This window comes from Callospermophilus lateralis, chromosome 6 (assembly GCF_048772815.1).
Source record: "Callospermophilus lateralis isolate mCalLat2 chromosome 6, mCalLat2.hap1, whole genome shotgun sequence".
In the NCBI taxonomy this organism is placed as follows: domain Eukaryota; kingdom Metazoa; phylum Chordata; class Mammalia; order Rodentia; family Sciuridae; genus Callospermophilus; species Callospermophilus lateralis.
The window spans coordinates 132,579,943-132,721,223 of NC_135310.1; the positions used below are offsets into that span (position 1 = coordinate 132,579,943).

The 141,281-nt window shown below is 38.0% G+C and overlaps 5 protein-coding genes and 2 pseudogenes across 7 annotated transcripts in view; 2 read left to right on the forward strand and 5 right to left on the reverse strand.

The window, feature by feature from the left end:
- Positions 1-12,609, reverse strand: part of Pgbd1 (piggyBac transposable element derived 1) — a 14,439-nt gene extending 1,830 nt beyond the window's left edge. The window contains exons 1-8 of one of the 3 annotated variants that reach the window (XM_076859089.1): positions 12,238-12,609; positions 10,993-11,353; positions 7,597-8,066; positions 6,202-6,337; positions 5,178-5,266; positions 2,319-2,442; positions 1,260-1,317; positions 1-107 (exon numbers count right to left, since the gene is read on the reverse strand). The exon at positions 1-107 is cut by the window's left edge and continues 1,830 nt beyond it. In XM_076859089.1, coding sequence (XP_076715204.1) covers positions 1-107; positions 1,260-1,317; positions 2,319-2,442; positions 5,178-5,266; positions 6,202-6,337; positions 7,597-7,992 — 910 coding nt within the window. In that variant the 5' untranslated portion in view covers positions 7,993-8,066; positions 10,993-11,353; positions 12,238-12,609. Of the gene's footprint in view, positions 108-1,259; positions 1,318-2,318; positions 2,443-5,177; positions 5,267-6,201; positions 6,338-7,596; positions 8,067-10,992; positions 11,637-12,237 lie in introns of those variants that run through there. The other 2 variants (XM_076859090.1, XM_076859088.1) reach the window with 2 other exon arrangements.
- Positions 12,610-17,328: 4,719 nt separating this feature from the next.
- On the reverse strand, positions 17,329-30,005 carry Zscan26 (zinc finger and SCAN domain containing 26). Its single transcript, XM_076859097.1, is given in 4 exon segments — positions 17,329-18,843; positions 20,197-20,317; positions 23,942-24,018; positions 29,917-30,005. Coding segments are annotated over 2 exon segments (909 nt in total). The 5' UTR covers positions 20,204-20,317; positions 23,942-24,018; positions 29,917-30,005; the 3' UTR covers positions 17,329-17,941.
- Positions 30,006-34,167: 4,162 nt separating this feature from the next.
- On the forward strand, positions 34,168-35,105 carry LOC143401535 (RING finger protein 11-like; annotated as a pseudogene).
- A 5,375-nt stretch (positions 35,106-40,480) lies between these two features.
- Positions 40,481-41,698, reverse strand: Nkapl (NFKB activating protein like). Its single transcript, XM_076859095.1, has one exon. The coding sequence runs from the start codon at positions 41,696-41,698 to the stop codon at positions 40,481-40,483; it is 1,218 nt and encodes a 405-aa protein (XP_076715210.1).
- A 2,969-nt stretch (positions 41,699-44,667) lies between these two features.
- Zkscan4 (zinc finger with KRAB and SCAN domains 4) lies at positions 44,668-52,758 on the forward strand. Its single transcript, XM_076859092.1, has 5 exons — positions 44,668-45,381; positions 46,534-46,663; positions 48,703-48,785; positions 49,920-50,043; positions 51,033-52,758. The coding sequence occupies exons 1-5, from the start codon at positions 44,962-44,964 to the stop codon at positions 51,890-51,892; spliced, it is 1,617 nt and encodes a 538-aa protein (XP_076715207.1). The 5' UTR covers positions 44,668-44,961; the 3' UTR covers positions 51,893-52,758.
- A 7,864-nt stretch (positions 52,759-60,622) lies between these two features.
- Positions 60,623-108,801, reverse strand: Zscan9 (zinc finger and SCAN domain containing 9). The gene is given in 5 exon segments (XM_076859597.1): positions 60,623-61,239; positions 65,240-65,384; positions 65,561-65,697; positions 65,700-65,987; positions 108,792-108,801. Coding segments are annotated over 5 exon segments (1,197 nt in total).
- A 161-nt stretch (positions 108,802-108,962) lies between these two features.
- LOC143402164 (transcription initiation factor TFIID subunit 2-like) lies at positions 108,963-119,931 on the reverse strand (annotated as a pseudogene).
- Positions 119,932-141,281: the final 21,350 nt, after the last annotated feature.

Here is a 141,281-nt window from a genome sequence, read left to right on the forward strand (position 1 = left end):
GGGCCCAGGAGTCACGGGGTGGATGATGGTCCTTTAGAGTGTTCAAATTTGAGACTGTCTTTTCAGTAGGGACAGAAGAGCTACAAGAGATGTGGGGTGCACAGTCTCTGGGAAATAAAAAAAAGAAAATATGCTACAAAGAAAGTCTCATTCTTTCATACATGTTAAATCTAAAGCAGTACAGTAGGGTGCTAATTCTCAATTCTCATGTTTCCATGGGGAAAACTGGCTAGACTTAACATTGCTGGCCTCTCCCCAACTCACTCCTCAGGACATAACTGTTGAATTTAGGAGAAGAAACTCAGGTAGCATAGCAACTCCTTCTATCCTCTTTAGGAGTAGGATGCAGACATTCCATGCTCCTTTTTGTCACTAGTTGCATTAGGCAGACCCACAAAAGAAGACTTCTGCTGCACTTCTCCTCTGCCAGTTTGAGCCTATTTAGCTCTACCTCTGAGCCACTTTATCCAGTCTAGCTCCTATCAATAAGTTGAAGGTTCTGGAACCATCTGTTTTACTCCTTTGTCCATATCAACTGGTTTTTAACTCAGAAAAGGAAGGCAATTGCTATTTACCAGGCCTCCTCACACATAATTTCTACACATGGAAGATGTGAGACCCTCTTTGATCTGTAGATGTATTTCTTTGAGTGAAAATAAAAAAGAAACTCAAAACTCATTGCACTTGAATGGATTCTTATGGGATTTACAAGGAAGAAAACCAATGTTTTTAAGATGAAAGTATTATTTTATACTATTACTTTTAAAATTTTGGATATTATGTATTTGAGTCCTATTAGTAAACCAGTCTATTTTTAGAAGACACAAGGGGGAATTCTGGGTGTCTTCAGTATCTATATGCATGACCTCTTTAACATATCCATCTTAAGAATTCCCTGACATTCTTAACTTTGGGAATACTTCTTGAATCCTGTCATGTCACTGAACCTTTTCACTGATGAAATTTTAAACTTTAAGCTCAATGTGGTGAGAGAAGGATCTTGGAGTGGGAAATGGGAAAAACAGTGAGGTAAGGAAGCTAGGTATGAATGGGGAACTAGAAAAAGGGTGTAAGACCACAGGGAGATGAATCTTTGATATCATGGTAAGTTGTTGCACCAAATCTACAGTTTGAACTTTTTGTTACATAAAACAACAAGATATTCTTTTTTGTGTGTGGTACTAGGGGTTGAACCCAATGGTTCTAATTTCTTCTTAGATCTGCAGAATATGGATCCACTCAGGACCACAGATACTCACCTGTTGGGTATTCCTAAAGTCTTCCTACCTTGATCCATTGCTTCAGAAATGTCTTGCTCTATATTAAACAAAACATCTTTAGTTACAATTACTTTTGCTAAAATAATTCATTAATTATTTAATGTCATATATCCTATGAATTTAGAAAAAACAATCTTTGTGGTTGGGAATAGATGTTTCAAAATAAAAGAAACAAAAAATCAATAGGGTTTGGTGTTGTGGCATATATTTAATTAATCCCAGCTATTTGAGAGGCTGAGGAAGGAGGATCATAAGTTCGAGGTCAGCCTTAGTGAGATCCTATCTTAAAAAGGAAAATAAAAAGGGCTGGGGAGGTAACTCAGTGATTGTAAAGTACCTCTGGGTTTGATCTCCAGTACTATCCCTCAAAAAACAAAGAAATAAACAGGTGTTTCAGGCATCCAGTTTCAGCAATACTACAAAATGTGGTATGCTATGGGAAGATGATAAGAAAGGTTAACCTGGGCACCAAACACCAGCTGGGGAGAAGGCACAATAGGGCAGAGCACATTTAAAGAAAACATGGATAGTGCTATCTTTAAAACTTGTTGGTAGCCTAAATATCATTTCAAAATAAAAATGTTAAAATGATTCATCTATCAGGTAAAGGATAAAAAGAAAGAAAACATGGATAGTAATGTTCTGAGAGAATAAAAAGAATTTCCTCTAAGGTAAAGAGGGATCAGGCAGACGTATTTGTGGGTCTTCTAAATGTGAAAGGATATAAGTTATATGGAATCCTTGATGGGGAAGAAGAAGAGATGCAAAGGAGTCACTGAGGGAATAAAGGAATAGGGAGAGAAAATTAGAGAAGATCACAAGAAGAATTAACAACCTGGACAAGTAGCAGCAGCAGAATATAATGTGACTGGGAAAAATGCAAAATTATAAGGACTGAGAAAAGTTTGGAGGCAGAGGCCAGAAGAAGAGGAAGGGAGGGTAAGGGTTTGTAGAAGTATGGGCTCCCATGGGCCAAGTCAGGGAAAGGACAGGACAAGGATAGCACAGACAGGGGACCAGTTAGAGGCCTGTCCTTACTCATTAGGCTTGTAACCTTTTCTTGAGCTGAATTCTCACAGAGGTTCCTCTGAGCCAGACTCAGATGTGGCCACTCTGCTAGGGCAAAGGCCTGGGCTTCTCCCTCCCCAGTCTTCGCTGACATCTAAAAGGCAAAAAGTGGCCTTTCAGTTTTCACTGTGGCAAGGAGAAGGGGTCCAGTTGTGAAAGGTGTTGAATATCACACTGCAGAACAGTGGTACCAGCCACCCAGGGTATTCTGTAAATTTGTGAGAACTTTTTGGTTTTACCAGTGATGATAACAACCAGCTCATGCCAATGTTATTCACAGGATATGGCCATCCTGAAATGCATGGAACAGTCCCACACTATAACAAAATGTCACATATCCTGTAGGACTTTTCAATGTCGTGCTGAACCAAATCTACAATTGATATAAATTGGCTATCCCTAAGAATAAGAATTCTGAAAAGTTTTTATGAGATGATTTAACCAACAGTAATATAAGAATATTTCAGAGAAGGAAGCTTACATGGAATAAAGATATTTTTATATAAGTTGATTTAAGCTGGTCATGGTGGCACACAGCTGTAATCACAGCAACTGGGGAAGCTAAGGCAGAAGGATCACAAGTTCAAGGCCAACCTGTACAACTTAGCAAGACCCTGTCTCAAAATAAAAAACAAAAAGGGATGAGGATGCTGCTCAGTGGTTGAGTACTTTGAGTACTCTGGGTTCAATAACCCCCAGTATTGTCAAAAAAAAAAAGAAAAAAAAAAAGTTGACTCAAATTGGTTCTACCCACTGTTTTAACAACATTTTCTATTATGGCTAATAGGCATTTCAATACAAAATGGCACTTATGGAAAATGCAATTAAACTGATTACAAATATATAATGGAAGAGTTCTGAGACTTTTAACAGATGTAAAACAATATAAATGTAGAGATCTCATTGAATTTCATTAATGAAGATTGCTTTAAAATATTTCAAAGCCAGAAATATAAGACAGCTAAGTCAGAAATATTATACACTATAATTATTTATTTTGGGGATTGTCTATGGTTTTCTATCTTTATCTGACACTGTTTCCAAAGGTCTACCATATGGCTTTTTACTAACTTTTTGATTTTTTTCATTTTCAAAATTACCCTTTCTTTCCTTTGGCCTGAAAACTGATATTGTGTCTAGTCTTTCACAGACTTTTTGACAAACAGGTGAGTTTAGAGACAGAAGATATATTTACCTCATCACTATACCATCCCAAACTGCAAACAATTATTTTGATACTTAAAAACCTACCTCATTCCTCAGCAACCCCTCCCCGCAAAAAAACACCCACTTACCTTATGGCTGAGTAGTGGTACATACCTGTAATCCCAGCTATTTGGGAGGCTGAGGTGGGAGGATTACAAATTTGACACCAGCCTCAGCTAATTTAGTGAGACCCTATCTCAAAATAAAAAGTAAAAAGGACTAGGGATATAGCTCAGTGGTAGAGTGCCCTGGGTTCAATCTCTAGTACAAAAAAAAATAATAATAATAATTAATTAAAAAATATAAAATCTACCTTTTTTAAATAGCACATCCCTTCTATGATCTATTTATCAGTCTACTTTGCCTTGAAACCTATATGATTTCTTGGGCTTTTGTAACAAACTTGATAGCTTACAACAACAGAAATTAATTCTCTCACAGTTCTAGAAGCTAGAAATCCAAAATTAATCTGTTAGAACCTGGGTGTGATGGCACTTGCCTGTAATCCCAGTGATTTGGGAGGCTGAGGCAGGGGGATTTTAAGTTCATGGCAAACCTGGGCAGCTTAGTGAGACCTTGTCACTAAAAATAGAAGGGGCTGGGATATAACTCAGTGGTAGGGTAAATCTGGGTTCAATCCCTAGTACCACACACACACACACACACATATCACTTTTTTATATTATATATATATTTTTAAGGCAGTAGGTTTGTTTGTTTTTTTTTTTTTTTTTTGCAGTACTGGAGATTGAACCCAGGGTCATATACTACTGAGTTTCATTTTCTAAGACAGGGTCTCAATAAATTGTCAAGGCTAACCTTGAACTTGTACCCATGCCACCATCCTGAGTTGGTGGGATTATAGGCATGTGTCACAATGCCCAGCCACAACTGGGTTGATATTTAAAATGTATATACACTTTCTTAAATCATTATTATTTCATATATTTATTTTATTATCCATACATTTATTTTCAAGAAGACAAAGTACTTATTAAGAGCAGCAGACACTGGGTCTAATGGGATTGAGAACAATAGAAGTCAAAGAAAAATACTGAGTGAGGAAAGGATTCCATGAAGATGGTGTCTTGAGAAAACTGATGTGCCAACAGTATGTAAGAGGACTTAAATGGGAAACGTGTAGTTTTTTAAAAACCAAATAACTAGGAAAACAAATGAACCACTGAGACACTAAAAAGGAAAAAAGCAGTTCATTCTGTGAAGATGATGTGAAGTTTTATTTTGCATATACAGAATTTCTGTTATCGTCACCAAATTAATTGGAATGTGAAAAAGGGTCCTAGTTCTCAGGCTGAGGAGAAAAACTAGAGATTCCAAACACAAGTGACTAGTTGATAGGGGGGCACGTTCTGAAACCCCTCACTTTCATATCTTGAGATCTGGATGTACTTCCTCAACACAGTATAATATAAAGTAGTAGAATGTAATCGACATGAACTCCTTGGATTATTGAGCACATGGCCTGTGACATTCTGTGATGGAATGAACACAAGAAAATATACCATGAGGGAGGAGTGTGGGCCAAGAGAAAGGCAAAGAACAGGTCAAGGAGAAAAGGAGGGTAACTACTGAGGTTTCCAAAGCCCAGGCACCCTTGCTTACCTGGAACCTGGGTGAGTTAAACTCAAGCACTGCTGCCGTATTTCTGGAATCTTCCTCTAGGAGAAGGGCTGGTTCCTGGGGAGTAAACTCTGTAAAGAAAGGAAACTTTCTAAAACTTCGATTTATTAAACATCCAAATGAAGATGTACACCTTACTGTCTAGGACAGGGCACTATAACTGTTTCTATTCTGTCAGAAATTCTAAAACTTCAGGGTCTCCCACCCCCAAAGTCAGTGACATTTATGAATGCTTTACAGTGATGCATTTTCACAAAAAGAAAGTTAAAATCAGATATGAAAATAAAGAGAAGGGAAGAAGCTGGTGATGAGTGTCCGGGTAGGAGGGACAATATCCACTACAGCATATTCTTGAAAAATTCTGATCTTTTTTCGGGGGAGGAGGGGTATAAATTTAGGAATGTAGAATATAGAGATGTCATAAAGAAGGTATTTTGGTCAAAAGTAAGAAGCCTTAAATTTTAGAAGAGGTTCTTCCTCTGTTGACTGACCCTGGGCAAATTATATATATAAAATACTGGGGATTGAACCCAAGAATATTATATCAATGAATTACATACCCAATCCTTTTTTATTTTAAATATTTTGAGACAGAGTCTTATCAAATTGCTTAGAGCCTTTCTTACTTCCCAGGCTGGCCTCAAACTTGAGATCCTCCTGTCTCAGCCTCCTGAGTTACTGGAATTACAGACAAGTACCACTGTGCCTAGCTAAATGAGCAAATTCTGAAGACCTAATGTATAGCACAGCAATTACAGTTAACAATAAATATTGCTGGACATTTGCTGAGAGTAGATTTTAAGTATTCTCACCACACTCACCAAAGATAACTGAGATAATAGGAACATTAAGAAGTTTGTGGTAATCATTTCATAATATATATAAAAACAAAAAACAAAACCTTGAGGACACAGATAATCACATTCCTATTAAGGAGACCATGCTCCTGTCAGTGGTCTGCTTCCTGTGTCTTTACTAAACTCACCACTCACCCTCTGGCACTTACCATTCACTTCTTGGGGAAGCTGAGGAGGTTCACATGTCAGGGTGGTTACCCCAGGCAGGAGCTGACACTCCAAAGAGGCTTCCTGATATTGTGTCATCACTAGGTGCATGTCTTGTCCCTGAATATAGAAAGAGGCCTGTAGACAAAAGATTTACCTTGAAAACATATCTTGGTGGAACTGAATAGCAGTTAGAGACTTCTCCAAGAGAACAGAGAACAAGCCCCATTAATCCCTTAAAAAAGCAGAAAGCGAAACAGACACTCATCTGTCAAATAAGGACTGCATGTGGTCAGGTCCTATTCAGTATCTAGGGTGCAGAATAGAAGCAAGGCAGGTAAGACAAGCAAATGATTCCTGCCCAGAAAAACAATACAAAAAAAGACCCCTTAGATGAAAGTTTAATAAGGACTCGGATATACATTGTCTCAAAATGTCTTCTACATACTAGGCAGTAATTATGAAGGGGAAAATGGTAACTTTGTATTGAAGAAACTTGTTAGGCTCCACCATAATCTCATCAGTATTGAGATAAACCATCAAAGCCTCCTGAAATGGCAGACTGAGAACAAAGTATTACCCCTAGGGTAGATACTCTAGCCAAATTTTTCTGGAGAAAGTGCAAGACAAACTGAAACAGGAAAATTCTCCAAAAAACTGCCTATACTTTTCAAGAATATTGATGTCATGACAAACAAAAACTGAGCAGATTCATGGAGACTAGAGAGACACAGCATCTAAATATAATATGTGACACTTCCTGGCTTATGCCCTGGATCAAGGGGAAGTTTGCCATAAAGAGCACTATTGGGGATGGGGTTGTAGCTCAGTTGGTAGACTGCTTGTCTAGCATATGTGAGGCACTGGGTTCAATCCTTAGCACCATATAAAAATAAAAAAAAATAAAGGTATTATGTCCATCTACTATAAAAAATATTTTTTAAAAAAGCACACTGCGGGGATATTGTGGCAAAATGTGAAATACTAGTGTTATATGATAGTACCATAACAATGTTATGTAATTTTCCTAACCTTGGTATTGTATTCTGGTTGTACAAGAGAATGAAATGTACACTGATGTGTTTAGAGGTTAAGGGGCATAATGTCTGCAATTAATTCTCAAATGATTCAGGAAAAAAAAAGTGTATGTGGGTCTTTGTTTGAATGCGCATATTCATACAAAGAGGGCTCACTTGCACAAGTAGGGAAGTGGGATGGGTACATCATGAAATAAGTATTAACAACTGGTGAAGGTGGGTGAGGAGCATACAGGAGTTCTCTATACTATTCTCCCAATCTTTCTGTAAGTTTTAAATTATTTCAAAATAAAATTAAAAATTAACAAATTCATATGTATCATTTCTTTTCCCACACGACCATACATATTATTTTCTCACCTGCTGTCCTGTGTCTCCATGTCCAGAGGTTAGATTCTCTAGTATTGTCACTGCCTCCTCCCCACTCTGCAGAGAATACATCTGCATCAAGGCCTGCAGCTCCTTGGGCAGGATGGTTAAGAATTGCTCCAGCACTAGCAACTCCAGTATTTGCTCTTTGGTGTGCATCTCTGGCCTCAACCACTGTTGGCAAAGTTCTCGAAGTTGGGTCAGAGCCTCCCGGGGCCCAGGAGCCTCTTGATAACAGAACTGCCGGAATCTCAGGCGGCAAAATTCCTGAGTGTGGGAGCTGCCCTCCTGTGTGTTGTACACCTGCTCCCAAGTGGGATCTTCCACTTTTACCTTCACAAGGCTGTCTTCATTTTCAGGAGCAGAACCCAGTAAAGCTTCATACATGTTGAGCTTTGTAGCTGGAGAAAGGTCTTTTTGGCTGAGGACTATGTTTCAAATATTGTTTCCCAAATGTACATCTAAATAAAAGAATTGATAAGAAACATACAAATTACAAGAGATTCAAAACCTTATGCAATGTACTTAAATCTTTGTCCCCATTGTAGGTCATTCTCAAAAGCTGAGCCTGCTTGCTTCTATTATAAGTGAAATCAATAAAAAGTATATCTTGAACATAAAGGGGTTCAAACATAAAGGGGTTCAGCCCAGAGGTAAGAGATGTAGAATATGAGGAAGAAGGGTTATCAATGCTGGAACAGCTTATACTTCAACTGGGGAAAAGGGATAATTTTGCCCAGGGAGGACCAAGATGGCTAGTTTTGTAGGCATACAATGCAATCTCAAAGGTCATTTTTCTCTATGTACTGACAACTCCACTTTTTTTTCTTATTTTCTTCCTTTTGAAGTACTGGGGGTTGAACCCATGAGCCCTCAAATACTGAGCTACATCACCAGCTCTATTATTTTTTTATTATAAGATGAGGTCTAAGCTGCCAATGCTAAACTTGATCTTGTGATCCTCCTGAGGCAGCTAGGATTACAAGTGTATGCTACCTTGTAGGTGTCACAGAATGTTTCCAAACTTTCCTATTCCCAAATACCTTCTGTAATAAGATTTTTCCACTATTCTCATAATTAAGTGGAATCTTTTTCCTTGTCTTGAATGTGTGTTGATCTGTGACTTATTCTGACTATTGAAATATGGCACATATGACACTGTAAAAGAGTGCCTCTATAGCTCTTGGCATGCTATCATAATACTGCCACGCTATAGGAAGCTCAAGCTAACCATGCAGAGGTCAACGTAAATGAGAACCAAGGCTCCAAAGCTAAAGCCCCATTAGCTCAGTTAGGCCTACTTCCACATAGTTAACCAGCTGAATGCAGCTACATGAGTAATTCCAAGTGAAACCAGCAGAAGCGGCAGTCAACCAACAGAATCCTGAGAAATTGTTTTTAACCACGAAGGTTAGGATTTTAGTTTATTTTTTATACAACAATAGATAACTGAAATAGTAGACATGCATCAAGTTCTTTTCTCTTGTCTTCTCACTTTCTCCATTTACAATCTCGATTTCAGTATATCTCTGTTCCAAGAACACTCAAATCTTTGTCTGGCTCCAAGCTGCCTTTCACACTGTAGATCCACACTTAAAATGTCAGCTGGATACCTCCATCTATAGGCTTCATTCACTTGCCCCATAATTTAAATATACTCCAAACCAGAGAGCCCTTCAAAGCTGCACTCTGTATTTCTCCTTTCTATTGGTGTCACCAACTTCCATGTACAAATAAACAATACCTTACAAATAATCCCTCTGAGTCCAGTTAATCCTTTGGGGTTTTTTTGTTTGTTTGTTTGTTTGTTATCAGGTACTGGGGATTGAATTCAGGGCACTCAACCACTGAGCCCTGAATTTTTATTTAGAGACAGGGTCTCACTGAGTTACTTAGTGCCTTGCTTTTGCTGAGGCTGGCATTACAGGCATGCGCCCCAGGCTTCCAGTTAATCCTTTATACAAAATGCCTCTGTCCTTTATTACTTTATTATTATTTTCAATCACTATTACTGTCATTTTCTGTGTGGTATTCCTGCTAAACCTCCATCTCTGGATTAATATTTCCTAAAACACAATTCTGACAACATTCAACCCACCTCCTTTGGTATTTGTTCCTGTTTCCTGGCATACAACTTCTAAATATCCTTAGAATCTTCAAAGCAATGTTTCCTTTTGTACATTAATGACTGACTGAAGGCTGGCAGCCCCTAGGTGGCTTCAGAAGGAAGTTGGTCACCCAAAAGTCTAAGGCAGAATTAAAAAGGTTGAGACTTTCAGTTCTTTTTCCAACCTCAAGGGAGGGGAAAGGAGCTGAAAGCGAAGGTGATAACCAATAAATAATGATTTAATCAATTGTGCCCATGCAATAAAGCCTCTATAAAACTCCAAAAGAGCAGAGTTCTTAGAGCTTCCAGATAACTGGACCTGTGGAAGTTTCTGAAGGGTATGGAAGCTTAATGCTCCTTATCTCACACTTTCCCCCATACAACTCTTCATCTGTATCCTTTATAAAATTCTTTATAATATACCAGTAAGCATGTATTTTCCTGAGCTCTATGAACTCAAGAGTAGAGACTGTATGAATCCTGATTTCTAGCTAGTTTGTCAGAAGTCCAGGTAAAATAACTGGGAACCACGTTCACATTGGAAGTAGGGGGCAGTATTGAGACTGAGCTCTCAACAGGTGAGATCTAACAATGTCAGAATTGAACTGAACTAGAGGGGAACCTAATTGGTGTCCTATACAAAATTATAGGACACCACAAGAATTGCTTGCTTGCTGGTGGGGAGAAATTCCAACATCTTTTGAGTTCACATATGTCTTTTGTATTGATTATTGGGTGTGAGAGCAGAAAAAAAGTTTGTTGTCCTTATACATTTCCAAAAGTTTAAAATACTCCTCCTAGAATTAAATTTGAACTCTCAGGGACCTGATCTTTATTAGGGTTTACTCATTTGCTTGTCACTCAAGTTCCTGAGCACCTCATTGTTTCCCAGACATAATGCTATAATGGAATAAAAGACAATCCCTATCTTCAAGAAAACTATGGTCTTCCCAAATTCCTCATGGCACTGCAATGATATTTACTCCAAAATTTTTCACCTGTTTTGTATTTTATAGCAAGTACTATCATTCTTCTAAGGTAAATTCCTAAGGTCCCGTGCAAATGCCATCTCTTATGTACAGGAATAAAACTTTCTGTGACCATCCTCAAACCTCACATAGAAAGGGGAAAACTGTCCACTAAGCCACACAGGTGGCGGTGGAACCATGAAAAACTACACCCACCACCCTCTTTTTCCATCTTGTATTAGAGATCGCCCCATCTTGCACCTTGCGGGTAGGGGTTTATCTTTGCATAAACTCTAGGTGTCCGGTACGTACCTGGTATTTGACAAATATTGGTGGACTTCTTGATGAACGTATGCAGATGTCCTGATGCCAGTAGCCAGGTCTCTCCGGTGGACCCCAAATTAGTCTATTAACAGTACACGCCAGCAACTAGCACAGTACCTGGCACACAGCAGGCACTCAATAAGTGTCTGCTGATTAACAGACTAAAAGTTCAGGTAAGGAGCACAACAAAGACGTGGCGAACCTCAGGAAGAACTCGGGCGGGAATAAGGAGGCCTGGGGCTCCACGGTAGGGAAGCGCTGGTTCCCAGGACCCTGCCGGGGAGTCAAGCTAGGCGGGCAAATCTCTGGGGTCCTTCCTTTATCGGTGCTGGAGGCTGAGAGACACTTCCTGCAGACAGAGATGCCAGCTGGGGTTATTTCCTCTCGAAGCTTTGGATGGCCTGCGGCGACTTCCGCCGGGCTCCAAGCCTCTCTAGGAGCCTTCGCCGCATCTCTCTGATACGCCTGGCTTCCAATTGCTGCCCCACACAGGCCGATTCTTTTTTGGATCCCAGGCTGGGGGCTCTTCCCATTGGCCCTAGTGTGCCCCACATTTACACAAATCTTTTCAATTAAAAACCAACGGTAGCGGGGCGCTGTGGGACAGGCCTGAAATCCCTGCGACTCTGGAGGCTGAGACTGTAGGATCGCAACTTCAAGGCCAGTCTCAGCAATTCGAGACCATTGGCAAAAAGGACTGGGGTTGTAACCTAGTGGTAAAGCGCCCCTATTTTCTATCCCAGGTACCAAGGGGTGGCGGCGGCGGCGGCGGGGGATGGGGGGTGTGGGGGTGGGGGGAGACAACACAAACTCCCCCAAATAAGGGGAAGGGGTAGCCCTCACCTGAAATCCCAACTACTAATTGAAGCAATTGGGTCTCAAGTTCCAAAATAATTTTTAAAGGATGGGGATGTTCTTCAGCCATAGAGCTCCCTTTTGTTCAATCCCCAGTACAAAACCAAACAAAAACCCAACAGCATGGTAAAGGCAAAGCCGTATCTGTCCTTGGCTTCCTCACAGGCACAGGCTGGGGAGGAGGTGATCAATAAATTTTTATATTTCTTTTTTCCCCACTCCAGTACTGGGGATTAAACTCAGGGGCACTCTACCACTGAGTTATGTCAGTAGCTATTTGCCAGGTTCTGTTCTAGAGACTAAAAGGCTCAGGGGTCACTCCAGTTAAACTGGGCTAACTGGGCTGTGCAAAAATAACCACACAAGAGACACAAATACCTTTTTCTTTGGGGTCACTGTAACAGCTCCTCTGACCTTAAGGGTCTGCAGGAAGAGAGAGAGCAGGAGAGCATGGGCTGAACCCTTTTATTGAGGAGAAGCTATTCAAATGAAGCAAGGGGTCAAGTTTCAGGGGGCTGAGTTTATCTTCATGATGTCAGCTGTCAGCAGGTTGATTGACACCTGGGTAGGCCACACCTAAGGGCATAGTAAGAGAAGGGGACACATACAAGGCACTTCCATGGAAGATTCTATCCTAAACAGGGCAAGGGGTTATATTACAAAGGAACAGGTGAGCATAGGTTCACCCAGGGGGCTTTAGCAAGACACACCCATGCAGGAGACACTGACCCTTGGACCCAAGAAGGGTGGGGAAAGCTCTGCCACATTTCTGCAACTGAGCGTCTTAGCACCCAGCTGGGGAGTGTGACTCAGTCACGTGTAAGGTTGGTCTCCCACAGCTATTTATTTATTTATTGGGTCTCCCTAAATTTCCCAGACTGGTCTCAAATTTGTGATTCCTCCTGCCATAGCCTCCAAAGTCTCTGGAATTATACATATGCACCACCACGCTCATCAATGAACAATTATAATTTGATAAATGGAAGAAACTAAAAAAAATTTAAGTATACAGATTACATGTGTACACTGAAAACTCAAGTTCATGAAGACTACAAAATGAAGTGTTTCAATACTCAGGGTTAATGGTATCTATCTTTATTTATTTATTTTTTGACATATCACCCCAGGACACTACTTACCATATAGTAGCAGTCAACGAACATTTTGTTTACTAAATAAACGTGCACATATCTTTTAGAACACTTATGATACCATAATGTAATTTTGTACCTTTTCTTTTTCAGCCAAGATAGCTTGGGGATCTTTCCATATCTACTTATTATAGCTAATGGTATTCTGTTGTATGGGTATAACATAACTTATCCCTATTGATGTCTGTGTAGGTTAAATTTTCTCTTTATAAGCAATGGTGTAAGGAATGTCATTCAATAGCTTTACTTTCTTTTATGAGTATATTTATTGGGTGGTACTACATATTGAAACTGATCAAAGGGCATATATATTTACTTTTTGATAGTTCTCTATTTAATTTTTTAAGAATCTTTTTTTAAAATATATTTTTTAAATTGTAGATGGACACAATACCTTTATTTTATTTATTTAATTTTATTATTTTATTTACTTATGTGGTGCTGATGTTTGAACCCAGTGTCTCTGAGCTATGTGTACACTGAAAACTCAAGATTTATTGGATCTTCAGGGTCATGCCTCTGAGACTCCACTACCAAACCAACATGTAAAAGGATGTTTAATCCAATAGTAAAAACATAAAACACCTTTTAAAAACAGGCTCTGTAATTATCCATTAACCTACTGAAAGCCACCTAACTTTCTTCTAATTTTTAAGGGAATTAAGAGTAAAAGGAGACTTGCTGAGTGCAGTGGTCCATCCCTGTATTTCTAGAAGTTTTGGAGGCTGAGGCAGGAGGAGCACAAGTTTGAAGCCAGCTTGGGCAAATTAGTGAGACCCCGTTTCAAAATGCAAATTAAAAAGGGCTACGAATATAGCTCAGTGAGTGACTCCTCACTTTTGCTGGCAAATGTCTAATGGATGGTTAAAAGCATCTCTGCTTCCATTTTGCATTCATCTACTTTGCTCCCTAGGAACAAGGTCTGATGTTATAAACATCATGTGATGAGCCAAGGTCACCTTCCCAGCCATGCAACAGCAACTTCTTGTCTGGGACAAGGCCCAACCTGACCAATCCTGAGATGATAGACTGACTACACCTGATTAACACACTCTGCTTTATTAACTGTGAAAAGCCTCCAGCTATACAAATCCCCTAACTCTTGCCTTTATTTCCCTTTCTATAAAACCTCAAATTCATTGTCAGCCCTTTGAATACAAGGCTAAGCATACGGGTCTCCTCATCTTCCCAATGTAGCCACACTGATTAGAGATCTTTTCATCATTAACTTTCCTTTTTAGTTTTTGAGGTGAGTTGCCAGATCTGATTTATTGGATCTTCAGGTTTATGCCTCTGAGACTCCACTACATGTAAAAGAATGTTTAATCCAATAGTAAAAACATAAAATACCTCTTAAAAACAGGCCCTTTAATTATCCATTAACCTACTGAAAGCCACCTTGCTTTCTTTTAAGTTTTGGCAATTCTGTGCGCAGGTTTTTGTGTGGACACAAGTTTTTAACTCCTTTGAGTAAACACCAAGGAGGGTGATCATGTCACAGAAGAAGAGATAAATCTGAAGAAGTGTTTGAGGAGTTCTGGGAGAAAAAGGGGGAATTGACTTAGGACCAGTGGAGTTCATGGAATACATGATGAAAAAGAATTTCAGCATGTGCTAGTCAGAGGCACAGAGGTTTATTTATGGAAGCAACTACATATTCAAGGGAGAATTAGTGACCTATGGGATTAAGCAAGGAATACATATTCAAGGGAGAATATGGGCCATATCAAGAGTGAGAGATATGTTTTGGGGGTTCCAAGCTCTTCTTTTAAAGGAAACTTGGGGAGGCATGGGTATGGAATGAAATGAATTTTCAGGGGTTGTAGTTCAGTGGTACAGTGCTTGCCTAGCACATGTGAGACACTGGGTTTGATCCTCAGCACCATATTTTGTGTATATGCAACTAAAAAATGTTTTTAAATGGAATTTTCAGCCTCTTCTGCTTCAGTATTGCAGCAGTCTCCAGCCATCTGTGACTTCTTTCTGGATTATTGTCAGAAACAGAAGATAAGACTAAAAGGAGTATGATTTATTTAAGTGAGAACAAAGGAAGCAGAGCTCTCTTGCTGGGCAAGAAGCTACCTGATAGCAGGTTGCCAATTAAGTGTACTGATTTGTAAGGGTTTATATAGCTACTGGGTAGGAGCAGTGATCAATATCCAAGCTAATCGGATATTGGAAAGGTGCCAAGGCTATTGGTTCAGCCTGAAACACTGATTGTTTAGCTCTTGAATCTGTAGCTTTTACTCAGGTCTGTCCCCTGACTCTCAGCCCAGGACAAAGCAGTTGGTTGGAATGTTTGTACAGGATAATTTCATGGAGAAGCCTCTTTTGGGGGGCATTTTCTTAAGTGTCTATTTGTTTTACTATTTATCTATCTTATCTTAATCAGAAAGCTATGTAGGAATCAGTCCAGCAATCTCAAGATGGTTTCTGGTGATCTGTTCAATCTTAGGATCCTCACTAACAGGACGTTCATTATCTTATCAGTAGATAGCACTGTAAAGTTCCCCAAATTTGGGGATCCTCATGATATCATATCTTTCTTTGCTTAATCCATTTATTGGGGTGTTAATTAACAGTGCAGAGGTAGATTTACAGGAATTTGGGAGTAACAGACCTGGAAGAGACAGACCTGGAAAAGTGTGTAGAACTTCTGAAGTCAAATTTAATTTCCTTGTCCTTCCTGAAGGTCTCCTTTCTACTTTTTATTCCTCCTATCCTAAGTCAATCATATGGTAAAACCATGTTTATTTTTGTCAGATCCTGTGGATTGTTGAGACTCCTTGAAGTCAGGTCCCCTACCCTTTGGCCTAGGATACCAGTAACATCTCTTGGAACCCCAAAACACATCTCTCACTCTTGATATGGCCCACATTCTCCCTTGAATATGTATTTCATGCTTAATCCCATAGGTCACTAATTCTCCCTTGAATATGTATCTGCTTACCTAAATAAACCTATATGAAACTATAATGGTGGAAATGATACTGGAGATGGGGACTTTTGATTTGATGATGGCCAAAACTGAATATTAGTCAAGTAAGCACAAATATACAGACAAAGCTTTAATCAGGAAAATAAGAGGAGCGGGGGGACTTTCAGGGGACAGCTCTGATTGAGAAAAGTCAAAACTTCTTTTTGTCTTTTGTCCACATTTTAGATGTGATGGCCAGAGCTTGAGCAGCCAGAGAGATGAAACAAGGACCTTAAATACTGATGACATGGACCTGGATGGTAGAATCAAAAGGCAGAAATCTAGGACCCTAGTGATACTGTGGAACTACTTTTTCAATACTGGACTCTTTTCTACTAAATAGAAAAATTTTAATAACTCACTACTGTGACTACTACTTGTGTGTGTTGTGTATGTGTGTTTTTAAGCTATGTAGCTGAACCTAGTTGTTTTTTTTTTGGGGGGGGGGAGGTACTGGGGATTGAACTCAGGGGCATTGGACCATTGAGTCATATCCCCAGTCCTATTTTGTATTTTATTTAGACACAGGGTCTCACTGAATTGCTTAGTGCCTTGCTTTTGCTGAGGCTGGCTTTGAACTTGCAATTCTTCTGTCTCAGCCTCCCGAGCGGCTGAGATTACAGGTGTGCACCACCATGCCTGGCTGAACCTAGATTTAACCATAATTACACTGATGGCTTTTAGAGTGACTGGCTTCTCTGATAGTGAGTGAACAGCAGGACCCGACTAGTTTTTTTATATTCTTTGCACTCACAAGGTTCCTCTTGACTGAATTGTCTGGTGTTAACAATTGTCTGGTAAGAGCTGAGCCTAAAGTTCTTTCCACAATGGATATATTAGTGGACATTTCATGGTGAGGATTCACTAATTTTCTCACACTGGTGAACTAAGACAGCTTCTCCAAAGAGCAGTACCTTATGCAGCTACTACTGACCAGTTAGTGATGCTATTATTATGCTTGGGAATGGACTACTCTAAGCTTAAGATTCTTTATCAGTATCATGAAACTTCATTATTCATGATATAAAGATTATAATCTTCTCTCCAAGATGATTTTATTGTTTGACTTTCAAAGAATTCCAAAACAAGCAACATTTAAAAACTGCATCATCAATATTAAAGGGAATAAGTCCAATATCTTTTGGTGAATATTTATTGAATAGTATATATTCAGTAGTTACTGTACTGGCACTGGAGTTACCAAGTAAGACAGTTGCTATTTGGATTAATTCAGTACAGTTCAAAATGTGATATCTCTTCCACAGACTGTAAAACTTTGATTAATATCTTGAATTAATGAGATATTGGGGTGGGGATGGAAAATGTAAAAATGAAATGACATAATTCTGAAGGCAAGTTTTATTATTAACCAGGAAAGGATCATCCTTGCTTTCCAAAATGCTTCCTCTGTGCATGGGGGGTAGAGTTGGAGGGATAAAGGTAAGGCTAGTGGGAGGGAGGGGTAGAGCCTGTTAGGGAAAAGTATTCACTATTAACCCATACTTTAAGACAACTTTGAGAGTGGTATACTTCCAAACATCATGAGTTTTATAGGAGTCTGTTGCTATATCATTTGCAAAAAATATCAACCTGTTCCTGTCTGACACAAGTCTAATGAATCAGTGGACATTATATTTGCTGATAATTTCAAAGACCTCACTCAGTCATGAGGCTATTTCTTGGAGATCCATAATCATTCATTAACACATTAAAAATTCTGAGAAGTCTTATAGTAAAGAATGCTATTTAACTCTGATCTCACTATACTGTCTAGGGTGAAATTATTTGGCTCCAAAACTAACTTCAGGGAAACCAAAGGACAGAGAATGGAGGCAAACAGCTTCCAACTCAATCCCTAAGAATTCTGATGTTGGCCAGAATAACTTTTCCTAAGTGAGTGCTGTTTGCTTCTCAATGTATACTTTCTGACATTCTACAGGAAGAGAACACCTCATCAAGCCAGTTTGCCTTTGTGGTGATGTCTCTGATGCTGAAAGAGACCTGACTTCTGTCTGAAGGCTTCTCCACATTCATTACACTCATAGGGCTTTTCTTCATTGTGGATTCTTACATGCTGATTGAGGTGTGAGTTAAGTCGGAATGCTTTCTGGCATACATTACACTTGAAAGGTTTTTCTCCAGTGTGAATCCTATGATGTCGAATAAGGTCTGAGGTCAAACTGAAGGTTTTCCCACACTCATTACACTGATGGCTTTTGGAATGACTGTGGATTCTCTGATGGTGGGTGAGGAGCAAGGCCTGACTAAATGTTTTTCCACACTCCTTGCATTCACAAGGTTCCTCCTGACTATGAATTCTCTGGTGTCGATTAAGGTGAGAGCTACGCCTAAAGTTCTTTCCACAATGGATACATAGATAAGGTTTCTCTCCAGTATGGATTCTGAGATGTTCCAAAAGGCCTGCATTCTGGCTGAAGACTTTTCCACACTCTTTGCACTGATATGGCTTCTCACCAAGATGGATTTTCTGATGTCTGACAAGATGTGAGCTTCTCTGAAAGACTTTCCCACATTCATGGCACTGATGACCTTTCTCTCTAGAAAGAATTTTCTGATGTCCAATAAGAGTAGAACTCTGACAGCCTTCAGATTCACTGAGCTTTTCTCCCATGGGTACAAGTCCATGTTCAATCAGGTCTGAATGTTGGATAATTCCCTCCCTACATTCTCAGCATTTATAGTCAGTCTTCTCCTTGGGCTTAGCCTGCTCCCTTCCCAAATCAGAGTCTTCATAAAGAGCTTCTATAGGTTCAGAAATTTTCCTAGATGATTCCACTTTTCCACAAGAGTTGGTCACTGAAACAAGATTCCCGTTCTTAATCCTTGTCTCTTCACCTGAAACATTAAATATATATCACTAATGACCTGTTTTTTGGTGCTTGGGAAAAGGAATCTGCAACTAAGAGAAAAAAAATGAAATCAAGCCATGTGTGCAAAGTAAAAATGCTGTGGTTGCTTGTGTTTGTATAAAGTACATAGAATGATATATAAGAAATTGTTAATAGTGACCTTCAGGGAAGGATAGAGGGTTGCGGTGAAGGATGACTCCTTTTCAATGGTTTAAGTTTTATCATGTGATACACACCACACACAGAGAAGCTACAAAACAAGCAAACCAATTGTTTTTGACTGTAGAGTCTTGAAAATGTTTCATTACATGGGGGGGGGGGGGGACTCAATTGCGGTTCCTCAGGCCAATAAGAAAGGGATGGCACTTTAAGTGAAAATGAAGAAATGTAGATGTGATGCCAACTAGCTACACAATTTTATAAAGTAATTTAAGTCCTCTGGGCTCAGTATCCTTATCAATAAATCAAAAACCATTGAACCATTAAAAACTTGAGGATAATGTGTTCATGAAAATCCTAATCTTCTTGGACAGCAGTAACTGGTTTCCTATATAGGTTCAACAGACTTTTTTTAATATCTCATATGACTTTTTATAATTTCATATGACTATTTCCTCCACCCCAATCCCAATAGTTCAAGAGACTATAGCACAGTGCCTGGTACATAGCAGACACTAAACAAGTGGTATTTTTTTTTTTTTTAGAAAAATGTTTTATGAATATAGATTTGAGTCGTAAGGGTGAAATTATGTGAAGATGAAGGAAACCTATGTTCAAACACACAGGCAAAAGGATGTGAAGGATGATGGGAAAATGGCTTTTAAGGCCTGGAATATGAATAGACACGCAAAGTAAGAATGGGGTAATGGACAGACAAAATAGAAGAGTGAGACCCTAAGCAGCTCTAAAAAACACCTGAAGGTTAATCAGTGTGATCAAATGAAAGGTAGCAGATATTAAAAAGTAGAGAAGAGATGGGAGCCAAAAGTAAAAGTGAACATGAAGGGATTAGTAAGAAGGCATCAGAGAAAGTAGTCACATGTGAGGAGTAGAGATATTAAATAATATAATAAATAATGGACTACACTGTGGATTAAAGCTCTTTTTAATAGAATGAAGTAATCTACACAGGATGAAGAAGTGAAAGACTAAGAGAAGGAAGGGAAGGAAACAGAGGAGATTCTTTTTCAACAATAACATGATATTTATAACTAAAAGGGAGGAGGGGGATTAAAACAGAATTTTGAATATAAAATAACATTTCAACAGATCCAGAGGGTAAGCAACATTCTCAGGAATTTATTATCATTACATTCACTTTTTGTTTTAAAATATATACCTGTCATTGTTTATAAGTTCATTTCTTCAAAGTCATTCAGAAAATGGTAGGCCCCTTTCTTTCAGCTAATTTAATCAGGAGACTCTCAGAAGAAATTTGAAGCAGACTCAAACTGAACAGCCTAGTGGGCAATAAGTAAAGGATGACTTTAGAAATAAAATCAGTCAAGTTGGGGCTGTAGCTCAGTTTTAGAGTGCCTACCTAGCACGCATGAGGCACTGGGTTCAATCTTTAGTACCACATTAAAAAAAAAAAAGTATTATGTCCATCTACAACTAAAAAAAAAAAAAAAGAAAAAGAAAGAAAGAAAATCAGTCATTCAGCAATAGACATTTATTGAGTGTCTACTTAAGGATGGTAACTATAGGTGACTCAAAGAAAAACAAAACAAAATGCCACAAATAAAGTCCCTGCCCTTTTAGTGTGGCAAGAAAAAAAAAGAAGTAGAACAGAAACTATAATGGAATATCATCTATTCTACTACATGAAAAACCTTGCTGCTCTGGAAGCATAGCTGGGGAAACTAACCCAGACTTGGGGAAGTGATATCTAAGATATATCTTGAAGGATGAGTAGGAAGTAGTCAGGGAGAGCAGGAAAAAAATTGTTCCAGATAAAAGAAATAAGGCAAAAAAGGTTCAAAAGAGAGAAACCACAAGGAGAAAGTAGGAAATGGAACATTGCCTGGCATGATAGAAAAATACAATATGAGTAGATGGGACAAAAGGCAACTAATTGTCCCAATTTAGGACTGAAGGATTTCTTAGGATGTGTAACTGTCACTGCTAAAAGTCTCAAAAAAACTGGGACAAACTGGTTATTCTAGTGAACATAAGACTGATAAGTAGGCATATACCAGAACAGGCCATGTGAGGCCTTTGTTAATGAAACTGGGAGTTAAGGTAGTGATTTTTATCTTATTTTTATTATAAAATTTTATAGAAAAATGATATTATTCAGCTTATTAAAAGGTTTTTAAGCCAAGCATGGTGGCACACAATGGTAATCCCAGCAATTTGGGAGGCTAAGGTAGGAGGACTGCAAGTTTGAGACCAGCCTGAGTAACTTAGCAAGACACTGTCTCAAAATAAAAAATAAAAAGGTTTGGGGATATAGCTCACTGGTAGAGTACCCCTGGTTCGATTCTAAGTACCATACATACAAAGGTTTTAAGGAAAAGAGAAACATTAATGAATTTGTATTCAAATAATGAAGTATGAGCAGAAGGTAGTTTCAATGGAAGGGGGGGAAGAGAGAGAGAAAGAAGCAGGGATTATATCAGACTAAAAAGAAGAAAAGAAAAATGTAAGAAACAGAAAAAGAGGGATTTTAGTAACAAAGAAATTAAGAGTAGAATAGAAAAATCCAGGTGACATTAAGAAATAAAAGATAATTGCTATTTGGGCTGGGGTTAGAGCACTTGCCTAGCATGTATGAGGCACTGGGTTCGATTCTCAGCACTGCATATAAAAAAATAAAATAAAATAAAGGTCCACTGACAGTAAAAAAGTATTAAAAAAAAAAGACAGTTGCTATTTACAATAATTTGAAGGAGATAAGAAAAAATGAGTTGGGTGTAGTGGTGCAAGCCTATAATCCCAGAAACAAAGGAGGCTGAGGAAGGAGGATTGCAAATTTGAAGCCACCCTCAGAAATTTAGCAAGATCCTCAACAACTGTCTCAAAATAAAAAATAAAAAAAACCCTGGGGATGTAGCTCAGTGGTAGAACATCCCTGGGATCAATCCTCAAGTAGTAGCAAAAGAAAGGGAGAAAAAAAGTAATGAAACATGTGGCTGAGATTCTTTGCCTTCAGTGGAAAACTGTACTACTTTTAAAATTCATTCCTATACTAAAAGGGAAGAAGAGCAAGATGAAGTCCAGATGCACCTTTGGGGTGTTTTATTCAACTAAAATGCCTAGAGTGATGAGTATTTTTTATATCTTGATTGTGGTGCTGATTAGAGGACTATACTTTTCTCCTGTTTGTGAAAACTCACTGATTGATAGAGTTACAGTGAATTCTACTGATGTAAGTTATACCTCAACAAATCTAACTCAAAAACAAAACACAAAACACCAAGGTTGGGGCTGGAATTGTGGCTCAGCGAAAGAGCACTCACCTAGCACATGAGAGGCAATGGGTTCTATCCTCAGCACCACATAAAAATAAATAAATAAAGGTTTTAAACAAAAACAAACAAAACACCAACTTGCTGGTAGGGCCTCAAAGGGAAGTTCACAGCCTCTCTCACCTCATAAGCAAAAACATGCAATTTAGTTCTTACCCTTCTCTTTCTCAGGTTTTTAAATGTCACACTTGGATAGGACCTGCTGTTCTTGCCCTCTTTTCAGAGGGGCTGCTTCTTCCACAAACATTTTTTTATTTCTTTGCCTGGTTTGGGTTTTACAGATAATTAGGTACATGTAGAGATAATTAAATACATGTAGATTTAGGAAACTTGTTGTAAAAACACTTCAAAGATAGAAAAAAGAACAAAAAGAAACCCCAAAGTGGCAAAGAAAATGGGAGGGAAATCTAGAGCACATTCAGTTTCCTTCCAGTAGGGATCAAGTAAGGCTGATGTTAAGACCTATAAAGATGAATACCCAGACAGGAAAGAAACTGAACTGTGCTCACGCCCAGCTGTCTGGGGAGAGGCTTAATTCTTGTTTTCCTGCAAAAGAGCACATCTGATTTCTATCTCCTCTTGTCCTGTTTCTCCATGCTCCTGCTACAAATGCTCCAGTACAACAACCAAGTCCCTCCTACTCTCTGTGCAATGGTCCTGCACTCAGTCCTGGGACTTCTTGAGCAGGATGGCTGGGAATTGCTGGAGCACCAGCAGTTCCAGGGTCTGTTCTTCATCTCAGGCTCAGTCACTATTGGCAGATCTTGCAGAGATGGCTCAAAGTCTCTCAAGTTCTGTGATTTCTTCATTACACAACTGCCTGAATTATTTGTAAATGGTTCTGTCCAAGGCCTTTCCTGTTTCCTTACAGCTTTAATCCTTGTTTTCAAGTACAGTACTTGTAACAGGGACTTAAAGGCTGCTTTTGCTAAAAGTATTGACTCTTCACTTGGTCCTACAGCTATTTCCTTTGCTACCTTAAACTTTGGGTCAGATTTCTGCTCAACTCTGCATATAGACATGTTAATAAGAAGTGTCTTTTTAAATATTGGTAATGTAATATTCATTAACTCTACATTTACTCAACCTATCTTATTTCAACCTTTCAAGCCTTAAGATATTTTCAAGAATTTTAGGATCTGCAGGCAGATCACCCCATGATGGGATCAAGGATGCTCCACTACATGAGAACAATTGTGTCATCATGGGAACCAAATTGCCTCCTCAAGTAATAACTATTTCCCTAGAGCCAGCAGGACCTCGCAGAACCAGATCTGATATAGTGGTCAACCAGACTACACTTTGATTAAGACTTCTTGCTACAACTTTTTGTCTTTCTCCTATATATTCCTGAAGCTCTTGTCAGAACCCAGAAGACAAGGTTTAGGATGCTCATCCACTTGTTTTTTCTCAGTGTAACCATACTGATTAATAAATTTCTTTCTTGCTTCATCACCACTTTTTGTCTTTGATTGTATTCTTGAGACATTGGGTATCTACATCTGGTCTACTGGGGCCCAGAGAATCTAGGACTCTGGTAACATATCAATCATCCTTCATTACCCAAAGTTTTTTCTTCTTCAGATTCAGAGGAGAAATGGAATGAGCACTCACCAATGCAGTTGCCATCCCCAATTTCAGACTGCTCTGTTTTGGAGAACTTTCTTTTGACTGTATTCTCAGGAGTACTCCTAAGAATATAATAACAAGAATCACAGAAGTAGTAATGTTAGTAATAACAATAATAACAATAGCAATTCTTCTTGGATTTATAAGCTTTCTACTGTTTATTTGTTTTATTTTCTAAAGTAACCATTCCTAAGCACATAAATAAAACGAGAAAACATTGTTTTATAGAAGATTGTCATCTAACATGGCAGAAATAATAGATTTGAAAAATCACCATTTTGCAGCCCTCAAAATTAATTATTCAATCAAGGACTACTAAAACCACTGGGTGAAAGGAGTGTGACAACAGACATTCTCAGTCTCAAAAAAAAAACCCAAAGCAATGGCTACTTAGTTACAAAGGAGAAAATGGAGATATTTGGCAGTCATAAATTTACCGAATGATCAAACTTAGCAACAACAATAGTGCTTTATCATCTATACAGCATTTCTACTAAAAATGTTTACCATGAATCTAATAATGAAAACTTTGAGATAAATCCAGACTGCAACTCATTTATAACAGGCATGGGCTCAAAAATAAAAGGAAAGTATTGGGAGGTTATTATTCTACATTAAGGAGAGCACTAAATGCAATGTGTGAAATAATAATTTTTAAAAACTACAAATTTTTTTTTGAAAAATTCAGAAGTCCAAATGTGAATGTAATATTAAAATGGGGTAGGCAAACTATAGTCCAGAAAACCAAGTAAAGCCTGGACCTTATTACCTTATTTTGGATTCCTTTATTATAATACTGCTACATCCATTTGTTTAGATATTGTTTATATCTGCTTTCCCAATACAATGGCAGAGTTGAGCAGCTGCCACAGAGTGTATCACCTGTAAAGCTGAAAATGTTTACTATCTAATCCTTTATAAACAATGGTTATGCCCTATCTTTATTTATTTATTTATTTATTTATTTTTTGCAAGTGCTGGGGATCAAAGGGATTAAAGTCAGGCCCTAGCACATGGTAGGTAAGTGCTCTACTATTGAGCTACATCCCCAGCTAGATAATGGTTATTAACCCCTGACACAGAACTTTCTTAGCTGGTATGATAGTTCATGGTCACAAAAAATAATAGTCTTATTAGCAGAAAATGAATGCTGAAACTTTCAAATGTGTGCAAAGAGTAAGAACACACAAATGTAATAGGAAATTGACAACTGCTGGTACACAAAGACATTACATGTATTATTCTTTCAATATTTCTGAAGGATTTGAAAATTCTCAAAATGATGAGAGAGAGCCAAGTGTGGTAGCTCTGTAATCCCAATGACTTGGAAGTCCAAGGTAGAAGACTGAAAGTTCAAGGCCATTCTAAGCAATTTGGTGGGGCCCTCTGCAACTTAGCAAGACCTTGTCTCAAAATAACAAGTAAAAAAATGGGCTTGGTAAAAGATACAGAAAAAATAAGTAGGGATTGGGGCTGTAGCTCAGTGGTAGAGTGCTTGCCTCACACATGTGAGGGACCGGGTTCGATCCTCAGCACCACATAAAAATAAATAAACAAAGGTATTGTGTCCATCTACAACTAAAAAAATATTTTAAAGTAAATAAATAAATATTACTGGTTATATGTTCATTAAATCCAGTGTCAGAATATTCATAAATCATACTGATGGCTTGTTATGTGCCAGTCTCTTAGGCGCTAAGAAATAAAGGACAACTCCTTGAACCTCTACTGCTCTGTTTCTTTTCTTTTTGTGGTATTGAAGATTGAACCCAGGGCCTTTTGCATGCTAGGCAAGTGTTCTAGGGTCATTCTTCCACTGAGCTACATCCCTAGCACTTTTTAATTTTTGAGACAGGATCTTGCTAAATGGATGCGGTTGGCCATGAAATTGTGATCCTACTTTAGCATCCCAAGTAGATGTGATTATAGGCATGTGCCATTGCACCTGGTTCAATAAATCTTAACTGTTATTAACTGTTTACTATAAAGAAGCAATTATAGTTCAGTGGATTAAGTGTCTTGATGAAGGCATGCACAGGATGCTAGAAGAGCAAAATGGTAAAGTACCTAAATCTCAGTTAACAGGTCAGAAAAGGCTTCATGGAGGTGGGTGAAAGTTAGACAAGGAAACAAGGGTTTTCAGACAGAGAGAAGTTAACATAGAGTTGTTGGCCTTCAGCACAGTAGTTATAATGGCTACAGAAAGATTATGGGGAGCTGGAACCCTGGGAAACATTTATATGTAAGAAGAAAAGTGAAAATAAAGAGTATCTAGTAGGACAATAAGGTCTATTTCTGTAAATATGGACTGATAGCAAGAACCTATGCCACTGGACCCAGTGTGGCATGCCTGTAATTCCAGCAACTCAGGAGGCTGAGACAGGAGGATGGCAAATTCAAGAACTTAGCAAGACCCTCAGCAACTAAGTGAAACTCTATATCAAAACAAAAAATTAAATGGACTAGGGATGTATCTTAGTGGTAAAGTACTCCTGGGTTAAATTCCCAGAACTACCACCCCCCGCCCCAAAGAAAGGAAAAGATAAAAAAAGAAAAAACCTATGTCTTATGCCTGGATTCGAATTCAGCCCTGTCACTTACAAGCCATGTCCCCTTATCTTCCTAGAGACTTAGTTAACTTATTTATAAAATGAAGATGATACCTAATTCACAGAGATTTCAGGTTAAATGAGAAAATAATGAAAAATAATTATTATTAGCCAGAAAATATGAGTTTGGCATTATAATAGTTAATTTTGGGTCAACTCTGAGCCACAGGATGCCCAGATATTTGGTCAAACATTATTCTGGATGTTTCTGTGTTTTTACATGAGTTTAAAATTTAAATTGGTAGACTGCAAACTGAGTAAAACAAATTGCCCTTCATAATGTGGTAGGCCTCATATAATCAGTTAAAATCTGGCTAGAACAAAAAAGTAGACCCTTTCCCAAGTTAGAAAGAATATTTACTATTAATAGTATTCAAACTGAAATATTATCTTTTCCCTCTGACTTCAGACTGGAACTGAAACATCTCTTAGCTCTTCCTGGGTCTAAAGCCTTCTGGCCTTCAGGCTAGAACTACACTCTCAGGTGTTTTTTTGTTTTTGTTTTAGCTTTTTAGTTGTAGATAGACAAAATGCCTTTATTTTTATGTGGTGCTGAGGATCAATCCCAGTGCCTCACAGGAGCTGGACAAGAGATCTGCCACTGAGCCATTACCCCACCCTGATTCTCAGTTTTTTTTTTTTTTTCAACCAGGACTATTATTTTATTTATTTTTTTTAAATAAATGGCAGTGGAATACATTACAATTCTTATTACATATATACAGCACAGTTTTTCATACCTCTGTATATAAAGTATGTTCACACCAATTCGTGTCTTCATACATGTACTTAAGTAGATAAAGATGTCCATCAGATTCTACCATCCTTACTAACCTCCTGCCCCCTTCCTTCCCCTCCCACCCCTGAACCCTATCTAGAATTCATCTATTCCTCCCATGTTCCCTCTCCCAATCCCACTATGAGTCGTCCGTCACCTTATATCAGAGAAAACATTTGGCATTTGTTTTTTAGGGGATTGGCTAACTTCACTTAGCATTATCTTTTCCTATGCCATCCATTTACCTGCAAATGCCATGATTTTATTCTTTTTTATAGTTGAGTAATATCCCATTGTGTATTTATGCCTCATATTTTTAAATTCATTCATCTACTGAAGGGCATCTAGGTTGGTTCCATAGTTTAACTATTGTGAATTGTGCTGCTATAAACATTGATGTGATTCTCAGGTTTTTGACTTGGACTAGAACTAAAACATTTTTCTTCGGGTCTCCAAGTTGCTGATTCACCCTGAAGGACTTGGAAGATTCTATAATCATGTGAGCTAATTCTTTATTATAAATCTCTCTCTTTTTTTGTGGGGGTGGTACTGGGGGTTGAACCCAATGGTACTCTACCACTGAGCTACATCCCCATTCTCTTTTTTATTCTGAGGCAGGTTTCAGTAAGTTGCTCAGGCTGGTCTTGAACTTGAGATCTTCTTGCCTCAGTCTCCTGAACAGCTGATTTACAGTCATGTACCACTACATCCAACTATAACAACTCTATTTCTATATATCTATCTATTGATTATTCAATATAGATAATAGTTCTGTTTCTCTAGAAAGCCCTGACCAATACAGGCATATTGTGTATGATATGGTTGATTTTTATGATTAATTAAATATATCAGCATAATACATAATCAGTAATTAACAACCTGTTTTGGGGGAGAGTTCCATCTACCTAGCTATTTGAGTCAGAAAAATGGCTGCTCTCTCCTCCTTTTATAGTTCATGTATCTGATTAAGTTTTACTGATTCTATTGCTTAGATATCCCTCAAATCCAACCCCTTTTCATTATCCCCCTTTGCCTCCACCTTCTCTTACTCAGACTACTACAACTAGTCTTTCTGCTACACCAATCTATTTTCTACATTGCCATCAGTGATCTTTCTAAGAAGGATATGAAATATTGTGTCTATATTGTGTCTATGTCTGTTACATTTAATGGCTCATCATTACTCTTAAGATCAAGTTCAAAATATTTAATGTGCTTTAACTTTTCTTATGATCTACTTTGCTTATGAATTACTCTTAACTCATCAAACTTGCAATACTCTTTCTTGCTCCTGGGTCCTTATATATCCTACTCCTATTGTCTAGCCTATATAGCTATTCTATCTGCTTCCTATTTATTGATTCACTTAATCCTCACACAAACTTATAAAAAGTAACTTCTTCGCTCTCTTCCCTCACCCTCTTTTGGTATTGGGTATTGAACCCAAGGGCACTCCACCACTGAGTTATATCTCTAGCTCTTTTTATTTTATTTATTTTGAGACTAAGTCTTGCTGAGGCTGATCTCAAAATCCTTCTGCCTTGACCTATAGAACTGCTGGGATTATAGGCTTGAGTGGCCATAGCCAACTTTAACCTCGCTGTATAGAGAAGGAAACTGAGACATGAAGAGGTGAAGAATTTACATAAGGAATTTACATAAGGTTTCCCTTGCATCCACAGTACAACTACCTTGGCTTATCTTTGCCTTCTCTTATATTTATACCCTACATTTGATCCAGTAGCAAACAGTACTGACTTTACTTTCAAAGCAGACAAATAATCTGACCACTATTAACCACATCTACCACAATACTGGTCCAAAACTATCTTTATCTCCCACTTGAATTATTTGCAAGTTTTTTTTTTTTAATGAAAAACTTGACATATTTGCAAGTTTTTTTTTTTTTTAATACTCCTAAATGTTGTTTCCTGATTATACTCTTGCCCATCTTCAATCCATTCTCATCATGAGTTCCCAGCTAGAGAAGCTTTAAAACATGTCAGATTGTTTTGGGTACTTAACCACCTCCTACACACAAACACACACATAATAATAATAATAATAATAATAATAATAATTCACATTTTTCCTCTGCTTTATGTCCAAAATCACCAAGAAAAGACCAATTTTTTTTTTTATACATTCGATGCCCATTTTTTTCCACACCCTCCTCTACCTAATCCATCATTCCTATAAATGTCATCCTTATTCACTGTGCTCCAACCATTCTGGTTTCCCTGTTATTCCCCAAATATGCCAAACAAGTTCCAGCTTTAGGCCTTTGAGCTTGCTGTTGCTTCTCAGATTTCTGCTCAAAGATTATCTTCCAAGTGAGGCCCACCTTTAATACTTATCTAAAATTGCGCTCAATGCAAGAAAAATATGCAGAAGGTTATGACCGTTAACAAGTCCTCTCATAGGCCTCAGTGTTGATACCTGCCGCCTCGTATCCAGCTTCCAATTCTCAGCAACTCGATCGGGGAAGGCTTCTCTGCATCCATCTAGAATTGGCCATTCTTAAAACCTCCATGCCACAATTCTGCCCTAACCCGAGCCCAATCACCACTCACCGACCAAGGGCCCGCAGAGGTAGCCAAAAGCTCTGGAAAACGTTGCTAAGCTTTTCAGAGTGTCAGTTCTCGCTCCCCGGCGCACTTTCGTCTCCACTCTAGGATCGTTGGAGGACCTTGACTCTGTGGTGTCCTGCGTCAGCCTTGCTAGAGAGATTTTAAAGCATCCCTGCTCATCAAAGAGGAGAGTGGAATGTGAGCTTATGTTGATATTCTGTTTTTGCTGTACCTGTTTTCATTTTAAAGCGCGAACTTATTTTAGTCTCGCAACGGGCCAGCTCAGTTGAATGTTAGCACAAATAGCCGACATTTCCACTTTGCTCACTTAAATAAATAAAACAAGCTCACACTTCACATTTCTTCCCAACTACAAAAAAATCATCAATGACAATAATTAGTGTCAAAATATTTTGGAAGTTAAATTGAACAATTAAGATATTTGAATTGAAAGGCTTGAAGTGATTTTAAAAAGTGTTATCTTAGGAAAGAGTCATAAAAAAATTCCTTGAATGTAGGTTTCAGAGAGGAAAAAAAAATCTATATAATATTATTTTACCAAAATAGATTCTATAGCAGAGAATAGAAATAGTTCCTCTTTCCCATCTTGTCACAAACTGGTTTATAGTCTTTGAATAAAATGAATCCTTTAAAAAAATCTGAACAAACTTTTCTATTTAATTGATCAGTTGATAGAAATTTTGAAACATCGTTAAATATTAAAGGAACCATTGTACCATGACGTAGTTCCATGACAAGAAAAATAGCAGGTTCATTATCATGAAGAAAGTTATATTTTTATCCTTGGGCATCAGATACTTGAAAGTATCTTTAGTTAAATATATTTAACTCAAAAAAATTTTTTTGTTAGGCTAACAATTTCAGTAAATATTTTATGTGAATTCTTTCTTTAAGGGAAAACTTATTTATTGATTTCATTTTTATCTCTAAAGAAGGGATTGCCCCCCAATTATTTAAAGGATAAACATAACAAAATTTTACATTTCAAAAGGAAGTAATTGTATCTTACTCTCCCTCTCAAACTCCCCTTCCATGGCTAATTTGTCAAGGCTGAGATTATTGGCATTGAATTGAATAGCCTATGAAAATCAAAATTCTTAAATAGAGTTTTTAAAATTCAGGGTGTACAATACATTTTTTTTTTTTCAGTGTGAGGGACTGAACCTAGGGTCTTGCACAAAGTAAGCAAGGGTTCTACCACTGAGCTACATCCCCAGTCCATTAATTCATTTTAATTAATTTATTTTTTAGCCTGAATCTTTATGTTCTCCAGGCTGGTCTTGAACTCCTGGGCACAAGTGATGATATATCTCAGCCTTTCAAAGAACTAGAACTACAGGTGCAAGTCACCAAACTAGCAAAGTGTGCATGTTAATTAGTCTGTCTGCAATTTTTGGGAAGGGCAAGTGTAGATAAAATGCCATTTTTACCAGGACAGAATAGTCATTGCTGATCATTCTAATTTAAGATTTTCATTTTCCAGAATTATTCTCATTTTTATAAACTACAGTGATCTTTATGGTGCCATCAGGTTTGGATGTGAGGTGTCCCCAAAAGCTCACATGTGAGACAATGCAAGATTTGGAGGAGAAATGATTGGGTTCTGAGAGCCTTAACTCAAGCAGTGAATTAAACCCCTAATAAAAATTAGGTAACTAAAGGCATGTAGGATGTGGCTGGAAGAGGTAGGGCATTGGGGTGCCTGGCTTTGCAGTATATATTTTGCATCTGGTGGGTAGAGTCAGTTCCGCCCCCACCCCACCCCCACTCTCTGCTTTCTGCTCATCACTAAGCTGCTTCCCTCCATCACACTTTTCTCCATGATGTTCACTCTCGCCTTGAGCCCTGAGAAATGGAGTCTGCTGTTTATGGGTTGAGACCTCTGAAAATGTTAGCCCTTAAACAAACTTTTCCTCCTCTAAAATTATTCTGGTCAGGTCTTTTAGTTGCAGAAGTGAAAAAGCTGACTTAAACAAGGTCTATTCACTGGATATGCAAAAAAAGACTCCCCCCCCCCCAATATCATAAGTAAAGACACAACTGCATTGCAAATCATGTCACCAAACATAAGATTTATATTTCTTATCTTCTTGTAATGATGATGCTCTTCCTGTCTGCCCATACAGCAAGATCTCTGAATTTCCAAAAAGAAAATTATGTGACCAGTGATTGTTTTAAACTATCAGAATTCTACAAATAAATCTAATAAACTTAACCCTTAGTTAAATATCAGAAAATTAATAACTTTAAGGAATCATATTAATAGGCTAATAAAAATCATATATGATGTTCATAAAAGCTACAATGTTATTTAATAAAACTCAGTATGCATTTCTTATTAAAAGAGGAGATTCCTAATAAAGTAAAAATAGATGTATGTTTTCTTTTTTGCAGGGAGAGAGTATTGGGGATTGAATTCAGGGGCACTTGACCATTGAGCTACATCCCAGCCCTATTTTGTATTTTATTAGTTGCTTAGCATCTCGCTTTTGCTAAGGCTAGCTTTGAACTCAGAATCCTCTTGCCTCAGCCTCTTGAGCCACTGGGATTATAGGTGTGGGCCACACTGCCAGGTGATATATGCTTTATCATACAAAAATAAACACATCTTAAATAAAAAATTTCCCTTATATTTGATGATGTAATCTTAGAAATATCTCCAGAAAAACCTCGCTGAACTTGTTGGATTATATTATGGCTTGAACTTAAATGTTCTCCCAAAGGCTTATGTGTTAAATCTGGATTGCCAGCCTATGATGCTACTGAGATGTTGAAAGTTTTAGTAGTGTGGCCTAATGGAAGAAAGTTAGGTCATTGGGAGCATTTCCTTGAGGGGATATTTGAACATCAGCCTCTCCTCTCCCTCTCCCTCCCCTGCCGTACCCACTTTTCCATCTCTCTGCTTCCTGGCTATTGTAAGGTGAAATGACCTCCTCTGCCATGTGTTGCTCATCACAATGTTCTGCCTTCTCACAGGCTTAAAGCAACAGGGCCAATAAGCCATGAATTGAAACTGTAAGCCAAAAATAAACAGTTTTTCCTTTTGTTTTGAACCTGGATGTCCTCTACCATTGAGTCACATGCACACCCCTTTGTAAATTTGAGCAAGGCTTTCCCTAAGTTGCCCAGGCTGGCCTTGAACTTGTTATATCTTCCTGCTTCAGCCTTCCAAATTGCTGAGATTACAGGTATGCACCACCATACCTAGCTTTTTCCTCTTTTTAAGTAGTTTACCTCAGGTATTTTGTCACAGTGACAGAAAACCAACGAACAGAGGTTAAAAATAAAAAAGACAGAATTTTGCCAAATCTACAATTTCTTATTAAACTGCTTATAGCTAAGAAATACCTTTATATTTAATTTCTATAATACTATAGAACTTAAAAATTACCATGAAATATCCATTGTAGAGACAGGTCAGTTGGGGATTTTTATGATTGGTGTTTTGTGTTTGGTGAAACATTATTTTAGATAATTTCATGAATTCATAAAATAAAGGTCCATAAGAAAGTTAATGAAGTTTCATAAAATTCACAATCGTAATTTAATCAGCAGAAGTGACTCTAGTTTAATTTTTTGTGGTGTTTATTAGCACTGAATAAAACTGTGTCATTCTGGCAGTTAAGACAAGTGATTTGATCTGTTCAACTTCCTACCTGAGCAGAGTTTAATAATAAGTGATTCTATTGATTTCCTGAAACAAACATAACACAAAATTTTTGTTGTCTGTTTATCTTCTCTTCCACAACCTGTAACCACATATTCTGGGCAAAAGTACTTTAAAGAAAAAGTTGTTCTGTTATTAACTCCGCCAAGACACAGGTGATACATAATCAAATTATAATTCTCAAAATCTTTTTAAGTCAGGTTAATTGGCTAGGTCCCTCATTAATGGCAATGTTAAATGGCAAGTTACACATAACTATAGTAAAAAAACTGTTAGGAAAATTCTTCTGTAAGTATTATATGTAGTATTTGATGCATTGTGTGTATTTTTTCTTTTTGGAAAAAAGTCCACCCATCTTACTTTGATTTTCTTAGAAGTCATAGTTTCTCAGCTTCATCTTTTCCCCAAATGAGAAAGACAAAAGATATTTGTTTCGATAATGTTAACAATCTTGTTAGGTACTAAAGGACAATATGATCAAGTGTCTCCCAGGAAACCAACTCAAATAACAGGGAGAAAGAAGACCGTCACAACGGTGCAAAGATTACACACCCCGGCCCCAGAAGATGAGAAACTGCCTCAAATCCCCCACCTCAGATGACATCTCCCAGCTTCAGGAGTCTTGTGATAGTAGGAGCAAGTGTGACTCCATTTTGTTTTATGACTTCATCCTGTGAAACAACCACGCCAAGTAGAAGAGTCATGACTGGAGCAAGATGTTCTTTTCCTTTGCTACAGAAACCTTTAAGAACACGGAACTACCTATTGGGGCATTGTTTCTGTAACTAGGGTAATGGGGCTCTGTTTCTGTAACTGGGGTGACTGGGCTAACTGTGATTGGTTAGGCTTCCCTCCGCTTGACTGCACTGTCCCACTTCTGTAACCTGGCTTGCTTGCATTGGCTAGACCCCCTGAACATCCCTTTTGCAGTTTTCAGACTTATAAGGAGTGCCCTTGCAATTGTTCGGGGCTGATCAGGGGAACAGCTTTATGTCCTGGTCAGCCACCACCGGTGTGCTTCAATAAAGGCTTGATTCGATAATAAGTGAGTGGTCTGGAAGTCAGTTTATGAAACCCTGGGACAAAGCTTTAACTATAACACTCTCAGTCTGACCAGGCTAGCTTTGGCGAGGGGACACAGCCAGATCAGGAGCCGCTGCTGCCGCCATATTAGCAAAAAGTTCCAGTTCCAGTTTATTATCCAACACCTAGCCAGACTCGGCTAGCAACTTAGTTGACTGAAGAGGAACAAATTAGGATAGCTCAATGAATAGGCCTTATATAGCATCTGCTTAAAGGAGTTTATGACCCTGGAAGAGATGGATCAGAAAAAAAGATCCAGGAGTGTGTGATCTGTATGATGGACTTTTGTTTATGGGGACCCAATTCGATTTCTGCTGCACATGCACATCACTTGGACTGTATAGATGACTGGTTGATGAGATCCTTCACATGCTCCTCCTGCATGGAGCTAGTTGATGCAGCACTGCCCTCATCCTATTGAAGTGGCACCCCCTTTCTCCACAGAAAAGCCCTCTTCTCCATGGCTGATTTTAGGACTGTCAACAAAAGAGTCTCTGCAAAAGAGTATATTATAGATAAACTTCCTGTTTTCATGTGGCCCTGTTTACTTGGCCACTGTCAAAGAAGAGAAGATACCAGCACTCCAGGTGCTGAACACACCCTTACTAGTTTTTCACAAACATATCCAGTATAGTACTTTGAAGAAATGTGCAAACAAGGCCTCTGGCCTTGAGCTGGGCTCCACAGAGATGTCTACATTTTCAAGATAATTTACAATTGGGCTATATGGTAACAGCTGGCAGGGGGAAGAAAGAAAGAGGAGAAGAAGCTCTCCCCTTCTCAGGTATTGTCCTTGAAGAGTTAACTTGCCCAAAACAGTGAAAGAAAAAGCTGCTTTTATGTGAACTTTTGCAGACTGTGAACTTCTGAGCCCCTCCCCTTACACACTGGGTATAAAACTCTGAAACTCCCTGAACTCGGGTTTCAGGGGATTAATTGATCACAGCAAAAGCTGTGTCCTCTGAACCTGGCTGCAGCCAAATAAAACTGTTTCCTGCTGTCTTCGGTGCCTTGCCTCAATTAGTCTCATAGTGTTGTCCCTACAACACTATGAGACTAATTGAGCCAGGGTCTCTTGTCTGGCTTCAAGTGAACCATCATTTTTGGTGGTTTTGATCTTTCATCACTGAGCCCAAAGAGCCAGGAATTAGGAATTAAGATCATGTACAAAAAGTTTCCTAAAAATTCCTGGATGGCTACAGATGTTGAGGAAAGTTACGTGATATTTTAGAAACTTCCGTGGGGGGTAGGGGGTGGGGTGTGGGGAGTAGGATGATATATTTATGTAAAGTCTTGATCCAGTGTTTGAGAATATAATTGTATTTAGACCTCGTTATTGCTCCAGTACATAGGAATTGTGTAAAGTGTTAAAAGCAACTGTATATGTTTAAATTGTATGTGTTGGGGCTGGGGATGTGGCTCAAGCAGTAGCGCGCTCGCCTGGAATGTGTGCGGCCCGGGTTCGATCTTCAGCACCACATACAAACAAAGATGTTGTGTCTGCTGAAAACTAAAAAAATAAATAAATATTAAAAATTCTCTCTCTCTCTCTCAAAAAAAAAATAAAAATAAATAAATAAATAAATTGTGTGTGTTGAATATTAGGAAAAAAGATAGTGGTTGTTTTTCCTAAATGAAATAACTTTTTTCTCTCCACCAAATTCTTTTCTGAAGTTAATGGCATTTGGGTCAAGATTTTATTAAAAGCTACATTTTATAACACTGGCACACACAAAAAAGTAGTTTTAAGCTTGTTTGCACAGTTCTTTTTTCCCATTGGAAATGAAATTCATTACCTTAGGTCTTTTTAAATAGTGTATTATCATTGGGGCTGGCTCTATGCTTGAAAACCAGTTTATTTATAACCTGTTGTAAGTGCTATATTCTGTTTGCAGTTAGGAAATGCAGAATTTTAAGTGATCCCCTAGCTTGTAAGCAAACTGAGATGCACTATCCCTTTTCTATATAAAAATGAGTTAATGTGTCAATAAATCAACTCAGCAAAGTGGGTTTAATATTACCCTTTCCAACATATTAGCCATATGTTGTTTGATTTCTTTATGAGCACCATGATGGAAACACTCAATTCTAATTCTTTTGGTTGTTAATATGGTGATAAATGAAAGTCAAGGTAAATTTTAAATATTAAGATTTCCGATTTATTGAACTTGAATTATGCCACCATGCTTATGTAAAAATGAAGGTGGCATTATGGTAAAACTTAATGAGAAGTAGTTTCTCAGTTGTAATAATTTTGATTTCTCTTTCTTGCGATCTCTCCTTCCTTATTGTCTTGAACCATAGCAAAAGGATACTGCATCTCTCATTACTGTAGTGATGAGATTATTGAAGTTATATAAACACATCTCAGTCCCTGTTTCTTTGAAAGGTATCTGTTAAGTCCTGCTAGGTGATTGACAAGACTATTAGGGTGAATAAAGGTAAATGTGATTCATGTTTTGCACACAAATGCAGAATTTTATAACCACATGACTTCATAGTTGTGATTTCAAAAAAGGAATTTCTCCTTTAATTTTTCTTGCAGTTAATGTAAGAATACTCTAAATCTCTAAGCTTCTGAAGTGTTAGAGATAGAGATGGTCTAGTAAAGATGTAGTAGTAATGTTTATCCATTTAGCATATGTTTATTTTTCCTTATGTACCGAAGGTGATTTATTTGTTCAGCTCAGTGATATTACAGCTAAAAAACATTCATTAGTAAAAGGAGAAGCATTCTACAACTAACAGAGGAATCAGAAATGTTTCTTAATTTTGTTGAGTTGAATGTTTGACTCTAACACTTTTCTATATACAAAACATAAGTTCCTTAAAGATTCTTCATAATTGTATTATAGAAGAATTTAGTATGTCATAAGTACTTAATTTGACATTCAACTGTATTAGCCATATGTTGTTTGATTTCTTTATGAGCACCATGATGGAAACACTCAAATGAATCTGAGAAAAATTGGAAGAAATTAGATTATTGGGTTCTGTTAAATTGGTAATGTATCTTGCTTAAATTTCTGTTCATTAATGTATATCCATTCGATTATATAAAGCAAATTTAGAGGAAAAAAATAAAAGGAAGAAATATTCTCAAGATACATGATAAAGAGATATTTTTTATTATTTGAAAATTTTTTGATTAATAAAACAAAAAGCCTATAGAAGAACAGACAAGTTATAAAGTGTGCTCACACATACAAATTGTAAAACACTCATAAATATATTAAAGGATGCTTTCTCTTACCTCCTAAAGAAATGAAAAGAAAATGAACTGCCATTTTCATCATTAGATTGACAAAGATAAAAAGCTTTTTAAAGTACAATATTGGTGTTGATGTTGGTTTATAAAATGATGCATCTTATTTTATTAGAGAGCACTGTTTCAGTATCTATTAAAAGCACACAGAGCTTAACTGTGACATTCTTAGACTTTCCTTGACAGCCGTATCAAAAAGTTCCCCCTGCAAAATCTCTAGACCCATATATTTTTTTTAATAGCATACTGCAATTGTAACTGTTAATTCTTAAGTCTGTCTCCCCAATAGAATGTAAAATCCTATGATGGTAGTGATCAAGACTAACTTGATCCTGGGTTTATCCCTAGTTATCTACCACAGTGTGAAGCACATAAAAAGCATCTAATATACGTTTTCCCTTTGATCCAGTAATCCTACTGAAAGATGAACATTTCTAGATGACTCAAAGGATTCTTTTGTTTTTTGTTTTTGTTTTGTTTTGGTACCAGATTTCAACTTAACCACTGAGCCACATCCCCAGCCTTTTTTTTTTTTTTTTTTAATTTTAGAGACAGGGTCTCACTGAGTTGCTTAAGGCCTAGCTAAGCTGATGAGGCTGGCTTTGAACTCGAGATCCTTCTGCCTCAGCCTCCCAAGCCTCTGGGATTATAAGGATGCACCATCGTGCCCGGCTTTCAGAGGATTTTTTGGGACCCAATATTTCTATTTTAGATGAATATGCTAGGTATATTGTCACACATCATAGAGGTTTTCATTACAGTACTGTGTAATAGTAAAATATAAGAAATACCTTAAACATTCAGTAAAATATAGTCCTTTTATACAATGGAATGCTATAAGTCATTTAGGAGAATCACATGGACAGACACAAAACATCTCCAAGATCTACTATTAAGCGAAGAAAGCAAATTGTCAATTCCTGTGTTTAGTTTGGAATAAATTGTTTATTTCTAAAAATGAAGATGTGACAGTCTTTCGTCAATATTCCCCTATCTTTTTGGGAAAACCTCAAGCTGGAATGGTCCAGTTTCAACTGTACCATATGTTGGGATGAAGGTGACCTTTCACGTTACACTTCCATACTAGATTCTAGAAGCCCACCTTTGCACCTTCAGCTTACCAGTGTCTTGAGCCTTGAGAAGGGTGTTATTCAAATGAGATAGTTTGGCCACTATTGAACTTGTCAAGGTCAGTGAGATATCAGGCAGAAATCACTAAATGACAACAAAGGCCTTATGACAGACCACAAGTTGAGTTTATTCTAGTCTTCGGTAGAGAATCCTGAGTCAGTCTCTCAATGCTAACTCTCCTGTGCTTGGAGTACCTCCTGATCTGGTCTTCTCTTCATGAGTTCTGCTCCTCCTTTATATCTTCTTATTTTTTCTTTGATAGTTAGTGTAGGTGACCCCAATCTACTCTTTGGAAGACTCAAGCACCTCCAATCTTCATCGTTTCACTTATATCTCATTTATGGATAAACCCTATGTCCTCTTTAATCAGAACTTGGTTTCTAATAATCAAAGCCAAGACTTTCTTCAAGAACTTTCAGCAAATCTACTATCTCATGTTTTTTTTTTTTTTTTTTTTTAAATCCAACACCACAGGCATATGTTGGTTGTCTATTTTCCCTGCCCAACATTACCCTGATTTTCATTCAGCAGATTTCACTCTTTTCCCATGTAACTCATATACCTTTAGCTCTGGGAGTAGGCCTTTCTGTTTTCCTGGCAATAGCCCTTGTTTTAAGTGGGCATGAGACCCAAGAAAATCTGGATTCTTGTTTGGAATGTGAAGTTAGAAATATTGGCTCTTTACAGATATTATAGACAATATTACAAATATTTTCCTATTTACAGGCAGACCTGGAGATTTGGCAGTCTTTTTGAAACCAGTTTGAGGAAAATGACTCATGGAAAAGAAAGGTTGGGAAATAAACCCAAGTTTTATTAAAGCCATACTGGAAATACATTTGCTGTCTAGACTTTTCAGTTTATAAGAATCAAATGTCTTCTATTTTTCAAAAAGCTCATCTGTTAACTGCAACTCAATTGAATCCTTTGTTCTTTTTTGAGATTCTTTTAGTCCTTTCAAGGCAAATGACTGGCTCCAAGAGGCAATGAAGCCCTCCAAAAGAAAGATCAGAGAAATGTGGAAGAAAAAAACCCTTAAAACATTTTTCAGGATAAAACTAACCTTCATACAGTAAAGTATGCCCTTGTATAAACACAAAACGATGGGAAGATACAGGAGACACCAAAAAGAGGTTTCTTTGGGAATGGAAATTGGGGACTGGAGTGACAGATTTACTTTTACTCTCTTTCAGTAACATTTGAATATTTTAAAAATCATGTGCAGGTATTTTTTTAAATGGAAAATAAAAATAAAATGACTAAAGATATCTCAAAAAGCAGATTTTTTTCCCCTGAGGGACTTACTATTGTAGTAAGTATAATAACACTGTAAAATCTTTTCAAATTATTTTGGTGATGGAAAATTTGTTGTTGAAAGTCCTGCTGTGTAACAAACGTCTTTACTTGTCATCTTTCCCTTTTGTCTTTCTGTACACCATCTCTCGGAAACTGGCTAGAATCTTATTCTCTCTCTTTCTTCTCTCTTCTTGGTTAAAGGATGCAAGAGCTCTCTTTTCATCAGCACTGTAAATCTGATTCTCTTTACGCAGTCTTACAGCCTCCATTCTGCGATGTCTGCTACCACTCATGACATAACCTGAGCATTCAAATGAGGCAATCTCTTCACTTGTCAACCCAATTTCACCTCTTCGTGGGATACGCTTTCCAGCTTTTACATACTCAGCCATAGCTGCACCTTCACCGGGGAGCAGAGCATGACCATAGTTCAAAGGTTTCTCATCTTGAGTGGTATGTATTATAGGTGCTTCTGGGCCTATTAAATCCATTGTATCTGCAGTCTTTGACTGTCCCATCCAGATACTTTCTGGAAATTCCCCTTCTGAAGCTTTACAGCTTGTGTCACTGGATTCTTTTTTAGTCTTCTTATTCTTTTTCTTGTATTTTTTTGCTCTGTGTTTCTTTTTCTTGTCTTTCTTCTTAGGTTTTTTGGCTTTCTTTTTATCATCATCAGAGCTAGAATCGGTGTCAGAGACTGAATTACTATCATTATCAGAATACTTCCTATGTTTTCTTTTAGAGGACTTCTTTCTTTTTTTCTTTTTTGAACGACTGGTCTTCTTTTTTCTTTTTTCTTCAGAGCTGGAATCTGAATTGGTACTCTTTTGATTCTTCAGCTCCTCTTCAACTGGGGTATGTTCATCAGAATCTGGCTCAGGAAACTTTGGTGACAGCCCCCACACTTCAGGCGCACCCAACTCCCCAATTCTCTCTCTCTCCTTCAGCCTCCTTTGCCGATAGCTTTCCTCCTTTTCCTTCTCATAGTGTTCTGCCCACTGCCAATCACCCCCGTAGTGGTGGTGACGGTGGTGGTAGCGATATCCCCCACAGTAAATTGAAGAGGAGGACGAGAAGTCGTAGCTGTGGAGGCCTGGAGGCCGCTCCCAAGACCCAGCGCGGCTAAGGGGATAAGAAGGGCCAACGCTCACCCCAACCCAGCGAGGCTTAATGCCCTCCGGTCCTCGGGAGTGAGGGCGGGAACTGCCACCCCAAGGGGAGCGCCTGTTCCGCGCAGACGGTGGGCTCCCAGAAGAGCTGCGTCTTGGCCTCTGAGAACCTGGGGGGTCCTCGGAATAGCTGGACCGAGATACTGGAGCCATGAGCAGCACTCCAAATGGCCAACGCAGGACAGTTATTGCAGACACCGAGGCCTCGACACTTCCTGTCTACGCAGGGGCAGGCACTAGGAACGGCTCCTGGGCTCCCCGCGCTGGGCTTCTGCTTCCGTCGGGTTGCCAGGCGAACGCGGAGTCACCGCCTGGACGGTGAGGTGCCGGTATCAGGGGAGGCTGTATGGGTCTTCCTTTGGGGAGTGGGTGCCTATTTTTTAAAATTTACTTTCTACAACCTGGGCCCCCGTGAGAAATAAACGAATTAGTTCCTCTCTTGTTGAATCACAGCCTTCCCGAATTTTCCCCCGTTGACTCTCCTCATCTGGGGTCATTTCTTAAGAAACTTAGTTCGGAACCACTTTCTGAAGATATTTTTAGAGCAAACTCTCTGAAATGGCGAATATTTCACATAAAACCATTTCTCCCTGGTCTTAAAATGTACGTAGGCATTTCTCTCACCAGAGTTCTCTCTAGTTAAGTTGATCCGTTCAGTTAGCTCATAGACTTTGAAAGTGAAAGATGAGCTAAATCACAATTTAGGAATGATGCTTTCATGATGCCAGGATTGTAAACAATGAAGTGAGGAAATTAAATTGAATAGAATCAAAATATATAATTTGATCTAAGAAGTTTAGTAATGTGATTGAAAAGGACATGGATTAGCACCATACCGTAGACCATTCTAATATAGGAATTGGCAAGTTGGGAGTAATATAAATGTATGATCACACGTATATGGAAAGTATTGCAATGAATAAGGTAAGCACTACAGATTCTCTGTAAATAAAGAAAAAATTTGTTTTGAGGACTTCATAGTTCAATGAAATGGATCTGAAATGTTACTTCGGTTTACTGAAATTAAGCCATGCAGTATTTGATGGGAAATTCAAATATTAACAAACCAATAGCACGTGGGAAAATGAATTTTAGAATATATCCGTTTGTATAGGAAACCTATAACCTACAACAGATGTGGCATATATTTTCTGTAAAAGACCAATATAGTTTAGGCTTTGTCAGCCAAGAGGCAATGTGGAGGATATTATATAAATACCTAGTTTTTGTGTTTTGTTTATTGTTTTGTTTGTACTGCTGAGGATGAAACCCAAAATCTCATGAATTCCAGGAAAGCGCTCTACCATGGAGCTATGATATACTGATAGCAAGAGAAAATACAAATTTTCACACATTTTTAAGATAGGTGAAATATAATTTTTTTATTCAGAATGCAATTAAAATACAGGTTTTTTTTTTTTTTTTTTGTAATACAGTTTTTCCAACAGGAAGGATGAATTTTATTTTTTTGGTACCAAGGATTGAACTCAGGGGCATTCAACCACTGAGCTACATCCCCAGCCCTATTTTGTATTCTATTTAGAGACAGGGTCTCACTGAGTTGCTTAGCGCTTCACTGTTGCACTGTTCACTGTTGCTGGCTTTGAACTTACAATCCTCTGTCTCAAGTCTCCCAAACCGCTGGGATTACAGGCAAGCACCACTATGCCCAGCATGAAATTATTTTTTACACAAATAACATTTTGTTTGATTTTTACTCTTGGACAGCAAAAGCAGCCATAGACATGTAAATAAATGGACCTAACTCTGTTCCAATAAAATTTTATTTATGGAAACTGAATTTTATGTGGTTTCATATGACACTAAGTCAGGGTGAGTAAACTACTGTATACAGATAAAAAATGGTCCATTCCTCATTCAGGTCATACAAAAGCAGGCAATGAGTCAACTTTGGTTTGTAGACAGTAGTTTACTCACCTCTGACTTGGCCAAAAAAACATTAGTGCAAAAGGTGTGCTTGGGAATAAGAATAAACACATATCATGCATTTTGGAGGTGAGAGGATTTTATTTTTTTGTGTGTTTTATTTATAGATAACAAATACTAACAGAACACAAATATATTTGAAGAACTTTAAGAATTAGGTACAGTTTTGGAAAACAATACTTTGCAATTATTAAGAAAAGAACCAGATTTTGAAAGTTCAGCTAAAATGAAATTGTTTTTACATGTAACATTTTACTATCCTTCTCAAACTTTCTCAGAATTGTTGCCACAGCAACAAAAAGCTGACTTACAGACACACCGAGAAGTTAAATTTAAGTTATCAATATCACCTAGCTGATGAATGATAAAGTCAGGATTACTCAGTTGACCTGCTTTGAGAGCCTGTATATCTACCCACTGTGCTAGACCATGAATAGGGTCTGGAAAGAAACAGGAAGGAAGAAAGCAGGAGGAAAATATGTACCTAAAGCAAGGGACTAGAGAGTCTCTGGAAGCAGAGAGCAGCATAAGCCTGGTTACATGCCATGGAAACTGAAATTGGTAACCTGGAGAACAGGCTATGGAAAACAAAGTGGTAACCTGGTGCTGGGGGAGGAAGTTTCTGGTTACTTTTTCTGGAGTTATCTCAGTGGCTACATTGGCAGTTCACTGCCTAGAATGTGTTAAGGATTTGTGAGGGGATGAGGTCAGGGTGGGAGAGCTTTCCTTCAATTTACTGTTTTTTCCCTCAAAGGGAGGAAGGTGGCAGACTAAGGGAGGTGTTGGTGGAGCCAGGACCTGAGGCAGTCATTACTCTGAAACAAGTGCCTGGTGATGTGTTCTGCCTTTCTGATGTTTCTAAGGAACAAAAACTCCTACCAGAGTTCTGAAGACTCTAGGAAACACTGCTTTCTAGCTGTATTTTAGTTTCAACTTTATGCCAGGTTTTTAGGCAAGTTTTACATCAGAAAGAATTGAGGACCCCAGCAGCAACCTTTAGATTTTAAAGATTCTTGTCCTATTTCTTATGATTCACGGTATGCCATTCTTTCCTTAACAAACTTCCCTTAAGTGAGGGTAAAGACAGGATCCCTAACGGGTTAATTCGGAGACAACCACCGAGAGGAATTTCCTAGAGAGCCCAGGAAGTGGCTTTGATTCCCCGCGAGGCTTCCTAGACCCCAGCCTCAACTTCTCTCGTGTGTCTGGACAGTGTTCACTTTCACCCCAAGGACATCCTTTGAGAATATTTATTGTGGGATTAGGGTGGGGTGTAGAGGAGTATGCTGCACAAGGCACGAACTACTGGAGAGATCTGTGCAGTTGCGCCTCAGGAAAGATCTGGGCCCCTGGTATGAGTGGAGGGAACCATTTCCAGTTTTACTGGCAAATAGTTCCCATCTTTCATGAATTCTCCGAAGATATTCAACGGGAGCTAGAGTGTGATTCAAGTACTGCCTTTGCTCGGGATGGCTAGAGAACGGAGAGAAAAAACTGCCCTGGAAGCCCACTCTGCAGAAGAGCAGATGGGGATTCTGACTGTGAAGGTGGAGAAGGAGGAATTCACCTCGGTTACTGAGGAGAGCGCACCCGGTAGCCTAGCCTGGGGCAAGGAATGTTCGCGCCAGCGATTTCGTGCTTTCTGTTATCCGGAAGCCTCAGGCCCCAGAGAGGCGCTGAGCCGGCTCCGGGAGCTCTGCCGACAGTGGCTGAGGCCTGAGATGCATAGCAAGGAACAGATTCTGGAGCTGTTGGTGCTGGAGCAGTTCCTGACCATCCTACCTGGGGACCTGCAAAACTGGGTGCGGGAGCAGCATCCAGAGAGCGGGGAGGAGGTGGTGGTTCTGTTGGAGTATTTGGAGAAGCATCTGGATGAACCCACACCTCAGGTAGAAAGAAAAGGTTTAGTATCTGAGAGCTGTGGTCTGTGCCTTCCTGAAGATCAGAGCGAGGTGTATTTCTTTAAGATCACTTTTTGTATTGTGAGCCTCCTTATCGATATTCTGAACCCTTTCTCAGAGTATTTAAATACATAAAGAAAAATATAAAGGATTACAAAATAACTCAGTCATATCGATACACAGTTAGCAAATGATTAAACATCCAGTAAAGCTATATATGTGTTTTTTAAACTTAAATGTGCTAAATAATAAGACCTATTTTGATGACAAAGTCTTAGTACTGCTTATGTCGCATTGGCTTGTTTAAATGTTACATTTTTCTTAGAGACTAGTAAAAAAAAAAAGACCAGTTTTTTCCTATACAAGTTCACAGACCACTGGGTTTGAACTTGTTAAAAAATGGATGAACTTTTACCTCCATCTTCTCATCTGTTTTACAATGTTTCCTCTTTATCTTTTCCAGTGTTCTTGTGCAAATTCATTCAGAGCCTTCAGTTATCAGGAAACCAAGTTTCTTTACTTGGATCGATTCCACTCCACTGAGCTCTGTAACAGTGACAAATCATCTGGAGTCTCTTACATTCTTTATAAAGAATGTGGGAAATTCTGGGCGCACATGAGAAAGAAACTTGAAAACTAACTGCTGTCTGGAAGAAAATCTGCATTTAACAAGGACATACTGTGTGTCAAACTCTGTTGAGTGGTTTGGCCTACTATAATCTTATTTAATCTTATTTACTAGTCTCCTAAGCCCCATAAACTAGATACTATTATCCAGATTTTTTCAGGTAAGAAGAAATATTAGTATTCTTTGAGAATTTAGCACCAGATTCCAAACAGTTTCATAAAAGCACAATTGCATATAATGGGGGAGCACAGAGTAATGGTTAAGATTATGGGCTCTTGAATTGTTCTGCCTGAGCTCCTGTATTAGCATTGCTGTTTATAAATTGGGTGTCTTAGGTGAGCTACCTAAACTGGACCTCAATTTTGTAGTCACAAAGTTCTAGCTTGTAAGGTTGTCTGAATTAAGTGGATTAATATTCATAAAGGTCTTAGTGCCTAGAAAGTAGAAATAACATGTAGAAGGCATGATAGAAATGCTTGATGAATGACTTTCAGCCTCCCGGTGGTCACCAGGGGCAAGAACTGCTCTGTTGCAAGGTGGCATTGTTGACACCAGTTCAAGAATCACAAAATAGCCAATTCCAACAAATGAAGGCTCTGCTCAAGCATGAATCTCCTGCATCCCAGCACTTACAAGACAGAGGTGAGTATTATTTTCTGGGCTGGGTTGTATGAATCTACTTTTTTTTTTTTTTTTTTTTTTTAACTTTGTAGTGCTAGGTGCGTGCTAGGCAAATACTCCACCACAGACCTACATTCCTAGCCTTGGGCTGTATGAATTCTAAAGACTTGATTCAGTTCCTTATACCCACTGACAGTTACTCTTTTTTTTTTTTTTTTTGGTATTGGGGATTGAACCCAGGGGTGCTTTACCACTGAGCTACATCCCCAGTCCATTTTACTTTTTATTTTATTTTATTTTGGGAAGTACCAGGGATTGAACTCATGGGCACTTGACCACTGAACTACAAACCCAGCCCTATTTTGTATTTAATTTAGAGACAGGGTCTCACTGAATTGCTTAGTACATTGCTTTTGCTGAGGCTGGCTTTGAACTCATGATCCTCCTGCCTCAGACTCCCAAGCTGCTGGGATTACAGGTGTGAGTCACCAAGCCTAGTCCTTTTTATTTTTTGAGGTAGGGTAACAGTTGCTGAGGGTCTCCTTAAATTGTTGAGGCTGGCCACAAACTTATGATCTTCCTGCCTCATTGTCCTGAGTTACTTTAACTACAGGTGTGTGCCACCATGACTGACTGTTGATGTTTACTTTATATGCTGATTACTGATCAACTAAAACAGGAATTTTAAACAATAGTAGAAAGTTTTCCTAACCAAACCTAGACATATTAAATAAGACTTCATTAAACTTGGCACCAGGAAAGAATTTATTTTTTAATAACTTAGTGATCTCCTTTCATTTAACATATATTTATGGAGACCTTTTTTATAATAGTCAGTGTTGTTAGCACTGGGAATAGAGTCATCAGTGAGACCAAATTTTTGCTCTGGTGGAGCTCATATTCTAGTAGGGAAGATAAAAATGAATCAATAATATAATTTAAGATATTCACAAGTGCTATGAAGAAAATAAGGTAGAATTTGTAAAGCCAACTATAACATTCCAGAAATGGTAGGACTGTTGCAAATTAAAGAGAATACATCTTCTAAATATAAGATTTGTAATGAAAACAGGGTGAAAATAATTTATCAGGAAGCAACTTTGTGTTCTAGGGGGGTCATTCAGGCAGGTTCCCAGAATGTACAATACTTAGACTTACCATTCAACATATAGTCTTTATTTTTCCATTCAACATATAGTCTTTATTTCCCAACAGAAGTTTTGGCCTAAACCAACTCCTTTTCTGAATCTTGCAGTGTTCACTTCTTATAGGGAAAGTGAGGTTCCTCTCTACTTCTCTGTCTTCTTTATGGGATTAGCCTTATTTTACTCAGTTTTTCAGAACCTAAGAGGAAAGTACTCTAATACACACGAAAGACAGTTTAACCAAAACAAAAAACAAAAACAAACAAAACCCCTTTTCTCTTCCCATCAAAACTCAAGACCAAAATGTCTAAAAATGAAAAGCTTTGTTTTGGTTTTATATTGTATTCACTTTACCATTCCTCCCAAGAATTCTGCCCATGTTTTTTGTGTGTCTGCAGGAGCATACCAGAACTCCTTAGGCCTTTGCACTTTGGAAAGGAACACATTGTATAAACTTCTCAGCAACAATTTCCTAACCCAGTTTTTTTTTTTTAAATTTTGGGGTACTAGGGATTGAACTCAGGGGCGCTCGACCATTGAGTCATAGCCCTAGCCCTATTTTGTATTTTTTAAAAAATATATTTTAGTTGTTCACAGATCTTTATTTATTTTTATGTGGTGCTGAGAATTGAACCCAGTGACTCACACATGCTGGGCAAGTGTGCTTCCACTGAGCCACAGCCTCAGCCCCCCTATTTTGTATTTGAGACAGGATCTCACTGAGTTGCTTAGCACCTCACTTTTGCTGAGGCTGGCTTTTAACTCATGATCCTCCTACCTCAGCCTCCTGAGCCCCTGAGATTATAGGCATACACCACCCTGCCCTGTTCTAACCCAGTTTTTGATCTTAGATTCCATAAGGCAAGGAGGCTAAACACCAGGGTATGTCTTATCCAGAGTTTCTTTCTTTCTTAGTTCTCCAGGTTTCTGGACTTTCTCAGGGAATCATTTGCAGAGAAGATACCCCAGTGGCTGCCAGATTCACTCCACAGTCCCAGGTGAGTTAAAAGCCCTCCCCTTCCTGATACTCCACACACTTTACTATTGGTAGGCTTCCTATTAGGTTCCTCTTTCCCCAGTTCTACCCTACCCCATTCTAAATCCACATAGGATTTGAGTTTTCTCATCTCATCATTGGTTAATATTTGGTGCCCCCTTAAGAGGCTTTTCCTGTTTTCTTACAGGAAAGGGTTCTCTGTGCTTCCCTTTTCTTTGGTTAGCCCCTTCATCAGTGGGATTTTTTTCTTCAGCAACTAAATATTTCATTGTGATGGTGGTTTGTTTTGTGGGGTGTTTTGTTTTGGCAGTGAGGAGGATTAAATCAAGGGCCTTACACATACTAGGCAAGTGCTCTACCACTGAACTACATTCCCAACTTTGTTTTTTTGCTTTTTTATTTATTTATTTATTTTTGTGGTGCTGGGGATTGAACCCGGGGCTTTGTGTGTGTGAGGCAAGCACTTTATGAACTGAACTATATCCCTAGCCCTATTTTTAATGTGGTACTGGGGATTGATCCCAGGGGGCTCTACCACACCTATAATCCCCAGCCCTTTTTATTTTTTGAGACAGGGTCTCATGAAGTTGCTGAAGCTGGCCCTGAACTTTTGATCCTCTTGCCTCAGCTTCCCCTGTAGCTGAGATTACAGAGTATGTCACCACTCCCAGAAGGAAGATTTACTAAACTTAGATTTTCATTTCTCAGTCTTTAATGTCCTGCTTGAAGTACTCAGTGTTTGCAGAGTTTTTGTATTTTTTTCTTACCTCAGATCTAGATTTCATTGTATTTTAAAAACCATTAATGTAAATAAGCCCTTACGTGCTCCTTTACCAAAGCATACCACACATCTTTTGGAGAGTTTGGATATGGTTCTACTCCTTTTGTTTTGCCCCTTGTTTTCCAAACCTTTTCACTTTCTGAACTGTTTAGATATTTATATGAAAGTACTTACATCAAATGTAATTGTTTCTTGCCTTTGATAGTTCTTTTAAATAAAGATTTTATTGAGATAGGGTTAGGTAGGCCCTTTTTAAAGAGCTCCTTTAAAGAATTATGTCTGTTCTTTGCAAGTATCCTGCTTTGGGAGTGATTATAGGCAAGAAGTACTAAGTGGGATTATTTATTGTTTTAGAGGATGCTGAAAATGGAAAATGTGGCCCTGACCTTCTCTCCTGATTGGACACAGCTGAATTCATCTCAAATGAACCTCTACAGAGATGAAAGGCAGGAAAACTATGGAAACCTGGTTTCCCTGGGTAAGATTAATAGTCCCTAATTTTTACTAAGGTATCTTTTTTTCTCTTTCATTTTGTGTATTAGAATCTACCGGATTGTTAGAACGTGTTTGGAGTATGTTTGGTTTCAGAACCACCATTTCTGAACCCCTGTTGATGGTCAGATATATAATTAACTCCTAAACCTCTGATCCTTGCTTTCTTTTCTATCATGTCAGTATTCTGGTCAGTTTAAATGAGAGGAAGTAGATATAAACCTTGGCACAGTTGTGGCTCAAGTAGGTGCTCAGTAAATGTTGATTTCCTTTGAATTTCTAGCCCTGACAGAGGAGAAAACCTGAAGGGCCTCTTCAGGAAATGGACCATTGAGTCAAACAGTGTGAAAGTTAGTAGTAACCTCAGACATTGACTACAGACTACACCTTCTTAGAGGTGAGGGTGAAGAAGCATAGAGGGTTATCCGACTTGTCAGAGGTCACACAGCTCATTGATGGCACAGCAGGTGCTCTAACTCAGAACTCCCAGCACCAATGCCTATTCTGTTTGGGGATCCTACTTCTGCCCGAAATAAGAGCAGAAATAACAACTTGTATCATTGATCAGTGATCAATTTCTAAGTTTCTACTTTTGCTGTTTGTTACAGAATATTTCAGAAATCCTTTTGCTTGGTCTGTTTATGATTGCCTTCTGCTCAGACCTAATCCTGGGTCTATGACTCTGCCTTACTATTCTTTCAAGCCTCCACTCCATAAATGCTCAATATAGTACTTTGTTTTTGATACTCTTCTTCCACTTTTTTTATTTCCAGTTGTCCCCTTCTTTCAATGGCCCCATTTCCATTCTCAGGTCTCTTTCCTCTCCAGCATTCCTTTTCCTCCATTATTCCCACCCTTATTTTTGAACTTAAATTATCATCCTTGGCAAGCATATAACTCTGTAATTCTTGCCTCATCACTTTTCATCACAGAGCTTTGCTCCTATAATTAACAGTTGTTGGCTTGTTGTTTCAGGTAGTAAAATACAGGCTACAATTCAGGATTTGCCTCCAGCAAAGGAAGATCTAGAAAAGCCTGGGCAGAAATTGTACCATCTTGGTGAGGACATTGCACAGATCTCTGCAGGTGCAGAAGCTGGTGAACAGGATGAGGGTGGGTTGCAAAGAAAGCAGAAAAATGCCACAGGGAGTAGGCGACACATTTGCCATGAATGTGGAAAGAGTTTTGCTCAGAGTTCAGGCCTGACCAAGCACAGGAGAATCCACACTGGAGAGAAACCCTATGAGTGTGAAGACTGTGGGAAGACCTTCATTGGGAGCTCTGCCCTTGTCATTCATCAGAGAGTTCACACTGGTGAGAAGCCATATGAGTGTGAAGAATGTGGCAAGGTCTTCAGTCACAGTTCAAACCTTATCAAACATCAGAGAACTCACACTGGGGAGAAGCCCTATGAATGTGATGACTGTGGGAAAACCTTTAGCCAGAGCTGCAGCCTCCTTGAACATCACAAAATTCATACTGGGGAGAAGCCATACCAATGCAAGATGTGTGGCAAAGCCTTTAGGCGTAATTCACATCTTCTGAGACATCAGAGGATCCATGCTGATAAAAATCAGGAGCCTGAGCATGGAGAGGCCTGGGAAGGTCACAGTAGGATGGAAAGCCAGTGGGAAAATGTTGGAACTCCTGTGTCTTATAAATGTAATGAGTGTGAAAGAAGTTTTACTCAGAATAGAAGCCTTATTGAACATCAAAAAATCCATACTGGTGAGAAACCCTATCAGTGTGATACATGTGGAAAAGGCTTCACCCGAACTTCATACCTTGTTCAACATCAGAGGAGCCATGTAGGGAAAAAAATTCTGTCTCACTGACTATACATGCCAAAGTTGGGGCTTATTTGTAATTCAACTGAAGCTAGCCTGGAGCACTACAGAAATTGTAGGCCAGGGCTTTATTTACCAGTGCATCATCATGTGTTAGAAAACAATCTGAGATGAATTATCTTCCACATTCTAGAAATTGGTTGGAACCAAACTTTTTTGAGGAATGTTGTCTGGAAAAGGTAGACTTAAAGTGTTTTGTTCTTACCTAATGGACTTAAATGGCCTTCCAGAAAAGCTAAATGCCACAGCAGTATTTTTGTTTTCTCCTGGATGGATAATTCTTAATCTGGGGGGCTACTGCTCTTACCATTCATTTTCCAATAATGAATCCATGAGTAGGTCAGGTTCATGAGGTCTTTTACCCCTCATTGTGCCTTGCATATAGGTGCTAATAAATATTGACTGGATGTACCTGTGAAATGATCTGCATAGCTCTGGAAATCTGTGTCTAGATTTCTGAGAGATTTGTAACTAATGCCATTTGTGTTTGTGTCTGATTCTCAGATCTAGATTCTGGGTCAATACTATGTATTTGTGCCAAGTATATAGTATTGCCAGATTTGGGGTGGGGGAATCCATATTTCTTCATGAGGATAGTACTAATGGTAAGAATGCTTTAAACAACTTCTTAATGATTAAGATATTGGGAGATGGCTTCATCCATAGAATTGTATTATTGCAATCAGGTTTGCTACTCTTTTGCGTTCAGGTAAATAAAAATTAATTTATCAAGTCAGGTAAAATGATTATGAATTTTGATGTAAATTCTCTAATGTTTAACATCTTCTTTGTCACCTTTTACATATCTTGGGCCTAACCAAGATACCCTGTATATCCTTCTCCCCCTACTTAAAGTCAACTACACAAAGGCTTATGACAGCTAAGCTTAAACTTCCTCCAGGTCAGAGCAATCTCATTAAATACTTATAATTATTATTTGTGGCTTCAAAACTTCCCTGTGGGATGGGAATAGGAAAATTGGATTAGTGGCAGGTTATATGAATAGAAACCCAACTGTAGGTAGAAGCACATTGAGAATCTTGAGCTTCTAAAGAAAAGAACTCTACAATATCCAAAGAATCAACATATGAAATCAAGACTCAAAGCTGTGAGTTAAACATGAGAAACAAGACTTTTGTGATATCCCTTATTTTCCACCCAAGTCACCTCTGTTCTTCAAAGACTGATATCATCTTCTTAGGTGCTTAAGTATATCACTAGCCTCCAGCCTTGCCAGACTATGTCATAAGTGGATTCTGCTTCTGATAACTGCCTGACCATGTTTTATTCACCCAACAGCATAGTGTTCATGTCTGTTCTCAAGTGCCATTTCTGGATTCCTGCTCTGAAGTACTGCAGGCTGATTAGGTACTTTCAAAACAGAAGGGCTCTTCATTTAATAATCCTCTATTATCTTTCGTTGCCTTTATTATCCCCCATTTTAGTCCAATTTAAACTTCTTTAGTTTCCAAATCTGTAGACTTTCTCTACTTAATCTTGTCTAGCTTTTTAAAATTTCATTTTAAAGTAACCTTACCAGCTGGCCATTTCCTTTTGTCTTATAATCTTTACCTTTTCTAAATTTTTGCTAATCTTAGAATGACTTTTAACATTCAAATTCATTTTTTTAAATAACATCTTCAGTGCTAGGAGTTGGGTTTAAAAATACATGAAACATTCAAATTCATGATGGGCTAGTGTTTTAGTCAGCTTTTTCACTGCTATGATTAAAAGATCTGACCAGACAAATTGTAGAGGAGGAAAAGTTTATTTGGAGGCTCACAGTTTCAGAGATTTCAGTCTATAGACAGTAGGATGCATTCCTTGGGATTGGAGGTGAGGCAGAATATCTTGGTGGAAGAGTGTGGCAGAGGGAAGCAGCTCACATGATGATGATGATGATAAGAGAGAGAGAGAGAGAAAGAGACTCTACTCTCCAGATATAAAACATATTCCCATAGCTATGCCCCCAATGAACCAATTCCTCCAGCCATACCCCACCTGCCTCCAGTTACCACTCAGTTAATCCCATCAGATATTCACTGATTAGGTCATTTCTCCTCCAAACCTTCTTGTACTGTCACACATGTGAGTTTTGGGAAACACCTCACATCCAAACCATAATAGCCAGCAACTGTATTTTTTTTTTTTCTTTCTCGTTTGGTACTAGGAATTTAACCCAGGAAAATCTTCCACTGACCCATGCCCTCAGTCCCTTTTTTAATTTAATTTTGAGACTAGATCTGGCTAAATTGCCCAGGTTGGACTCAAACTTGCAGTCCTTCTGCCTCAGTCTCCTGAGTATCTGGGCTTACAGGTGAGTGACATCAAGCTCAGTGGTATTTAACTATTTCTGGAATTACATGAAGAGAGGCATGTTATAGAAACCAGAAAACAATACAAATATAATTCTGAAATTAATAGAGGACCCCTGGACCTCCCTTCACTCTTCTGGCCCTAAAATCTCTGTAGAGGAGAGGAATGTCATAGAAAAGTATTTTTAGTACCTACTATGCTAGACAGTGGAAGGGATAAAACGTACATACCTATATACTTAGGTTTTTATTATGATAAGTTCGACAAGATTTGTAACAGAGAAGATAGTACACTGAGAAATAATCTTGTGAGTGGTAAGCTGAAGGCTATAGAAGTTTAGAGAAAGGAAATACTACTTGTGGGGTATGACTAATTATTATATGGATAGGATGACATGTTTAGTTGAAAAGATCATGACTTTGTTAAATTCAGTAAATAAGGCAAGTTTGACGAATTAGGTAAGGGAGCCAGAGCAAAGAGTTTAAACTTCATTCAGGAAGTGCTAGAAAACCACTGACATTTTATGATCAAGATCTTATTTGGGAAACTATTTGACAGTATTATATAATTTCACAAAGTTGTGAAAGTATGCTTATACAAATAAGAAGTGTTAACTAAAAATGAAATTATTTTACTTTGGGGCATGCTGGTACACACCTCTCAGTGACTCAGGAGGCTACGGTGATAGGATCACAAGTTGCCTTAGCAATTTAGCAAGGACCTAAGCAACTTAGTGAGATTTTGTTTCAAAAAGGGCTGGGGGTATAGCTCAGTGGTAGAGCATCCCTGTGTTTAATCCCTAGTACTACAAAAAATAAAAAGTTAAAAAATAAAATATTTTGCTGATAGTCTTTTAGACACTCTACTTTTGTATAAGATAAATGTGTCTTCATAAATAAGTGAATTATATTTCTGGCCTTTTTTAAATACTGGGGATTAAACCCAGGGGTACTCTACCACAGAGCTACATTCTCAGACCTTTTATTTATTTATTTATTTATTTTTATATAGGGTCTTGCTACATTGCCAAGGCTGGCCTCAAAGTTGTGATCCTTTTGCCTCAGCTTCCCCAGTCACTGGAATTATAGGTGTGCACCACCGCACCCACCTTCTCTAGACTATTTAAAGGATGAGCAAAAAGTCATCTTCAAATAAAATTGAAAATTGAGACCTAGTAAACTGCTTAGCTAAAAAAATAAGCAGCATATAAAGTATAAAACAATACCACTTTTCATGCTTTCTTAAGTTGATTTTAGGAATTTTAGCATTGGTTAGCTGGCATTCTATTTTATTTCTCCTGGTCTTGGAATGTAGCTCAGTGGTAGAGTGCTTGATTAGCACACACCAGGGCTTGTGTTCAATCTCCAGCACCATAAAAAATCAAATACACAAATTCCATTTCTCCAACTGAAAGCCAGGTAAAAACCCTCTATTTCTCCCCTCTGCTACTTAGGTAGGATGAATGGTTATAACAAAAATAACTTTTGATGAAGAATCCACCTAGATTGGTTCTTAATTTTGGCAAAGATGTGTGTAAGGCTGCAGAAGACCTTTTCTGCCTCTTCCTTTGATGGGAGAAAGAATAGTAGGAGTGACAACTTATTTCACAAAGTTGTGAGGGTCTGCTTATACAAATAAGAAGTGTTACCTAAGTACTCTCAAAATTTTAATAATTGATAGATAACTGGAAATCACCTTGTTAGCTGAAACCTCTATATTTTGGAATCATAAATGTTTAATAATAAAGACTACATTTGAAAAGTATCCTGTAGCTTTTTGACAGTATCTTATCTTCCAATGATGCCCTACATCTGTATGATACTATTTCCTCATTACCCATGATGAGAACTTCAACTACTAAGTAAACTCAGTTTTTTTAGTCCATTTTGTTTTTTTTCTCATGATAGTTAAAATTGAGTCTTACAGATTCAAATGAGGAAACTGTTTTCCCATCAGTTTTGTCTAGTATGTGTTTTCTACATTTCAAATAATGTTGCTGCTATAGAAAATTTTCAGGATGACCACTTTCCTGTTAACTTTTTTGGTGAATGTTTCACTTTACCTTAATATATATATATATATATATATATATATATATATATATATATATATATATATATATATATTTTTTTTTTTTTTTTCTATTTTTGTCTACCCTCATTTCTCACTTGGTTTATGGCATTAGCAATCCCTCCCTATTTGCAACATCAATCTAAGACTCTGGAATTTGAAATTGCAAGTTCTCCTTGTTCTCTTTCACAACTACTAATTGAATGTACATTGTGATTTTTCTTGTCTGCACTGTGTATTTTTTAAAATTAGGAATTGGGTCATTATCTAAAATCTTCAGAACTCCTTTCCAAATCTCTTTTTAAAATTTCAATTTCTTGGGTTCTTCAAGGTTTTCAGGAGTCTGGGAAAACATTCCTAATGTAACTTATTAAATGCAAGCAGTATGCCATATTTTAAATTTTCTCTGAGTAAATTCTTAAACAGATTACACATTGCTTAATTCATCAAATAACAAGTTCTCATGTATTAATTAAAGTGTTAAAACCTTTAACCATTTTCTCCTTCTGTCTCATCAATTCTACCCATCAACATTGGGAGCCTGGGAAATGGGAGTTTGTACCTTTCCAAGCCCATTTGTATATAGCACAGGACATAGAACAGCTGGTTTGGGGCTGAGAGATATACAAGATACATGTGAGATATTGAAGAGATATGTGAGATATGTATTAGGCTTACCATTATATTTTCTTCTAGCAGAGTTCTTATTAAATGAGTGAATCTGAAAATTGAGTCAACTCATTCTTTTGTCTTATTATAATAAAACAAGGTCTCTTAGCACCTACTGCTGGAATCCAAAGTGCTGGCATTCTTGCTTCCAGTAATACCAGTCTTTTCCTTTTTCTAAATAAGTTTTGTGTTCCCACCATTCATTCAATAAATGTGATGGTTTATGTCATATCTGTGATCAAACACTAAGGAATTAAAGATGAATAAAAAAGAAGATGAACAAGATTTTGACTTTGCCCTTGAAGTGCCTGAGAACTACCCTCTATTCTTATATGTTAAGTTTTCATTTGTGGTATATTTTCCAAGTTGACTCAGAAACTGATCATTTTTCATTACCTTCCTGCTGTCATCCTCGTCTAGGACACTCTGTCTTTCAAATTTATTAGTATGGTAGCCTGCAAAAAGTTTGCAAGAGTGGACTCTTGCTCCCCTTATTCTCTTCTCAATATGTCAGTCAAGAGCATATTGAGAAAATTTAAAATCTATTTTTAAATCTATGTTGTATCACACACATCATTCTTTCACTCAAAACCCTACAATGGTTTCCATTTTTTTTACCAAAATCAACAGCCCAAGTCTTTACAGAGGTGGACAAATCTCTTCAAAATTCTGGCTTCCCATTACCTCTTTCACCTCATCTCCTATCTCTTACCCCCTCTCTCAGGCCTGGCCCAGGCCTCCTTGTTTCTTTTTGTTTTCTCTTTCCTTCTTCCTTCCTTCTTTTCTTCTTTTTTTCTTTATGTGGTACCATGAATTGAACTCAGGGCCTCACACACATTAGGCAAGCACTTTGCCACTGAATTATATCCCCATTCTTTTTTATTTCAGTTTGAGATTGGGTCTCCCTATGTTGATGAAGTTGGCCTCGAACTTGTGATCATCCTATCTCAGTCTCTGAAGTAGCTGGACCTTATTACTTTTTGAATACAACAAACATACATATTTTCAAGACCTTTGCTCTAGCTATTTCCTCTTCCTAGAGTAATCTACTTGACTAACTTTCTTACCTCTTTTAAGTCTCCTCCCCTCAAAGGCCGTTTTTTCAATAAAGCCTGCTATAATCTCCTTATTTAATACTCAAACTGTCCTCTATGCACTAGTACTCCTGATCTTCTCCTTAGCCTGATGAGTCTTTTAAAAAACATTTTATCTTCTTTTAATATATTGTATGTTTTATTTATTTACTTGATTATTTGTCTGACTCCCCCAGCTAGAAAGATGAGCCTAGGATATTTGGATGTCTTGTTCATTTATGTATTTTAAGTCCTGAAAATATTTCCTACTGCATAGGTACTTAATAAATTATTTGTTAAATAAATGAATGTTTGTTCATAGATTATGATCAGTCCTTATATTCCCAATAGATGGAAAATATATCACTATTAACCCTTTCAATATATCAAGCCACTCATTATATCTTCTGGTTTTCAAATGTAGTTGTGGTATATTATATTATTGTCACGACTCCTTCCTTCAATAATAAAAGGATTGTTTCCAGGTTTATAGCATGTGTCCTGCTATATTTCTGAAGGAATAAATACATCCATGCTTCACTGAAAATTCTATAAAAGAATACTAAAATCACTTAAAATAAAGGGCTGGGGATATAGGTCAGGAGTAGGGCACTTATCGAGGCATGAGGCCTTGGGTTCAACTTCTAGCACTGCAAAAATAGATAAATAAGAAAAGTAAGAATGATACTTCTTAGGAATGCATACATATGTAATAGAATTATATATAACAAAAGAAAGCAAGAAGTGAATAAAATTGGGATTCAAGATAGTTGATGTTTCTTCAATTGGAAGAAGTCAGGTAGCTGAAATAAGGGGTAACAGATAATGGATATATAGGTAGTTTTCTTTTAAAAAATATTTTGTTTCTTTTTGGGGTGCTGGGGATTGAACTCAGTCTCTTGTGCATGCTAGGTAAGCACTCTATCACTGAGCCACACCTCAATTGTATATGCAGTTTTTAAGGTCTAATCTTTTGTATGGGAGGTGAATGCTAATTTAACTATTGAAAATAACTCTAAGTTACCAAAGTTATAATCAAAAGCATATCATTTAAATACCAGTGATATGAGTGCATTTCAAATAACATCAAGGATTATAATTAATCTAATTGACATCCAAAAGAATTGCAGAAAGAGGAAAATGGATGTCAGTTCCAGCTTGTATTTTTTAGAATAAACTTTGTGAAGTTGGTATGCTGTGTGTTAGATTATTTATTTTCCTTGTGATGGGAAAATGTTAGTAATGGCCTTGACTTAAAATCTAACTTCCTATGCCACTTATGAAGAAATTAAAAAAAAAAGATAGAGGTTTGGATCAAGGGGGGATTCAGGCTGGGTATGTTGGTGCATACCTGTAATCCTAGCAACTTGGGAGGCTGAGGCAGGAGGATTGCAAGTTGGAGACTGGCTTTTGGCAATTTGGTGAGACCCTGTCTCAAAATAAAAAATAAAGGGCTGAGAATGTAGTTCCAAGGGTGTGGTAGAATACCCCTGGGTTCAATCCCCAAATCCCAAACTGAAAACAAACAAAAATATGAACAAAAAACCTAACCAAACCAACTAACCAACCAACTAACCAACCAACCAATCAAAGAACAACAACAACAAAATCCACACAAGAGGGAACTCAGTCACCAGATCTGCTTAATAATTTTTACCTGAATCAACGTTTATATTTTAAGTTTATTCTAAAAGTATACAGAGGAAGTGAGGAGGAGAAGGTATAAATTTAACAAAATGGGCTACAAGTAGATAACTGTTGAAGCTGGGTGAATATGTGCATGGGGATCTACTATGCTATTCCACTTTTATTTACATTTTCCATAAAATATTTCATTCATATTATCCCCAATTTAAATTAAGAGTTGAATGCTTTGTGCAACATATTTAAGAATTATTAAAAACAGTGCAAAGCTCTAATTGTACAGTTGTCTGAGCAAACTGCAGGATTTTCGTGTTTTTCCAAAAGGAAGAGATTATTGAAAAGTTCAGGCTTCAGGTTTAGTTCTGATGCTTGGGACTTTCTGAATTTGCGATATCTCATCTGTAAAATGGGATAATGATAAAACTTATTTCCCTGTGTGATTGTTGTAAGGAACAATGGTAGTTAGGTAAAGGGATGCCTTCTGTAAACACTGAAGCACCAAGCCAATGCTGGTCACTATTCTAAGGCAGAATCAGAAGGATCCAGTAGGGTGGAAAGGAGTTTATAATGTAGGCATGGGTCTCAGGGAACACCAAAGACCCATCTATTATAAAGCATGAGCAGAGTTCTGTTATTTTTAGGAATTAAACACAAATACCAGATCTTTTATGTGTGCTGATGTAAGCAATGCCATTTATTATATTAGCAGCCATCTAAAAGATAATTTTAAAAAGGGACAAAGTAGTAAGAACAGGAAAAGGGCAAATGAACAAAATGGAAAGCAGCAGCTTCAAAAACTCAAACATTCCTCTTGGGAAGTGACTGGGTCATTGGTTAGTATTTGTTCCAAACATATTTAGTGGAGACAGGAAGGAAAAAGGCATTTTCTCATCTTATCTTCCTCACAAAACTTGGCCAGTGCTCCAGAAAACATACTAAAGCAGGGCTAGACAGGATCAGCCCCTACATGGATCTTCTGATGGCGGGTAAGATTGCAGTGGCAGTTAAAGCTTTTTCCACCTTTTAAGCACTGGTGAGGTCACTCCCCTGTGTGGCTTCTCTGATGCTCAATAAGAAATGAACGAGAACTGCAGCTCTTATTGCACTGGCTGCACTGATAGGGCTTTTTGCCCTTGTGGATTCTCTAATGCTGGATAAAACCCACACTCTGGTTGAAAGCCTCCCCACATTCTTTGCAGTGGTACTGCTTCTATATATTATGGATTCCTTGGTGATTAAAAAGGCCAGAACTTCTACTGAAGGTCTTCTCACACTCATTACATTCATAGGGTCTTTCACCAGTGTGAGTTCTTTGATGTCGAATGAGACCTGAACTCTGAGCAAAGTTCTTCCCACAAACATCACATTTGTTTTGCCCATCTCCTAAGGAGTTTTTCCACTGCCTCTCTATCCCACCATTAGGTTCACTAACTTCTTCATTTTGAGGATCCTGGTGTGATATCTCCCTGGTCTGACCATGAAACATTTTCCCATGTGGTTCTACTACCTTAGGACAGTATTTCCCTAGCACCAACTCTCTGTCTTCAATCTTGGTCATTTCATCTGTTAAAAAAAAAATCTAGGTAATAAATGTCACTTGATCCCAGCATCTATGATAGGATCACTATGTACACAGACATACATCAAACCAAATGGAAGATTTTAAAAGTTGAAGAGCTCGTGTGTTAATATCTTTTCATAGGTAATGAGGAAAGTTTGCCCTCATTATCAAAATGTGGCTCAGTCTGTCCCCATGTGGACTTAGCCTGGGGAAAATTTTTATGCTTCTTCATGGACGTGGGAAGATAAAGATCAGGGTGGCTTTTCTGGAGTTTATTCTTAGGAGTCTTTTTCTCTTTTGAGATAGGAAGCTTCAAAGAGACAGTTTCCAAGGAAAGTTACTTTATATATTGACTCATTCATTTATGGAACAAATATCAAGCTTTACCATTCCAGGTATTTCAAGTAGTACTTCATGACTTTCAAATCCACAGCCATCCAAGTTGTATCCCCATAAGGCCTCTCTGCTCTATCACCTCTCCTTTTCTGGAAAGAGCAAGGCTTTCTCTCACTTCCTTCAAGTGTTTGTTCAATGCTTACATTCTCAATGAGGCCTATCTTAATTCTTCTAATTAATACAGCAATCTGTTTGCTTAATCTGTTGCTCTTTTTTTTTTAATTTGAGATGGGGGTCTCGTTATGTTGCCTACCCTGATCTCAAAATCCTAAATTAAAGTAACCCTCCTGCTTAAGTAGTAGCTGGGTCTACAGGTACATACCATTGTGCCGAGTCCCACTGCACTCTTAACCTCCCTTATCTTGTTCTATTTTTTATTTATTCAACAACACTTATTACCTTCCAGAATACTAGATGGCCTTATTTTTATGTTGTTCATTGTCTCTCCATTATTACAATATAATCTCCATGAGAGCAAGATATATTTTATTGCCTTAGAATAATGCCTGGCACATAGTAGTTCCTCAAAAATGTTTATTGAATGAATAAATGAAGAAAAGGGAAAGGATTGAAACCAGTTCTACTATTTTATGATCTCAATTGACTGGCCCAACGTTGACACCTAAGGCAAAGGCTGCACCACTATCCATATTGGGCAGTGTCCAGACAACCAAATTATGACCTCTTTGCTTAGAGAAGCATAAGGAAAAAATGGTGAGAAACAGACCCAAATTGTCTAAATACTGGAAAGCAGCTGCTGTGTGATCTTGGACTTCCAACTTGCAAACCAGATGAAACCCAAAGAAAACAGCCTCTGACCTCCTCTTTTGACCAAAATATCTGATTCTTTCTTCCATATTTAACTATATTGTTCTTCACAGACCTGAGTAGGTACCTCTTAGGACTCCTCTGTTGTTAGGCCATGGTTCTTCTCCTCATTTTGGCTGGGGAATTGCAACAGGTTTGGAAAACAGAAATATGTCTGCATAGAACAGATGTGCCATAAGTAGGATTCGTACTTTCCTTTTGTTCAAACTGCACAATTACATCTGAAATGTTCAAGGAACTAGGGAGAATATAAAAACCAGAATACATTCCACATTTTAATAATTAGTATTTATACGGCCTTCATGGCTTATTAAACACTTTCATATGTATTATCAAATTGACTCAACACAACCCCCCTTGATGTTATTATCCTGCCTCTTTATTTTTATTCTTTTTTTTGGTACCAAGGATTGGATCCAGGGGCACTTAACCATGAAGCCATATCCCCAGCCATTTTTATTTTTTGTTTCCAGACAGGGTCTTGCTAAGTTGCTGAGGCTAGCTTTGAACTTGCAATCCTCCTGCCTCAGGCTGCTGAGCTGCTCTATTCCACCTCTTTAAAAAATTGGTGGTAAGGGGCTGGGGATATAGCTCAGTTGGTAGAGTGCTTACCTCGCATGTACAAGGCCCTGGGTTTAATTCTTAGCACCACCCCCCAAAAATTATATATATATATATATATATATATATTATATATATATATATAATATATATATATATATATATATATATATATATGAACTGGATCAGGGGAAGATAAGACAGATGTATAGCCAGACACATTATATATAGAAAAAAGTCTGGAAAATACACAGCAAATTGTCAAGACTAGTTACTCCTAAGTGCAAGGATTTAGAGAACTTTCATTTTTTCATTATATAAGCTTCTATATTGAATTTTTTTGTAATCAGCATGACTAAAAAGAAACTCAGTAAGCTGAATTAATATTCTATAGTGAGAACTCTAATTTATAGAAGCCCTTTGGATACTCTCCTACAGCCAGAGTCAATACTTAATAGTTCAACAAATGAATGCCTCAACAGATGTATGTGTAGGTGGATGAATTTACTGAGCTGTGCTTCCTAGAAAGATTGGGAGAGGGTTCTCAGTAAGATTCTAGAGGCAGTTCAGGAGGTAGAAGAAAGGAAATGATGGCTAGAAAATTAAAAAATAAATAAATAGAGAAAAGAAGAGGAAAGAAACAAAAGAACTGGCAGGAAAGATGCTCATAAAGAAGGAAAATGAAACCAGAAGGAATTATAATCTGACAAGATTATGGGAGCCAAGGGAAGGTCTGCAGTGTACATGGAATTTACTCAACAAGTCTATTTTAATTTAAGCCAAGAGATGTGTTCAATATAATAGAAATACACAGTAACTATATGATTGCTAGGGTAGATGAAATATTGGCTAAACATAGGCAACGAAAATAGCTTTGATATAGATGGGAATAATGTGACCGTGAAAAGAACAAGAATCTTGCTATAGATTGATTGTTAGAAGGCTAATAAAAAGTCAGCAAGAGATTTTTATGTTACGTGTAGACAACTAGAGGAAAGCTGAAGCCAGTTCCTACAGGGAGAGCTAGAATGGGAAGGCAGCCGACTCAGCCCCAAGCACCCAGTACTATGTTCACAAGGGTGGCCACTACCACCACTAAGATTATATACAAAGCTGTGGCTCAGCAGTAGCACACTTGCCTGGCATATATGAGGCACTGGGTTCTATTCTCAGCACCGTATACAACTAAATAAAATAAAGGTCTATCAACAACAAAAATTAAAAAAAAAAAAGAAATCACAAAGTCTGATTCCACTGGATCTTCTCATACAGTCTTTTACCTACTAAGCATACTTCTCATATCTTTCTATGGCCAAGTGCAAACTCAAAGTGCCAAAGGTGCTACTAGTGGGTGAATTCTTATAAGAACAACTGCCATGTCTGTACCATAATGCATGCTAAGGGATTTTCACAGACTGTTTTTATTTGATGCTTACGATAATATTCTGAAGTACACAATTGTTATGGACTAACTTGTGTTCTCTCACAATTCATATGTTTAGGTTCTAACCCTCAATGCGATTATTTGGAGATAAGGCCATTGAGGAGGTGACTAAGGTTAAATAAAGTTATAGGGTGGGAACTAATGTCCTCATGAGAAGAGACACCAGATCTCTCTCTCTTTCTCTGCATACATGTAGAGGAGAGGTTGTATAAGGATACAGGGTGCTTGTTGTGTACATGCCAGGAAGAGAGATGCCCAAAACCCAAAACTGATATATACTCATCTTAGACTTCCAGCCTTCAGAATTGCGAGAAAATAAATTTCTGTTGTTTAAGTCACCAGTCTGCGACATTCTGTTATGAAAGCCTGGATAGACTAAAAAATACTATTATTACTTCCATTTTGTAGATAAGAGCTAAGGCCAAGTGGTTAACTAATCTGCCCAGTATAAGCAACTTCCACAGGGCAAAGCCATGATCTAAACCTATATCTGTAAAACCTTGAAACCTATCCTTTACAGCTATGCCCCACAGCAAATTCTGAAAGTTTTCTAATAATCATGTGCCAGAATTCCAGAGAGCCTCAGGATGGTACTCAGGAGGAAGATACTTGCATAAGATGAGTCAAAGATGAGCACACTAGGCATTCAGAAGCACTGAGCATTACTGTCATCTGGTAAAGACTCATTAGATGTCCCATTTCCCCAGCTGTGATTTATTGGTTTACTTGACCAGGTGAGATATGTTCAACAATAGATAAACCCTGTCTCTCACCTGTCTCTCCAATAGCATGGGACTCCTGAGTGGGGTCACATGTGATCTGGGATTCTGTAGGCTGGGACTGAAGGCTCAGTAATGTCTGCTCTGCTACAGGCACTATTTCTTTAGAGAGGACTTTTACTTGGTGTTGAGTTACCATCTGGGGACAGAGAGACAAGATCTGATTTCTAAAGAAATGAACTGAAGAAATACTTCCTAGAAAAAAAAGAAGCAGAAAGGAAGATCTTATTTTATTACCAAAGTCAAGGAACAGTCGACACAGGGACTCTTGCTGTTCCACAAAGACACTTTTCCTTCACAAAATTCTCTTCCTACCTCATGTTGTGGTTCATCAAGCTCTCTCTTCAGGTCCTCCAACAAAATCACAGCTTCTTCCCCACTCTCTGGACAATGTTCCCTTACCCAGCCCTGAAGCTCCTTGAGTAGGATGGAGAGAAACTGCTCCAGAACCGTACATCCCAAATCTGCTCCTTTGTGCTCACATGTGACCTCAACTACTGGTAGCAAAGTTCTTGAAGTTGGGTTGGAGCCTCCCTTAGTCCAGGGGTCTCCTGGTAACAGAGCTGCCAAAAGTGTCTTCGGAAGATTTCCCTTGCCAGTGGGTTACTGCTTTTCAGTCTGGATTCCTGACTATGGAAGTGACTTTCTGACTCAACTTTCATTGTCAGAAGCTCTTCCTATATCTCAGGAGCTTGAACATTCAGGGATAAAAGACCTCCTTTGACTCTGTGTTCATCTTGACCTTGAATAGTTCTTAAAGTACCCTCCAGCTGGAGCTATGCTTCAAGACACACCCTGGGAGGCTCCCTCCTAAGCAGTAAAAATAATTGTTTATAGAGAAAATGGCAATAAATCATGATAGAAACTGATAATATAATCATCATAGAGCCTAAAGCTTTTTGCTGAAAAAGTAAAGTGAATGACCTGGTGAACAAAGAATAGAACTAGTAGAAAAATATAAAGTTATAATGGACAAAGAGCATTGACTTTCAAGGTACTCTGACCTAGGTCTGATTCTAGTTCTAACATTTACTAATTGTGTGATCCTGTGCCAATTTCTTAAGTTCTTTCAATTTCTGTGTATGAAAAAGAAATAGTAATACTATAGAGCTCATGGGGGCGGGGTTATAGTTCAGTGGTAGGGCATGTGCCAAGCACACATGAAGCCCTGATTTTTATTCTTAGCACTGGAGAAAAAAGAAAAAAAAATCCCTTTACCAAACAGAGTTCATGGAGGAAATATTCCATGAATTAGGGACCACACAGATCACTCACCAATGTCTGGATAAAAAGTTTAAACTCACTGTATAAAAAAGCAAAGCAGAAAACAAATGAATGGAAATATTGTTCTCAAAATGAGCAAACCAACATTTATTTAAACTTTCTCTTGAGCTTTCTTAAATTATTCTTTAAAACAACCATTTAAAGTTCGTATTATATTCACCAGGTTTACAGAAAGAAAAGCTTAGATAGGTTCCAAGTCCTGTCAGCTTTCTATGCTACCCTGCTGCTTCCTAAAAATAAAAGCCAACATGCACACAAATCTTCAGTTTGCTTTAGGACACAAATAGGACCCTATTTAATACAATTATCCTCTGAGGTTTTGTTATAATCATTTCACCAGATAAGAAATTTAGGGCAGGGAAAGTTCAGTAGGTTACCCAAGGCCAAATCTTTGGAGCACTGTCTTAGGAAGTATCCAAGCCCGTTTTCTGTAAACCCAGGCAGTGCCTGAGACCTAGGAGGTCTGTGTGTCTCCAAAATGTCAGGAAGTATCACGCAGCAGCTGGATTCCAGGCAGGAAGACTCTTTGACAAACATCTAGGGACTCTGAATCCGGGTGGGGAGGTGGGAAAGAACCTTAGGGAACATTGTAATATGCACCTTTAATACACTCCTCAGTGATTTGTATGCACCATAAAGTTTGAGAATCAATGAACTAAGGGAAAGGGAACGATCACCTTGTGCTCTTGAAAATCAGCTCATTCAATGCCTTTTAATCAGCTTTTAAGAACCAAAAGGTCAGAGGGTAGCCATACCGACTCTCCTGAAAAAGGCTGCAAAATCGTTTGTTTTTCCTAAGTTGTTCCTTAGTTTCCTCTTCCCGGAGGATAATTCCTGACTTTCCGGCGTTCCCTGAGTCCTAATGTTGTGGTCGTTATTCACCCTGGAAACCCTTCAGCCTCTCAGTCCCTTCAGCCCCCTCCCGCGCAAAGTCTATAAATCCAGCCTGGCGCAGCACAGACCTGGGTTCCCTGGGAGTACTCCAACCGCACAGTCCACACCACTTTCTCAGCCCCACCCTCCCCAGCCCCAGTCCCAGGGGCCAACTCACCAAGCCCGAAACAAGCGCTGAAGGTACTGGGCTACTCCTGCGGCTTGACCTGGATCTTGGAAGAAATAATGGCTCCGCGGGGAAGATGCTGACCGGCCAGTCCGGGCGACCCACGGAGCTGAGGCACTTCCAGGAGGATCTAGGATTCCGAGTCTAGGAGTCCTACCTCCTACGCCCACCTCACCTTGGAATCGATTTCTACTAGCTCTTTTTCCCCCCTTTTAATTTTTATTTGTTTTTTTAAGTTGTACATGACAGTAGAATGTATTTTGACATGTCATACAGACCCATTTTTGTGGTTGTACATGATGTGGAGTTTCACTGATGGTGTATCCATATATGAACAAGGAATTGATGTCCGTTTAATTCTACTGTCTTTCCCATTTCTTTTCCCTTTCCCCCACTCTCCTCTGACATCCAGTTCTCTTTAAGCACTGTATCACATAATCAGAATTTCATGCCTGTGTGCGTCACACTCAGGTTTTTATTTGATTTTTTAAAATTATTTTTTAGTTGTAGATGAACACAATACCTTTTATTTTATTTATCTTTTTGTGTGGTGCAGAAGATCAAACTCAGGGCCTCACATGCTCTAAGCAAGTGCTGTACCACTGAGCCACAACCCCAGCATAACCTGAAAGGATGAAACATAGACAATTGACTATTGAAATGCTGATTTAAAAAATTAATACATTTATTGTGGTTAAAAAAAAAAACAAATCTCAGAAATGCCAAAATTAATAAAGTAAAAGGGGAACCCTTCTCTGTTCTTCCTTAGTTGAACTCTCTGAGAATGTCACTTTTACTGTTAGTTTGGAATTTATATTTATTATTGTGATGTCTCTGGTGTGCGTGCTCTCATACACACACATACAGACACACACACCCACACACACAAAATGTCGTTAAGCTATTTTACATTTAGCTTTCTCTCCCTCTATTATTTTAAAGTTTTCACTTCAGGTATTCATGTACTGTATTTTCAGATATTTTTGTCTGTCTTGTATCTAATTTAGTGACTGCATAAGAGCCCATAAATCACATTCACAATGCCTTTATTGTGTTGGGAATTAAACCCAGGGGTCCTCTATAACTGAGCTACATCCAGCCTTTTTTATTTTTTGAGACAGAGACTGGCTAAATTTCCCAGGCTCTTCTCAAATTTGCTATCCTCCTGTCTCAAGGCTCCCTAATTGCTGGGATCAAAGGCGAGAGCTACCATGCAACTCAAGGCCTTTTTTTTTTTTTTTTTTAAGAGTAGGAATACTAGGATGGAACTCAGGGACCCTGGAACACTGAGCCACATCTCCAGCACTATTTTATATTTTTATTTAGAGACAGGTCTCACTGAGTAGTTTAGTGCTTCACTGTGCTGAGGTTGACTTTGAACTGGTAATCCTCCTGCCTTAGCCCCTGAAGTCGTTGGGATTACAGATGTTTTCTGGGACAAATTAAAAATATATTCTTTAATTAAAAAGAAAGAAAGAAAGAAAGAAAGAAAGAAAGAAAGAAAGAAAGGGAAAGGGAAGGCAGGAAGAGATAAAGTCTACATTAAGAATACAAAGGGGGAGCTGGGACTGTAGCTCAGTGGTAGAGCGCCTGCCTCGAATGTGTGAGGTACTGGGTTTGATCCTCAGTAATACATAAAAATAAGTAAATAAAATAAAGTTAGTCAGTCTATCTACGACAAAATATATATAAATTGGGTACCTTGGCTGTGATCCTAGCAACTTGGGAAACTGAAGAAGGAGGATAGTGAGTTGAAAGCCAGCCTCAGCAAAAGCAAGGTGCTAAACAACTCAGTGAGATCCTGTTTCTAAATAAAATAAAGTACAAAATAGGGCTGGGGATGTGGCTTAGCTGTTAAGTGACCCCAACTTCAATCCCTGGTACCAATAATAATAGTAATAATAATAATCTGTCCAAAACCAATTAAATAAGCATTACTGGTACAAAAGAGTATAACCATATATACTGTTAGTCACATATCAGTTTTGTTATGCCAAAACAAAATTGTGGCATTGCATAAACTTTGTTTTATTTTAATTGAAGCTCCTTATTTTATTATAACAGTAAGAAAGTATATTTGGTGTTATTGGAGTTTCCAAGATGTGTTTTAACTCTAAAACTGTAGCTCTATTAATTTCTTTATATCCCTCAACCTACTCTTCTGAAGGCATTAAATAAATCCAAGTTTCATATTTTACTTCAGTTCCTTCCAAATATCCAATAAGTGTGAATCCTGATGGGCTGGCTCATTCCTGTCATCCTAGCACTTGCTGAAGCAGAAGGATCCTTTGAGCGCAGTAGTTTTAGGCCTAGGCAACATAGTGAGAGTCAGTTTCTGTCTCTGTCTCCCTCTCTCTACACACACACACACACACACACACACACACACACAAATATACATACACATATACACACATAAATATACATACACATATATTCATACATATATAGGTACATATATGTATAATCATTAATAGCACCAACCTGAGGAAAATTTGCTCAAATACTCATTGCTTTCTTCAAAATGCTATATTTACTTTCGAAGCCCTCCCTACAAACTTTCCTAACCAATTAAGTAATGGGAGAAATGCTCAACTTCTCTTGAACTTTAATAATATAGCTTTAAATATATTATTCTCTTCCATTTTATTTATGAGACTACCCAAATGTTTCACTGGCAGCTGGTTTATATGTGCTCATTGAGTGAGCTAACTATAGGACTCAGGCCTAAACCTAGAGTCAAGTGGGCAGCACACTGAACTTATCTATAAATAGCTCTCAGATAGATTGCCTCCCACCTCTATGTTTGGAGTCATTCACATTTAGCAGTATTTTGTGTTAATTTTGTTAATTTTGAAGGGTTAATTTTCAACTTAGATTTGGAAATTCCTACTGAAAATACTGTACTCATGGACAGGAGACTACAAAACTAATTTTGTAATTACTGACTCTGCTGTGATTTAAACCATAAATTAGAGAGAGGAGAAGGAGGAGGAGGAGGAATGAAAAAAGGAAGGGAGGTGAAGGGAAAGCAAGGAATGAGATGAGCAAGCAAGAAATAAAAGATGGAGACCAGGCAGAGATACACACAAGTTTGTTTCTCAGAGCTGACAAATTAAGGCCATCTATCTATAGGAGAGAGGCAAAATAGGCTTGAGTTCTGGGACTTTTATGGGAGAGGTTCAGGAATCAGAGTTGAGAGGGTCCTAATGTGGACAGTTAAGGGTTGGGTTGGTATGAGGGAGTGGTGAGCCTTTCTCAGAAATGCCCTTGGGCCAGAAAGTGAAACTTTTTCCTTAAAATAGCAGCTGTCACTTAAGATGGCCACCCAGAGGCTAAGCATGGACCTTATATTCCCCTCTTTTTTGTTTTTATTGGGATCATTAGGGAACAGGGATGTAGGTCAATCTTCTATAACTGCTTCTTGCTGGGAAAGGGTGGCATTTGAATCCTTCATTAGGGGATGGGATGCCATTGGAATGATGATGAAGGTTGAGTGGTGTTGGAATGCTGTGCCCAGTGCCCCAATTTTTGGTGAGGAATTTTGGATCTGGTCTTGAACCAATCTAATGATGCAGGGGGCAAGAGTTAACAGAAGGCCTATGACAAGGAGAAGGGAAGTGCCCACTGGGGAAGGGGGTTACTTAGCTGTCATCCTTTAGTAGAGGAGAGCTGTTGTTTCCAATGTTCAAAGTCTTGTTGGAATTGTTTTATCTGGACCTTTACTATACCAGATTGATTGACATAAAAATAGCATTCCTCATGTAGGTACAGACAAAGTCTTCCTTTTTTGACTCTAAAAATATCAAGGCCCCTTCAATTCTGCAGAACAACAGCAGCTAAAGAATCAAGCTGAGACTGTATGGTTATTATGGTTTGAGCAAGTTGCTATAAGTCTCCTAGGAACTGGAATGGTAATTCCTGATAATGGCACCCCTGGGAGGTGACTGCAGAATAAGGCAGGAGGTCAAAAATGAAAAAGGGAAGGATGGTATTCATGGTTTTGCAGTGTCCTTGTGGTCCTCAGAGACCAAAGGAAGATTGGGGGTTTCGTTCTTGGATAAACACAGCTTGAGAGGGCCTGTGGGTGTCACAGTATAAAGGGGAAGAGAAAAGTCATTTTAAATGGGTGTTATGAACCCAATATGGGATGCCCTCAAGGTGGGCAACAGAGGTAGTGGTAAGAATGATCTTATAGGGTCCAGTCCATTTTGTGAAGAGTTGAGAGGAGAAAGGGGGCCTGTTGGGGCAGTTAAAAAGTACCAGGTTTGGGCTGGGGATGTGGCTCAAGCGGTAGCGTGCTTGCCTGGCATGCGTGCGGCCTGGGTTTGATCCTCAGCACTACATACAAAAAAAAAAAAAAACTAAAAACAAAAAAACACTTGTTTCTGCCGAAAACTGAAAAATAAATATTGAAATTCATTCTCTCTCTCTCTCTCTCTCTCTCTCTCTCTCCTTAAAAAAAAAAGTACCAAGTCACCAGTAGACAGAGAAGGAGAAAGAGAAGAGGCAGAACTAGGCTTTGCTAGAATATCATTACTGTACTGCTAAAGAATGTTCCTAATATATGCAAGAAAGGGCCAGAAAATATGAGGAGCAAGGGGGTAGTGGAGAATGAGTGGGTGTTGAGCTGAGCATGGAAACAGGCTTTCCATATAGAAGCTCAAAAGGGGAGATGTTGAGTGGCTTCTTTGGGAAGGCTCATAACCTAAGAAGAACCAAGGGAAGGAGTTTAATCCATTCTAAATGTAATTCAAGGGATAGTTTAGTGAGAATGTTCTTCAAGGTCTGGTTGGTACATTCCACCTTGCCAGAGGACTGGGGATGGTAGGAGATATGAAAAAGAGAGGAGATGTTTAGTGCCTTAGCTATAGACTGTGAAACATGGGAAGTAAATTCAGGACAATTATCAGCCTGGGGCAAGGAAGGGAGGCCAAATGGGGAAGAATGTGTTCAATGAGGATGTTGGCTACCATAGGGACATATTTATTGGTGGGAGGAAAAGCCTTGACCCATACTGAGAAGGTGTCTAAAAGTACCAAGAGAAATTTGTACTGCTTGACTGGGGGCATATTGATGAAATCCAGCTGCCAATCAGAGTAAGGGTGATGTCCTCTTGCCTGGTGTGAAGGAAAGGCAGTTGGGTGGAGATTGGAGGGGGGATTATTATTATTATTATTATTATTATTATTATTATTATTATTTTGGCAGATTTCACCGGAGGCAGAGAGAGTAGAGAGAAATTGTAGGTCCTGTGGAGCGAATTTAAGGTGGGAAGTGAGAAATTGTTTTAAAGATGTGATGTTAGGGTGAAAGAGCTTGTGAAGAAAGGTAAGCATCTGTTGAGTGTCAGGTGGGAAAAGAGTTCATCAGGGGACTAGCAAGGCAGAGGATAGCAGTTGGGGTAGGCTGTTGGAGGGCAGTGTCCCTTGCCTTAGAGTCTACCTTTTTGTTGCTGAGTGTCACAAAGGAGGTGTCTGTCTGATGGGATTTATAATGTGAGATTCCAATGGCAGTGGGAAGCTTTGAGGCCTGAAGGAGATCAGAGATAAAGAGGGCATTAATAATTGAAGTTCTCTTGGTGGTAAGGAATTCACACTCCTTCCAAATAGCAGAGTGGGAGAGAAATATATGGAAAGTGTATTTAGAGTCAGTGTAGACATTAAGGGAGGCTCCCTTTGCCAAAGTGAATGCTCTTATGAAAGCAACAAGTTCAGCCTGCTGATTGGATATATTATTGGGAAGGGGAGCTGCTTCCACAACCGATATTAGAAAGACTATAGCATACCCTGCCTGATGAACTCCCCACTGAAGGAAGGAGGAGCCATCTGTGAACCATGTGTATGTTTCCTGGAGCAAGAGGCCTTCCTGTATTGGGAAGGATATGGAAGAAGTTCCTCCACAGTTTCAATGCATGAATGGGTAAGATGAGAAGAGATGGAAGAGTCCTGAGGAGTGGGGAGGAGAGTAGCAAGGTTTAGAGCTGAGCATGTGTGGAAAGTAAGACTGGGATCTTCCACCAGGGAAACTTGTAGAGACAAAAGGTGACAGTGGGGTAAGGAATGTAAGCCCTTGTAGGTGAAGTGTTCCTTTAGGTGACAGGGAGCCAGGATGGTGAGTGGGACCCCAAAGGTGAGTTTCATTGACTCATTAATGAGTAGAGAGGCTGCAGCCATGTTTGTAGGCAAGGGGCCCATCCCTTAGCAGTAGGGCCAAGACCCTTTGATAGATAAGCCACAGGGGCAAATGTTGACTCCAGCATGTGTCTGAAGACCCCTAGAGCAAATCCTTGCTTTTCAACCATGTAAAGGTGAAATGGGCATGTGAGATCAGGGAGATGGGGAGCAGGCGCCTGGAGGAGGGCCCAGTAGAGGGCCTGCTGGAGCCTGGTGAAGGGATTTGTAACAGAGTGTAATAGGGATTCAGAGAGTAGGCTGCTGCAGTCCGGCTGCAGCAAAATAACTGGGGGGTGATGAATAACTTGTGTACGTTGATGCAGCAGGAATGGAAGCCATTTATTGTAGGATCTGAGCGATATTTATAATTTTACACAGCCTATCTAATTAGCATAAAATAGATACAGCAGTCAACCAATAAGGAATCTCCACACTTAATGGCTCGCTTTTGTTACTTCACAAACCACTCCCTCTGGCATTTTGCCAGACACCATGCAGACTTGTTTACAGACTTTAACATTTCTCTGGCAAAATACCAGGTGCCAATCTGACTTATTTACAGACCTTAACAGTAGGCCCCCGGCTGCATCATATAGAGGCTTAGCCAATATAGAGTAGTTAGGAATCCAAGCTCTGAGGAATCCTGCCATACCAAGAAAGGAGAGAATTTCTTCCTTAGTAGAGGGCATTGGTATATTAGCAATAAGGCCCTTTCTATCAACTGTAATGGCTTTGTGTGTAGGGGTCAGGAGGAGGCCTAGGTATGTTACTATTGTCAAAGAAAGCTGTACTTTGGGTGGAGAAGCCATATAGCCATGGGCAGAAAGGAAGTTAAGAAGTTTACAGGTGACCTGATGACTGACCTCAAAGGAGGGACTGCAAAGAAGGAGGTCATCAACATACTGTAGGACCATAGACTGAATGATATGTATGAATGCTAGGTCCTTAACCAAGGCCTGTCTGAAGATATGAGGGCTGACTCAGAACACTTAGAGGAGAACTGTCCATGTCAGCTGAGTGGACTTATAAGACTCAGGGTCTGTCCATATAAAGATGAAAATGTCTTGAGGGTCAGAATGGAGGGGAATACAGAAGAAGGCATATTTCAGGTCTAGTACTGAGAAGTAAGAGGTCCTGGAAGGAATGGTGGAGAAAAAGATGTGAGGATTACTGTGGGATGACTGCAGAGTTGATGGAATGGTGGTTTTGGACCAAGAGGTAGAAACCATTAGGCTTTTTAACTGCTAAGATGGGGGTGTTATAAGGGGAATGAGTAGGTTTAGGAAATCCCTTTCAAAAAGAGGCTGTAAGCCTAGGAGTTTTTGTTGGGAGAGCGGGTACTGTGATTGGGCCAAAAAATGGAGGGGGTCTTTGAGACAAATATGAATGGGCTTGTGGTGCAGGGTGATAGAAGAACTTGAAGCATTCCAGACAGTAGGGTCCACCTCAGAAAGAAGTAATGGGAAGGCACTGGCAGATAGAATAGAGTATGGTCCTAAGGTAAGGGTGAAGATCAGGGTATCTGGAGAATCTGTATGGAAGTCTATATGAGGGGAGAAGGAAAGCATAGCCCCCAACTTTGTGAGGATGTCCCTTCCCATAAGGAGAGCATGCCACTGTGGAATGACTAAAAAGGAGTGAGTAAAAATTAGAGAGCCAAAAGCACAAACAAGAATAAGTGTCTGTAAAGGTTGGTAAGGTTAACCCTCTACCATGACAATAGAAGTCATTGAATGAGTAGTAGGCCCCCTGAACTCCTTGAGGACTGAATATGTAGCTCTGGTATCTAGGAGGAAGGAGACAGGCCTACCTGAAATATACAGAGTTACCCTGGGTCCCCACAGAGTGATGGCAGTGGACAGATGATGGGGGACCTGGGACTCATCAGTCCTCTGCAGCCAGTCCTAAAAGTTGGAAAGGGGAATCAGAAGGGCCAGATGGCTGGGGGCTGTGATAGGCTCAGGGACAGTTAATGGCCCAGTGTCCCTTCTGATGGAATTTAGGACAAAGGCCTGGAGGCTTGTGAGGCTTAGGACATGTATAAGCCCAGTGACCTGTCTAACCACATTAAAACAGGGTCCCAGGGGCTGGGGATGTGGCTCAAGAGATAGCGTGCTCACCTGGCATGCGTGCGGCCCGGGTTCGATTCTCAGCACAACATACATACAAAGATGTTGTGTCTGCCGAAAACTGTTAAAAAATTCTCCGTCTCTCTCTCTCTTTTTCTCTCTCTCTAAAAAAAAAAAAAAAAAAAAAAAAAAAAACAAACCAGGGTCCTGGCAGTCCTGAGGGACAGATGGTCAGTGGAACAAGGGATATGCTAAGGTTGGACCGATGGCTTGAGTAAGCATCTGATATTTCCGCTTCCGGGCCTTCTCCTCTCTCTCGTTATATACCTTAAAGGCCACTTTCAGAACCTCAGTTTGGAGATCTAGGGGCTCCCTCTTGAGGCATGTTAGTTTGGCCTTAATATTGGGGGAAATCTGGGAGAAAAAATAGGTCATTAGTAATTGTCTCCCGTCTGAAGTTTCAGGGTCCAGATTAGTATATTGTAATAAAGCCTTGGTCAGGCAATCTAAAAATGTTGAAGGATTTTCATTTTTATCTTGGAAGATTTCCTGAAGCCTTTCATATTTGATAGCCTTATGGGCTGCCTTTCTAGGTCCTGCCATGAGGCAAGTAATGAATTGGTTTAGTTACTAGTGACTCCCCTACGTGAATTAAAATGCCAATTGGGGTCTTGTTCAGGGACTGCTTCGGTGCCAATCGGATGGGCAGGGGAGGTTTGATGTACCTCATCAGCATAATTTCTAGCTTGCTCTCAAACTCTCCTGCACTCCTCAGGAAGGAGGGTGTTAGACAAGATCATATGGACATCATGGAAGGCCAAATTATATGATCAAGTCAGATATTGAAACTTTTTGATATATGTGGTGGGACTTGAAGTATAGGACCCAAGCTACTTTACTATTTGTGAAAGATCTGACAAAGAGAAAGGCACATGAACCCAGATTATACCATCTACCCACGCCACCTCATGTACAGGACACAGAGATGTGGGTTGGGAAGCGGCAGCTCATGAGCATGTGGTGGGAGGAGAAAAGGGCAGAGGGGCCATGGGGACAGTTGCTGTGGAGGCTTCATTAGAAAGAGAATTGTGGTATGGTGGGGGCTCATCTGCTGGTTTGAAGGAGAAGGAGTCATGAGTAGGATCTTCTGTCCCTTTGGAAGCAGGTATAGGCAAGGTGAGAGCTAAGAGGACTTGTGAGGGAGAGTAAAAGTTGCAGAGAGAGGTCTTAGAATATAGAAAGGAGAAGGCCTGAACTTATAATATCTCTTTCCATTTTCCCAAATGTTCACAATAGTTGAAAAGATCCCTGATAATATTGGGATCTAGAGTACCATTAAGCAGCCATTTAGAGTCATTATCCAAAGGATATTGAGGCCAGATCTGATTGCATAAGCAGATAAGTTTTGAAAGGTTTACATCCAGGGTGTAAGAGAGAGACCCTAGATTAGCCAGGAGGCAGCCTAGGGGACTATGGGAAGGAATGAATGAGGAGCCACCCATGGGTGAGATGTAGGAAATGAGTTTAGAGGTGGGGTGTCTGCCAGTCTCTAGTATCACCTAGTTGAGAAGACAGTTACGCTCAGGGGATTGTCACCACCACTGGGTAAGTGTCAGGACAGGAGTCTGTTGAGGCACTTGGGTGCCTGGCCAGGACTATGTGGTAGGGGCAGAAGCCTGTAGAAGGGGCAGAAGCCTGTAGAGATTAACCCAAGGCTGAGAGGTAATCTCACCAGAAACAACTCCCAATAATCCTCTGTGTTTTTTTCTCAATACCCAGGACCCAAATAAAAGACCACCTATAGACTCAGTTGGCAGTAGGGATCAGCAGTAGCTGTGAAAGCTGTGGCTGGTGTACCCCTGACCAAATGGTAACCCTGGGAGTGCCAGATGATCCATGGTCATTTCCTGGGACCCATAGGTCATTTAGGTTGACTGGAGACAGGGTCTTACCTAAAATGTCCGGTGATGAGTGCAGAGAGGGCATTCAGCAAAATGGAGGACCTGGTCCCATGATGGAATACTTATCAGGGTCTGGGGATGCTCAGTGACCCTCAAAGAGGGGAGCAGGCACACCAGGAACTCAGCCTATCCTGGGTTTTGGCACCAAAATGAAGGGAAAGTGAGAAACAAGAGATAGGTAAGTGAGAAATGAGACAGAAACCAGGCAGAGATATACACAAGAGTTTATTTCTCAAAGCTGACAAATAAAGGAGAGAGAGGCAAAACAGGCTTGAGTTCTGGGACTTTTATCGGGGAGGCTCAGGAATAAGAGCTGGGTAGGTCCTAATGTGGTCAGTTAAGGGTTGGGTTGGTTTGAGGGAGTGGTGAGCCTTTCTCAAAAATGCCCTTGGGTAGGCTGGTTCAATATACGGAAATCAATAAATGTTATTCACCACATCAATAGACTTAAAGATAAGAACCATATGATCATCTCGATTGACGCAGAAAAAGCATTCAACAAAGTACATCATTCCTTTGTGTTCAAAACACTAGAAAAACTAGGGATAACGGGAACATACCTCAATATTGTAAAAGCTATCTATGCTAAGGTTCAGGCTAGCATCATTCTGAATGGAGAAAAACTGAAGGCATTCCCTCTAAAATCTGGAACAAGACAGGGATGCTCTCTCTCACCACTTCTATTCAATATAGTTCTCAAAATACTGGCCAGAGCAATTAGACAGATGAAAGAAATTAAAGGCATAAAGATAGGAAAAGAAGAACTTAAATTATCACTCTTGTGGATGACATATTCCTATACTTAGAAGACCCAAAAGGTTCTACAAAGAAACTACTAGAGCTAATAAATGAATTCAGCAAAGTGGCAGGATATAAAATCAACATGCATAAATCAAAGGCATTCTGTACATCAGTGACAAATCTTCTGAAATGGAAATGAGGACAACCACTCCATTCACAATATTCTCAAAAAAAACAAAACAAAACAAAACAAAACAAAACAAAAAAAGCTTGGGAATCAACCTAACAAAAGAGGTGAAAGACTTATACAATGAAAACTACAGAACCCTAAAGAGAGAAATAGAAGAAGATCTTAGAAGATGGAAAAATATACCTTGTTCATGGATAGGCAGAACTAACATCATCAAAATGGTGATATTACCAAAAGTTTTCTATAGGTTTAATGCAATGCCAATCAAAATCCCAATGGCATTTCTTGCAGAAATAGAGAAAGCAATCATGAATTCATATGGAAAAATAAAAGACCCATAATAGCAAAAGCAATTCTAAGCAGGAAGAGTGAATTAGGCGGTATAGCGATACCAGACTTCAAACTATACTACAGAGCAATAGTAACAAAACAGCATGGTACTGGTACCAAAACAGGCAGGTGGACCAATGGTACAGAATAGAGGACACAGAGACCAATCCACAAAATTACAACTATCTTATATTTGACAAAGGTGCTAAAAGCATGCAATGGAGAAAGGATAGCATCTTCAACAAATGGCGCTGGGAAAACTGGAAATCCATATGCAACAAAATGAATCTGAATCCCTTTCTCTCGCCATGCACAAAAGATAACTCAAAATGGATCAAGGAGCTTGATATCAAAACAGAGACTCTGCATCTGATAGAAGAAAAAGTTGGCTCTAATTGGGGTCGGGCTCCAAATTCCTTAATAGGACACTAATAGCCCAAGAGTTAGAAACAAGAATCAACAAATGGGACTTACTCAAACTAAAAAGTTTTTTTCTCAGCAAGAGAAACAATAAAAGAAGTAAATAGGGAGCCTACATCCTGGGAACAAATTTTTACTCCCCACACTTCAGATAGAGCCCTAATATCCAGAGTATACAAAGAACTCAAAAAATTAAACAATAAGAAACAAATAACCCAATCAACAAATGGGTCAAGGACCTGAACAGACACTTCTCAGAGGAGGACATAACAATCAACCAACAAGTACATGAAAAAATGCTCACTATCTCTAGCAGTCAGAGAAACGCAAATCAAAACCACCCTAAGATACCATCTCACTCCAGTAAGAATGGCAGCCATTATGAAGTCAAACAACAACAAGTTCTGGTGAGGATGTGAACAAAAGGGTACACTTGTACATTGCTGGTGGGACTGCAAATTGGTGTGGCCAATTTGAAAAGCAGTATGGAGATTCCTCAGAAAGCTGGGAATGGAACCACCATTTGACCCAGCTATTCCCCTTCTCAGACTATTCCCCAAAGACCTTAAAAGAGCGTATTATAGGGATACAGCTACATCAATGTTCATAGCAGCACAATTCACAATAGCTAGACTGTGGAACCAACCTAGATGCCCTTCAATAGATGAATGGATAAAAAAAATGTGGCATTTATACACAATGGAGTATAACTCAGCACTAAAAAAATGACAAAATCATGGCAATTGCAGGGAAATGGTGGGCATTAGAGCAGATTATGCTAAGTGAAGCTAGCCAGTCCTTAAAAATCAAATGCCAAATGTCTTCTTTGATATAAGGAGGGCAACTAAGAACAGAGCAGGGAGGAAGAGCATGAGAAGAAGCTTACCATTAAACAGGGACAAGAGGTGGGAGGGTAAGGGAAAGAGAAGGGAAATTGCATGGAAATGGAAGGAGACCTTCATTGTTATTCAAAATTACATATAAGAGAAAGTGAGGGGAAAATGAAAAAAATCAAGAGAGAGAAATGAATTACAGTAAATGGGGTAGAGAGAGAAGATGGGAGCGGAGTGGGGCTAGCAGAGGATAGGAAGGGCAACAGAATACAACATACACTAGTATGGCAGTATGTAAAAACGTGGATGTGTAACAGATGTGATTCTGCAATCTGTATACGGGTAAAAATGAGAGTTCATAATCCACTTGAATCAAATGTGTGAAATATGTCAAGAGCTTTGTAATGTTTTGAACAACTAATAATAAAAAAAAAGAAAAAAGAAATGCCCTTGGGTGGGAAAGCGAAACTTTTTCCTTAAAATGGTGGCTGTCACTTAAGATGGCCATCCAGATGCTAAGCAAGGACCTTATAGAAGGGAGGTCTCCAAAAGAGGAAAAAAAAAAAAAAAGAAGGGAAGGAATTGGAGGATTCTTGACAAAGAATCTATACATTCATGCCAAATGTCCAAATATTGGTATCACATAAAACTCTTTCACTAACCCACTGTGTATGAGGATTTCAGTATAAGTGGGTATAATAATTTGCTCTGTGGAACTTAACAGCTCTCTCTTATTCACTTTAAGTATCTTTTGAATACAGTGGGTATAGTTGCATGATTTTTTTTTTTTTTTGCATAGGCTGAAAAAAAAAAAAAACAACAAAAACCAAACTAAAACAACAAACTTTCTTTTACAAAGACTAATCTAGTCATTAACATGGCTGGAGGTCAACTCTGCAAGATCTGCAACTAATCCTAAAACCTAGATATAGGATACTATCAGTGGCAAGTTGATTACATTGTCTCTTTCCATGATGGTGAGAAAAAATTTTGTCTTCAAAGTGTTGCTAAAAGCTCGGTCCTTGCCCTGATGCCAATCCAAAAATGAGAAAATGGTTTTGAGAAAAAAGAAAAAGAAGGTTTATTGCTTTGCTAGCAAAGGAGAAACACAGGGGACTCCTGTCCTAAAGGCTATCAACAGAAACCTATCAGCCTATCAAACAGAAACTGGGGACTTTTAATGTAGCTCAAAGGCTACATTCCACCTGTTCTCTGTCTGGAATTGTAATTCACTTGTTAATTTGAGAGATAGTCATTTTTGAGATCTTCTGGTACTATTTCCAAAGTTTGGATTACTTCATTCCTATGGTGGGTGTGTACTCAGGGACAGATAACTCTGCCTAAAATGGGAAAGAAAGGTAATCCTGTTTCACTACAGACTAGGGAGGGGAAGAGATTAGGAGCAGGGAGAGAGGGGAGAAAGAAACATGTCCACTTTAAAAATCAGTTGCAGTGGCAGAGCAGCAAGTGTTGTATTCAAAGCATAGAGTGAACTGTTGCATTGACACTAGATGTATGTAGTGCTATTAGAAAATTATGTGTGAAAACATTCAATATGAACAAGAAGGTTGCTATTAACAAGGAAAGGCTGCATCAATGTATATATACCGTCATGAAGTGTTATACCAGATTCATGGGACCCCAATAGACCTCCAGGAACTGAATCTGATGCAATTGTACAAGAGTCTTAATTGAAAACTCGAGCCTGGATTTACAACCGTTTCTGACACAGTGGTCCCAGGAGTGAGTTCAGTCCGTTGTTCATTTGTTCAGATTTTATGGATTTTGGGAGATATATAAACATCAGACAGCAAATCATTCCATACTACGGGAAAATCAAACAACAACTCTTAGCATTGATTAGTACATTCATTGGTGGGAACATGTTGGGTAAGGGTGATTGGTTAGTTCAAGAGGTGGATACATTTGAACTGATTAGTTTAAGATGTTAGGAGTGTATGTGCTAAACTACATGGTTTCCTAACATGTTATTAATCATCAAGACTACTGGGGGGGTTGTCTGGCATTCCAGGTATCTTTCCTGTCTCACACTGATTGGTTGTTGCTAGGGTTATCACCGTCAGGCCTTATTCTTTGGTCTTTCCAGGAACTAGCTTTGCTGAGTCAGGGACACCTGGCGCTGTAGATCTCTCCTGTTATTTACAGACAAACAACACAGTACATAGCTTCATGCCTAGGAACGCTCTGTAGGTTTTCCAAGAACAAGGGACCCCCCTCCCCCTGCACTTTGGACAGGCTTTGCTCTGAGGTAAGTCTGGTTTCTCAAAAATGGAGTCACATCAGTTTCTCAGAAGAATCCAAAGCAATATTAATCCATTTATTTCACAAATATTTATTGAGTACATACCACATGCCAGACATATTTTTCTTTGTTCAAAAATGATTTCATTTCCAAAAGAAAATATATAAAATTTAAACAGATGGAGTGCAAATGCACTTTTTGTTGCATCATGGTTTATTTTGAGAATGAATTTTAAATATTAACTTGTCACATGTGTGAGGCATTTTATTTTGTTTCTTTATTGATATTAAAAATCCTATATGTTCAATAACTGAAATAAGTTAATATTCTGTTTTAAAAATATGGGGCATTTGGCAGAAACATAAGACAACTTGTACAAAGAACAGAGATGAAACTAGTATTTGCATATTGTGGCCCCTAAATCTACAACTTTCATTGAAAGAGGTTGTGAAGTGCTGGGAGCCATCAGCCAAGTAGGTATGACAAATTCCTTGCCAGCTTACTCCCATGCTGTCTAGTGGAAGGACTTCTGAAAGGTGACCTTGCTCAAGGACCAGGGCAGGATCCGTGTTTAGGGTGTTCCCCCTTTAGAATAGGGCGGTTTAGCATAATAGGAGATTAGGGTGTTCCCCCTTTAGAATAGGGCAGTTTAGCATAATAGGAGATTAGGGTGTTCCCCCTTTAGAATAGGGCATATCCTGCTGCTGAGTTCCTCTTGAGTGCTTAGGGTCAGACAGTATATTTTGGGAGACAGAAGCCCATGCGGAGAGGATTTGGGCAGAGTAGTGGATTTGGGAGAAGTGGATTTGGGCAGAGAATGTGGATTCCCCCAGAACGTGTTTGTAGACAGCCGGTGTGAGTTCGGGAATAAAGAATTGCTGTTTGAATCTACAAGCTGTGTGGAGACTCGTGATTTGTGCCCAGCCAGAGACTGCTGCATCTGGTGGCTCGTACGTGGAACGCCTGAAGCTTGGGGGTAAGTGAAATTGCTCGCCCCTGAGGGAAGGCGAGAGAATGGGTGACCATTTCAGAAAACAATGTGTTCTTCTTTTGATTTATTTTGTTTTTCCTTCAAGCTGCCTATCCCTAGAAATTTCTCAGGCAAACTGGAAAAAATGGTTGACTAAAGGTTTGAAGTTTGTTGGCCCTGAGGAAGAGAAAATTGATACAATGATTTTTTATTCTGTTTTTGCTTCATTCAGTTTCGGTTTCGTTTTGTGTTATCTTATTGGGTTGCGTTATCTTTATAGTAGATTAAAACAAACTGAAAAGATGTTAAGTAAACTGTTAGAGGTTCAGAACATGGAGAAAGACATTTTAGATCAAGCAAAAGAGAAGGTCTCTCGAGCTAGTCAGACAGAGGAAGAAAATTTAAAGGAAAAGGGGTTGTTAGGAAAAAGGCCACAACAGGAGGCTGTTACTAACTCCGTTTTATCACAAGAGGGTTTAATTCAACCAACAGCCCCACCGATAGAGATAGCTGAGTTGCCCTCAAACCCCGTAGTTGATAAATGGAATCCTGAGACAGGATCTCAAAGATTAGCATGCCCTGTACTTGAACAGGTAGGAGGGCAGCGAATTCACCGTGCTTTAGATTTTAAAACAGTGAAGCAGTTAAAGGAGGCTGTAACAACCTATGGTCCCCAAGCTCCCTTCACGGTAAGCATGGTCGAGTCCATTACTAACTTGACGCCAGCAGATTGGGCTAGCATGTGTAAATCTGTGCTAAATGGAGGACAATATTTGTTATGGAAGGTTGCCCATGAGGAATTTTGTGCAGAGACAGCTAGGCGAAATGCAGCAGCCGGTTACCCTCAAAGAAATCTAGAAATGCTTCTAGGGAAAGGACCTTATGAGGGTCAATGGCAACAAATTGAATATGATCCTGCTATATATGCACAAATTGCTGCAGACGCAGTTAGGGCATGGAAGACCTTACAAGGACATGGAGATTTACAAGGTCAGCTATCTAAGGTAATACAGAGAGCTAATGAACCTTACGCTGACTTTGTAGATAGGCTAATTCAAACGGCTGCCAAAATTTTTGGGGATACAGAACAAGCAATGCCATTAATAAAACAACTGGCTTATGACCAAGCTAATCGTTGCTGCAGAGAGGTTATTAGACCATGGAGACATGAAGATTTAAACACATATATTAAATTATGTAGAGATATTAATGAACAAGGGCAAGTCTTGGCAGCTGCAGTACAACAGGCTTTAGATGCCAGGCCAAAAACATGCTATGATTGTGAACAAACAGGACATTTTAAAAGGAGTTGCCCCATAGGAGGAGGATTTAACAAAACTAGGTATCAAAGAAATAGAATACCGGGTATTTGCCCACGATGCCGTAGAGGGAGACATTGGGCTAATGAATGCCATTCTCAAACCACCATAGAGGGTACTCCCTTATCAAAAAACGGACAAGGACCAGGGATTTACCCACGATATCGTGGAGAAAAGCATCAGGCTCCATTGCCAAAAAACGGACAGCCGGGCCCAATGCTCCGGGGCCCACAACCACAAATATACGGGGCAGTGGAGGAACCCAGCAACACCATCAGAGTAGTGCCCAGGACACATTGTCCATTAAATCCCTCATCAGACAAACCCGAGGGAGCGCAGGGTTGGACATCTGCGCCTCTGCCAGAGCAGTACTAACTCCAGAGATGGGAGTTCAAATCATTCCCACAGGAATAAAAGGACCTCTTCCCCAAGGGACAGTAGGCTTATTATTGGGACGTAGTTCATCTACATTAAAAGGACTTATGATAAGTCCTGGGGTAATTGATCCCGATTATGTAGGTGAAATAAAAATTATAGCTAGTTCTCCAAGAGGTATATCAGTAATTTCACCTGGAGACAGAATAGCACAGTTGTTAATAATACCCAGCCTACATAATAAATTTCCTAGTCATAGTGTGAAAAGAGGTTCCAGGGGATTAGGCTCCACAGGTGTAGATTGGGCTATGTTGTCTTTAAATTTAGATTCTCACCCAATGTTAAAACTAAATATTCAAGGACACGACTTTAATGGGCTACTGGACACAGGTGCAGACCTTAGCATCATATCTAGTAAGGAATGGCCAAAACATTGGCCATTACAACAAGCCACTCAAACGCTTCGAGGCCTAGGAGTGGCTACTAATCCCCATAGAAGTGCAATGGTATTAGATTGGAAGGATCCTGAAGGTTGTGAGGGAACTATACAGCCCTATGTATTGGATCATCTTCCTATAAATTTATGGGGACGAGATGTCCTAGATCAATTAGGTTTGACATTAACAAATAACATCAATCCTAATGCGCCCATTACTAGGGCTAGACAAGGTTTTAGAAAAGAAAAAAGATTAGGAAAACAAGGACAAGGTATAGCAGCACCAATTCAAATAGATCAAGGAACAGACAGACATGGGTTGGATTTTCAGAAAGGGCCACTGAGACAATAAAAATTACTTGGAAATCAGAAAGACCAGTGTGGGTTCCTCAGTGGCCCCTGACTAAAGAAAAGATACAAGTAGCCCATGATCTGGTCAAACAACAATTAGCGGAAGGACATATACAACCTTCCATATCTCCTCATAATACTCCCATTTTTGTCATTAAAAAGAAATCTGGTAAATGGAGATTATTGCAAGATTTAAGAGCCATTAATAATGAAATGGTTATTATGGGACCTGCTCAATCAGGGATTCCTCAATTGTCTGCGTTGCCAAAAACCTGGCATGTTTTAGCCATAGATATTAAAGATTGTTTTTTTTCAATTCCAATTCATCCCGAGGATAGTCCACGTTGTGCATTTACTATCCCTGCATTAAATCATGAAGGTCCTGATCAGAGATATGAATGGAAAGTACTCCCTCAAGGGATGGCTAACAGTCCAACTATGTGTCAAATATATGTTAATAAAGCAATCCAGCCACTTAGAAATCAAAATCCTGAACTACAAATATTTCACTATATGGATGATGTATTATTGGCACATAAAGATAAAAACATATTGCTGGAATGTTATGCCACACTTACAAACTTATTAAAAAATTATAATCTAGAGATAGCAATAGATAAAGTACAATTAAATTTTCCAATTAATTATTTAGGAGTTCTATTATCCTCAACCATGGTCCGTCCACCAAAAATTCAAATACGAGTAGATCAACTCAAGTCACTTAACGACTTTCAAAAGTTATTGGGAGACGTAAATTGGATAAGGCCTTATCTAGGCATACCAACAGGAGAGTTGGGACCTTTATTTGATATTCTAAAAGGTCCATCACATCCAAATTCACCCCGAATGTTAACGCCTGAAGCAAGAAAGGCATTGAAAATTATTGAAACATATATGGAAAATATACATTTGGATAGAATTGATATAAGTTTGCCTTTATTATTTATTGTACTACCAACAAAAAAATTCCTACAGGAATATTTTGGCAAGAAGGTCCATTATTGTGGATACATTTATCTTATTCTCCTAACACTATTCTTACTAGGTATCCTGAGGCTGTAGGACAATTAATACTCAAAGGAATAAAAGCAGCAAAGGGAGTGTTTGGAATTTCTCCCAATAAAATTATTACTCCATACACTATGGATCAAATTGATGAGTTAGCTAATGAGTTAAATACTTGGGCAATAATCATGTGTAAATCTAATGTTTCATTTGATAATCACTTACCATCTAATCCTTTGTTGTCTTTTTGGTCTAAGCATCCTGTAGTTTTTCCAAAAATGACAAGAAAAACCCCTATCATGAATGCTCCAAATATATTCACTGATGGGTCAAATAATGGTACAGCAGCAGTAGTTACCCCTGATCAAACTTTTACATTTTTAGTACCCAAACAATCAGCTCAAAAGGTAGAGCTTAATGCAGTATTACAAGCCTTTTTAATGTTTAAAGATTCTGTATTTAATTTATTTTCTGATAGTCAGTATGTAGTTAATGCTATAGTATCTCTTGAAGATGCTGGTAGGATTTCCCCTTCTTCTACTGTTTTCTCTTTGTTTTCCACTATACAAAGTCTAATCTGGGACAGAAAAGATCCATTCTTTATAGGACATATTAGAGCACATACAGGATTGCCTGGAGCCCTTAGTTTGGGCAATGATTTAGCAGATAAAACTACACATGACATACATATTTTCTCTACACTAGAAGAAGCTACGAATTTTCATAAAAAATTCCATGTTAATGCTAATACTTTACAAAAGCGTTTTAAAATAACTAAGGAACAAGCCAGACATATAATAAAACAATGTCAAAATTGTGTGACATTTTTACCACAAGTTAATCTTGGAGTCAATCCTAGAGGACTGATACCTAACCATATTTGGCAGATGGACGTCACACACTTGCCAGAATTTGGAAAATTAAAATATTTACATGTTACAATTGATACTTCTTCCGGATTTTTGATGGGCTCCCTTCATGCCGGAGAAAAAACTAAAGATGTTATAGCTCATTGCTTACAAAATTTTGCCACTGTGGGTGTTCCTAAACAGTTAAAAACCGATAACGGTCCTGGCTATACCTCTACCTGTTTTAAACAATTTTGCTCATCATTTGGTATTACTCATATAACAGGAATTCCATACAATCCACAGGGACAAGGCATAGTTGAAAGAGCTCATCAAACTATTAAAACGTACTTACTAAAACAAAAAGAGGGAATTGGAAAGGGGTATATATCCCCCAAAGATAAACTTAAAATAACGCTTTTTACTCTAAACTTTTTAAATTTGGATTCATCAGGACTTAGTGCTGCGGAAAGGCATATGTATCCAAAAAATGTGCATAAGCCTAAAGTTCTTTGGAAAGATATTCTAACAGGACAATGGAAAGGTCCAGACCCAGTGATTGTCTGGAGTCGGGGCTCTGTTTGCGTGTTTCCACAGGGAGAACAGCAGCCGATTTGGATTCCAGAAAGACTAACCAAAACGATTTCTACAGATTGAAAAGAAGATGATTTGACTCAAATCCATAACAGCTGATATCCAGAACTCCAGTTTGGCCATTCTTACATCTGCGACTGTGATTAACCAGGATGCTTTTTTCAATATCTATTTTATTATTGCATTTTCCACATCATAAGGTTCTATTTTTATTTTTTGAGCTCATACAAACCTAGGTTAATGTTTTTCTGATCAGTTTTATTTTTTGACTATGGAGTTTTTAAACATTGCAATGGAGATTTCACCTAGGTAAAGCTACAAGGCCTTTATTATTATCTTATGTTTGTACGTTTGTTTGCACATTTGTGTTTTGTGTTATATGTCTGTGTGTGCGTATGTCCATATTTCATATATGAGGAGCGCTCATGAGAAAATGGATCCGAATTATTTTTTTTTATTCACGTGATTTAAATGGCTTAATTTAAATTAGGTAAACAGCTATTAAGGATTGTTTTTAAAGGTGGTTAACAGATCTGCTTGTTTACTAATTTAAATCAGGTAAACAGCTGTTAAGGATTATTTTTTAAGAAGGTTAACAGATCTGTTTGTTTACTTTCACCTTTCCTTTTCATTATATTTAATAATTCTTTTCAGGTTAATGTCTTTTTAGCATCATTGCCAGAATTCCTATCTTCATCCCAATGAATATAACTCAACAAGTATGCTCAATCAAGGAGTCAACTTACTTTGGGAGGAAACGGACTTTGGGAAGGGATGGACAGATTGATAGATTCCTCCCCTTTGAACTGCTTACAGAATTTGCCTGGACTATGTAACTACGTTTAGTGCAGCAAATTGTGGTAATGCTGGCATATCTTTGCTGATGGTGTCACCAGTGATGCAATTTTTATTTTCTTGCCAGCGTACCACATGTTAATTGTGGTAATGCTGGCATATCTTTGCTGAAGGTGTCACCAATGATGCAATTTTTCCAAAGGAACTGTCAATTGGCTTGGTGTCGTGGCATTTCTGTATCCTCCTCCCTTCTGCTAGTGATGGTCTAAAATTTGGGGGCCAATGGCTATATGCTGGACCGGCAGTCAGTGACGGGTATGATCCAATTGCAGTGGTATCAACCTAAGACAGGAGGCTGACGCCTAAAGGTCAGTTGCCTAAAGGTCAGTTTTCCGATGACGGGTAAGAACCATATGTTGAATTGGACAACATACCAGGCGCGGTCCTTAAGCCACATTAACCTCACTCCCCCACTGGCACCAAGGCCAAATTTGGGGGCCAACAGAGGTGAGGCAAAGAACCTCACCCCCCCACTGGTGCATAGACCTATCCACAAGTATGGCTGTATGCTGGACCGGTAGTCAGTGACGGGTATGATCCAGTTGCAGTGGTATCAACCTAAGACAGGAGGCTGACGCCTAAAGGTCAGTTTTCCAATGACGGGTAAGAGCCATATGTTGAACTGGACAACCTACCAGGCACGGTCCTTAAGCCACATTACTTGTTGTTTAATTAATCAGAAGGGGGGAGATGCTGGGAGCCATCAGCCAAGTAGGTATGACAAATTCCTTGCCAGCTTACTCCCATGCTGTCTAGTGGAAGGACTTCTGAAAGGTGACCTTGCTCAAGGACCAGGGCAGGATCCGTGTTTAGGGTGTTCCCCCTTTAGAATAGGGCGGTTTAGCATAATAGGAGATTAGGGTGTTCCCCCTTTAGAATAGGGCAGTTTAGCATAATAGGAGATTAGGGTGTTCCCCCTTTAGAATAGGGCATATCCTGCTGCTGAGTTCCTCTTGAGTGCTTAGGGTCAGACAGTATATTTTGGGAGACAGAAGCCCATGCGGAGAGGATTTGGGCAGAGTAGTGGATTTGGGAGAAGTGGATTTGGGCAGAGAACGTGGATTCCCCCAGAACGTGTTTGTAGACAGCCGGTGTGAGTTCGGGAATAAAGAATTGCTGTTTGAATCTACAAGCTGTGTGGAGACTCGTGATTTGTGCCCAGCCAGAGACTGCGGCAGTGAAGTCTTTTGAAAGACACTAGAAAGAAAAGCAGATGAGCAATAACACTAGAGGCTGGGTGTCTGATCCTATTACTGAAAAGCTTGGGCCTTGTCCCTGATTCAAATTCCATAATGAGGATGCGGTTTTGAGAAAAAGAAAAAAAAGTATTATTTTTCTACCAAAGGAGAAACTCAGGGGACTTTTGTGATTCTGCCCATCAGTGAAAACAGAGGACTTTTAAAGAAGCTATTCAAAGGCTACATTCCAGGTATGCCCTGATAGGAGGTCCCAGGTGCACCCTGATGGTGTGTTGAAATTCACTTGTTTATTTGGGAAATAGTCACTTACTAGTTTTTCTGGTGACATCTCCTTTCTGAAGAAAATAGATAACTCAATGTAATCTTGTTCCCTGCCCCCAGGTTAGGGAGGGGAAGAGGGAGAAGAGGAAAAGAAAAACATGTTCCTTTTAAAATCAGCATCAAGGACTATATTCAAAAAGTAAAGTGGACCACTGTTAAAATCCCATTGTTGCCAACTAATCAACTTTACCATCCAAATTGATTTGTAAAGTTTTTTTTTGGTTGTTGTTTGGCTGCATATTTCTAGGAAATATAGTTTTAGTTTTCATCAGGTCTTAATCCCCAAACTGTAAAATACCATGAACTGCCTAGGTCTTTGATCCACTTAGAGTGTATGTAACTATTCTTTATGCAGTCAGTACCTTTATGACTGCATTCATTGACTGCATAGTAGATTCTAGAATGAGAATCCTAGAAATGAGTATACCTAGAACCACTCCTCATTTGCCTTTTTCTCTTTGACTTACCCCAGAAGAATAGTTTTAAACCGGGCAAACATCTTTTGTTGTGGAAGGCATTTGAGGCTATTAGCATTCTTTTCACATTCTATCTCCTTCCCTTGCCTAACCCTTACCTATCCTAAGCCTGGTAGTTGTACCCACAGATATTTATTAGCTTTGCTAGTTAAGTAGATGTAGGAGTTTATTTTTTTTCTTTTAAATCATCAAAAGACATTGAATATATTTAATGATAAAGAACCTTGCAGGGGCTGGGATTGTGGCTCAGTGGTAGAGCGCTTGCCTAGCATGCACGAGGCACTGGGTTCGATCCTCAGCACCACATAAATGTAAAATAAAGATATTGTGTCTATCTAAATCTTAAGAATAAATATTAAAAATAAAAAGAACCTCATTCATACCATGCACAACTGCACACCTCTTGTGGAGATTGGTGACAAGAAGTCACCTCCTGCACTGGGCACTCTGGAGTATGGTATAGAAACTCCATAGCTTCTTGTGCAGATGATCAGACTCACATCAGAGACTACATACAGACAATTGAAAGCGATGGTAAGGGGAGCTTTGAAAAAGTGACATTGGCATGACACACCCTTACAGGCAGAGAAGTTTCAATAATTGACAAAATTTGAATACAACAAGTGTACAAAATCTCTTCAGAGAAGTAAGAATGTGAAGATTTTAAATCATCCAAGCATAGTGAAGTTGCTTGAAGTCATTAAAACTGAAAAAAATTCTACTTAATCATGGAGTATGCAAGTGGAGGTGATCTATTTGACTATTTGGTTGCACATGGAAGAATGACTGAGAAAGAAGGAAAAGCTAAATTGAGGCAGATTGTGTCTGCAGTACAGTATGACCACCAAAAGCAGATAGTTCACAGAGACCTCAAGGCTGAAAATACGTTGTTAGATGCAGATACAAACATTAAAATAGCAGATTTTTCTTTTAGCAATGAGTTTACTTTTGACAGTAAACCAGTCATGTTTTGTGGTAGTCCTCCATATGCAGCCCCAAAGATCTTCCAGAGCAAGAAGTATGATGGGCTGGTAGTTGACATGTGGAGTCTTAGCATTATCCTGTACACCCTAGTCAGTGGGTCACTTCCTTTTGGTGGACAGAATCTGAAGGACCTTAGTGAGAGAATGGTACAAGGAAAATACAGAACCCCATTCTGCTTTTCCACAGACTTGTGAAAACCTTCTCAAATGCTTTCTGGTGCTAAACCCAATTAAGCAAGGCACTCTACAACAAATCATGAAGGGCAGGTAGATCAACACAGGGCATAAATGTCGGGGTCTGCCCTGAACAGAAGCTTAGCATGCCCCCTTAGCCTTGAGTAAAGGGGATTTGAAACCAGCATCACACTACCTGCTATGCAGGTTGGCCTCACTTTGGCTCCCCAAGGGAGTGCAGCTCTGGGAATGGGTGTCATCCAATGAAACTGGGCTACACCCCAGAGTTTGCTGTAACACAATTCAATTGCCTTATTTGGGTGGAATTTTCTATAGAATGCCCCCCCCCAAATAAAAGCAGGGGTTCCGGGTGTGCTCTCTCTGTCTGGCCTCTTGCATCTTGCTTCCCTTGTTCCCCTTGCCCTCCAGCATGGGAGCTAAGGTCTCAGAGCCATCCTTGAACTCCCAAGAGTTATCTGTGTTTGTGTGGTCCTTTCATTGCCAGCCCAAATTCATGCAGAGTGACCCTGACTCCAATGCCTATGTGGGACGTGGGCAGTACATGAGGAAGATGAACTTAAACTCTTTGTTGAGCCAGAGATAGTCATCTCCAGTTCTAGCAGAAACGTTTCACTTGCCAAGGCTCAGTCAAGCAGTGACCTCAGCAACAGCATCTGCTAGTCTCCTTAAAACAAAGTGTAGAGAAGTGTTTCTTCAAGCCAGAAGCAGAAATGGTACAGTGATCATGCTGGACCAGCTATTCCTTCAGTTGTGGCATATCTGAAGAGGAGTTAGACTATAACAGGGTTTCACTTGATGCTTTGACTATATCCCTATGGTTTTGAAACATACATGTGTTTTTCTTTTTCCCAACCTCCTTCTCCCTGATCTTCTTTCCGCTAACCTACTTCCTGATCTTCTCTCCTCTGATCTTCTTGTCCCTAATCTTTTTCCTGATCATCTTTTCCTTAACTCCTCCATGTTCTTCTTTTCCCCTGATATTCTCCTTCATGATCTTGTTATAGTCTGAATTTAATCAATACAGGTTATAAGTTATAAATTAGAAGTTATAAGTTAATAAAATAATAATTAGTAAAAATAATAGGAGTATAAGATAAGTGTTATAAAATTAGTAATGTTAAGATACTCCAGTCTGCCCTAGTTATAAGTTAAAAGAAATAACAATAAGATAATCACTAAAGGACATAAAGATTTATGTTGCCAGTAATAAGATATAGAAAATGTAAGGTGATAAGTGTAAGTTCATAAGTCTAATATAGTTACAAGTAGTTATAGATAAATATAGAAGTAAATATAGGTTGCTAAAACAGTAGTCAGATATAAGAAATAACTATAGACAAGCATAAGTTAGTACAGCCATAGTGACTCCATTTTCTTGGTTCCTGTGAAAATTCTATTACATATAAAATATTCTTGTGAAAGATCCATGGGAATGAGGATGTAAATCCATACAAATGAGGATGTAGACCCCCATCAACGGGGATGTGGTTTTCTGTTCTTGCTCTGCTAACTACATTTTTGGCCCCTGTATTCTGCTTGCTTGCTTGAATTTTTCAAGATCTTACAAAATTCCAAATGGAAGTCTATAAAGTGTGATGTGGTTCTCTATTCTTCTCCTTAAATACTCTGACCACAAACAACTGGCTGCTTTTTCTCTCAGAGAGCTATTCTCTGTCGAAAGCAGTCCCTGGCCAGGTATAATTGACAAATGGATCAAATATCAGAAACAGTCCCTGGCCAGGTATAATTGACAAATAGATCAAATAAATTTCCTTGATTTGTTTCCAGTTTGGACTTGGAAGTGTTTTCTGAATGGTCACCTAATAACAATCTCTCCTCCCTAATCTCATTTTCTCTGAATCACCTCTTTAAAAATTCCTTGTTCCTGCTGTTGGGCAGAATCACAGCCTTTGGGATAGGAGTCCCCTGTGTTTCTTCTTTGTTAGCAAAGCAATAAACCTTTTCCATTTTTTCTCAAAACTGTGTCTTTGTTATTGTATTGGCATTGGGAACAAGGACCAAGATTTTTCCCATTTTCTGCCTCTGATTAACGGCAGACACAACATCTTTGTTGGTATGTGGTGCTGAGGATCGAACCTGGGCCGCACGCATGCCAGACAAGCACGCTACTGCTTGAGCCACATCCCCAACCCCTGCCTCCAATCTTTTCTTTCTTCTCTACTGATCTCCTTTCAATTTTCATAAGAACTCTCCCTAACCTTTTACCCCCTTTCCCTTCTCTAGTTTCCACATATGAGAGAAAACATGAGACCTTTGACCTTACGAAATTGGCTTATCTGGCTTACCATAATGATCTCAACTTCCATGCATTTTCCTGCAAATGAAATAATTTCATTTTTTATGGATGAATAAAACTCTCTCTCTCTCTCTCTCTCTCTCTCTCTCTCTCTCTCTCACACACACACACACACACACACACACACACACACATATATATATATATATATATTTTTTTTCTTTTCATTTTCTAGCTATTCATCTGTTAACGAACACATGAACACTAGACTGGTTCCAGTTTGGCTATTGTAAATTGTTTTGCTATAAACATGAGTATGCATGTATCCCTATAATATGATTACTTTAATACAAATATAGCTGGGTCATATTGTGGTTTTATGCTTAGACTTTTGAGGAAACTCCAAACTGATTTCCATAGTGGCTGTACTAATTTACAATCCTTTTATATCAGCAGTGTAAAAGTGTTCCTTGTCTTCTGCATCCTCTCTAGCACTTATTATTGTTTGTATTCTTGATGACTACCATTCTAACCAGAGTGAAATGAAATCTCCAGTGTAGTTTTGGTTTGCATTTCCATAATTGTTAATGAAAATTAAATATTTTTTTTCATGTATTTGTTGGTAATCTGGGTTTCTTTTGAAAAGTGTTTGTTCAGCTCATTTACCCACGTATTTTTTTTCCTGCCACTTACAAGGGTACTTCATCTTTATTTTTTTTTATTGGTTGTTCAAAACCTTACAAATCTCTTGACATATCATATTCATACATTAGCATACATTAGCTTCAAGTGATTTATGAACTCCCATTTTTACCCCAGATACAGATTGCAGAATCACATCGGTTACACATCCACATTTTTACATAATGCCATACTAGTAATTGTTGTATTCTTCTACCTTTCCTATCCTCTACTATCCCCCCTCCCCTCCCCTCCCATCTTCTCTCTCTACCCCATCTACTGTAATTCATTTCTCACCTTGTTTATTTTCCCATTCCATTCACAACCTCTTATATGTAATTTAGTATAACAATGAGGGTCTCCCTCCATTTCCATGCAATTCCGCTTTTCTCTCCCTTTCTCTCCCACCTCATGTCTCTGTTTAATCTTTTCTTCCTGCTCTTCCTCTCTGCTCTATTCTTAGTTGCTCTCATTATATCAAAGAAGACATTTGGTATTTGTTTTTTAGGGATTGGCTAGCTTCACTAAGCATAATCTGCTCTAGTGCCATCCATTTCCCTGCAAATTCCATGATTTTGTCATTTTTTAGTGCTGCGTAATACTCCATGGTGTATAAATGCCACATTTTTTAAATTCATTCATCCAAAGAAGGGCATCTGGGTTGGTTCTACAGTCTAGCTATTGTGAATTGTGCTGCTATGAACATCGATGTGGCAGTATCCCTGTAGTATGCTCTTTTAAGGTCTTCAGGGAATAGTCCGAGAAGGGCAATAGCTGGATCAAATGGTGGATCCATTCCCAGCTTTCCCAGGAATCTCCATACTGCTTTCCAAATTGGCCGAACCAATTTGCAGTCCCACCAGCAATGTACAAGAGTACCCTTTTCCCCACATCCTCGCCAGCACTTGTTGTTGTTTGACTTCATAATGGCTGCCAATCTTACTGGAGTGAGATGGTATCTTAGGGTGGTTTTGATTTGCATTTCTCTGACTGCTAGAGATGGTGAGCATTTTTTCATGTACTTGTTGATTGATTGTATGTCCTCCTCTGAGAAGTTTCTGTTCAGGTCCTTGGCCCATTTGTTGATTGGCTTATTTGTTATCTTATTGTCTAATTTTTTGAGTTCTTTGTATATTCTGGATATTAGGGCTCTATCTGAAGTGTGAGGAGTAAATATTTGTTCCCATGGTGTAGGCTCCCTATTTACCTCTCTTATTGTTTCTCTTGCTGTGAAAAAACTTTTTAGTTTAAGTAAGTCCCATTTGTTGATTCTTGCTATTAACTCTTGTGTTATGGGTGTCCTATTAAGGAATTTGGAGCCCGACCCCACTATATGTAGATCGGAGCCAACTTTTTCTTCTATCAGACGCAGAGTCTCTGATTTGATATCAAGGCCCTTGATTCATTTTGAGTTAACTTTTGTGCATGGTGAGAGGAGGGGGTTCAGTTTTATTTTGTTGCATATGGATTTCCAGTTTTCCCAACACCATTTGTTGAAGATGCTATCCTTCCTCCATTGCATGCTTTTAGCCCCTTTATCAAATATAAGATAGTTGTAACTTTGTGGATTGGTCTCTGTGTCCTCTATTCTGTACCATTGTTCCACCCGCCTGTTTTGGTACCAGTTACTATTGCTCTGTAATATAGTTTGAAATCTGATATCGCTATACCGCCTGATTCACACTTCCTGCTTAGAATTGCTTTTGCTATTCTGGGTCTTTTATTTTTCCATATGAATTTCATGATTGATTTATCTATTTCTACAAGTAATGCCTTTGGGATTTTAATTGGCATTGCATTAAACCTATAGAGGACTTTTGGTAATATCGCCATTTTGATGATGTTAGTTCTGCCTATCCATGAACATGGTATATTTTTCCATCTTCTAAGATCTTCTTCTACTTCTCTCTTTAGGGTTCTGTAGTTTTCATTGTATAAATCTTTCACCTCTTTTGTTAGGTTGATTCCCAAGTATTTTATTTTTTGGGGGGATATTGTGAATGGAGTGTTTTTCCTCATTTCTGTTTCAGAAGTTTTGTTGCTGATGTACAGGAATGCCTTTGATTTATGCGTGTTGATTTTATATCCTGCCACTTTGCTGAATTCATTTATTAGTTCTAGTAGTTTTTTTGTAGATCCTTTTGGGTCTTCTAGGTATAGAATCATGTCATCTGCAAATAGTGATAGTTTAAGTTCTTCTTTTCCAATTTTTATGCCTTTAATTTCTTTCGTCTGTCTAATTGCTCTGGCCAGTGTTTCGAGAACTATATTGAATAGAAGTGGTGATAGAGGGCATCCCTGTCTTGTTCCAGATTTTAGAGGGAATGCCTTCAATTTTTCTCCATTCAGAATGATGCTAGCCTGAGGCTTAGCATAGATAGCTTTTACAATGTCAAGGTAATTTCCTGTTATCCCTAGTTTTTCTAATGTTTTGAACATAAAGGGATGCTGTACTTTGTCGAATGCTTTTTCTGCGTCTATCGAGATGATCATATGGTTCTTATCTTTAAGTCTATTGATGTGGTGAATAACATTTATTGATTTTCATATATTGAACCATCCTTGCATCCCAGGGATGAATCCTACTTGATCATGGTGCACAATATTTTTGATGTGCCTTTGTATCCGATTTGCCAGAATTTTATTGAGGATTTTTGCATCAAGGTTCATCAGGGATATTGGTCTGTAGTTTTCTTTCTTTGAGGTGTCTTTGTCTGGTTTCGGAATAAATGTGATGTTGGCCTCATAGAATGAATTTGGAAGAGCTCCCTCTTTTTCTATTTCCTGAAATAACTTGAAAAGTATTGGTATTAATTCTTCTTTAAAGGTTTTGTAAAACTCCACTGTATACCCATCCGGTCCTGGGCTTTTCTTGGTTGGTAGTCTTTTGATTGCTTCTTCAATTTCATCCATTGATATTGGTCTGTTCAAATTGTGTGTATCCTCCTGACTCAGTCTAGGCAGATCATATGTCTTAAGAAATTTATCGATGTCTTCACTATCTTCTATTTTATTGGAGTATAGGTTTTCAAAATAATTTCTAATTGTCTTCTGTATTTCTGTAGCATCTGTTGTGATATTGCCTTTTTCATCCCGTATGTTAGTAATTTGAGTTCTCTCTCTTCTTCTCTTCGTTAGCATGGCTAAGGGTCTGTCAATCTTATTTATTTTTTCGAAGAATCAACTTTTAGTTTTGTTAATTTTTTCAATGGTTTCTTTTGTTTCAATTTTGTTGATTTCTGCTCTGATTTTAATTATTTCTTGCCTTCTGCTGCATTTGCTGTTGTTTTTTCTTCCTTTTCTAGGGCTTTGAGATGAAGTGTGAGCTCATTTATTTGTTGGTTTTTCTTTTTTTTGAGGAATGACCTCCAGGTGATGAATTTCCCTCTTAAAACTGCTTTCATTGTGTCCCATAGATTCCGATAAGTTGTGTCTGTATTTTCATTTATCTCTAAGAATTTTTTGATTTCCTCCTTTATGTCTTCTGTAACCCCTTGATCATTTAGTAAAATATTGTTCATTTTCCATGTGATATAGGATTTTCCCATCCTTCTTATATCATTGATTTTTAGTTTCATTCCATTATGATCAGATAAACTGCATGGTATTATCTCCACCCCTTTATATTTACTGAGGGTTGCCCTATGGCATAATATGTGGTCTATTTTTGAGAAGGATCCATGTGCTGCTGAGAAAAAAGTATATCCACTTGATGATGATTGATATATTCTATATATGTCAGTTAAGTCTAGGTTATTGATTGTGATATTGAGATCTATAGTTTCTTTATTCAACTTTTGTTTGGAGGATCTGTCCAATGGTGAGAGAGGTGTGTTGAAGTCACCCATAATTATTGTGTTGTGGTCTATTTGATTCTTGAACTTGTGGAGAATTTGTTTTATGAACATCGCAGCACCATTATTTGGTGCATAAATATTGATAATTGTTATATCTTGTTGGTGAATGGTTTCTTTTAACAGAATATAATGTCCTTCCTTATCCCTTTGGATTAACTTAGTCTTGAAGTCGATTTTATTCCATATGAGGATGGCCACACCTGCTTGCTTACGAGGACCGTGTGCGTGGTATATTTTTTCCCAACCTTTCACCTTCAGCCTATGTATGTCTTTTCCAGTCAGATGTGTCTCCTGGAGGCAGCATATTGTTGGATTTGTTTTTTTAATCCATGTTACCAGTCTATGTCGCTTTATTGTAGAGTTTAAACCATTAACGTTTAGAGTTACTATTGCTGTATGGTTTGTACTTCCAGCCATGTTTGATTATTTGTCTCTCTTTTTTTAAAATTTAGTTTGTTTCTCCATAATTAGCTTTCCCCCCTCCGTCTGTCTTTACTGAGGTACTTCCCACTGTTGGCTTTGGTTATTGTTTTTTATTTCTTCCTTGTGTAGTGTTTTGCTCAAGATGCTTTGCAATGCTGGTTTTCTGGATGCAAATTCTTTTAGCTTTTGTTTATCATGAAAGATTTTTATTTCGTTGTCATACCTGAAGCTTAATTTTGCTGGATACAGAATTCTTGGTTGGCATCCATTGTCTTTCAGTGTTTGAAATACGTTGTTCCAGGATCTTCTTACTTTCAGCGTCTGCGATGAAAAATCCGTTGTTAACCTTATTGGTTTACCCCTGAATGTAATCTGCCTCCTTTCTCTTGTAGCTTTTAATATTTTCTCTTTGTTCTGTATATTGGATATCTTCATAACAATGTGTCTTGGCGTTGGTCTACTTTGATTTTGTATGCTCGGTGTCCTGTATGCATCTACAATTTGTATATCTGTTTCCTTTTTTATTTCTGGAAAGTTTTCTGTAATTATTTCATGTAGCAGGTTACTCATTCCCTTGGTTTGAATCTCTGTACCTTCTTCTATCCCGATGACTCTTAAATTTGGTTTTTTAATGTTATCACATATCTCTTGGATGTTTCTCTCGTGATTTTTAACCAGCCTATCAGAGTTGGCTAGACTCTTTTCAAGATGATATATTTTGTCTTCATTATCTGATGTTCTGGCTTCTACTTGCTCCACTCTATTAGTGATGCTCTCGTTTGAGTTTTTAATTTGGTTTATGATTTCCTTCATTTCTAGGATTATTGTTTGGTTCTTTTTAATAATCTCTATCTTCTGATAAAGATGCTTAACTTCTTCTTTTATCTGTTTTTGTAGTTCATTCTCAATGTGTTCTTTCGCTGCTTGAATTTGCTGTCTCGTATCCTCTTTAAGGTTCCATTCCATCTGTCTAAGGTATTCCTTGAGTTCTTTATATGACCATTTTTATGATGAATCTATATCCTCCTGAATATTTAGACTGTCCTGCATTGTTTGTACACCTTTTCTTCCTTGTTTTTTTATGTTGCTCATATTGCTTCTTGTTCTGTTTGACTGCTGGGTTACTGTTTACTCCTATAAATTTATTTGATGTAATTCCCAGCAGTTTTCCTTTTAGCGGAATTTTGCTAGAAGTCCATCTGCAGGTCGCATGTAGGTGTATTATTGGGCCTCTCTGCTCCCGTTACTGCGGAGGCATTGAAAGTGCTGCCTCTTCGCCGGCCGCCATGTTGGGTTCCCATTTACCCACTTATTAATTGGATTATTTGATCTTCTTTGGCATTAAGTTTTTTGAGTTTCTTGTATATTTTGGATATTAATTCTTTGTTAGAAGAGTAGTTACCAAAGATTTTCTCCCATTCTGCAGGTTCTCTCTTTACATTCTTAATTGTTTCCTTTGCTGTGCAGAAGCTTTTAAATTTGATATCAGTCCACTTATTAACTCTTGGCATTTTTTCCTGAGCTTTAGGGGTTCTTTTGGGGAAGTCATTGTTTGTGTCTATATGTTGGAGTGTTTGACCCTACATTTCCTTCTAGGAGTTGCATCAAAGACCTATGTCTTTAATCGATTTTGAGTTGATCTTTGTGCAGGGTGAGAGATAAGGGTCTAATCTCAAGTTTCTACATATAGATAACCAGTTTTCCCAGCACCATTTGTTAAAAAGGTTCTATTTTCTCCAATGTATGTTTTTGGCACCTTTGTCAAGGATCAGATAACAATATCTGAATGGGTTTGCCTCTGTGTCTTCTATTGTGTACCATTGGCTTGTGTGTTTTTATGCCGATATCATGTAACTTTTGTTATTATAGCTCTGTAGTGTAGTTTGAAATCAGGTGTTCTGATGCCTTCAGCATGGCTTTTTTTGACTTAGAATTGCTGTGTCTTTTATTTTTCCAAATGAATTTTAGCACTGTTCTTTCTAGTTCTGCAAAGATTGTTATTGGTATTTTAAAGGGGGGGGGGCTTTGCATTGAATCTGTATATTGCTTTTGATAGTATGGCTATTTAGACAATATTAATTCTGCCTATTCATGAATTGTACCATGACCTTTTTCACTCAATGTGGGTACAAGTGTATGGAGTACTGCGTACATGGTATAGGTTAAGTGTGTCTGAGTGGAAGGCAACTCCCCTCATGCTAGGCACATGAATGGCAGACTGCTTACTCCATAGGCACAGCCCTGGGTGTGAGGTCATATGTTGCAGTCCCTGTGCTTGCTCCACAGCCCACTCCTCAAATGGTCATGGCAAGGACAGTTGGCAAGAAATTGTATTGGTGACTGCCTGTAATCTGTTTAGCTATGCCTGAGTATATATACATGGTAACTGCGCAATGAAATCAGACCTGCTTCCTGCTTGGTTTCCGGAGGTCTTGATTAGTGACTTCACAGCCATACTCTCCTCTACCTTGTTTTGTGTTTTGTGGACCTCCTCACTGGATGAAAGAGAGCCCACACAACAATATATCTTTGCGAGCTTAATTTTCTAACATATGTGTACTCTGTTTCTGAAAGGATATATGCTGTTTAAAAACAATAATAACAGGTGGGAAGGGTAATTGATGACAAATATTTGTTGTATATCTTTTTATACTTTTAAAATCATGAGATTGTGGTATTTATTTAAAAATAAAAATTGCAAAATAAATGAATCAAACGAAGAAATATGCTATTCACTTTCCCCTCTGAATATGAGCCAGGAGGAAGTCACAAGTATAAACCACCACAATAGTGACATTCTTCTTTTCCATTCTGAGGAAAAAATCTTTCTTCTTAACAGGGAATATTGTATAGAATTCCCCCCCTTTTTTTAAGAGAGAGAGAGAGAGAGAGAGAGAGAGAGAGAGAGAGAGAGAGAGAGAATTATTTATTTTAAGTTTTCCGGTGGACACAACATCTTTGTTTGTATGTGGTGCTGAGGATCGAATCTGGGCCGCATGCATGCCAGGTGAGCGCACTACCGCTTGAGCCACATCCCCAGCCCTAGAATTCCCTTTTTAGTTCTGAAACACATTCATTCTTGTCAAAATAGGTATCTGTAGACAATAATGATTGCTTTAAAAGTTAGCATAGAGACAGGCTTTGTGGCTATGCCTATTGTTCCAGCTACTTGGAAGGTTGAGGCAGATGCCTTGAGCCCAGCCTGGGAAACATCCTGGGAAACAGCCTGGGAAAATCAAGGTTTCAGAAATAAATAGTAAAAAATTAACATAAAAGATAATAGATAAAAGTTGCAGTAGAGATAAGATTGGCCTAAAAATGCCTTAAGTAAAAATGCCTTAAGTAACTCATAAAGTTCAGGACACATAAATTTGTGTATATAACTCTATAGATAGTTATATAGATATAACTCTATAGATAGGAACTAAATTGGTTAGTTCCTTTAAATTGGTTAGGCAATGCTTTCCTGTGGTCCTCAATTTATTCTTCAGTTCTTTCCTTGATAAGGAATCCCTGCTAAGAAAGTTTGTGAGGTAACGAAATTTTGAATCAAATAATTCAACTACCAAATTAGGTTCTCAGTCAGAATAAGAACTTCTGAGGAACCAAGAGAACAGGAGGATTAGAGAAAATTGCTCAACTTGGACTCATTGTTTGTCATTTTCCCCTCCATGCAGGGCTTCCCAATGTATTAATACATTTAATAGCCCTTTCCCTAGCTTAATCTTTATAACCATTGACTGAGTCACATGTCAAAAAGTACATTTCAGAACTACTGCAAAATTTTAAAGTGGGAAGTTATTGGCAAATACCAGATAGTGTTTACTGGTGCCTGACACATTGTTAGATGCAGGTCAATTCTGGTTAAGCGACAGTAGTCCACTGCCCTGCGTGACCCTTACCTAGCTGCTCACTACTGCATTCAGGGCGATTCCCCTGCCCCTGACCAGAACTTCTCTTAGATTCCTGTTTTCTGAAAAAGAAACTTACTGTGTGGTTTCATTTATTTGCTTCTATAATAAACTGGATAGCCAAGAGGTGCATCTCTCTCCCTTTCTCTTGTTACTTTCCTCAGATTTGGCATTGATCCGTTTGATAAATCAGCCACAAGCAACTCCCAGTTTTGAAAAGAAGTGGTGAAGAACTATAAGCACATTGGTGGGGCTCCTCGGGCATTGGTCAGGACAGTGGGAAAAGACAGTCTTGTACCTAAGGCAAGATAGGCTTGGACTGACTGCTACTTACTGTGAAGGGAGGGATGGGGAAGTCTTGGTCGTGGCTCTTTTCCAAGCCTCACCACTTATTCCAACTTCCATTTGGGAGATCGAACTGACTAGCCCTTAACTTCCGGTGATGATGCTCTCAGTGATGTAAAGACCCCTGCAGAACCTCTTCCATTCTTGAGAGTCTGAGTGATTTTTGAATTTAGTGCAGAATTTTGGAGAGGAAATTTTTCTATCAAAGTATTAGTGCTTTTTACTCTCCCTATGAAATGCCTTAGTTCTGTTCTTAGCTTTGTTGGGAAGGGCTTTTCTCTCTCACCTGTGTTTTCTTTTGTTCCATTTTTTTTGTCTGTTTGGTTTTGGTTTGATGTTGGGCATTGAGTCCAGGACCTTGGGCATGCTAAGTACAATCTCTACCACAAAGATATACTCCTAGACTTATCCCCTGTTTCTTCACTGAACTTAAAGGTCGGTCTCTCTCTCTCTCTTTCTTCCCCCATCCCCCTCTCCCTCTTTCCCTTTCTCTTTCTCATGGGTGTGGATCCACTCCCACCCATAAGAAAAACTTCATCCACAGAAATGAATAAAATAATCTTTATTATTGCTTTGAGTGGGCACATATGTTGCAGTTTTTATTAAACATTGAGTCATTCACTACCCCTCACACTTGCTTTTCAGAGATTCAAGGACAACCTCATTTAATACTAGTAACTTCAGAACCAGTCCTCAGGGGAAGCTTTGGCCAGGTGTGGGGATTTCTGCTACTAATTAAATAAGAGCTTCATTGAAGTTTAGACCATTGTGTCTCTGCAGGACAGGAAATATATATGTCTTGGTTATAATATTACATCAGAGCCTGAATAAGCAAATAATAACTATTGTTAAAAGTATAAATGAAGCAGGCTAGATTTCAAACAAAATCTAACTATCAGAATCAAGGGTAAAGAATGTTTTCAATGAATTAAATTTCTTGATCAATAACCCCGGTTTTTAAAGAAAAAATTATAAAGTTGTGTTGAAAATTAAATGAATTAATAGCAATTAAATGCTTAGAAAATTGTCTAGTAAATAGTAAGTACTACATAAGTCATTTGATATTATTGTAGTAGCTTTCATTACTATGCTAAGACAATAAACAATAAACTACTATTTGATTACCTGCAATTATATCCAACAAGAAAAGCCCAGGAGGTAAAAACACATTTACTCACAAGAGAATATCAAATGTTAATGAATGTTTCTGAAGCTTCTTCACTTTACTTATACCTAAAGATATTTAAAGCCTTATATCATTTGTCTATTCATACTACTTTAGATGTCTGAAATACTGTTCATACAAGTTTAACCAAGTTGTCAGACAATTGCATAAGACCTACTAAAATTTACAACATTCAGGGTTTGGGATATAGTTCAGTGGTAGAGTGCTTGCCTGTAATGTGAGAGGCACTGAGTTCAATCCCCAGCATTGAAAAAAAAAATCATAAAGTTCATACCTTTCTTCCCTTCCCTAAACTGAATAGTTAATCTAGTTGCAAATGCTAGATAAATACCTACACTAATGTGAAACACACAAACAATGGAGCAACTACTTTTAATAGTTGAACATTAAAAATTATTCCAAATTCACCAAAATGGAATAGTTAAATAATGAATGATTAAAAAAATTAGGAGGTAATATTTAATAAAATAATACTGATTTCTATACAATAATTTGCAAATAATTTTCTATTTTAAAAAAAATCAAGTTGCAGAATAATATACATAGTTTTTTTTAAAGATATTTTAGACTGTGAAAGTTTAGATATTTACTATCAATGAGGGCCATTTAACTTTAGCCTAAATCCCATAAAGGTTTTAAACTAAGAGTGTTCATGTTATCTTCAAAGGAGTATTATGTATGTCTATGTATATATGAATCATACAACCACTGTATATTTTTTTGAGTTAAATTAGGGGTTTTCAATATAGCTCAGCATTTTCAAATCTAATTTGTATTTCTAAATTTTTTATATATTGAGAAAGAAGATGGTAATTGGCAATGTATCTTTTGCATCTTCTGGAAGGCTCTGATCAATATAAACAAAACAAAATTTCCTGAGTGATCTATAACAATTGTTAACATCTGGTATCTCTAGGAATGAGACTACAAAACTTTTAAACTTTCTACATTAAATGTCTTTTTCAAGATTTTACTTTTGTTCTTTATCACAAATATGTATTACCCAATAGTTAAATTTTTGAAAACAGAGATGAATTTGAACAAATTATTTAAAAGCAGAACAGGGAACATAGCTAAATGCTGCTCAGAAATGAGTAAGATATGAAGAGATGAACACTAGATTTAACAACAACCGCTTTTATGTATGACATAATGTAGTTTCTTTTTAACATCTTATGGTTCTAATTGGCAGACATTACCTATAAGCAGTATGATTCCACAAAAGATTTCAGGACAGTGGAAAACATTTTTTTTTTAATTGTGATGTTAATGGCTATAATTGCTGTTTTCTCCTGACTCAAGCTGAGTAAACATCTGGACATTCTTCTACCAAAGTTAATCTTGTTTCTTAATTTTCACAAAACTATAGGGGACCAGGACTATATTTCCCCACATTTTCTCAGTTCATATATGGTTTATGTTACAGATCTCCCTATTCCACAGGGAGAGCATTTGATTTCAAGGAAAAAATACTTGATTTACTTGATTACAAACCCCTCTGGATCAGATTCTGAGTAGAATTCTCATTTGATGCTCTGCCTCTGTTCCCTGTGTTTGAACCCCTTCCTTATTATCTGCTTATGTACCCAATATATAGGAGCAGGGAAAGCTTTGATTCTGATGCCATTCAGATAATCTCCTTGTCCTCTGTATCTTTCCAGTTTTTCTCTTATTTTCTACACAAACAGATGCAGCTAAATCCCTGAGTGGTCTGGGGGATTTACTGCTCAAATTTTGACTGTCTTTGTTCAGATCATTTAAAATAGTTGAAAAAAACATGAAAAAGTGAAGCAAATCTACCAGGAAACACATTTTTCACTTTGAAGATGATAAATTCACACCATCTGCACATCCATTCTTTCAACAGTTATATGACAAATGTCCAGGTACTGCATTATAAACAGTGTATACTGTCTGGTAGGAAAGACAGACTTGAAATAAAAAGGCATACAAGTACATCATCACTAATTTTATTAAGGGATATGAAAAATGCACAAAATGTTATTAGGAACCTGAGAGAAGAGTAGGATATTTTTCTTGTCAAACTTTTTAATGACATGGGAAATGATAAAAATTGAAGATATGAAAAGCATTCTTAAGTAAACAATAAAGCACATGGTAAATTCAGAAGAAAAAATAAAAATACATAACCACATACTATTAAACCAGGAAAGCAAAATGTTACAATCTGCAAATGCTTCTGGTACACTCACATGAAGCTTCATTCAAGTTAATAAACAAAATATAAACTAACCTTCTTAAAGTCAAACTTTGTGTTATACAATTTTAGAAAGAATATGTATTGGGTATGTAAATTGTCTACACGTTACAAAACATTTTATATCTAAACTTATTTGTTCATACTTAATGGAAGACAAAACAAAACTTACATTTTAAGCCTCTTCTCTCTCTCTCTCTCTCTCTCTCTCTCTCTCTCTCTCTCTCTCTCTCTTTTTTTTGGTGGTGCTGGGGATTGAATCCAGGGTCTTGTGCATGCAAAGCAAGCATTTTACCAACTGAGCTATATTCTCAGCCCAAGTTTAAGCTTCTTGATTTGAGAACAACCATGGATTTGGTAGTTCTGTTAAATTCCAACATCATAATAACCAATGTGCTATTAAAAGATAGTTATTCCAGTTTTTGTTAAAAAGAACTTCTTCCAAATTTGTAATATTTTGGCATAAAAGGAATTACAACTTCTTTGTTCATAAATTATGGTGCTTAGTTTTTACTGTTAACACAATAACTAGTGCAAGAGGGAATACTCCTATAGAAAAAACCTCTGTCTTTTCAGTAGTTTCAAATGAAGTTATATAATATTTCTCTGGAAATAGTGGTCACACCACACATTTGGCAGTTGCTTCTATTTAAACTTCAACTCTGTCCTATAACATCCATCAAAGGCTTCAAAAATTGATTTTGGCAGTACATTGTTATAGTTAAAGATTCGTCCCAGGGTTTCATAAACTGACTTCCAGACCACTCACGTATAATTGAATCAAGCCTTTATTGAAGCACACCAGTGGCGGCTGACCCGAACATAAAGCTGTTCCCCTGATCAGCCCTGAACAATTGCAAGGGCACTCCTTATAAGTCTGAAAACTGCAAAAGGGATGTTCAGGGGGTCTAGCCAATGCAAGCAAGCCAGGTTACAGAAGTGGGACAGTGCAGTCAAGCGGAGGGAAGCCTAACCAATCACAGTTAGCCCAGTCACCCCAGTTACAGAAACAGAGCCCCGTTACCCCAGTTACCCCATTAGGTAGTTTTGTGTTCTTAAAGATTTCTATAGCAAAAGGAAAAGAACATCTTGCCCCAGTCATGACTCTTCTACTTGGCATGGTTGTTTTACAGGATGAAGTCATAAAACAAAATGGAGTCACATTTGCACCTACTATCACACACATGGAAATCATGATGTGAATAGGGACTGCCTAATGGCTATGAGGTCTTTTGTAAAAAGAAGTTTTCTCTCTGTGTATGTATGTTTTAAGTAGGAAACAGGCAATGAAATAGTTTATCCACAATTATAAAACATATCTTCCTAATTAAATCTCAATTGTATAAGCAATATACATCAAATATCTAGAACTTAAATGGATTCTAAATTTATGTAAGAAGAAATCTTTTCCTACCTTTTATCATTATCCACAGAGGACAGAGTTTTAGTTGTATGTCTTCTTCTGGACACAGAAGGACAGGGATCTTTGTCTCTTTTTCAATTTGAAAGAGGAAAATGAGCAGAACTGCCAATAGCAGTGCTTGAGTAAGTGAAAGGACCCTTGTCCTTTTCTTTGCTGTGGTGCTTATGCTTGTCTTTTGTGCTTCTTCTTTTTCTTATGCTCATGGTGATGTTCTTCACTGTGTTTGGAGGATGTAGATTCCTTAGTAAATGCTGAAAGTGGAGCTCTTGCCACTGGATACATACTTATCCCCAAAGGTGATTGATTGTTCATTACCTGGTCCCTTATGTGTAAGTTCCATACTCCACTGGGGTTTTATGGTGACTGTGCTATCACAACCTGATGAATGCTGGGGCATTAGAGTAGATAGAGAGCTAGCTGGTCAATATTTGGAGAGTCCTGGAGTTAATGGTCTTTCAAGCATATTCAGATAATGGAAAATGAAGGCCTCACTATCATGAACAGTACCATGTCAATCTCCTCCTCATCTTGAGAATTTGAAAATCTGATTTTGAGTTTGACCTTACTGTTATCCTCATTCATCTCCAGTATTTTACCAGGTTCTAGTGGGAACCTCAGTGGTGTATCAGCCTTTTTCTTCACTCCCTGCTGATGAGCTGAAACATTATAAGATGCTCCCTTGGCAAAAAAATCTTCTGGGTTTTGAAATACAACTAGCTGTGCATGACTGCTTGGATTAACTCACAGCTTTTTGTCACCTGCTATTGCCTCTGGATTCAAGACAGTTTTTTTTTCCTTAAGATTAAGAACCAACCCAAGGGCTGGGGATATAGCTCAGTTGATAGAGTGCTTGCCTCCCATGTATAAGGCCCTGGTTCAATCCCCAGCACCACCAAAAAAAGAAAATCTTACCATTTGGGGCTGGGGTTGTGGCTCAAATGTAGAGCACTCACCTAGCATGCATGAGGCACTGGGTTTGATCCTCAGCACCACATATGAAATAAAATAAAGATTTGTGTCCACCTATAACTAAAAAATAAATAAATAAATAAATATAAAGAACCAACCCAAATTCTGGTATGGTAAACAGGAAGGTCTACTGAGGCCCAAAATGTGCAAAACAAGTTCACAGCGCCACACTACAACCTTCAGTCATATGAAGTTCCAGAATTCATAAATTTCCAAAGTTGATGTACCAAGGTTTCATTGCATAAGGCAAACTCCATTTTTTTTTTGTAAATGGTGGATTCTTAGTCAACATATTATTATGGGCTGATTTGAAAGTTAAATCAGGTTGATCCCACTCTGTTCAGTGCCATAGTCTGGCTGGGCACAAATCATGAGCAGGAACAAACTTTATTTCTGAACTCCACCAGCACACTCCACACATGCTCCCGGGAAAAATGCCAAATGCCACGCCACATGGCTCCTCCCGGGACACACTACTCCAACCAGAACTCCCTCCTCCGGAACTCCCTCCCCCGGAAATCCCTCCTACAGCACTTCCCCAACCAATGGGAACTCTCCGGGAGTCCTGGGAGAGCTCCAAAGTAGCAGGCCTAGGTGGACAGCAGGGGTCTAATATCCAATTAAATTCAGATCTTAACATAATCATTATCATCTCAATGGCTTGCTGGCATCACCTTTTAACCAAAAATGCCATGCATCATTCCTACTTGGCTATGGCTCTTAGCAGTTCAGACCTCTCAACCTGTGCAGAACTCATTCTGCATGAGCCCACTCACATAGAAGCTCACATCTCCACCCTTACCCACTAGCACTCTGACCATAATATCTTTAAACTGTGGAACTGGTGCTAGCTTACTTCCTGAGTTAGGTACAGGAAGTGCCAATTCTGAGAACAAGGTGGCACTGTAAGAAATGTGTCTTATGATTGTATTTGCCTCTCTCAGCCCCCTACTTTTTGGTTTTTCTGTTTTTAAGTGACCCTTATCTGCATTCAGCAACTTGGGCTGCAAAATTGTCTGCTTTCTGCTCACTTGGCCCTTGCCATTATAAATCCTTTGTCTTTGCTTCAAAAAGACCCAGAATTTTAGTTGAGATTTTGGAATAGTGCCTTAACAATGTTTAGAATTTTATGCCTCACACAGGGTTCAGGGTCATTCTGAATCATACTAAAGAGCCACTATAGTTCTTCATAACTGCTCTCCACTTTAGTAAAATTAACAGCATCTTCCTAAGCTGCTATCCTGATGTCCACAAAGTGATTGTGTTCGGTATAAGATTTCAAAAGAGCTGGATCACTTGGTGCATGTCCATTCTTTTGAAGTACCTGTGTGACTCTCAAAAAACTGGCAGTGATGGTGTGTCTATAACTTGGAAGAAGATTTTTTGTATACAAAAACCTGATGATTTCTTCAAGAATCAGTCGCATATCAGGATTTAAGTTATCCAGCATTCTAACTTTATTATTCACTTTGACTGTAGATGTAACAGAGTTGACCAGGGCATCAATTATTTCTGCACAATAGTAGATAAATTAAAAATTATTTTCCTGTTGTCATTCTACTTGATTAAATCTAAAATAAATGTTAAGACTTCTCTGGGACAGAGGTTATGAACATCTCTTAATAAAGCCATTGCAACTGGCACAATCTTTTGTAGAAAATAAAATTAAAATATCATGAAGTTGGTTGTTTTTACAATATCTGGACAATTTTTACAACAAAACATTCTAGTAAAGAGTGATTTTATGGTCCTTGGTTCAGTCCATGTGCTCTCTGTTCAATTTTCAGTCTTTGCAAGGCAGGAGCAAGCTGACATTCTTACTCAGTAGAAACACTGTCCTTATTCTAATGTGTCAGTGAAAATAAGATGCTGGAATAGGAAAAGTGAGATGCTGGAGTAGGGAATTTTTCCAAAGTTAAGATGAATTCCTACTGTGCAACAACATCCCCCTCATAGTGGAGTTGATATTTCTACACATCATCATCTTGCTCAAATTCTTCCTTTTTCAATATGACATATCTGGGTCTATCCTTATCCACAACAAAGGGGAATCAGCATTCATTGCAGAAAGGTCTATGTCAACTTCTTCTCCATTCTTCACTGGGATTTTTTTTCTTATTATTCCATCAGCTTTTGGAATGGCAGAGTATATCATGTTTAAGGTAGTTTTCTTCAATTTGCCATGTATGATTGAAACATCTATCTAATTCTTGAACTATCACTTTAAGTGGTACCATATTTTTCTGAGTTCTAGATGTATAATCTTATTTTATTTCCAACTCTAAGACATTTCACATTTTATTAAATATAAAAGTTCCATAAAATTTTTCCATTCTACTTCGGTCTACCCACTGTTTTATTAAAGGCTAGATATCTTTGGCAGAGACATTTGTAATGATTTTCAAAAACTCTGATGTGGAAATGAACATTTGACTCCATATGTGTGACTGGAAATTCTGAGGTGAAGTTACTTTCTTTCATTCTTTCTTCTATGCTTAGCAATTTATTAAAAACTTGTAGCATAAATTCCATGCTGGTTCTATTTTCAATCAATCTCATCCCAAGATGGGCTTTACACTGAAACATACTATTATTAGTAGTATTCCCTGGAAAGTGTATGTGGGAATTTTATTAAAAAGTGTAGGCAGAATGCTGGATTATCCTTCACTTTTCCTCCACCAGTGGATGTAGTAAAACTCCCCCAGTTTTCAGTACCTATGCCACTATTTTATCTAGCTCCTCTTTAACCCAATGGTAGTATGCATTAATAACAAAAGTTTTCTTTTTCATCCAATGTTCATAAATATAGCCTGAAATTCCCTTCAGCTCCATTCCTCAGATTAAGACATTCTGGATATGAAACATTCAAAAAACTGCTGGGCCAAAGATTGGCTAAACACCTTCTAGTCAAAGGTGTGTCATCAGTGGGAGGAAAGATGGCGGCGAAGAGAGTGCATCACCCCCGTGTACCGCGTCACTGAGCAGGAAAATTACGAGGTAGAATGGCTAAAAAAAGCTAGCTTGTTAGGAATTTCCAGCAAAATCAGGGTGCTCCAAAACCTAGAGGAAGGATTTTCATTGCATGAGGATCAGCTACTGGGGCTCAAACCTGAGAGATTTTTCCTCAAGGAGGGTCACGCTGCTTATTCAGCAAATCGCCCCGCGGCTAGAGTCTGTGGCGCGCGCGCTGGGAAACGACGAGACAGCAATGCAAAGATATAGCGCTGTGGATTCTGCGGGCTCCCGCCAGCTGTGCAATTACTGTACTCAGAGCTGAATTCTGGGTTTGAGACGGGGAAGGAAGCGGTCCAATTCGGTTCTCCACACCAGTCAGACCACAGAGGAAGCCAGCGGCCACCATCTTGGAGAGCTGACATCACCATCCCTGTTTTCGACTGATCACAGCTCTTTCAGCTATAGAACAGCGGGGAAAACTTAAGGGCCCCTCCCAGCTCTCCCGTGAGCGCAATAGCCAGACCGAGGGAATCAGGAGTGGCGCGGGACTCGTGGCGCAGGACTCGTGGCGCGGGACTCGCGGCGCGGGACTCCCGGCTACCGCTCCCACCAGTGCTGACAACTGAGGTCTCTTGCACCAGATACCAGGGGTGTGGCTACTGGAAGGTAAGCAAATTCGCTGGGGGTTCTCAGCCCCAAGCACTACAAACTTAGGATCTGAGGGAGGTAAACAGGGAGAGTGTGCCCAGGCGCTAATAAAAACAGGGCTCCCAGGAGCAGCAGACCTGGTGTATAGCCAGTATTGTGGTGAGCCTCACAGGTGAGCGGGGCCTGGCTCGAGGAAACACAAGAGAAGGCCGTAGACACTCAGGATTGAAGACCCGCCCAGTCTGAGAGGAAGAGCTGCTGCACAGTGACTTGTTCCCACCTATTGAGAGGAGAAGCTTGACCCAGTGGACACAGCTCCACCTACTGGAAGAGAAGTTAATCGGACTCTATGACTGCATTTATTATTACTATTATTATTATTATTATTATTATTTTTAATTTGTTTTTTTTCTTCTTTCATTTTCATTTTCTTTTTTGTGGTTGTTGTTCTTTAACTTTTTTAAATGTTTTTAATTTTTTTAACTTTTTAAAAATTTTTATTATTATTATTATTTTTTAAATTTTAATTTTCATTTTTTTATTATCATTATTTTTTTAAAAATTTTTCTTTCTTCCCTTATTTTCTATTTTTTGTCTTTTCATCTCTTTTCAATTTTTTTATTCCACCTTTCTTGAATTCTACTTGCCTACCCTCATTCTCTTTGGTGAATTCTTCCCTTCCCTTCTAATATCTTTCCTCCCAAGCATCAGATAAATTTATAAGAGTCAACAGTAACTCAGCAATCAAACAGAACAAGAAGTAACATGAGCAGCATAAAAAAGCAAGGAAGAAAGGGAGTACAAACAATGAAGGACAGCCTAAATATTCAGGAGGACCTAGAGTCACCAGAAAAACGGTCATATAAAGAACTCAAGGAACACCTTAGACAGATGGAATGGAACCTTAAAGAGGATACAAGACAGCAAATCCAAACAGTGAAAGAACACATTGAAAATGAATTACATAAACAGATAAAAGAAGAAGTAAAGCATCTTTATCAGGAGATAGAGATTATAAAAAAATCAAACAATAATTCTAGAAATGAAGGAAATGATAAACCAAATTAAAAACTCAATTGAGAGTATCACTAACAGAGTGGAGCAAGTAGAAGCCAGAACGTCAGATAATGAAGACAAAATATATCATCTTGAAAAGAGTCTAGCCAACTCAGAAAGGCTGGTAAAAAAATCACGAGAAAAACATCCAAGAGATATGGGATAACATTAAAAAACCAAACCTACAAGTCATCGGGATAGAGGAAGGTACAGAGAATCGAACCAAGGGAATGAGTAACCTTCTGAATGAAATAATTACAGAAAACTTTCCAGAAATAAAAAAGGAAACAGATATACAAATTGTAGATGCATACAGAACACCGAGCACACAAAATCACAGTAGACCAACGCCAAGACACATTGTTATGATGATAGCCAATATACAGAACAAAGAGAAAATATTAAAAGCTACAAGAGAAAGGAGGCAGATTACATTCAGGGGTAAACCAATAAGGTTAACAACGGATTTTTCATCACAGACACTGAAAGTGAGAAGATCCTGGAATAACGTATTTCAAACACTGAAAGACAATGGATGACAACCAAGAATTCTGTATCCAGCAAAATTAAGCTTCAGGTACGACAACGAAATAAAAATCTTTCATGATAAACAAAAGCTAAAAGAATTTGCAGCCAGAAAACCAGCATTGCAAAGCATCATGAGCAAAACACTACACGAGTAAGAAATGAAAAACTACAACCAAAGCCATCAGTGGGAAGTGCCTCGGTAATGACAGAGGGCAGGGGGGAAAGCTAATCATGGAGAAACAAACTAAATTAAAAAAAAAAAGATAAATAATCAAACATGGCTGGCAGTACAAACCATATATCAATAGTAACGCTAAATGTTAATGGCTTACACTCTCCAATAAAGTGACATAGGCTGGTAACATGGATTAAAAAAACAAATCCAACAATATGTTGCCTCCAGGAGACACATCTGATTGGAAAAGACATACACAGGCTGAAGGTGAAAGGGTGGGAAAAAAAGACCATGCACACGGTCCTCGGAAGCAAGCAGGGGTGGCCATCCTCATATCGAATAAAATCGACTTCAAGACTAAGTTAATCCAAAGGGATAAGGAAGGACATTATATACTGTTAAAAGGAACCATTCACCAACAAGACATAACAATTATCAATATTTATGCACCAAGTAATGGTGCTGTGATGTTCATAAAACAAATTCTCCTCAAGTTCAAGAATCAAATAGACCACAACACAATAATTATGGGTGACTTAAACACACCTCTCTCACCATTGGACAGATCCTCCAAACAAAGAAACTATAGAACTCAATATCACAATCAATAACCTAGACTTAACTGACATATATAGAATATATCAACCATCATCAAGTGGATATACCTTTTTCTCAGCAGCATATGGATCCTTCTTAAAAATAGACCATATATTATGCCATAGGGCAACCCTCAGTAAATATAAAGGGGTGGAGATAATACCATGTATTTTATCTGATCATAATGGAATGAAACTGGAAATCAATGATAAAAGAAGGAAGGAAAAATCCTACATCACATGGAAAATGAATGATCAATGGGTTACAGAAGACATAAAGGAGGAAATCAAAAAATTCTTAGAGATAAATGAAAATACAGACACAACATATAGGAATCTATGGGACACAATGAAAGCAGTTGTAAGAGGGAAATTCATCGCCTGGAGGTCATTCCTCAAAAAAAGGAAAAACCAACAAATAAATGAGCTCACACTTCATCTCAAAGCCCTAGAAAAGGAAGAGCAAAACAACAGCAAATGTAGCAGAAGGCAAGAAATAATTAAAATCAGAGCGGAAATTAACGAAATTGAAACAAAAGAAACTATTAAAAAAATTAACAAAACTAAAAGTTGGTTCTTCGAAAAAATAAATAAGATTGATAGACCCTTAGCCATGCTAACGAAGAGAAGAAGAGAGAGAACTCAAATTACTAACATACGGGATGAAAAAGGCAATATCTCAACAGATGCTACAGAAATACAGAAGACAATTAGAAATTATTTTGAAAACCTATATTCCAATAAAATAGAAGATAGTGAAGACATCGATAAATTTCTTAAGTCATATGATTTGCCCAGACTGAGTCAGGAGGATACACACAATTTAAACAGACCAATTTCAATGGATGAAATAGAAGAAGCAATCAAAAGACTACCAACCAAGAAAAGCCCAGGACCGGAAGGGTATACAGCGGAGTTTTACAAAACCTTTAAAGAAGAATTAATACCAATACTTTTCAAGTTATTTCAGGAAATAGAAAAAGAGGGAGCTCTTCCAAATTCATTCCATGAGGCCAACATCACCCTGATTCCAAAACCAGACAAAGACACCTCAAAGAAAGAAAACTACAGACCAATATCTCTGATGAACCTTGATGCAAAAATCCTCAATAAAATTCTGGTGAATCGGATACAAAGGCACATCAAAAAAATTATGCACCATGATCAAGTAGGATTCATCCCTGGAATGCAAGAATGGTTCAATATACGGAAATCAATAAATGTTATTCACCACATCAATAGACTTAAAGATAAGAACCATATGATCATCTCGATAGATGCAGAAAAAGCATTCAACAAAGTACAGCATTCCTTTATGTTCAAAACATTAGAAAAACTAGGGATAACAGGAACTTTCCTCGACATTGTAAAAGCTATCTATGCTAAGCCTCAGGCTAGCATCATTCTGAATGGAGAAAAATGGAAGTTATTCCCTCTAAAATCTGGAACAAGACAGGGATGCCCTCTATCACCACTTCTATTCAATATAGTTCTTGAAACACTGGCCAGAGCAATTAGACAGATGAAAGAAATTAAAGGCATAAAAATAGAAAAAGAAGAACTTAAATTATCACTGTTTGCGGATGACATGATTCTATACCTAGAAAACCCAAAAGGGTCTACAAAAAAAAAACTACTAGAACTAATAAATGAATTCAGCAAAGTGGCAGGATATAAAATCAACACGCATAAATCAAAGGCATTTCTGTATATCAGCGACAAAACTTCTGAAACGGAAATGAGAAAAAACACTCCATTCACAATATCCTCAAAAAAAAAAATAATAAAATACTTGGGAATCAACCTAACAAAAGAGGTGAAAGATTTATACAATAAAAACTACAGAACCCTAAAAAGAGAAGTAGAAGAAGATCTTAGAAGATGGAAAAATATACCCTGTTCATGGATAGGCAGAACTAACATCATCAAAATGGCGATATTATCAAAAGTTCTCTATAGGTTTAATGCAATGCCAATCAAAATCCCAAAGGCATTTCTTGTAGAAACAGATAAAGCAATCATGAAATTCATATGGAAGAATAAAAGACCCAGAATAGCAAAAGCAATTCTAAGCAGGAAGTGTGAATCAGGCAGTATAGCGATACCAGATTTCAAACTATATTACAGAGCAATAGTAACAAAAACAGCATGGTACTGGTACCAAAACAGGTGGGTGGACCAATGGTACAGAATAGAGGACACAGAGACTAATCCACAAAGCTACGACTATCTTATATTTGATAAAGGAGCTAAAAGCATGCAATGGAGGAATGATAGCATCTTCAACAAATGGTGTTGGGAAAACTGGAAATCCCTATGCAACAAAATGAAACTGAATCCCCTCCTCTCGCCATGCACAAAAGTTAACTCAAAGTGGATCAAGGAGTTAGATATCAAATCAAAGACTCTGTGTCTGATAGAAGAAAAAGTTGGCTCTGATCTACATATTGTGGGGTTGGGCTCCAAATTCCTTAATAGGACACCCATAGCACAAGAGTTAATAACAGGAATCAACAACTGTGCCTTACTTAAACTGAAAAGTTTTTTCTCAGCAAGAGAAACAATAAGAGAGGTAAATAGGGAGCCTACATCATGGGAACAAATATTTACTTCTCACACTTCAGATAGAGCCCTAATATCCAGAATATACAAAGAACTCAAAAAAATTAGACAATAAGATAACAAATAACCCAATCAACAAATGGGCCAAGGACCTGAACAGAAACTTCTCAGAGGAGGACATACAATCAATCAACAAGTACATGAAAAAATGCTCACCATCTCTAGCAGTCAAAGAAATGCAAATCAAAACCACCCTAAGATACCATCTCACTCCAGTAAGATTGGCAGCCATTATGAAGTCAAACAACAACAAGTGCTGGCGAGGATGTGGGGAAAAGGGTACTCTTGTACATTGCTAGAGGGACTGGAAACTGGTGTGGCCAATTTGGAAAGCAGTATGGAGATTCCTGGGAAAGCTGGGAATGGAACCACCATTTGACCCAGCCATTGCCCTTCTCGGACTATTCCCTGAAGACCTTAAAAGAGCGTACTACAGAGATACTCCCACATCGATGTTCATAGCAGCACAATTCACAATTGCTAGACTGTGGAACCAACCCAGATGCCCTTCAATAGATTAATGGATAAAAAAAATGTGGCATTTATACACCATGGAGTATTACGCAGCACTAAAAAATGACAAAATCATGGAATTTGCAGGGAAATGGATGGTACTAGAGCAGATTATGCTTAGTGAAGGTAGTCAATCCCTAAAAAAACAAATACCAAATGTCTTCTTTGATATAATGAGAGCAACTAAGAACAGAGCAGGGAGAAAGAGCAGGAAGAAAAGATTAACATTAAACAGAGACATGAGGTGGGAGGGAAAGGGAGGGAAAAGGGAAATTGCATGGAAATGGAGGGAGACCCTCAATGTTATACAAAATTACATATAACAGGTTGTGAGGGGAAGGGAAAATAAACAAAAAGGGAAATGAATTACAGTAGATGGGGTAGAGAGAGAAGATGGGAGGGGAGGGGAGTGGAGGGAGGATAGTAGAGGATAGGAAAGTTAGCAGAATACAACAGTTACTAATAGGGCATTATGTGAAAATGTGGATGTGTAACCAATGTGATTCTGCAATCTGTATTTGGGGTAAAAATGGGAGTTCATAATCCACTTGAATCTAATATATGAAATATGATATGTCAAGAGCTTTGTAATATTTTGAACAACCAATAAAAAAAGAATAAATTTAAATGAAATTAAAGAAAAACACAAAGGTGTGTCATCTATAATCATGGTACTGTATAGAAGATTTGTGCTAATAACACTCATGGAAGCATAAGTAGCCACTTCAACATAAGCCTCGTCAATGAATACTGTTTTAAAACAGGAGTATGAATATACACATGTAATAATTTTTTCATAAAATTCAAAGAGTTCATGAAGGATTGACATGGTATATTTAAGCAATGGAAGAAATTGGGGTAAACAAAAAGGAGTAACCTTATGTATATAGGGATCTATGAGTATTTCAAAAGGTCCAATGGGCAAGGAGATGTTTGATGCTGCCGTAGGGATTATATCATGGGTATATACTGTCTCTCCTAAATCTCCATTGGAAATGGCCACTATAGCAGCATCTACTGTAAATTCTAATTTTCATATATATAATTCAGAGTATGAATCAATGACATGGGATTACAGGTGTGCACCACTGCACCAGACTTACGTTAAAAAAAAAAAAAATATATATATATATATATATATATATATATATATATATATATACACACACACACACACACACACACACACACACACACATTCATAAGAAATGTTCCTTTTTATTTATGTTTTCATAAATAACACAAATAATGTTTTATGTTATTTATAAAATTATGTTTTCAGTGTCAGGATCTGGAAGCTAACACAAAAAATCAAACAAAATTGTCAAAGCAGTACTTAAAAATCTTATCTTGCCACAAAATATGGGACTGGGAAATATAAGAGAACAGGCATAAAACAATTAAGGATCAATACAAAGAAGTATAAAATCCAGTACTTACTTATGTATTGGATAATAAAATTGTTCTGTGTAATATTTTTCAAAAACCATTCTGGTTAACCCAGAGAAACTAGGTGGTAAGATATAGATGTGAGCAGATTCCAGCAGTCACCAAGATGATGGTTATAGCTTGGACTAGAAGTTTGTCAATAGGAACAGAGACAGATGGATCGGTCCAAGATGCATTTTGGAGATAAAATCATGGAAATCTGATGGTGATTTTGATAAATACTGTGGGGACAAGTAGGGTAAAATCTTGTCCTGGCTTGCTGAAAATTTTCCCATTTTGACATTGGTAGTTTCCAATGACTCAGGTAAACCTGAACAATTGGTGACAGGGAAGCATCAATGTAAGTCTTGCTTCCATCTTGAGTGGTGAGGCAAATGAAAGTAGTGGTTATTGAAAATGGGAAAATTTGGGGAAAAGTAGGTAATGTGGGAATGATAATTTAACTTTTGAATGTTAAGATTAGTCATAAACCTATGCAGGCCAAATGTCTAAAGTAGGATTTTTTTTCAGGGAAATATTTTTTAAAAATACTATAGAAAATATCAGTTTTATATCCATATGGAGAACTCATTCTTCATTAGAGATTTTAACTACAATTGGTAAATATTCTGGAATTTATTTTTCTTTGAGTAAATTTAATTCATAGGAAATCACTTACTGATTTGTTGGCTTATGTTCCATTTCCAATGACTACCTATTTTTTACATTGTCCATTTATTTAAATGTCAAAAATTTAAGTTGTACATATTTACCCAAAAGAATAGGGAAGTTTTTAAGAAAGCCTCCAATTATTTTTCTGGGGTGGGGGGAACAGGGATTAAACCCAGGTTTCAATAACCAGGAATATTAAATATTAACTAGGGTTATTAAGTACCAGGATTGCTTAACTACTGAGCCAAATCCCCAGCCCTTTTTTTATTTTGAAACAAGGTCTTGCTAAGATGCTGAGGCAGGCCTTGAACTCGTGATCTTCCTACCTCAGCCACTCAAGTTGCTGAGATGTGTGTGCCAGAACACTTGGCTAGAAAAACCTCCAATTTTACAAAAATGTTGACAGCCTATTTATTGAATCCACCGGTCACAACCTCCACATCCATTTAAATCAGGTGTCAGGAGTGAATCTTTCACAATATAGAATATTAGTCAATGCTCCAAAATTATCTTTGTTTGAAGGAATCAGATATCAGGTCCAGTGTACCCTCTTCTAGAGAATTATTTTTTCCTGGAGGTACAGAGAAGAAAGTCAAAGAGCATAACAAATGAATTGTAGGGAATTTCAACAGCAGTGGCATATTAATGCCACTTTGCTCCTGCTGAGATACACACTGAGTTTCTTATACTCCCCATCTATGGTGTTAGATCCCAGGAAAGCTGCCCAAATCCTTGCTTTTGCTGAATACCCTCTGATTCTTTCTCTTTTTTATACTTTTAGTTATGCATGACAGTAGAATTTATTTTGACAGAATATACATACCCAGAGTATAACTTATTCTGTTTAGGTTCCCATTCTTGTGGTCGTACATTTTGTGGAGCTACCCTGGTCATAAATACAAATACAAGGCTAGGAAAGTTATGACCAATTAATTCTACTGACTCTCCTATTCTCCTCTCTGATTCTTTCTAAAGGTAAACAAACTATTAGTAGAGAAATTTGTGATTTAATAAATATTCAGTGTGGGCTCAGGCAGCCAGTGGGGATGTTAGGAAAGATGGTGACCAGGTGGATGTTCCAACATTTCCCTGTGTTAAGATCTGGTTCTTGTTCAGGAATTGTCACTTGTGCTTATCTGTCATAGTGTTTCACGTTTCCCCTTCTTTTTCTGTTTTTATTTTTATTTTTTAAATTTTCTTTTTCCTTTTTTCTTTTTCTTCTTTTTTTTTTTGTTCTTGTACCTAAGACTTTGATCCATTTTGAGTTACCTTTTTGTATAGGATGAGAGACAGGAGTCTAGTCTCCTCTTCCTCCTTCTTCTTCTTTTTGGTATCAGGGATTGAATTCAGGGGCCATTGACCACTTAGCCACATCCCCAGCCCTATTTTGTATTTTATTTAGAGACAGGGTCTCACTGAGTTGTTTAGTGCCTTGCTTTTGTGGAGGCTGGCTTTGAACTCATAATCCTCCTGCCTCGGGCTCCTGAGCCATGAGATTACAGGCATGCACAACCTTGCCTGGCTCATTCTTTTTTCTACACATGGATAACCAGTTTTTCCAGCATAATTTGTTCAAGAAGCTGTCTTTTCTCCAATGTATGTTCTTGGCAGTTTTGCCAAGAATCAGGTGACTGAACGGACTGGCAGCCATCAAGAATACAAACAGTAATAAATACTGGAGAGGATGTGAAGAAAATAAAATACTTTTACGCTGTTGGTGGCATTGTACATAAGTACAACCTCAAGAGACTTAGTATTGGAACCACCGTATGATCTAGTTATGTCACTCCTTGGTATTTATCCTAGAGAATGAAAGTTATAGCAATATGTGCATAATAATGCACAAATATAGCAGAATATTTCATAATACCAAAGTGTGGAACCAGACTAAGTGTCCATCAACAGATAACTGGGTAAAGAAAATGTGGTATATAAATACAATAGAGTTTTATTCAACTATTAAGAAAAATGAAATTATGTCACTTGTAGAAAAATGAATGAAAATAAAAAAGAAAGAAGAAAAATAATTTTTTACACAAAAAGATCTGGATCCTAGCAGGCCCATAATTTACCATTGTGAGTGCAGAGTAGTTTTGGGATGTTGCTAAGACCACAGATGTTTCTCTTTAATTGCCCTTTTCCTCTATTCCTCAAGAACCAGATAATGTAAATCTGATGGTGAAAGTACAGATGACATGTTCTCTCACTTAGAATATGAATAAACTAGGTACAGGAGGAAGATTTGTGGAAATTGATTAGTGCTGGAGTGGTCCCTGGGTAGATAAAATCCAGCTGCTCATTCTGGGTTGAAGAAATTACTTTCCCAGAATCTGTAATAAATCAATGTTCACTGATTATTTTGCCCAATTTTAAAATTCTTAAATCTACTATTACCTTTTTGTAAAAAAAATTATAAAAATTTCTAAAAATTTCCCCTTAACATCACTTTTAAGAATATTTAAAACTCATATCCCTAAGGAATAAAGCTACACAGTATTCTTCCCATTTTCTGGAAGTGTCTAATTATCCTTGGTGAGGTTATTTTTTTCCATTTTTTTGTTGGCGATTATAATTGTACATATTAGTGGGATTTGTTTGTACATGCACATAATATAGCAACATAATTTGGACTTGGTGAGGTTATTTAGTATAAATGATAAGTTTACTGTCTGTAGAGCAGCCTGATGCTCATCTAAATCTTAGGTTATTTGATAACCTAGTGCTGAAGTCTGGGAATTATCATTTCCACTGAGATAAGAATCCCTCATAAAAAGAAAATCAGGTTTAACTTTGTCCTATTTGTTTCCATTAGTGTTTGGAGAAAATTCCTAGAGAAAATGTCTACTTATCAATGAATTGTGGAACAAAAGAGAGAAGCAGAAAAAGTACTATCCTTCCATCAGGAGCTGCCACATAGTAGCTGAGTGCCCACTAGCTTTGAGTGATGGAAATGTGGAGACTGGCTTTCTTCACCAAAAAGCACTCCATCTCTACTCAGCAGAGGAGCACAGCTTTGAGAGTGGGCTTTACCCAATGGGAGTGGGCTGCCCCTCGTAACATTATCCCTCTGCCTTATATGGATGAAATGTTCTTTTGAACAGCCTCCCCCAATAAAACCAGGGTTCAAGGTACGCCCCTCTCTCTTTCTTGCCTGCCTTGCCTGTTTTGTGGAAGCTGGGTCAGAGGAGCCATCACAGAACCCAAAGAAAAAGGTATTGTCTCTGTCTTTGTGTGATTATTTTGTGCCAGCCCAGTTCACCTGGAGTGACTGTGACTGATTTAGTCCTGTGTCATGACAAATGTGGCTGAACAGAGACTCTAGTGTGGAATTTTAGAAATTTAGTGGGCTTAAAATTTCTCTCTAGAAGCTAAGGGCACTTAGGATTTCAGAGTATTGTGGAATAATTTGTAGAATGTAAGTGAATTAGAAGAAAAATTTGTGAAGTTAAACTTACAACATCTGGAATTTTTCATCTTTAGAAAGAGAAAAAAAATCATTTTTTGCAACTTTAGAGACCCAAATTAGAGGTAGAGAATAAAAAATTAGAAAATTGGAGGTTCCACTGAGGTTATTAATGTGATTGATAAAAAATGTCACTAAATTTAGTCCTTGCCCATGGGAAAAGCACTTTTATGGATTTTTATGAATTCTTTGTGTGGAATATTTGTATTTTGAAATATTAGGTAAAGATTTTGGGGGTTTATATGTTAGGAATCTGCACTTGGAGCGTGAGAGAGAAAAAAAGTTTTTTGTGGTGGAACTTGATATGGGCTATTTTCTACTTCTAGAGAGGCAAAATTATTTTTCTTCTGTTTTTTAATGGTGCTCAAATAATATATATTGAGCTTCCTCATTACATTCTTGTCCTGCCAGGGATCAGGAGTAGCTTTAATTCAGCTGCTATTTTGGGATCAGTGCAAATCTTTAGCCAATGTTTTCTATGGAGGTCTATAACTAGACCCACCGCTAGCAATATTCTTCTCTTTAAAAAAACCTAATTTGTCAAAATGCAGGCTGCCCTAAAACCTGCCAATGCCGGCATCTGCCTCTGAAGCCCATTTGGGGGTTTGAGGACTTTTCTCTTGTTTTCTTTCTCTCTTTTTCCCTCTCTCTCTCTTTCTTCCTCCCTCCTTCCTTCTTCCCTTCTTCTTTCCTCTTTCCTTCCTTCCTCCCTCCTTCCTCTCTCCTTCCTTTCTCCTCCCTCTCTCCCTTCTTTCTGCCTCCAAGTTTCAGAAGGGAGCTGCTGGAGAATGGAACAGAGATCTGCAGTAACAAGAGCAAATGGCGGAATGCCCACGCTAAGCGCAATGCAGCTGTGGCTCGCAGAGTGTGGAGGAACAGGATGCTGTCGTGGCCATCTGAACCCAGTCCCACCGTAACTGGTGTAGACCTTTTAAAGCACCCACGAGAACGCATACACTGTGAGGGGGAAAGGAGCATGACTACTCCATGCCACCATTCCAAAAGTGCTGGTTGCAACTGGCAGAGACACGGACCAAGCTGGCTATCGCTCGTACCCACAGGGAGGGAAGCACAGCTACAACTGCCTGAGCCTCCAGGGCCGGGAAGCAACAAAGCGCTGAATAGCGTCCTGCAGTGTCGCAAGTGGGGCTGCTGGCTCTTTGGATCCGGGGATCTGACAGGACATCTCCAGGAACACCTGCCCCTAGTGGCAGCAGACGGAGCTGGCTGAGCCCAACTTCCGGCTTCCACCTCTGGCGGGCTGGCCCTTGGCCAGGGGAGCACAGGGCCACTCTCTCAACCTCCGCGACCCCGGGGAACTAGTGAAATGCCCCTCCTTTTTCATCAGCATGATGAAAGAGCACGAAAGCACAAGCGCCAAGACACCACACAAGTTGCTGGATGCAAGCCCCACCCCAGCAGGATGGACACAGGTGGAGGAAATGGCCTAATGCCAAACAGCCTAGCACTAAGGATTTTTCACCTGGGAGCCAAGGCAACACTTGCCACCTTGTCCCCGAATGGGACCAAAATGCCAAAGCCCCACACAGCAGTGGCTGAGGCCCTGGCTGAGGCCTTGGCTGTGGCTGGTGGCAACAGCCACGCCTCCTGGCTCCATGCTGTTACAACCCCTCACAAAAACACAGTCTAGATGGCCAGAAGCCACAAACACGTGTCACTGGGAAAGGGTTCAACCAGAATTGCTAGAAATTGAACATGTGAAATGCACAGTACCTCAGGCAAAACTTTCGGTTACACTTTGGTGATAAACCCAGCCTAATTCCCTCTTAAGATTGGGAGCCATCTTGCCACAAAGGCATGAAAAGTTAATTTCAACTTTACTATAAATTACTGTGATTTCTAAACTTGCTTGGAATGCCTGCCCTTTCCTTGAACTCACCCATGCCTGACTTTCCCTGACCAGATTGCAACCCTCTCTGAAACTTTAGTGGTGCCTCATAAATTCTGGCTTTCCCTGGTCAGATAAAGACTTTCTCTGAAGCTTTAATGGTGCCTCATAAATTCTGGTGCTGGGATCTAAATTTACTCCTTCAGTGCTGAACCATTAAGACCATTAACCAGCCTTTGTGTTATGCTTGTCAAAATCTTGTTATCTGTAAGTTCTCAAGACACCCCCTTTTTTGGGTAACTTTTTGTGCTATAAAGCTATGCTCCTAGAGGGCTGGGGTGCTGTCTTCTGTTCCCACCAGGTTCCAGAGAGACAGCCCTGGCCGGTCGGAATTACAAGCTTGCTTTAATTTGATTTCATTTGGAGTCAGTGGTCTTTTCTTTGTAACCTGGTTTAACATTTGGGTCCATGTTTTTGAACAGAGAAACCCTTCAGCCATGTGGTTGCTGGACAATGTGGTGGAAAAGCCCCACCTCCTGTGTTTTCCTAGCTTTCCTTTGGTCCTTCCCAGTATCACTCAAGCAGGACTTCTGGCTCTGCCTCCTAGCCCCATACTTTTTTCTCACACAGCCTGAGGACCAGAATTACAAGATCTGTGCCCAGCTGTTAAAAAATTCTTTCGTGATTTTAATACATTCCCACTAATGAAAGATATTTCTTTTTGAGGTAAAATTTGATTTGACAAACTCTTCCATTAAGGAACCTGATTTTTTCTCTATAGCTATATCATTAAGAAAAAAATTGCAAAAATAATGTCACAAGAATAAGAGATATTTTGCCTAACCTTGTCCATAATTTAACCTTCTTTTTAGGAACTATATTTGGATGGATTTGACCATTGTGAAAACAAGCTGGCACCAAAAATTTTTACAGTGTTTTCATGATGGTCAAAAAAATCCTTATTCCTTTCATTTCTAACTATGTAATTATAAGAAATAAATAAAATATACAAAGGATCTTATTTCAACTACATCATGTGATGTCACATAAAAGTGCACTCCTAGTTGAAAATAAGTTAAAATGGATCCAAATATTTTAAGAACCATATATTTTCATAAGATTTACATAATTATAAGCTATACCTTTATTATTACTGAATATTTTCCCAGTTATTTAAATAATCTATACTCTTTAATTAATAAGATAATTAGCATGTAAGTGTCTATTTACTTCTAATCATTTTCCCTCAACAGGAAATGTAATTTATACTTTTACATATATATTTATCTGATGCTCTGCTTTTTATAGTAAAAAATATTTGAGATAAATGTAATTTGCTGTAAAATACTTCAAAAGATACTACATTATAAAGTTTAAGATGTAACCATCAAATGATCTCTAATTCCTAATCATTATTCAGGCTTTTGTAAATGATAGACAGGTATAATTCTATGAAGAAAAGATGTCCAGAAAACTTCTTACTAATAACAATTATTTAGATTGTAAGATTTACAGAAATTATTTCAAATATAACCAAGGAAGAATTCTAGAAAGAGAAAAGGATGCTTCTACACAGAGAAAGCATACATTAGAGAGTCATAAGAGAAAGAAAGAAAAGGTCTTTATATATTCTAAGATTTTAATAATAAAAGGATTTTCTTGAATAGGGAAATTTTTGTATAATTGTCTAGACAGAGATATAGAAAGTTGAGATAGTTTGAAAACAGTTTATATATGACTGGATGGACTATATGGACAAATCAATTCTAGGACATTTCAGGCTATTTCCCTGATACTAATATACTGATGGTAAGCTAAGATTTTTGTCCATATTCTGACATGACAGATCTTATTAAACATTAAGCTTATACCTAATAATTTTCCCGTTTGAACAAGAACTAAATTTTTAGTGAATAAATTCACATCCTTGATTAAACAATAAATATCTTCCAATACTACCTAGTGTTCCAATATTGATACTTCTTAAAAATTAAAATTGATTAATTCAAAACACCTGTAATTATGATTATTCTAATTCTTACAGATTACTTCTGTTTGTTAGATATTTATGGGATTTAAGAGAGCATTTTATTAGGGCTGGTGTTCTTCAAATTTAAGTTATATGCTGATTTTAAGCAATGAAAGTTACAAATTTTACTGAAAATTTATTTATATCATATAGGGTTCTCTAACTGGACCTATTCTCCATGAAATATATGATAAGACTTGTATGCTACTTCCTACACTGGGAAATAACCTTAATCACATTTTTAAAAGACAACTGAGAGATACTAATCCATTTAAAAAATAATATTCTGAAATATAAGGATATTTCTAGACCTTCTCTCAGGAAGTAATTACAAGTTCCTTTCATTTGTCCATTTTACATGTAAAATCAAAATGGATCAGCTAGTCTATATACTGGGAAATTACAATGTTTAATAAAAGATATCTCAATTCTATATCTAGCCTCAATTACTTTAATCAGAAAAGGCCTTAAAAATTACCTACTGGAAAATAAGATCAAAGGGGACCTTTCACACTTGATATAGACAAAAACAAATTCAGAGAGTTTTTTTAAAGTCCAAATACATATATTGTAATATTTCAAAATTTATGCCAAATATCTGACTCTCTTAGAAAGATATTATGCTATCACTTAGCTAAATTTTAAAGTAAAAGACTACCCAAAAAACAAATTTTGGGAGATTTATCTTGGCCATGTTCCAATGACACAGTGGGAATGGGCTTGATGGTTTGTCTGGGACACAGAAAATTTTCTAGGAACACATTGGATCCATCAGATAAACAGAATGCCTAGAAAATAATTTTAGTAAGCCTTTACAAAAATCCTACTATTTTCATAGAGAGACTCAAAAATATAGTACATAGCACCCTAAATTTATAGAGGGCCACCCACTATGAAAGAATTACAGAAATTGGCATGGTCTTAGCTGTTACCCCATAATTTATACAGAGATCAAATAGAAAAAATAAAAAAAATACAGACAGAAAAATGTTAATCCTAGCCCCAAGAAAAATAAGCTTCCTGGGTAAAAATTTTACTCCTCTTCTAAGTTATAAACAGATTTTGGAAGCCTCTGAACATTAAAACAGGGCCTTACTTCAAGCCCCTATCAATTGTTTATCGCTGAAAAAAAAAAGACTCTAAAAATAGTTACCCCTAAAATATTACACAGCCATGAATAAATCAGCTCAATAGCCGATAGCTTATTTCAATAAGAAATTTAACATGATAGACCTTTTCTCAACTTTAATAATATGAGACAATGCCCTACATACATCAATATTTTTAAAATTAGTAAAGCCATAAATTATAATTATTAGAGCTAATTTTACTATATTAAATAAATTTATTAAGGATATTCATACAACTGTTTCTTTATACACAAAGATTGCTTTGACATAGGTATCTCAAAATGTCATTGCTAGCTCAATGTCATAAATTCTAAATTAGATCACTATCTTAATATCAGAGATACTATTTTCCCACACTTAGGTCAACATTAATTTTGACAACAATAATGACAGTTTTTCATAAAGAACTATTCATTTTTTAATTCTTTTTTTGTTAATGATAAAAAACAAGATATCTTTTCTATGCTTATTAAACTTGTGTATTTTCTATTCTGGAAAGATATATATATATATATATATATATATATATATATATATATATATATATATATATATATATATATATTTATTTATTTCTCATGCCCCTAGTAAAGGCCATAGTTCTTAAATTAAGAACTCTGTCTCTCGCCGCTTTCCAAATCTAGATAATCCTTTAAATTAATCTAGAACTAATTTCAAAGTACAAATTTTTATATATAGCTTATTATATTCTTCAGTTTTGATAATTTTGTTAAAGTCAAAATCAAGCCATGTATTTAAAGGCTTAGTTTCTATTTAACATGGCCCTTTTCCAATTCATTAATGTTGAACTTAACATAACTAGTAGATGAATCTTTGTCAAATTTTATGACTAGCTAGAGCTAATAAATCCATTCTTATTATTTAAATACCGGTACTATTGCCTATAACTAAAACTAATGATATTATGACTTATGCTAGCCTTTTATTCAATTTTAATAAGTAAAAAAGAGGGAAAACAGAACCCCATATGCACACACTAGATCTTACAAAATATTTAAAAAATTTTTCTTAATTGTGATCCTGAGAGTCTTACTTCTGCTGAACATGATTTAGTAAGTTAAGTCAAATTTCAAAGGATAGAATTTAAACCAGTCATTGTGGAAAGACTGAAAACCCTGACACAGGAAGGTAAATCTCCCAGCTGCAGAGCTTACAGTCATGTAAGTTTCACGAGCTTGGCAGCTAAGTAAAACTTATGAAGACTTCTATGGACCCATTTCTCAGGTCCACTTTTAATGTGCTTTGCAGTGTGGACTGGGAAATCCATCCATGTAACTAGATTAATTATACTGACTATAATGATCAGCTACCTATGTTGATCCTATGATACATGCTGTATGTCTGAGAGTACCTTTTGAGAATAAGATAGCATATGAGAAACCTAAACCAACCAATCATGTTGGTCCTTAGAAATTAAGACTATATTTATATATCTGGACAATTATCAAAATAGAAAGATTGTTAAAATAAAATTTTCCCATTCAGGCCAGTTATTTACAGACTGGTCTCCTAGAATTGACAAAAATAACTATGTGAGGATGCCATAAGTCCTAGAAGCTTTAACCCTTAGTGTAATGGCACCCAAAAGGATGTTTGATGCTTAACTTCTGCCTCCAGGATTTTGCATTATTGACAGACCTAAAAGACTTCTGAAATGTGAGGATTAAGAGAAAGGATGATAAATATCCTGTAGCCTATAAAAAATCCAACTTGCCTAATTGTATCACTAGTTATAACAGAGGAAAATGACATTGACCCTTCATCAACATTTCTTTGTCCTATTTCCAGCTGAAGTTAATGTTCAGGCTTCAAAACAGGTACATGCCAATTAACCAGACCTAAGCAAGCTCTTGATCTAATGATCCTTGAAGTGACTACTTTAAATTTATTCATTATTTCTACAATTATAGTCTTTGTGACTATGTTTAAAAAGTTAGAACATGTGAATTTTCTTAATAATTTGGCTTAAGTTACTTCCAGAGCCCTTCATAATCAGATTGATGGAAGGATTGAAAATAAGTTAAATGCTCTAAAAGCCACTGTAATGAATAATGCAAATAAGCTCTCTGCTCTATGGTTTGAGGAAAGGCTTAAATGCTGTGCCAATTAAATCTGTGTTACTATGACCAAACACAATGTTCCCAACAAAATTGGGAAAGGATTAAAAGTCTTCTGATGAGTGTTTGGTAAAGTACTACTAATAACCTGGATCTTTTTGAGATAATTAAATGACTTTGATGATAAAAATATGTTAAAACATTCTATATGGTATGTTATTTGAATGATATGTTTTCTATTGATGTTAGGTCAGTGGCAGCGACTTAGAATAGCAGCCCACATAGAAAAGGAACATCAATCAGGCGCCAGTGGGAAATGCCTGTCAATCAGCAAGATCTCCTGACTAATGCCTGTCAACCAGCAGGACCCCCTAGCCAATCCTGGAGTTCAGCGAACTCCCCTGACCAAATCCAATGGGACAAAAGACCCTAAAAACACCTTTTCCTGTCCCCAGCCCTTCCCTTTCTGCTGTAAAGCCCCATAAAAGTCCAGTCCAGTCAAGCTTCCATGTGGTTTCTCCTCAGACCCTTCTCCTGTCCACTCTGTTGGTCTGATTGAGTTCCACCTGGGAGTGATATCTCCATAAAGCCTCCTTCGTGGCCTTTTTAAATCTGCCTCCTTTGGTCGCTGCCTGCCTCGCGTGATCTGACAACTAATTCCTTTTGTGTCTCAATAGTAGGTCATGACGACCTTGGACCAAGAATCCAGTGACTGGAAGATATAATTCCCCAATTGTCTTTATATATTAAAAAGGGGGAATATGTCGGAGGCTGCCACATAGGAGCTGAGCACCCCTAGCTTTGAGTGATGGAAATGTGGAGACTGACTTCCCTTACCAGGAAGCAGGTGGATCCCCATCTCTGTTCAGCAGAGGAGCACAGCTTTGAGAGTGGGCTTTACCCAATGGGAGTGGGCTGCCCCTTGTAACATAACCCCTCTGCCTTATATGGATGGAATGCTCTTTTGAACAGCCTACCCCAATAAAACCAGGGTTCAAGGCATACTCCTCTTTCTTGCCTGCCTTGCCTGCTTTGTGGAAGCTGGGCCAGAGGAGCCATCACAGAACCCAAAGAAAAAGGTCTTGTCTTTGTTTTTGTGTGATTATTTTCTGCCAGCCCAGTTCACCTGGAGTGACACTGACTGGTCACTTAGTTTTTTGGTATTGACTAACTTCACTTAGCATCATCTTCTCTAACTCCATCCATTTACCTGCAAATGCCATGATTTTATTCTCTTTTATTGCTGAGTAATATTCCATTGTGTGTATATGCCACATTATTTTTATTCATTCATCTATTGAAGGTCATCTAGATTGGTTCCCCAGTTTAGCTATTGTGAATTGTGCTGCTATAAACATTGACGTGACTGTGTCCCTTTATTATGCTGCTTTTAAGTCCTTTGGGTATAGTCTGAGAAGAGGGATAACTGGGTCAAATGGTGGTTTCATCCCCAACTTTCCAAGAAATCTTCATACTACTATCCATATGACTGTACCAATTTGCAGTCACACCAGCAGTGTATGAGTGTACCTTTCCCCTCACATTCTTGCCAACACTTATTGTTGTTTGTCTTCATAATATCTGGCATTCTGACTGGAGTGAGATGAAATCTTAGAGTGGTTTTGATTTGCATTTCTGTAATTGCTAGTGATGATGAACATTTTTTTTATGTATTTGTTGATTGATTGTATATCATCTTCTGAGAAGTGTCTGTTCAGGTGCTTGGCCCATTTATTGATTTTTTTTTTTTTGGTGCTTAGCTTTTTGAGTTCTTTATATACCCTAGAGATTAGTGCTCTATCTGATATGTGAGGGGTAAAGATTTGCTTCTAAAATGTAGGCTCTTTATTCACTTCACAGATTGTTTCTTTTTCTAAAAAGAAACTTTTCAGTTTGATTCCATCCCATTTATTGATTCTTGATTTTAATTCTTGTGCCACAGGAGTGTTATTAAGGAAGTTGAGCCCTAATCCCACATGATGGAGATTAGGGCTTACTTTTTCTTCTATTAGATGCAGGGTCTCTGGTTTTATTACTTAGTTATTGATCCATTTTAAGATGAGTTTTGTGCATGGTGAGAGATAGGGGTTTAATTTCATTTTGTTGCATATGGATTTCCAATTTTCCCAGCACCATTTGTTGAAGAGGCTATCTTTTCTCCAGTGCATGTTTTTGGCACCTTTGTATAAAATAAGATAATTGTAATTTTGTGGGTTAGTCTCTGTGTCCTCTATTATGTACCATTGGTCTACCAGTCTGTTTTGGTGCCAATACCATGCTGTTTTTGTTACTTTTGCTCCATAGTATAGTTTAAGGTCTGATAGAGTGATGCCACCTGCTAAGGATTGCTTTTGCTATTCTGGGTCTCTTATTTTTTTCAGATGAATTTCATGATTGCTTTTATTTATTTCTATGAGGAATGTCATTGGAATTTTTATTAAACCTGTTTTTGGAAGTATGGTAATTTTTATAATATTAATTCTGCCTATCCAAGAGCAAGGTAGATCTTTCCATCTTCTAAAGTCTTCTTTGACTTCTTTCTTTGGAGTTCTGTAATTTTCATTATAAAGATCTTTCACCTCTTTTGTTAAGTTGATTCCAAAATATTTTATTTTATTTTTTGAGGCTATTTTAAATGGGGTAGTTTTCCTCATTTCCCTTTCTGAGAATTTGTCACTGATATACAGAAATGCCTTTGATTTATGGGTGTTGATTTTATATCCTGCTACTTTGATGAATTTACTAGTTCTAGAAGTTTTCTAGTGGAACTTTTAGGGTCTTCTAGGTATAGAATCATATCATCAGCAAATAGTGTCAATTTGAGTTCTTCTTTTCCTATGTGTATCCCTTTACTTTCCTTTGTCTGTATAATTGCTAAGTAGAAGTGGTGAAAGAGGGCATCCCTGTCTTGTTCCAGTCTTTAGAGGAAATGCCTTCAAATTTTCTACATTTAGAATGATGTTGGCTTGGGGCTTAGCACAGATAGCTGTTATGATGTTGAGATATGTTCCTGTTATCCCTAGTTTTTTTTAGTGTTTTGAATATAAATAGGTGCTGTATTTTGTCAAATGCTTTTTCTGCATCTATTGAGATGATCATATGATTTTTATCTTTAAGTTTATTGATGTGATGAATTACATTTATTAATTTTTGTATGTTGAACCAACCTTGTCCCTGGAATGAATCCCACTTGATCGTGGTGCATGATCTTTTTGATATGTTTTTGTATTCAATTTGCCAGAATTTTATTGAGAATTTTTGCATCTATGTTCATTAGAGATATTGGTCTGAAGTTTTTTTTTTCCTTTGATGTGTCTTTGCCTGGTTTTGGAATCAGAGTGATCTTGGCCTCATAGAATGAGTTTGGAAGTTCAGTTATTTCCTGAAATAAATTGAAGAGTATTGGCACTAGTTCTTCTTTAGAGGTCTTGTAGAACTCAGCTGTGTATTCATCCAGTCCTGGGCTTTTCTTGGTTGGTAGACTTTTGATGGCATCTTCTATTTTGTCACTTGAAATTAATCTGTTTAAATTGTGTATATCATCCTGATTCAATTGGGGAATATTATATGACTCTAGAAATTTGTCAAAGCCTTCAATATTTTCTATTTTATTGGAGTACAAGTTTTCAAAATAATTTCTAATTATCTTTTGTATTTCTGTCATGTCTGTTGTGATATTTCCTTTTTCATCTTGTATGTTAGTGATTTGAGTTTTCTCTCTCCTTCTCTTTATTAGCGTGGCTAAGGGTCTGTCAATTTTATTTATTTTTTCAAACAACCAACTTTTTGTTCTGTCAATTTTTTCAATTGTTTATTTTGTTTCAATTTCATTGATTTCAGCTCTGATTTGAATTATTTCCTGTCTTTTGCTGTTTTTTGGTGTTGATTTGTTCTTCTTTTTCTAGGACTTTGAGATGTAATGTTAAGTCATTTATTTGTTGACTTTTTTTTTTTAAGAAATGAACTTCATGCAATGAACTTTCCTCTGATGTATCTGTGTTCTCATTCACCTCTAACAACTTTTTAACCTCCTCCTTGATGTCTTCTGTAACCCATTGTTCATTCAGTAGCATATTATTTAGTCTCCAGGTGTTGGAGTGGATTTTATTTCTTATTTTATTATTGATTTCTAATTTCATTCCATTATAATCTGATAGAATGCAGGTTAGTTTCTCTTCTTTTTTTTTTGTATTTGCTAAGAGTTACTTTGTGGCATAGTATATGGTCTATTTAGAGAAGGATCCATATGCTGCTGAAACTAAAGTATATTCTCTCATTGAAGGATGAAATATTCTATATATGTCAGTTAAGTCTAAGTTATTGATTGTATTATTGAGTTCTATAGTGTCTTTGTTCAGCTTTTGTTTGAAAGATCTTTTTAGTGATTAAAGAGGTATGTTAAAGTCACCCAAAATTATTGTGTTGAGGTCTATTTGACTCTTGAACTTGAGAAGAGTTTTTTTGGTGAACATAGATGCTCCATTTTGGGCGGCATATATATTTATAATTGTTAAGTCTTGTTAATGTATGGTTCTCTTGAGCAGTATGTAGTGTACTTCTTTTTCCTTTTTGATTGACTTTAGTTTGAAGTCTTCTTTATTTGATATGAGGATGGAAACCCCTGCTTGCTTCCACAGTCCATTTGAGTGGTCTGATTTTTCCCAACCTTTCACCTTCCATCTGTGGATGTCTTTTTCTATGAGAGGAGTCTCTTGGAGACAGCATATTGTTGGTATTTTTGAAAAATCCAATCTGCTAGTCTATATCTTTTGATTGGTGAGTTTAGGCCATTAACATTCAGAGTTATATTTGCTAAGAGTTGCTTTGTGGCATAGTATATGGTCTATTTTAGAGAAGGATATATGTGCTGCTGAGAAGAAAGTCTATTTGTATTCCCTGCCATTTTTGTTTATTTTGGGTATTAAACATGAGTTTTTTTCTCCTTTAATTAGATTTTTCTTTAGTGTAATCCCTCCCTCTGCTGATTTTCATCATTGTTTTTTATTTATTCTTCTTGGAATATTTTGCTGAGTATGTTCTGTAGTGAAGGCTTTTAGTTGTAAATTCTTTTAACTTTTGCTTATCATGGAAGGTTTTTATTTCATCCTCAAATCTAAAGCTTAGTTTTGCTGGATATAATATTCTTGGTTGGCATACATTTTCTTTCATGCTTGGTATATGTTGTTCCATGATCTAACAACTTTTTAACCTCTATATGTGATCTGATTCCTCTTTCTTGCAGCTTTTAAGATTCTACCCTTATTCTGTATGCTAGGCATTTTCATTATAATGTGACTTGGTGTAGATCTGTTGTAATTTTGTACATTTGGTATCCTATAAGCCTCTTATTGGTATTACAATTCATTCTTCATGCTTGGGAAATTTTCTGATATTATCTCATTGAGGAGATTCTTTTGGTCTGAAACTCTGTGCCTTCCTCTATTCCAATAACTCCTAGATTTGGTCTTTGGATGACATCCCATAATTCTTGGATGTTCTGTTCCTGGTTTCTAACTATCTTCACTGTGTGATCAGCTTTATTTTCCAAATTGTATAATTTGTGTTCATTATCTGACAATCTTTCTTCCAAGTGATCCAGTCTATTGGTTATGCTTTCTATTGTGTTTTTATTTGATTTATTGTATCCTTCATTTAAAGGATTTCTGACTGTTTTGTTTTTCAGAATCTCTATCTCTTTCAAAGTAATCTTTTGCTACTTGTATTTACTCTCTTAACTCATTGTTGGAGTGATTAATTTTTGCCTGTATTTGCTCATTTAGGTCATTCTTTAATTCACAGATTATTTAAATTATGAACCTTCTAAACTCCTTCTCTGACCTTTCATCAACTTCACTGTCTATGGTTCTGTTATTATAGCATCCTGGTTTGTTTGGGGGCACTTTTCTCCTTGTTTTTTTTTTTTATGTTGTCTATGTGTCTTCCTTTCTTGCAGTGTGGATATGAGATATTACAGTTTCTTCCCTATATTCTTGTAGTACCTGCGTAGATTGTCTGTACCTCACCTTGATGTTGGTCTTCCAGATCCTGCTGGTGTCGCTCAATGAATGCTGCTGCATCCTGGACCTGGGTCCTGTGCAGTTGGAGTGGGTGGAGCTGGGCAGTTTGGCTTGACCTCCCTTGGAATTCTGATGGTAGGAAGGGGCAGTTCTGTGCCAGAGGCTAGGCTCTGGTGGGTGTCTCTCCTGCTAGGAGAGGGGTGGACTGGGTCTGCTGTGTGCCTGGGACCTGCACAGGCTGGTGTGGGTGGATCTGGACTCCTGGGCCCGATGTCCTGAGGTGGTCTGCTGGTCCAAAGGGGTGGTCCTGTGCCAGAGGCTAGGCTCTGGCAGGTATCTGCCCCACAGGTGGAGGGGTAAATCAGGCCTACTGAGAGCCTGGGTCCCTTGTGGGCCAGTGTGGGTGGATCTGGGCCTTGTTTTCCTTTTTCCTAAAACCGTGTCCTCATTATTGTATTGGCATCTGGGAAAAGTACTGAGCTTTGGCAAGAAGTTTGGTGATCCAGATGAGGCCTGAGAGCAGCCCCCACTCCAGCATTCTTGGGCAGGTCTGACACTTCAAGCAACCCCCACTTCGTTGCTAAGGATACAAGGTGGCTGGTGAGTTTGTTGAGAGTTGACTTCTGGAGAAATTGGGATCAGAGGATTCTTTGAGGGATTAACTGAGGAACTGAGGGATCATCTCAGCCATTGTTAAAGCTCTTTTTGCTTCAGGGAACTCCTGTCTTCTCTTCCTAAACTGAACAAGTTTCTCCATCAGTTGCTCTAGTTTGAGAAAAAGGAAACTGAAATCAGGAAAGTCATGACAACTTTGACCATTTGGTAAGCTCCCCAGTGTGCACACCAAGGCCCTTGATTCTACACATCTTGTTTCCAATTGTGGGACTACCTGGTCCCTCTTTGTGGGGACATCTGTGGCACTGCTGGTGTAGAAGTCATGGTTAATTGGGAATTGGGAACTTAGGCTCTTTCCCTATCTGGTCTGTCTGTTTTAAAAGTTCCCATCTGTTGGCCATGATTTGGGAATTCCCTCTGGTCATCTGTTTTGTTTGTGTCTGTTACTGCCCCTTTTAAGACATGACCAGGACTGCACTGATTCTATGGGTAGTCTCTTGGGAAAGATCTTGGCTGATCAATTTGAAGGTTCCCATCCTTGGTTTGGGCACTCATCTCTGTTTCTCTTTGTGTTTCTCTTTTGTAGAATCTTGCAATTTGAGAAGTAAAATGAGTTGAAGAAAGGCCACCTATAAGTCTAAGATAATATTTTACTGTAATAATCTGGCTTTTAAATAGATTCTAGATTATTTTACAATCTTGCAGTTGGAGTTGGTCTGTCAGAAGAAATTTACACATGTAGTTCTATTTGTTTTAAAGGTTCCTATCTGTCAGTTCTGGTTTTGGTGATTCTTGATTGTTTTTGTTTTTGTCTGTTACTAGTCCTTTAAGCCATAGGCCATGCTGCATTGATCTTACTGTTAGTCTCTTGAGCAGAGACCTTGGCTACATGGGCCACCAATAGGGATAAGCCAGTCTAGTAGAAAGAGAGTTTACTGTAATACAATATGGCTTTTAAAAGTTTTTTTCTGGGTTATTATATAATTTTGACATTGAAGTTGATCTGTTAGGGTTAAAGTATCTGAAAGAGATTCTGTATGTACAGGAATTTAGGCAGTTGCATTATAAGGGGTCTGAACTATCAGGAGCTAATTTGAAGGTGCCAAAAGTCACTGCCTCTGGTGTGCAAGGACAACAGGACACCAGAAGAAAAGTTTAAAAAAGTTTAAATCCTTTAAACCCAGTGCTGGCAATCCCAGCACTGTTTCTCAGCCTAGCCTCAGGCAGATGCAGATCATTTCATTGTGGGTCAAGGACACCAGCCCTAAAATGAGGGAAAAAATCCCAGAAAATCTTACTGTGCTGTAGAAAAATGGTGAAAGAGAACTTGGCCTCTGCCCTACCTTTCAGCCCTTTTGCCCTGTGGGAGTGGAGTGAGGCTGCTGTCCACAAAGAATGTGGTAGTAGGTTCCAGACTGTCAGTTTATAATCTGGGGACAGGAATAGTCTCCCCTTTTAAGATCTTATAGGAGACCCCATTTGCCAGGGGATAATTCATCACTTGGGCAAAGCAATTCTTGCTATAATTGTATCCCATCAAACTAACTGCATGGGGAGGCTGGAAGAATAAATAACTGCATTCAGAAAAGAAAAAAGACAGAAACTAAGTCAGTGTTTTGTAGGCAGCCTTTTCAAAGGGATCTCAAAGAAACCTAAATAAAATAGTGGGATGGACCTCCTCCATTGCATATCATATGCCTTTTATAAGAAAAAGGCCCCCCCCCCCCAAGATCCTCTGGGTACAATTGACAGTGGGGAACTCACTTAAAGTTGATGGCATTGTGATAATGATAATGGAGACAGGTCAGGATAAAAAATATTCAGCCTTTTGAATACAACCTGGGAGAAAAATGATTAAGGCATAGTTTTTTTTACATGCTGGGTTGTCCAACCCTCTCCTGGAATAAAATCTTTTGTGTAAATTAAATGCACAGATAACATGTTTAAAAATATGAATTTAAGAAAGGGTCTGAAACTAGAAAAGATATAAGAAAGTTATAGGGTAAAAAATTAGAAGATAAAAAAGTGTTTCTGTAAGAGAAAGTATTTTATCTGGCAAAGTAATATTCTTGGGGCAAATTCCAAGATTAAAAAGGACTAAACTAAGAATGTAAAGTTGTGAATGTCTAAGTAAGTTGCAGAAGGTTTGAAGAAGGTAAATCTCAAAAAAGTTTCTGTTTGTGATTAAATTGGCTATAATTAGGACAATCAGTTAAAGTTACTTGAATTTTAAGGTACTGATGTGAAGCAAAGTCTGAAATATTGATCTGCTCTATCTATTGAGATAATTTTCTTGTACTTGTTAGGTTTTATTACTTGGGGAACTAAGAAATTAGGGTTTGTACCTGTTGTAAAGTCACATGATTACTTTGTAACTGGTTAAATAAGCAACTGTTACTTAGGTTATAATAATATAATGGACACCCTAAATATATGTGACTAGGTATACATATGCATCTGAGAACTCTCTAAGTCTTGTCTAAGTGTTATGTAAAAGTTTATAAAATCAAAGTTTATGTAAGTTTAAAGGCAAGATAACCAATTCGTTCTCTCTTTTATGCATTGTATCTGATATAGAAGGGCCACACTCTCATTTGAACACCTGTCTTATATCTGTTTGCTTTGACTAAGTCAATTTCAATTATTAACATTGTTTCCTAAATGTATAAGAGATTAAAAGCAAACCTCTGATTTTTGTTAACTCATGCAGACCTGTGGTTATTGTTACTGTACACTCTGGATTACAAATTGTACTTTAAAAGTTAAACTTAGTTAAATGTAAAGCTTTGGAGAGCACCTTGCCAAGTTGGTGTTCTCCAAACTAAAATAGGTGTAGCAAAAGTCTCAGGCTGTATGGAAATAAAAAATTTGGTTGGTATTTATTCATGTCATTTGATGTTTTATAGCTGAATAAAGTAACATGGATAAAGTAACCGGTAAGTTGTATATACATTTTTTTTTTGGTTACTCTTTACACTGGAATTGAAATTTAAATGCATTATTGGAAGATAACAAGGAGATCCTGATCTGTTTAAAGGTGACACTGTAAAACATGAAATAATTCTGCCACTTTTTTCACAAATAGAAAGTTAAACAAGTTTTATGTGTAATGTTGTATTGTGTTAATTGTGAAGAGCC

Coding starts and splice junctions, on each gene's coding strand:
- Nkapl (XM_076859095.1), bottom strand. CDS start 41,698: ATGGCTCCAGTATCTCGGTCCAGCTATTCCGAGGACCCCCCAGGTTCT.
- Zkscan4 (XM_076859092.1), top strand. CDS start 44,962: ATGGCTAGAGAACGGAGAGAAAAAACTGCCCTGGAAGCCCACTCTGCA. Junction 46,664..48,702: donor CCAGCACTTACAAGACAGAG/GTGAGTATTATT, acceptor TTTCTTTCTTAG/TTCTCCAGGTTTCTGGACTT. Junction 50,044..51,032: donor TGGAAACCTGGTTTCCCTGG/GTAAGATTAATA, acceptor TTGTTGTTTCAG/GTAGTAAAATACAGGCTACA.